This window comes from Raphanus sativus, chromosome 7 (assembly GCF_000801105.2).
Source record: "Raphanus sativus cultivar WK10039 chromosome 7, ASM80110v3, whole genome shotgun sequence".
Lineage (NCBI taxonomy): Eukaryota > Viridiplantae > Streptophyta > Magnoliopsida > Brassicales > Brassicaceae > Raphanus > Raphanus sativus.
The window spans coordinates 18,376,064-18,498,266 of NC_079517.1; the positions used below are offsets into that span (position 1 = coordinate 18,376,064).

The window sequence follows — 122,203 nt, forward strand, 5'->3', positions numbered from 1 at the left end:
TTAGATTAATTTATTGTCTTAGATATATAAATATATTTAAATAAGATTATGTATATCTTAAAATAAATTGTTCTTAGAATGACAAAAGAAAAGAAATTGAAATGTTTGATTCAAATGATATAAATAAAAATAACAATAATATTCTGACGTCTCATGCATATATAGATTTGGATATAAGTTGTATTGATCTGGTTACTCATTTTGTTTGGACATAAGTTGTATTGATCTCGTTACTCATTTTTTTGAGTAAATTGAATTACATATATTCTTTCAAATTCAAAAAGATATTATATATTTATTTATTCCTTAAACGTGCAAGTATTTTCATAATATTTATAATATTTTTAATTATATAGTTACTTCTAAAAATATTCGAAAATAAAGCGATGATCAATAATAAGTTACAAACATAAGTATAAGATAACTGGTTAAGTTTTAGAAAGTCATGAGCGAATATCAATATTTATAATAATTAAAATATTTTATAAATTTCAAATAATTTTATGCATTAGATTTATTGAAAGGTAAAATTAAAATTATTTTAAATAATCTTAAAAATAATAATTCAGATTCGCTTGGGTAGTTTGATTATGAGTATATTAAATTACACAAACATATAGAAAACATAAAATTTAAAAACAAACTAAATATTAAGAAAAAAATAAATTGTTAATATGATAAGTATAAAATTTCACCTCATTAAAAGTATATAGTGTTATGCTATTTAAAATTACATTTAATTATTTTATAAAATATGCTTATTGAAAAAAATACTCTTAGTTTCCATTTAATATCTCTTAAGAATAAGGACTATTTAGTGATTGTTTTTGAGAAATTATAGTATATAAGTAAAAGATAATTTATAAATATTTTATTTTTTTCTGTAACTGTAACATATTTTGAGTAAATTAAAGATTATGAAAATATAAATAAAAATTTTAACAAAATAATTATTAACTATTTTAGTTAATTTAACACATATGTTACTTAACTATTTTATGTAATCATCTAAGAAAATAGATAAATATAAAGAAAATATTTCTGTTACTTTGAAAATATGTAAATTTTATATTTTTGAAAATTAAATTTAAAGGAAATAATATTTATTTTTAATATATAGATTATCTTTGTGATTTGTTTATATAATCATATTGTATACGAATATATATATTCTTTCATCTAAGAAAAAGATAGATATAAAGAAAGTACTTTCATTACTTTAAAACTATATTTTATTTTATTCAAAATATGTTCTAAAAGAAATATTATTATTTTATGAACTTTCCTTTTTAATGAAATCATATTATATATACATATATTTTTGTTTTCAAACTTATAGGTGTTTCCTTTTTTAATCATATATGTAATTTGAAAAAATAGAAATTAAAATGAATCAAAAATCTTATTAACTGAAATAATTAAATAAAAAGTTTATAATAATAATAATATTAATTAAGTTTGATATTTTAATTTATTAAGAATACCTCTATAATTAATCGTAAAAACTAACGAAGAGCGACACATCGAAAACTAACATTTTTAATTTTAAAAGTGTTTCTTTTTTTATCATATATTTTATTTGGAAAAATTAAAAATTGAAACTAAATTAGAAATCTATTTAACAGAATTTTTAAACAAAAGTTAATGATAATATCTAAATATAATACTGTAATTTATTAAAGGGTACATCTGTAACTAACCGTTGTCAGAAATAAAGTAAGCGTGATTCTTTGGAAACTAAATTCTCAAATAATATTATAAATATTAGTGAATTACTTAAAATTTTATTATAAATGTTATGCTGAAAAAAGTAAGTTTTTTATTTTTTAATCTATGAAAATGAGGAAATAGTAGAAGAATGTACGAGTTCCCCTTTAGATCACATCATAGTGTAATGTAAGTTTCAAAATTTGTTGCTAAGGTAGTCTCATATTTTTTTAAAGGCTTTCTTATGCAGGTGACAGAAAAAAAAAGTTTCACCAGGCGACCACGAAACAGAGACGAACACAAAATCAGGTCATATGTATCAAGGACAAAAAGAAAAAGATGGTTGAAAGCGATCTTGGAATAGAAAAGATGGTTGTTGACTATTTCCAAGAACTCTTCTCCACCTCCATTCTCACAGACATGGATGCCTCTCTTAGATACGTAAAAAATAAAGCTCAAGCATCCGCAAACGATAGTCTAACAGCGGAAGCAACAGAGCAGAAAAAAAAAAAAATTTTGGTATTAATCCGGATAAAATTCCAGGTCCAGATGGTATGACGAGTAGATTTTTCCAGAGATTTTGGTATTTTATGCAAAAATATATCATCCGACTAGTAAAAGACTTCTTTATTGATGGGAGCTTTGACCCGAGACTGAACCAAACAAATATTTGTTTGAGCCCAAAGAAGGAAAAACTGAGATGGATGACGGAGTTTCGGCCTATTAGCCTCTGTAATGCCAGTTACAAGATCATCTCAAAATTGTTATCTAAACGACTCAAGGAGTTTCTCCCTGACATGATTTCAGAGACCCATCTGTCTTCGTGGCACAACGGTTGATTACAAACAGTATTTTGCTAGCTCGAGAGAATTTTCATGCTCTTCGGACAAATACCAGAGCTAGAGAAGAATTTTTGTCCATCAAGACGGACATGAGCAAAGTGTATGACAGGATAGAATGGAGTTTCATTTGTAACCTGATGCTACGCTTGGTTTTTGCGGAAACGTTGGTTGACCTTTTGATGTTCTGTGTTCCATAGGTTTCCTATCAGGTGATCATCAATGGCGTACCCAGGGGTAAAATTATCCCCACCAGAGGGTTGAGGCAGGGTGATCCATTATCCTCTTTCCTCTTCATATTGTGCACTGAAGCTCTGATCTCTCTCCTTCAAGGAGCGTAGGAAGAGAAGCGCATCTTGGGACTACTTGTTTCCCGTGCCAGCCCCCGGATCTCGCATCTTCTCTTTGCGGATGACAGCCTTTTCTTTTGCAAAAAGCAGAAGTGAGACAGTGCAAGAAAATTTAAGATATATTGGACTCTTATGGAAAGGCTTCGGGACAAAGACTTAATGCGTCAAAGTCCTCCTTCATTTTTGGGGATAAGGTTGACCATAGTGTTAAGCAAAATATTAAAGGTGTTATTGGAATTACTAGTGAAGGAGGAATGGGCAAATACTTCGGACTCCCAGAAAACATTTGTGGGTCTAAAATGAAAGTGTTTTCCTATGTACAAAATCGTCTCAATGGTTGCTTCACTTCGTGGTCGGCTAGATTACTCTCAGAAGGGGGTAAAAAAGGTTCAAATAAAATCAGTGGCGCAAGCTATTCCGACCTACAATATGTCGTGTTTCTTGCTTCCACAAGGCATCGTGGAAAAACTAAATAGTGCAATCTCAAATTTTTGGTGGAGCTCGAGAGAAAATAACCGAAGGTTACATTGGATTTTTTGGGACAAAATTTGTGTTCCACATGACCAGGGTGGACTCGGATTTCTAGCATAACTTCTGCTATAGGATGCTTATTGACCTTAAACCGGTGACGTTGGAAAGATAACTCAAAACTCTATCTCGTATCAAAATATGAACTCAACCGCACCGCTCAATCGAACCGTGGTAAGTTCTCCATCCATAGCTAAACATTTTACGCATTTGTAAAGTTCTGCACCTCAAATAGCTCCTTAATCACCAAAGTTCTCCAGAACGTACTTTAACCTGAAAATACCCTAAAGCATACTCCAAACATATATAATAGACTCAATAAAATACTTGTAACATGGGGTAAAATAGGTCAAATTCATGGTATATCATTGGCCTAGTATCATGGCAGCAAAACCGCTCCTAAAATCGGGTCTACAAATGTGTTTGGATTGAGCCTTGGATTTCAGATACCATTCTTTTCCTCCGACATCACTCATAGACACCCAAAACTCCTTGTCCATTCCTTTATTAGGCGTGATACAAGGGATGAGATACTAACCTTCTACTAGAGTTATTCCATCCTGAGGATATCCCGCTCATCCTTAAACTGCGAGCAAGCAATACATGGTCTATGGATGGGTACGCATGGAATTATACAAAATCTGGTGTTTACTCGGTAAAATCAGGATATAAGCAGCTACAGAAGACTAAAGTGAGCGAAGTTTATGTTGTACAACCAAGTATCATTGTTTTATAGATCCATGTATAAAGTATCCATGCTCCTAGGAAGATGAGACATTTTATGTGGCAAGCTTTGACATGATGTAATTGTAACGACCGAAAGGCTCGCCTATTGATATTTAGGCACTGACAGGAGATGTCCTAGATACAGTGGCTTTAGAAAACCATTAATCATCTTCGTTTTGAATGCTTCCCCTCCTACCCCCCTCCCCCCCCCCCTCCCCCTCCCCCTCGCGCCCTTCAGGTGTGAGATTTATCCGACTATCTGATTATTCCGGGTTACTTCTCGAGTACATATGTTATCAAAATATGAACTTCCTTTTTTTGGAAGAAGAAAATCGTGCCCTACATGGAACCACTTTTTGAGACATTCCCATGGATCCTATGGTACATTTGGAAGGCATCTATTTATCCATGAGACATTCTCATGGATCCGGGTTACTTCCCGAGTACATCTATCTATTAAAATATGAACTTCCTTTTTTAGAAGAAGAAAAACATGGCCTACATTGAACCACTTATTAAAACATTATCATGGATACTATGGTACATTTGGAAGGCACGCAACGACAAATTGTTCAATGGAAAGAGGTATCACCCGTTGACACCCTTCAACTAGTTTCCGTTGAAGTCGAGTGCTGGAGAAAACCAAACTTACCCGAAGAGGAAGAGGAGGCACGATATCACCCGCGGTTATTTTGACTCTCGCTGTGGACCCCCCCACCCCGCTCTTCAGATGTGGATTTTATCGGACTATCTGTCTCTTTCCGAGTACATCTGTTTATCAAAATATAAACTTCCTTTTTTGAAAAAGAAAAATGTGGCCTACATGGAACCACTTATTGAGACATATATTTCCATGGATCCTATGGTACATTTGGAAAGTACGCAACGACAAATTGTTTAATGGAAAAGAGGTATCACCCGTTGACACCCTTAAACTAGCTTCTGTTGAAGCTGAGTGCTGAAGAAAAACAAACTTACCTGAGGACAAAGAGGAATAGGAGGCATGATCCCATCGTTTATTTTGACTCTCCCTGTGGACCATCAACGCCCGACCTCCCAAATCGGTGCATCATGGATTGATGATGGCACGGTCAGTGTACAAGGATGAATCATGGATTCAATGGGAGTCGAAGATTTGGATTACATGGATGTCGGAAAAGCCTATCAGCCCTCCATGCAGAAATGGAAGGAATCATATAATTGGCGGTATCTTGTTTACATTTGGATGGCACGCAACGACAAATTGTTCAATGGAAAAGACATATCACCCGTTGACACCCTTCAGCTAGCTTCCGTTGAAGCCGTGTTCTGGAGAAAATCAAACTTCCCCGAAGAGGAAGAGGAGGCACCATATGACCCCTCGGTTATTTTGACTCTCCCTGTGGACCCTCAACATCCGACCTGTCAAATCGGTGCGTCATGGATTGATGATGGCACGGTCAGTGGACAAGGATGGTTATATAAGGATTCAATGGGAGTCAAAAGATTTTGATTACAAGGATGTTCGGAAAAGCCTATCTGCCCTCCATGCAGAAATGGAATGACTCATATGGACGATATCTTGTTTACGAGAGTTACATTGCACCAACCCGGTGGACATGATTGAAAACTCTTCCGACTGGCCTGCCTTTGCTTCCGAGTTTGTTTCTTTCTGACTTCTAAAAGTCGGATTCTTGGAGTTTAGCATCACCCGCATACCCAGGACTAGGAATTTGCATGCAGATTCTCTTGCTAAGGAGGCGAGACGTAGCAGTACTCTTTTCTCCCATATAGATCAGACTCAGTCGGACAGAGCATCTCTTCAAAACGACTCAGGCCTACCTACCACTTGATCTTAGAAGATGGGCATCGACAAAAAAGGCTTTCTTATAGTTATTTTTTTGTTTTCTGAAACTTACAATGCTGGAGAAAACTAAAGAAACATAAAATAAAGAAAAAAAATATAATTCCCACTTCCACTCACTAGACCCGTGGATCCCATTCCGTGCGACGGACAATGCATTAATGTTTTTCAAACTGACATGCAATCATCACTTGATCTTTCACTGTGTTTTAGCCTCACAGTATGGCGAATCACTTCCCGAAGGTGTAATCAAAAAGATAAATGCACTACTCCAGTCCAAGAACGCTTAACTCTAAAGTTTTAAATGGATGTGTGATCGAGAAGATATATGTACTTTGGTAACATAGGTAGCCAAATCAATTCTCTTAAGCCTTTCCACATATACTAGAAATCAGGATGTTACAATTCACCAAATTCAGAGAGCGCAGTGCCCCCATTTCGCACCATAATAGGTGTCAAGGCGCCTCCCGAGTCAGAATCGAGATGACTAATCAGCTCTGATACCACTTGTAACGTCCCGACTGTCTGTGGGTAATGGACCTCTCACGCCCGCTCACTCGACTCATCGGTCCAATTATGTGCGATGGGCAATGCATAAATTTTTGGAGGATTATTAGTCTTATTTACTGACCTTACAATCACCACATGACCTTTCTCCGTATTTTACCTCATTCACACGATTCCTCGAATCACTTCTCGATAGTGATTCATCTTTTGGTAATAAATTCATCTTGTTTTCTTTTTATCCACTTTTGGTTCTCTCTATTAGTTACGGTAAGGATTATTCTGTAACATCCCATGCTAGTGTATAACTATTATTATGTTTAGTTTAAAGGTTGATTGTTTGCTGATTCTATACTAAATTTGGTTTTATGTTTTTTCTAGAATCAGTTTTTTTTTAATCATGATTTTGGAAATAGATCTCCTATTTTTTTGGAAAACCAGATTTTATTTTTTTAGCCATTTTACGCATAGAAAGAAAAATCCAGATTTTATGGGTTTCTCATGCAACCCATGACTATTTTTGTTCTTTTAACAAATTAATTATTTTACATTTATAAAACCACATCAACCATTTTATTAAACAAACACAAACTCACAAATATAATATTCTCTACGTATCAAACTATAAGAGTTTTATTTATCTAAATTAATTCCATAATATTTTAATCATCTTTGTACCATAAATCTATAGTAAAATATTTTTTTTTCAAACTATAAATATTATATATTTATCAAACTGGATATTTTGATTTTATATTCTAAAAATTCATCTATTTATTTTTTATTTGTAACATTTGAGTTTAAAAAATTTAATACAATTTTCAAAAGTTATAAATTTTTTTTTTTGGCTTTCAAAATAATAAGCTAACTATTGATTGTGTACTATTTGATATGTCTATAATCAAATAGTACTTTAAAAATCTAAATATCATTTTTATAATACTTAAATTCGGTAATATTATTTAAAAATATATAATTAATTTTTAAATAACTTAAAAAACCAAAATATATGTTATGGGGCTATATTTTATATTGTCTATTATTTCTATAATAAGTAATATTTTTATTAATTGACAAGGAAGTAATATTGTTATTAATTTTAACCAATTTCAGTTACAAGAAATAATAAATAAAATATAGTTAAAACAAAAAAAATACTTCTCATGTTTTTCTAAAAACTAATGTTACAGAAAAATATTTTTATTAAATATCTTAATAAATTTATCACAAATTCTAAAAAATAAAAGTATCATTCTTTTTTTCAGAAAACTAAAAACCAAAATAATAATTATTTTAACTTTTATTTGCAGATTTTTAAATTAATTTTATTAAATAATCTTATTTGTGTTTTTGATAATAGTATTCTATAAATTTTGCTGAATAAATATTTTACTGTTAATCATATTTTTATTTTATTAATTTTAAAAGCAAAACAAAAAAATTAAAAACCAAAATGAAAAACAACCATTCATGTTTAAAAAAACTAGAATCTACTGCAAAATTTAAAACTTAAAATCTAAACCAAAATTCAAAAATCAGAAACCAAAATAAAAAAACTAGAAAAACAATCATTACCTTATTTTCAAACCATTAAATCAGAGTCCTGGGTATTTATTTACTATTTATTAACCAAATATAGAGATTTAGAAGATTTAATTATTGCTTGTATTGAATGATGTTAAGGTTGGATATATATATATATATATGGATAAATGCAAGGTTGGTATTAGATTGTGGAGTAGAAATATTTTTGTACTTGTCACATGTTGTGGAAATTGCAAGATACATACACATTTTCACTGGCGTCCATTTGTGAAAATTGTGGGGTATAAAGACGTTTGTACTTGTCGCCGGATTGTAGAGATTGCGGGGTACATGGACAGAATCATGTACTAGCAGCATCCATAGAGCTATATGAGTATTTTCTTATGAGGAGAATGTGGGGGTGCAGAGACTAGTTATGCATTAATTATCACCGTTTTTTGTTTTGTTTTGTGGAGTGTATTAGACACCAAGTTTGTTCATGTTAGGACTGGACTCCCATGGTCGAAGTTTTATATCTGAGTTAGTAGTTTGTGTGTCTAATATCTCATACCTTATTGAGTGACTCTCCTATTATACACATCTCATTTTTTTCCTTTGAGATAAACACAATAAATAGTTGGATATCTGGACAGTTAGTGTCTTTGGATGATAACCGTTTTATTTTGGACTTTTTATAGATTTCACGATTCAAATTATTTTGTTTATTGAATTTGATAACATTTAATTTTGGTTTTATTCTATTAAATATTTTGTATTTTATTCAGTTTTATTATTTTGTTTTATCAGGTATTTTAGCATAAGTAGCATGCTGTTCTCAAACCTAGAATCATTAACATCTTTCTAAATCTCTTGTATCACTCGACCACATTTGTATGATTATACATAATGTTATGTTGTTAACTAATGTGACTTACCATTTCGTCTTGCACTGCTCAACGGTAATTTGTGACGCTTTAAGGTGTCGGCAGCGGCCGTCGCAGCCCTGATCATGTAATATTTGAGCTTTGCTGCATTTTAAAGGTGGCTGTAGGTTTCTCAAAGAAAAAGATGGCTATACAAATTTGTGGTATGCATAATTCCAATAGTGGTTGTGTGTAAATGCAAAAATAATTTTGTTAGCCAAATCATGCATAATGGAAAGCGAAATATTAGGGCATTTCCAATATCACTCCATAATTTATTCAAAATAGAGTTTAAAATAATATTTTATTTAATCGAGTAAAATTAAATTTAGACTAAATTGACTTTATAATTACCACCCAGTCAAAAATTAAATTGTAAATACAATTGAGAGAACTTCATCATTCAGAATCACTAAACACTCGTTATTTTATTTGAGTTTTAGGAGTGATTGGTAATAGATATGAGTGTTCTACACATCTCAAAATATCTCTACAGCAACAAAATTAAATCAATCAAGCTTCAGTAATAAATAAAATTTAAAACTAAAGCCCAAAATCTTTATAAGAGAATATATTAGATCTACAAATCATTTTTTCTGGGGCTTTATGTAAAGTGGTTTTATAACTTTGAGACAATTCTACATCGATAAAATTTAAAGCTAATGCCACAAAATCTATAATTTAAAATTTAAAGTAAAAAAAAATCCAAAGCTACAGAATCTACCAATCAAGCCTAGTCATTTAGATATATAAATTAACTTTTCCTTGCTTAGTCGATTTTGATTCCTAAATTAGATATGAGTATGGTTTGAAAAAGAGCATGTGTGCAATGTTCAAAATTGCTTTAGGTGTAATGTGTGCAGAGCTGGGTAGGGTTTAGTGCCGAATCAATTAATCGGAGACTATACGAAGATTAATCGGAGAGTAATTTTAGTGTATATATAAATGTTTTGTACATGTGGTATCCTCATCAGCAAAATTAATTAGACATTACATTCACATCAGCAAAATTAAATGACATAACAGCTGATGTGGTGATTGGTGTATCATTTACACATCGGTTATGTTATTTGATATTTTTGAAAGTTAAAAAATATTTTTGCACCGTCATATAAGTCTAGTATGAATTAAACATATCGTGATATGGTTAGTATTGAATGACCATTTTTCTTTTCCAGACCATTCCACATTTTCCGGCGATTTACCAGCCGAGTTGACTGAGTTTTTGAACAGGGATTTGTGTTGTTTTATTTTTGTTTTGCTTAACTACTTGTGTTGTATTTGACAGCCAAGTTCACGAACTAAGATGGAAATTGTCTTTCCCTCACTGGAGAATTTGAAATCTCACAGCATATTGTCAGTAGTTTAAGTGATCCATTTTGAATACAACTTAGCCTTTGGCTATATATTATAAGTACATATATATAATATATTTGTATATATTCACATAAAAAGTGTTGATGTAAAATGTCAACCCTGAAGTAGTCGCTGACGTAGTTGCTGAAGGAGACGTCTTGTTGAGTGATGAAGACCATGTGGAGTCGAGATGCTGAGCTGGAGTCAACAGACTTGGAGAGCAATAGAGTATTTTGAAGATATGGAAAGAGGAATAAACTTGAGAAGCAAGTTTATGACTTAAAGGAAAAGGAATAAATGCATTCCAAGAAAAGGAAAGTTGCACTTATTGTTATGGAAGATGTCCATATTCATGTTGCCTTGGAAACTAGGTTTCAGGAACGTGGAGGATAATATAAAATAGCTATGGAGTCGTCTGTATGAAGACAGAGACACAGAGGCTGAGTTTATAGAGAGAGAGAAGCTCTTGGAAGTGTTCTGAGTTGTGCTGAAGCAGTGGCTGAAGTACTTGACGAAGGAGATATATAAGCGGTGTAGCTTAGGAATCTTTCAGTAGCGTGTGTTAGGGTGTTAACACTAGACGTGTAAAAGCTGAATTAAGCAGATCTTGTAATAGATTGTTTAAAGAAGATTCTAATAAAGCATAGTGGTTGCTTGTTTTGTTGTGTCACTCGGTTTACTTTCTGCAGTACTATTGGGGTGCCCCTTTTGTTCCAACAAGTGGTATCAGAGCGGGTCACCTAAGTTACTGGTGAGGATCCCGAAGGCAAGAGGAAAGAAGGGAAGATAAAGTACAGCAGAAAGCATGGTGGTTGAGTTTATGCTAGATCCAGAACAATATGGGCATTGGAAAGCAAAGATGAAGGCAAGCTTACAAAGTATTGATATGGATGTTTGGGCATCAGTAGAAGATGGCTATGAAGTTCCCAAGACAGTAGATAAAGATGGTGTTGTGGTCAACAAACCATTGGCTAAATGGACAAAGCGTGAGAAGGATATGTCAAGGCACAATGCAAAAGCTTTATTTGGTATTTTTACATCAGTCACAAAGAAACAGCTAGATCTTATTCAAGGATGCAAGAATGCAAAAGAGGCGTGGGATATTCTGCAATTACACTTTGAAGGAACTGAGAAGGTTAAGAGCTTAAGGATGGATTTTCTCAAATCAAAATTTGAGAACTTGAAGATGAAAGAACATGAATCTGTATCAGATTTTAGTTCTCAACTCAGTGGGTTAGCACAAGAGGCTCGTGTTCTGGGCATGGAATACAAGGACAAGAAACTGGTGAAGAAGTTTTTAAGGTGTCTACCAGAAAGATTCACAGCTTATAAGGCAGCAATGTTTGTGTCTCTTGACATAGATAAATTCAGCTTTCATGAAGTTGTAGGGATGTTAAAAGCTCATGAGATGGAGCTTGATGACGTGGGGAATCATACTGAAGTGAATTTGGCAGTTGATGAAACAACAAGTCAAAAATCAGAGAATGAAGATGAGGTGATCAAGATGATTCGCGTGCTTCACCAAGTACTACAGGAAATGATAAAGTGGCAAGGACATGAGAAAGTTGGTTTGAGAAAGCGAAGACATGAAGCTGGCGAGCAATGTGTCAATACAGAGGTGCAATGTTACAAATGCAGAGGATATGGGCACTTCAAAAGGGAGTGTCCAACTTTCAAGAGACTAAGATTCAAAAGCTTTGAGGGTAATGAATTTGGTAATGCTCAGAAGAAATGTGACAATTTACTGAAGCAAAAGAATAACAGTGACGTCAAGAATGAATCTGATATTGATTCAGATGATAGTGAAGAGTTGAAGAACTTGGTGGCGTTTACAACTTTTGAGTCTGGTTCTAAGACGAAATCTGCGGCGGGATCTGCATCAGCATCTGTGACAGGGGCTTCATGTGGAAGTGATGATGATGATGGGGATTTTGATCTTACTGAGAATTCTGGAAAACTGTATGAGAATTGGCTCAAACAGGTTGAGGCGAATTCAGAGTTGACAAAGGAGAAGGTCAAGCTAGAAGCTCAAGTTGCTGAAGCACTTAAGTATGCTTCAGAGAAAGAAGAAGAAGCACGACAGATTAGTGCTCAACTTGCAGAGACTCAGAAGGGTTTGAGGATGCTGAATGGTGGGACGAAGCAGCTAGATCATCTTCTCAGTATTGGGAAAAGTGATCGATGTGGCCTTGGATATCAAGGAGAAAGTTCTACAGCTAAAGGTATTTTTGTATCAGCAGGAAAAACTAGGGTTTTAGCTATGTCTGCTACAAGACCAGGGGTTAAAGTGTCTGCAAAGAAGACATCCAATGGAAAGACTACAATGAAGACTGTAACTGATGTGAAGAACACGACTGCTACACGTACTGCTACGGCAACTGCTACGGTGACTGCTCCAGAGAGAGTTTCTAGATTGAAGAGTGCAACTCAACGGAAGTTTCGGCCTGTTTGTCATCATTGTGGTGTTATTGGGCACATTAGGCCAAGGTGTTACAAGTTATTGAGGGAGAAGAACCAAACGGTGCAAGCTTATGGTATGAGGAGACATGGTCCTATATGTTATTCTTGTGGAGTTCAAGGACATATTCGACGTGAGTGTTTCAAGTCTGTTCAAAGGGCTAATCATGGAGGATTTGGGCTCAGGAATAAGTGGTCTAGGAGATTTGATCACTATGGAGATGGTGGAATGAGATTTCCTCCTTACTTTGGAGGATATAAATCTTCATATTAGTTTTTGACCATGATGTGACTCATAGGGGGAGAATGAAGACGTGGTTTTCTATCTAGAGGTGATGAGTTCACATACATAGTCAAAAAGGGGGAGATAAGTATTAGTTCGCGGAGTACTACAGGAGGTAGTACGTAACATGTTACATGAAGCTGGAGTTATATTAGAGTACGTGTGTTGATTGCCTGAGCTTGGAAAAGGAAAGAAGATATGTGCCTTATGAGAAAGATATACCTCGTAGAATAAATAGAGAGGTTTCCTTAGTGTATTTTACTGCTTGGTGTCGAAGCAGTGTTTGAAGTAGTTCATAATGGAGTCCGATGTGGACTTAGTTTTATGGCATTGAAGTTGATGTTCTGTGTGGTGGAGTTAGCCATCGTGTGGAGCTCGTGGTGAGCGTGTGGTGCGTTGAAGATAACGTGCTCTTGGTGTCACTGGTGTGCGTTAGGTGCTGACGTACTTGGTGAAGTACTTCCGAGAAGTGGACAAGATTGAAGCATAGACTCAGGGGGAGTTTGTCTATAAGGCTTGACATTTAAGCATCTGTGTTTTAGCTTAGTATGCAATCAAGCAGGGGGAGAATGGTGACGTTCTGGTACAAGGAGTGCATATCTCGTGAGGGAGAAGAGTATGGTGGATGACGTCCTGATGTAGATTGTGCTTATCTCATGGGGGAGAAAAGCATGGTGTGGTGCACATCCCGTGGGGGAGAAAAGCACAATTAGCATGGAAGCTTCCAGGTGGGAAACATGGTTGTTGAACCAGAACGGTATTGTGCTTGATTGGCACACAAAGCTAAAAGGGGGAGATTGTTGATGTAAAATGTCAACCCTGAAGTAGTCGCTGACGTAGTTGCTGAAGGAGACGTCTTGTTGAGTGATGAAGACCATGTGGAGTCGAGATGCTGAGCTGGAGTCAACAGACTTGGAGAGCAATAGAGTATTTTGAAGATATGGAAAGAGGAATAAACTTGAGAAGCAAGTTTATGACTTAAAGGAAAAGGAATAAGTGCATTCCAAGAAAAGGAAAGTTGCACTTATTGTTATGGAAGATGTCCATATTCATGTTGCCTTGGAAACTAGGTTTCAGGAACGTGGAGGATAATATAAAATAGCTATGGAGTCGTCTGTATGAAGACAGAGACACAGAGGCTGAGTTTATAGAGAGAGAGAAGCTCTTGGAAGTGTTCTGAGTTGTGCTGAAGCAGTAGCTGAAGTACTTGACGAAGGAGATATATAAGCGGTGTAGCTTAGGAATCTTTCAGTAGCGTGTGTTAGGGTGTTAACACTAGACGTGTAAAAGCTGAATTAAGCAGATCTTGTAATAGATTGTTTAAAGAAGATTCTAATAAAGCATAGTGGTTGCTTGTTTTGTTGTGTCACTCGGTTTACTTTCTACAGTACTATTGGGGTGCCCCTTTTGTTCCAACAAAAAGGAACACGCATGTGAAGATAAACATTTACGTGATATTTAGTTAAGAAAACTGTACGTGCATTGTTTTTTTTTTTTTTTGCTAAAATGTACGTGCATTGTTCCAAGTACTATAGAGTTTATAAATAATTGAAAATTCTATATACTAATATTCGATAATCAATAAACATAATAGATATAATAAATGTTTTTTGTTTCCAATTTGTTTGTGATGTATTTGTAATTGTAATTGATGAATGAATAATGACACGGTTTGACAAAGAAAAAAGGAATAATGACAACAAAACGATGTCCCGACTCCTAAAAGAAAAATGACCAGATAACTGAATGAAAAGGGGAAATAAATCTAATAATCAAAGAAAGATAAACAAATCAGCTCAATGAACCAAATGATGCACCCATGATGTAAGAAGTTCTTCTAGAACTCGTCATTGAAAATGGAAAATGGCTCGTTGACTTTCTCTAAACGTTCCTGCACGTCTCATACAAGCATTGTGTAGACATGCCTCCACGATTAGTTGGAAGGAGTCGCAAACTGGCAAAAGAAATTATATAGCTAGATGTAGAGGAATGCTTTGCTATATAAACCCCTGACCACAATTCTTACAACACAAACCAAAACAATAAAAATAAACCAACGTAAAAGCGTTGGTAGAGAAAAGGCAAATCACAATGAAATCTTCTTCAAGGATGGGGTCTTCATCCCATCTCATCTACGCTCTAGGTGTGATCATCATGGCAACAATGGTTGCTGCTTATGAACCAGTGACATTGCCACCACTCCCATCATACTCACCATCTCCAAAGGTAGAATACAACGCTCCTCCCCTACCATACATTAACAATTCTCCACCACCACCAACATACTATTCTCCATCCCCAGAAGTTGATTACAAATCTCCACCACCACCTTATATCTACAATTCTCCACCACCACCACCATATTATTCACCATCTCCTAAAGTTGAGTACAAGTCTCCTCCACCACCATACGTCTACAATTCCCCACCACCACCACCATATTACTCACCATCCCCTAAAATAGACTACAAGTCTCCTCCTCCACCCTACGTCTACAGTTCTCCACCACCACCATACTACTCACCTTCTCCAAAGGTTGAGTACACTTCTCCTCCACCACCATATGTTTACAGCTCCCCACCACCACCACCATACTACTCACCATCCCCTAAGGTAGACTACAAGTCTCCTCCACCCCCATACGTTTACAGTTCTCCACCACCACCGTACTACTCACCTTCTCCTAAGGTTGAGTACAAGTCTCCTCCACCACCATATGTCTACAGTTCTCCACCACCACCACCATACTATTCACCATCCCCTAAGGTTGACTACAAGTCTCCTCCACCACCATACGTTTACAGTTCTCCTCCACCACCGTACTACTCACCTTCTCCTAAAGTATACTACAAGTCTCCTCCACCACCATATGTCTACAGTTCCCCACCACCACCACCACCATACTACTCACCTTCTCCAAAGGTTGAGTACAAGTCTCCTCCACCACCATATGTTTACAGCTCCCCACCACCACCACCATACTACTCACCATCTCCTAAGGTAGACTACAAGTCTCCTCCACCTCCATACGTTTACAGTTCTCCCCCACCACCATACTACTCGCCTTCCCCTAAGGTTGAGTACAAATCGCCTCCACCACCATATGTCTACAGTTCTCCACCACCACCACCATACTACTCACCATCCCCTAAGGTTGACTACAAGTCTCCTCCACCACCGTACGTTTACAGTTCTCCTCCACCACCGTACTACTCACCTTCCCCTAAGGTGTACTACAAGTCTCCTCCACCACCATATGTTTACAGTTCCCCACCACCACCACCATACTACTCACCATCCCCTAAGGTAGAGTACAAGTCTCCTCCACCACCGTACATTTACAGTTCTCCTCCACCACCATACTATTCACCTTCTCCTAAGGTAAACTACAACTCTCCTCCACCACCATATGTTTACAGTTCCCCACCACCACCATATTACTCACCTTCCCCTAAGGTATACTACAAATCTCCACCACCACCATATGTCTACAACTCTCCACCACCACCATACTACTCACCTTCTCCTAAGGTACACTACAAGTCTCCTCCACCACCGTATGTTTACAGTTCTCCACCACCATATTACTCACCTTCTCCTAAGGTACACTACAAGTCTCCACCACCACCATATGTCTACAACTCTCCACCACCACCATACTATTCACCATCCCCTAAAGTACCATACAATTCTCCACAACACCCTCATGTATGTGTTTGTCCACCACCTCCTCCATGTTATACTCCATCACCAAAGACAATATACAAATCTCCACCACCACCATATGTCTATAGTTCTCCACCACCGCCATACTACTCTCCATCCCCTAAAATATACTACAAGTCTTCTCCACCTCCGTACGTTTACAACTCTCCACCCCCACCATACTACTCACCTTCCCCTAAAGTGTACTACAAGTCTCCTCCACCACCATACGTCTACAGTTCCCCACCCCCACCGTACTACTCACCTTCCCCTAAAGTATACTACAAGTCTCCTCCACCACCATACGTCTACAATTCCCCACCACCACCACCATACTACTCACCTTCTCCAAAGGTTGAGTACAAGTCTCCTCCACCACCATATATCTACAGTTCTCCACCACCACCACCATACTACTCACCATCCCCTAAGGTAGACTACAAGTCTCCTCCACCCCCATACGTTTACAGTTCTCCACCACCACCGTACTACTCGCCATCCCCTAAGGTTGAGTACAAGTCTCCTCCACCACCATATGTCTACAGTTCCCCACCACCACCACCATACTACTCACCATCCCCTAAGGTAGACTACAAGTCTCCTCCACCACCGTACGTTTATAGTTCTCCTCCACCACCGTACTACTCACCTTCCCCTAAGGTGTACTACAAGTCTCCTCCACCACCATATGTCTACAATTCTCCACCACCACCACCATATTACTCACCATCCCCTAAAGTAGACTACAAGTCTCCTCCTCCACCATACGTTTACAGTTCTCCACCACCACCACCATACTACTCACCTTCTCCAAAGGTTGAGTACAAGTCTCCTCCACTACCATACGTTTACAGTTCTCCACCACCACCACCTTACTATTCTCCTTCGCCAAAAGTTGAATACAAATCTCCACCACCACCTTCATATTACTGAAAACCAGTAAATGCATGTCTTAAATAAGCTTTCCAGTGTTATTTGATTTCAAATCATTTCTTCTTGTTACATGTGTGCAATCAATTTAATTTTTCTTGATAATGTGGACTAATAACATGATTACAATACATTTATATGGTCTCGTGTGTTTTCTTTTATTTAATTTGTGCAAAGATTGCTTGCAGTATGTTTTTAATTCTTTGCAACGAGTCAATGATTATGTATTGCGTATTCTTGACATGGTAGCTTTGAATAACCACATAATCCTTAAAACTTGCGTTTTGTATATGAATCACATACGCTCTCAAACATGAAGCACAATAGTTCAAATTAACTAATGTACACATGAGGTGTCCAAAAAAGCGCAATACCCTAGTCAGAGAACTAGAAGTCCTAGATTAAACAAACACAAACACCATAAGCTACTAATTAGCAGATCATATAACCCCAATGCTTAAAAAACAAAATCGCTCATTGGTGGTTTTGTTGATTAGAGACTTATGGATGTGAGGGATCACATCTCCTCCAGCAATGGTTCCTATGATGAGTGTGTCAAGCTCCTCATCTCCTCTGATTGCCAACTGAAGATGACATGGAGTTATCCTCTTCACTTTCAGATCTTTGCTTGCGTTTCCAGCCAACTCAAGAACTTCTGCAGTCAAATAGATAATTTAAATTTTATTAGGACAACACATTAACTCAACTGAAAAAGACAAGCATTAAAATAAGAAGTTAAATTCTCAGTAGCATGCCATTTAAATAACTTTGAAAACTAAGAGATATTTTATATGGGTACTTCTATTTTAATAATATAGATACAAAAGTTTTTAATCGAAGCTATAGGAAGTGAACATACATATGATTTAAAACCCTAATCAAAATATGACAACTCATCATTTTAATTTACTATTTTCAAAAATCAATATTTCCGAAAAAAGTTTTCTATATTGGGTTAGTCGATACCAAGATTTAGTTAAACCCCTACTCAAAAACGTTTTATTATTTTCAACGTGTTCAATAAAATTAACATTTTGAGTTTTCTCTTGTTACATAGGCATCTGAATGAAAATTGCTAAAAATAAATTATAGTCAATACTTTCAATAATATAAAACTAATAAATTGCAGTGAAGACTTTTAGTAATGTAAAACTAAATGATAAAAATCGAAAACTAGGCTAAAACGTAAAACTAAAGGTTTCAACAAAATTTCCAATTAGTTGACTTCAATGGCATGTTGTCAATTTATATATATGTATATGATCTCTTTGAATATATTGCTCTTATTATAATTCAACCAAGAGAGAAACGGAACAGAGAAATAATGTGTGTCTAGATAAAAAATTGAAGCGGCTAAGAGATTTTTTCCTATTTTGGTAAAAGAAACATCAAATACAAGTGAAACATAATGGCTTTGTTACACAGAGATAATATAATAAATCACAATATTGATTACTATATTTGAGCTTGACAACAAACAAGACGAAGAGCTGAAGAGAACGCTGTCGGAGAAGCCTATAAGTAGTTAAACCTCGACTCAGTGTGCCAATTAAAGGCAATGGATGTGAGAAAAGATGAGTGGTGAATCTTGACGCTTTTTGATAAATTATAAGATTGACTTTGATTTCAGTAATAGTTTTCTTGAATGATGATGACCACATTGGATTTGATAGAATCTTTTATGAAATGAGATAAAATAAAATGTCAAAATTTCCAAAAACCAATTCTTTAAAATAAAATAAATTTTCATATAAATTAATATAAACTTTTAAACTCATTACAAAGGATTAACCTGACATATATAACACTTTTTGGAAACTTGATATAAAAATAAGTAAAATATCTTTTAAAATATAAACTTCAAGAATTAAAATTATAAGAATTTAAAACAAACTTATTTTAAAAGTTGACACTACATAATATTAAAAATTTACACACATAATTTAAAAATATCAAGATTTTCAGAATAACATATTTATTTTAAAAATAAAAAGCAAATCAATATCAAATCATATAAACAAATATAGGGGAGTTTATTTAAAAATTAACATAACATACATACTAATTATTGGTAAATAACGTCAAAGAAATTAATAAAACATTATGTTCTATGTATGTTAAAGCATAAAATATTGTATATATTATAATATAATAATATAATAATATCAAAATTTCAAGACTAATAAAAATTGAAGAAATTTAACATGAAATTTAATATAGATTTTTAAGTAGTTGTATAGAATATAAATAATTATCTAAATTCTAAAACAATGGCTGGTTTCAATTTTTTTTCTTTCTTTCTACGGAGCTAATTCATTCTTTGACTTATAAAACATTTATTTTAAAAGAATCACATGTAATATAATTCACTTGTGTGAAACACTATTGTAAAATATTATTAAGAATTTTAAACTGATTTTTTCAATCAAAAGAAATTAACAAATCTATTTACTCATTAAATTTTGAATCTGTAATCAACACTATCATCTTATATAGATACTGTCATTAACAATAAAATATACCACACGATGACTTCTTATATATATATATATTACCGACAAATTCTAGGTTACATATAATAAATAAAATTAAAATGATCTCATACAAAAATGGTTGAAAAAAAAAAAATAATATATATATATATAACAAAGATGAAAATAAAGAGTTTAAAGTATTACGTCTAATAAATTAGTTATATTTATAATTAATCTAAAACACAAGAAAACCAAATTACAAAGACATTTTAGGATAGAGGCTATATGTTATTAAAATATAGTCACATATAATTTAGAATATCAAAATATGTTAAATTAGCATTAAATTTATTAATTTTGGTCCTTTTAAATGTAGCTATTTTCATTTTTTGACTTACAATAATAAGTATAAAGTTTTATTAAAAATAAATGATGGTGAAAGTAATCCCCATGTGTAAGACACATGCTGGTTACTCATGTGATTTTAAATTACATTTTCTCAATCAATGATATAAATTTAATTTACTCATCAACAATTAAATTTTGAAAAAAACTATATATTATGTTTCAAATAAATGTTCGTAGAAAATTATAATCTAAATCTTCATTAAACTAACCAGATAAGATTTAATAAAACAATTCTAAAAATTTAGATAATCTAAAAATTATAACTCATTAACAATAAAACACGTACATGGTGACTATTTATACTTCTTTGATGTAATTAGAAATAAAATTGAAAACAATCTATGTTTATGGAAACTTTATTACTGTGATCAACGTAACATATAATTTTAAAATGATTTCGCACGAGTTTTACCAAAATATATTTGAAGAAAAAATTAATAAAGTATATTCAAAAACAAAAATTCTAAACCAAATAATTATAAAATTTTATTAATATTTTAATAGTATAACATTAGACTATAATCTCTGCAACAACTGATAAGAAAGATATGAAAAATCACTATACATTAATCAATTTTATTATATAAGAATATTAATGAATAAATTGAAAACAATGAAATTCCGACAAACTTCAAACAATAAGAAAAAAATATGTGAACTAATAAACCATCATACTTCCGGCAATAATTTATATTATGACCAGATCAAGTAGAAAATATAACTAATATTATAAATTCTTATTTTAATTAAAAATCTATATTTATTTCCTTTTCTTATATCTAACAAAACCAATTTAATATTATCTTAATTTCATCAAAATAAATATGATTAAAATCAAATTCTAAATATTATACTATCAAATATGTATTTAGACGAAATAAAATTATATTATTTCAAATACAAATACATTTATGCACACGATAAATATATAATAATAGAAAACTGATTATGAGCTATATAAACTATATGCGACTTCATGGATGCACAGCTAGGAAAAAGTAATGTATCTAAAACAAAATAAAGTATATGATTCACATGACAACTTCCTTGAAGTGTTATGTTGCTTACACCATAAACATCCTTCCAATAGTAAAAAATGTTTCATATTTGAAATCTATCAAGATTTGGTAAGAAGTTTGTCAACTAAACTATTAGAAATAGACTATAAGTCTATAACAAACATACAAGAGATCGAAAGAAAAATAAATAATTCAAAAGTGATTTTTACAACAGAATGCATGTGATAATATGTTAAAACCTTATTAGAAATTGTCGGGTTTCAAATCAAACAAAACTTTTTAGCTATTAGATAGATTTTGATGGTGTTAGCAACATAACACATGATAGTTTTGAGATGTGGTCATGTAGTCATATAGTTCATGTCGATGGTTTTGGCAATGTAGTGATGCATTATTCATGTAGCTGAGAATCGCTTTTCGTATAATAGTCGTACTTTATTTTTTTAATTATTTTGTAATTGCAAAGAAAAGTTATAAATTATGCATATGAAGTCTTTTATGACATTTAAAATAGAAAATTAATAAAAATTATAGTAAAAATATTTATAACAGTGTAGTAGTAATTAAGACCCATCGAAACAGTCTATATAATTATTTCAAATTTGATTAATAAAAAATATATATACTATTATCGATAGAGTTATACATTTAAATATACAAACAAAAAATATAAAAATATTAGCTATGTAAAGAATATAATTGTGTAACATAATTGTGTAACAACTTAAATAGACAAATAAGAAATCATACTTTGAATAATATTTCATATAAAAATGTTTATATTTTCTTTTTAACATATTAAAATAAAAAAAAATTAAGATTATTAAAACAAAAATATTTTATACCAAAAATATTTTCTTTTAAATTATACCTTTGTTGCCATAATTTATACCAAAAAATATTTCGGTATAAAATACATTTTATACCAAAATAAAATAGAAATTAATGTTAAAATAGTCAAAGTAGAAAATAGATTTTTTTTAAAAAAAATTAATATCTCCAATATATAAATGAAACGAAATTAATACTATATATATATAACTTGAATGAATAAAATAAGTATTAACATTTGACAACTTGCTTTAAATGGTATTATTATATTAAAATGGAAAATGAAAATTAGAATTGAAACATTAACAGAAAAAAATTCTTCTTATAATATGTTGAGGCTATAAGCCATTGAACATATGATTTAAAACAACCAATTATAATATGCTAAATCATTATTTTAGTTTATTATTTCGAATAAAAATTCAAATATATATTTTAAAAAAAAATAAAATAGAAATCCATAAAAATACAGTTACTAATAAAAAAAAATTCAATATACATCAATTAATATATATGATTTTTTCAGAAACTGAAAATATGTTCTTAAAATACAAAATTTTGTAAAATTTAAATCTCTAGTAATTTAAATCACTTATAATTTTGAATTACATTTAAATAACATAAACCAACAATATGTTTTTTGAATATATATGGTTTTAATTTTGGAAAATTAACCTTTTAAAATAAAATACGAAAGTTTTTAATCGAAACTATAGGAAGTGAACACACATATGATTTAAAATCCAGCTCAAAATATGACAAATCATCATTTATTTTACTATTTTCAAAAATCAATATTTCCAAAAAAGTTGTCTATATTGGGTTGATCGATACCATGATTTAGTTAAACCCCTACTCAAAAACGTTTTATTATTTTCAACGTGTTCAACAAAATTAACATTTTGAATTTTCTCTTGTGACATAGGCAATTGAATGAAAATTGCTAAAAATAAATTATAGTCAATAATTTCAATAATATAAAACTAATAAATTGCAGTGAAGACTTTTAGTAATGTAAAACTAAATGATAAAAATCAAAAACTAGGCTAAAAAGTAAAACTAAGGGTTTCAACAAAATTTCCAATTAGTTAACTTCAATGGCATGTTGTAAATTTATATATATGTATATGATCTCTTTGAATAGATTGCTCTTATTATAATTCAAGTAAGAGAGAAACGAAACAAAAAAATAATGTGTCTATATAAAAAATTGAAGCGGCTAAGATATTTTCTCCTATTTTGGTAAAAGAAACATCAAATACAAGTGAAACATAATGACTTTGTTACACAGAGATAATATAATAAATCACAATATTACTATATTTGCTTAACAACAAACAAGCCGAAGAGCTGAAGAGAAAGCTGTCGGGAGAAGCCTATAAGTAGTTAAACCTCGACTAAGTGTGCCAATTAAAGGCAATGGATGTGAGAACAGATGAGTGGTGAATCTTGACACTTTTTGAGAAATTATAAGATCGGTTGATCTTGGACTGGATCCATTGTACCAAGGGGTGGATTTAGCAAATTTCACGATATGGGTAGACTTGATAAAATAACAAAGTTTAACCAAAGGTGTATGGAGGCATTGAAGATTATAAGGAATTTAAGATCTTTGATTTTCAATGCAACTAATGGAAAAAACATTTCTCGTGGCACTTGCTCCACCTAGGACTTGCCTAGGTCTACCTATGTTGCACTGACTGTGAGGTTAGGAAGACGATTGACTTTGATTTCAGTAATGGTTTTCTCGAATGATGATGACCACATTGGATTTGATAGAATCTTTTATGAAATGAGATAAAATAAAATGTCAAAAATTTCCAAAAACCAATTGTTTAAAATAAAATAAAATTTCATATAAATTAATATAAACTTTTAAACTGATTACAAAGAATTAACTTGACATATATAACACTTTTTGGAAACTTAATATAAAACTAACTAAAAGATCTTTAAAATTTTAAACTTCAAGAGTTTAAATTATAAGAATTTAGAACACACTTATTTTAAAAGTTGACACTACTTTTTTTTTTGAAACACAAATTTTTTTTTTGAAACACAGTTGACACTACATAATATTAAAAATTTACACACAGAATTTAAAAATACCAAGATTTACAGAATAACATATTTATTTTAAAAATAAAAAGCAAATCAATATCAAATAATATAAACAAATATAGGGGAGTTTATTTAAAAATTAACATAACATACATTGCTAATTATTGGTAAAGAACGTCAAAGAAATTAATAAAACATTGTGTTCTAAGTATGTTAAAGCATAAAATATTATATATATTATAATATAGTAATATAATTAATATCAAAATTTCAAGACTATAAAAATAGAAGAAATTTAACATGAAATTTAGTATAGATTTTAAGTAGTTGTATAGAATATAAATTATTATCTAAAGTTATAATAGGTTTTACATGGTTTTTAAACAATTTTAAAACAATGGCTGGTTTCAATTTTTTTCTTTCTTTCTACAGACCCAATTTATTCTTTGACTTATAAAACATTTATTTTAAAAGAACCACATATGTATAAGAATAATTCACTTGTGTGAAACACATATTGTAGAAATATAGTATTTAAGAATTTTAAACTGATATTTTTCAATCAAAATAAATTAACAAATCTATTTACTCATTAAATTTTGAAATTGTGTATTACAAACAAAAAAATATAAAATAATAGCTATGTAAAGAATATAATTGTGTAAAAACTTAAATAGGCAAATAAGAACCATACTTTGAATACTGTTTCATATAAAAATGTTTATATTTTATTTTTAATATATTTAAATAAAAAAATTAAGATTATTAAAACAAACTCGCGCGTAGCATCTTTCGGGAGAAGTTTGTTTCGCTGATGTAGACACTCTCTAGAGCCTCAAAAAGCTACTTTTATTAGTATAGATTTATATTTACTTTATTTATTTTACTATACATGTTTCAGATAGATGTTTAATTTAGTTTTTCTATTTCTTATAATGTATATTTACTTATTTTTCTTATATTGTATATTCAATTATTCTATTTTTTTCCTTTTATATCAAATAATAAAACTATGTTAAATGTTTAATATAATATTTCTATTTTTATATTGTATATTTACTTATTTTTTTTATATTGTATATTTACTTATTCTAATTTTACGATAAATGTTTAATATAATATTTTATTTCTTATATTGTATATTTACTTAATATTTATTTTACTTTATATTTTTCAGATAGATGTTTAATTTATTTTTTTTATTTCTTAATTTTATATTTACTTATTTTATTTTTTTCTTCTATTGTATATTTACTTATTCTATTTTTTGATTTTATATCAAATGATAATATTTAGGATAGATGTTTAATGTAATATTTCTATTTCTTATACTGTAGATTTACTTATTATATATTTTCATTATATCATAAATTTACTTTTTATTTTATTTTTATTTTCAATAGTATTGCCACGTGGCATCTTTCGGAAGAAGTTTGTTTCGATGATGTGGACGCTCCCTGGAGTCTCAAAAGCGTTTTCAATCAAAAGAAATTAACAAATCTATTTACTCATTAAATTTTGAAATTGTGTATTACAAACAAAAAAAATATAAAATAATAGCTATGTAAAGAATATAATTGTGTAAAAACTTAAATAGGCAAATAAGAAATCATACTTTGAATAATATTTCATATAAAAATGTTTATATTTTATTTTTAACATATTTAAATAAAAAATTTAAGATTATTAAAACAAACTCGCTTTAACATATTTAAATAAAAAATTTAAGATTATAAAAACAAACTCGCACGTAGCATCTTTCGGGAGAAGTTTGTTTCGCTGATGTGGACACTCTTTAAAGCCTCAAAAAACTACTTTTATTAGTATAGATTTATATTTACTTTTATTTATTTTACTATACATGTTTCAGATAGATGTTTAATTTAGTTTTTCTATTTCTTATAATGTATATTTACTTATTTTTTCTTATATTGTATATTCAATTATTCTATTTTTTTTTGCTTTTATATCAAATAATAAAATTATGTTAAATGTTTAATATAATATTTCTATTTTTATATTGTATATTTACTTATTATTTTTTTTTTTTTTTTATATTTACTTATTCTAATTTTACGATAAATGTTTAATATAATATTTTTATTTCTTATATTGTATATTTACTTAATATTTATTTTACTTTATATTTATCAGATAGATGTTTAATTTATTTTTTTAATTTCTTAATTTTATATTTACTTATTTTTATTTTTTCTTCTATTGTATATTTACTTATTCTATTTTTTTGATTTTATATCAAATGATAATATTTAGGATAGATGTTTAATGTAATATTTCTATTTCTTATACTATAGATTTACTTATTATATATTTTTCATTATATCATAAATTTACTTTTTATTTATTTTTATTTTCAATAGTATTGCCACTATACATGTTTCAGATAGATGTTTAATTTAGTTTTTCTATTTCTTATAATGTATATTTACTTATTTTTCTTATATTTTATATTCAATTATTCTATTTTTTTTTTGCTTTTATATCAAATAATAAAATTATGTTAAATGTTTAATATAATATTTCTATTTTTATATTATATATTTACTTATTATTTGTTTTTTTATATTGTATATTTACTTATTCTAATTTTACGATAAATGTTTAATATAATATTTTTATTTCTTATATTGTATATTTACTTAATATTTATTTTACTTTATATTTATCAGATAGATGTTTAATTTATTTTTTTAATTTCTTAATTTTATATTTACTTATTTTTATTTTTTCTTCTATTGTATATTTACTTATTCTATTTTTTTTATTTTATATCAAATGATAATATTTAGGATAGATGTTTAATGTAATATTTCTATTTCTTATACTATAGATTTACTTATTATATATTTTTCATTATATCATAAATTTACTTTTTATTTTATTTTTATTTTCAATAGTATTGCCACGTGGCATCTTTTGGAAAAAGTTTGTTCCGTTGATGTGGACGTTCCCTGGAGTTTCAAAAGCGAATTTTTAATAATGTAGATTCTAAATTATTAGAATAAATGTATAATCTCCTATTTTTCTCAGGTTTGTTATATTTTACAAATTCTCTCTATCATGAAAACAGGAAAAAGTAAACTGTATATAAACAAATTTTCGTAAATCAAACACTAACTAAAAGGCAAATATCCTGAGCGGAGAGAGCGTCCACGTAAGCATATTAAATCGACCAATGACGTCGTCCGTTAATGCGATGTCGTTCAGATATGTCATATGAATTGGGCTTTCTCTTTGTTTATGGCCCATAAGCATGTTGACCAAACCCTAATCAGATAGCAACTACACGATCTCCATCTTCTTCTCTCTCGCGCAGAGGACGATCCCCATCTCCATTCCGTCGTTTCCACTTCATACGTTTTATCAGTTCGACTTTGCGCAATGAAATCTCCATTAATGGATTCCTTTCGCATCCCTCTCTCTAATCTCCTATATAACACCATTCTTTTCCTAAAATATCTTACACACAATAGTATCCTCTCAAACGATGAATTCCAGCATCAAAATCTCCGATTCCGGCGATCTTCTCTCCAAGAAACCACAAGGAAATGACGGTGTCTCCTCTGCCGAACCGATGAAACGTATTGGCCAGTCCGGTGACTCTTCGGCTAAAGCTATCTCCGGCGGTGATTCTTCAGCTACAGCTGTCTCCGGTGATGCTTTCTCAAAGAAACGAAACGGAAAGACCGTTGTCTGCTCTGATGTCGCCTCCGCCAAGACCGATGCAGTTGTTTTCTTCAGAGAAGTGACGTTTGGACCACATGAAGGGGAGTTAAGGTTTCGTCTCATCCACTTTTGGGAGGCCAGAAAGGCACTGACTAAGACACTTATTGGTCTGGAGATGCTTCTGATTGACGGAGAGGTTTGTTACGAAATATTTTCTTTTAGTTTTTGGTCTTACTTGCTCTACATCATACACTAACAATCGTTGCTTGGCGTTTATGAACAGGGTACTGCGATGAAGGGATTCATCCCACCAGGAAGGATTGACACCTACTTGCGACACATGATCCCCGGTTCCACTTACAGACTCAACAAATTTTATGGTGCTAAGAGCAAGGAGGGGTATCGGGTTGCCGATCAGGACGTGACCATTGCTTTTTCATGGAACTCTGTTCTCTCTGAACTCAAAGACAGTTCGTCAGTGTTTCCTGAAGATCGATTCCGTTTCCATGGATATGAAGAGTTTGAAGCGGCCTGTGACCTCGGAGGGGATCTATATGGTGAGCTCTCTCATATTTATGGTTTCGCACTGGCTTTGTATAGATGATGTTATGTTTCAGTAATAGATGTTTAGGTTTAATCAGATAGCTCACGGTTGTTTAGAATGTAGATTGGTTAAGTCCTGATTTTTTTTTTTTTTGTAGATTATATTGGTCACCTTAAATTGGTGAATGAGCAGATTCCGAATGAAAGTCTTGTGCTTGATGAAGTGGAGATAGCTTCTTCGCGGCACATTTTGGTTCATGTTCAGACACATGAGTAAGTTCTCCTTACTATGTATGCTCTATACTATCATTTTTTGCTTATCACACGATTCTGCCTTGATGCAGTGGCCCTGTGATGAAGCTCTACATATGGGACAAGGCCGCTACAGACTTCTGTGAGAAGTTTAAAGCGCTTGGAAAACCTCCAACTGTTATTCTGGTGACAACTGTGAATCCAAAACGTTTTGGAGGTTAGTATTACCTAAATTTCGTTATGGTTTATACTATGTTAGTAATCTGCATGGGAAACATGTTTTAGACAAAGTAGGTGTTAAATAAGACAATTTTATAGCCTCATTGTTTGATAATTTATTTTTGTTTGGTGTGGAATAATTGGTTATATTGCAGGTGCCTTAACTATGTCGTCTCTATCATCCTCACGTGTGTTTTTTGATATGGATGTTCAACCTACCAGGGAATATCTGGCTTGGTATGTGATCATTTGTTCATTTGGAACATCTACTTCAATCCACCGAATTACTTATCTTTGTTTTTTGAACATTTTCTCAGGTTTGAATCGAACACTGAGGTTGCTAATAGAGTTAATGCTGAAATTGTTACCAAGGCTGAGACAGCTACTATAGGGGAGCTGTTCTCTTACATGAAGCAGAAAGAGGCAAAGGTATAATATCTCATGCTTTTACATATACACTGTGCCAGCTTTAGATATTTATTTTCAACCCTGGTGCAATTCGCAGGTTGCATGGTTCGAGTGTAGAGCCACTATTGATGATGTCGTGCGTGGTTCTGCATGGTATTATATTGCTTGTGGTGAGTGCAAGACCAAAGCAACCAAAGGGCCTACCACGCTTATGTGTAAGAAGTGTGGGAAGACTGAGATTGCCGGTGTTCCAAAGTAAGATTTTTACTTATAGTTTTGTGTGTAAGATATACTCTAAGCATCTGTTGTTAATGTCACTCTGTCACAGGTATCTCACGAAGCTCACTGTCTATGACAACAATGACCACGCAAGCTTTGTGCTTCTTGGTGATGCTGGGAGTGATTTGATTGGGAAGAAAGCCTCGGAATTGGTTGAGAGCTACTTTGAGGTAATTACAAACTTCTTCATCATACAGTTTTTAGATTGTTCTTACAAGTGTTTCAATTTATATCAGGCCAATGACAGCGTAAAGGAAGATCACGTGGTCCCAGTGCCACAAGCTCTGATTGGTGCCATTGGACAGACTCGCACGTTTGTTATTAAGTTATCAAAACACAACCTCGATGGCAAGACCCAATCTTTGACTGTCACCAAGGTTCTCCCACCTGATGTTCCAGCACTTGAAGGCAACATAGAGGAGAACGTGGATGAGGAACCTACTGATGAAAGGAATGAAGTTGCAGCTGGGTCTGTGAAGAGGAGCTCTGTTGGGATTGAGTCCGGAGAGACCAAGCGTGCCAAAAGTGGCTGATAGATTTTTAGTACTGGTTTTTGTTCTCAGTTTCAACAAACTCTATGCTTTGTTTTCTTTGTTTCAGACTTTGTTTCTGTTTCAGACTTTGTTTTTCAGCATTTGAATAATTTTGGTGTTTATTAAACTATGCTTTGTTTCTTCCTTTTTTGTTTATTTAGGAAATCTTGCTATTTACAATAACATAGAAGATAAATCTAGAAATCTTTGTTTCTTTCTTTTTGTTAATTCTGAAAATGTAAAAGCAATAATTCTAAATAAATAATAAAATTTTAAATTCTAAATACATTATATAAATTATTATATTTACTTTTTGATTTAAAATCTTGGTGTTTATTAAAGACTATGCTTTGTTTCATCCTTTTGTTTATTTTGGGTGGTGTTTAAAAATAATAATTGGATTAGTTTGGTTTGTGTTTTATTTTTTTATAGTAAGCTAATGGGTATATTAATAGATTTTTTTTAAAAAAGTAAATAAATAAAACTTCAGATTGTATAGTTTAGTCAATTTACATAAATATAAATGTGAGTTTTCCTAAAAAAATAAAAATAAAAGATTTTTTCGAACAAATCTCACATAAGAGTATTTTGGTCAATTTTTTTACAATAAGAGTCCAACTAACATTGGCAGACATAATTTTTTCCCTCATCGTAAATACTACATTTAGTAATTCTTTGAAATTTACCTATTCTTTGGTTTGTATCATTCTGAAAGGATATTTAAGATTTAATAAAAAATTCAAGTTTAAAATATAGTAATTAGCTAGAATATTATAGAAAGTAAGAAAAAAGAATTATTTACTTTGTTTTAATTTGGATTATGAAACTGATATTCAAAACATATTAAATTTTGTAAGTGTATCTGCCTAAATAAAATACAAGTAGTAATATGGTGATAGCTCATAACTAGGGATCACTACAATAGTCTCTAAAACAATTCTGGAAATCTTTTTGCATTTGTAGCAATTTTCTTTGGTCAAAAACATTTGTAGCAATTTTTATAGTCAAATTTGATGCATAAATAATTTTTAATAGCTACTCAATGCTTCAATCTCAAACTAATTGTTCTGACTTTAAAATCTTTTGATTGCTTTCTAATAAGTAAGCTTAGAACTTATGCAAAATAGGTTGTTTCTTAAGCTCTTAGCTTATTCTCTTTTGACATAACACTAATTTAGTGTTGACACTAATTGTCGATCTTACAATATGGGACAATTAAGAATTTATGTTTAGTGAGCTGCAAATCATAAGTAATCAAAGATACAAAGTTGTCATGGTGAAAAGTATATCCTTAAAATATTTTTAAAAAAAAATCAAACTTAAAATCTGGTACATACTGATTAATAACTCTTATTTGCATGAAAACTATTATTCGCTTCATTATCAACCACACAGTTTTACTTCCACACAACAATAAAAACATCAAAGACTTTAAAAGAAAAATAACAGTAAAGTTCGATATATGAGTTAGAGCTAACATATTTAAGTTCCAATCTACAGCTCATAAGATTATAATCAAGAAAACATAATTAAGAATGACTTCCCTACATTTTGAGAACAGTTTATGTATTCTGAATTCAAATTTTATATTTTCATCCAACTAAACGATAAAAAAGTTAATTGTAAAAAATGCGTCGAAGAAAACCTATATGTGATATCATATAACAAAAGCCATAGCATATCTCTTTTCCTATACAATAGCCTACACATTAAATAGTTAATATACACCGAAAATTCTATAATATTTGATATTCACAACAAAATTAGTCAGACTATATAATAGCAATTATCCGCGCGTAGCGCGGAAAACGATCTAGTGAATGTTAATAAGGGAAAACCAAAACTTGTGGTCTATATTAACTTATACCCCACCAAATCTAAAATTCTAACCTTGGTTCCAGCCTTTCAAATAAAAGCTCCGAAATTATTTATTTACTAACTAAAGAAAAATATATTATTTAAATAGCTAGATAAAAATATAAAAGTAGATAATATATTTTTGTGTGTCTCTTATTTTCTCTTTTATGAAACGGGAAAATAAAATAGACCAAGTGAAAGTCAAAATGAGAGGTGGGTGAGCTGTGGAGTCGAAACGAGTCGTAGTTATTCTGACTCTCTCTCTCAGCCACATGTTTAGATACGCACTCTAGTCTGACGTGGCATCCTTACCCCGTCCATTCTCTCTCCGCCACTCGTTAGGCACGTGAGACTTCCTAAATGGGCCCCACTCTTCGCCGAACCTTATTTTCTGTAAACTCTCCTTTTCTTTTCTCATTATCCAGATGATAGCATGAAGGATTCTGAATCCAGGTTTTTGAAATATTACTTCTTTTCAGTTTAATTTTTATTTAATTTAATTTTCGTCGGTTTGTAACTCTTGAGAATTACGTTAAGCGACTTTTTTCTTTTCTTTTGTGGTTTTTTTTTCCTTTCTATCGTGGTGGAGTCGGCGATGTGTGAAGCAATCAGAGAGGAGAGTGATTTAGGGTCTGTGATTGGACTCTGTTTCTCTAGTCATGTTTGATTGGGACGACGAAGAGGTAAAAAGTCTCAATCTTTACTGTTTTACTTCTTTGATGCTTTTGATGCTTCTCTCTCTCTCTCTCTCTCTCTCTCTCTCTCTCTCAATCTCTGGAAGAAAACATAGATATGTAACCTGTAATTCCCCTGAATTGATATGAAACCTTCCATGGCTCTGTATCTTTGTATTCCCAATCCACAGAGAAGAAAAAGGTTTAGGCTTTGAAGACGAAGAATTTGAATTTTACAAGTCCATTATTTTTTTTTTTTTGCTAAAATTTGGAATTTTACAAGTCCATTGCTCATATAAACTAATAAAGATCTGAGCTTTGACTTTGAGGTAGTTTGGATTTAGGGTAGAGTAGGATGAGCAGAGAGCCCAGTGAAGTGTTAAAGAGCCTATCTTTTTTTGGAGAAAAAAAAGAGCCCATCTTCTTATATGTTATTTATTCCTTTAATTTTGCTCTCATGTCTGATTCCTTATTGTTTATGGCCTTAACCTATTTTTTCAGCTTACTAATATGATATGGGGTGATGACGGAGAGACAGGCGACCATATTGTGCCATTTAAAGTAAGAAGTGAACAGCTTAACAAAAAGGAACATGGTGAAGAATCTAAGGCAGTTAAGCCAGCTGAGCAGAAGACAACTGGGACTAAAACTGACCTTCATGATAGTAAGCTGGGGAGCAGTTCAGGGCAAAATGCTAGAGAAGCTGATCCAGGACTAGGTTCGAGTGAGACTGAACTTTCCAAATGCTTAACTAAGCCAGCTGGATATGATCCAACGAGAGGTGGTGTGTTTCTTAAAACAGTGATGTTTTGCTTGGGTACGTTTCTTTCAAATCTAATCATGTTAAAGTTGTGTGTGTGTGTGTGTGTGCTCGCCCTGTTTTTACCAGAGAAAACGTCTGAACTTGGGAAAGGCCCTGATATTTTTCATAGCACTGATGAGAGTAAAGAGCAGCAAGGTGATTTTGATGAGTTCGGATGGGCTAACATTGGTAGCTTTGATGATCTTGATCGAATGTTCAGGTATATCTTGTTCTCATCCTCAGGATTACCTGCTAATGGGTTCTCTATCTAACACAGTATCCTCACAAGTGGTGATTTTGCAGTAGTGATGTCCCTATATTTGGTGATGGCAGTCTCAATGGTGCAGATGAGTTATGGTCTTCTTCTAAAGATGTATCCAATAGTCCATCTAAACCGTTAGCATCCATTTTGGAATCTCAAGTGGATATTAGAACTGAGTTTGAGCAACAAGAGAATCAGTTATTTCCATTGACTGGAAAGGTCAATACTCCCTCATCCCAAAGTGTGCCTCGTGTACGTGTAACCCCTAAATCTGAGCAATATCATGAACATAAGAGTCAATCCTCAGGTTCCGACCAGGTACTATGCACAGCAGACTGCTTGATTGTCTTCAGATTCTTATGCATTGTGGTTTTTACAGCTTCATTTATTCTTATTTCATTCTGTTCAGCCATATCAACAAAACAAAATGATGAAGTTTTCGGAAATGTTGGGGACTTGTGAGGCAGGATCATTTCAAGATCCATACGGTCAGAGGACTCTGTCCAGGAGAAAATTTGTAAACCATTTGGCACCGTCACGATCATCTTTGATGGGTGTTAATCTGCAGAGTGAGACTCAAGGGTCTGGGACATCATACCATCCCCATATGCCAAACCAATACATGGCTACTTCTGGTTTTGGTAATCCATATTCTGCTGTGCCTGTAGTTTCAGCCTTCCAACGTCCTGATGTCAACAAGAATCAGCTGATGCATCCTTCCTACAACCCTGCTACTGCTATCTCTGTAAACATGGTAACAGATGCTGCCTCCGCACGACCTTCAACAATGACGCCACAGGAAAAGCTAGAAAAACTTAGGCGCAGGCAGCAAATGCAGGCAATGCTTGCTATTCAGAGACAACAGCAGCAATTTCGTCATCAGGTTCCTGTAGCAGATCAGTCCATTACTCAGAACTGTTGTCAAGACAATCCACTCCAGCTTGTTGACAAAACTAATCTTCAAGGGCTAACTGCAATACCTTCTTTTGATCCTAGTTCATCTCTGGAACTAGATGATCCTGCCAACTTTGCTGCTGCTGTTGATAATCCATCAGAATTCTTTGTTCTTTATCGGCTTCAAGATGTTGTAGCAAAGGTACTCATATGGTTGGTTGGTTGGTTTGTTATGTTACAAAAAGATGAAATTATATTCCTACAATACTTTATAGGAGGTTTTTATGTTGGGAGTGACTAATACTCCGTGTTGACCTGCAGTTAGATATGGGAACAAGGACTTGTATAAGGGATAGCTTATTCCGGTTGGCTGATAGCGCAGGTCAGAGGCATCACGCTGGTGATACATCCCACAGTAATAAGACTAGCCAGGATGACAATGAGGTTGTTCCTAAAGAAAAATCCAGATATAGGTAAGCAAATCTATGCATATTAATCAATATGGTATATATATATATATGGTTTGTAGTTAGATCATGTGAGTGAATCAATATATGCAGCAAGGACCATCTGGATCATATGCATTAATACTCTTTTCATGTACTGTCACAGTTCTTTGTTAGGTGATTGCGTTTTAGATAAACTTCATCATCAAAATCAATGTGGTTTACGTAGCTAGCTCTTGATTTTTGTTAATACAGATATGCAGGGATGCTAGACACAGAAACAGTGACCAATCCCACAGACAGAACTGTGGCTCATTTACTCTTTCATAGGCCTTTTGATATGTCTGCGGCAAAGCATACGGAAGGACTAGAATCACCATCTTCTTCAAAGATGGGAGCTGAAGTAAAAGGGAGTTTCCCTAGCACAAGAGATAGTCGCATGAATAAGCAGAAAGCAAAAGAGGAAGACATACCTGCAGGTTCAGTTGCTTTAGGGTATGCATCTAACTCAGGATCCAGTAGCACTGTTGGTGAGAGGGTTGCTGAAGCATCCCAAGGAAACAAAAGAAAGTTGTGAAGTATAGAAGGGTATATAATATTGCGTCCCATGACATTTTATATTCGTTCATATAGGGCTTGTATACAGATTTATTGGTAACTAATGCTCAGGTGTTGCTTTTGTCAACTATCAGCTTAGGTTGCGGTGTTAGAGAGGAGCTTGAGGAAATCTGCAGAGTTGGCAACATCTCTCTCTGCATTGCTAGAAACAATCTCCTCTTTACTCCTTTCATGTGAAGCTCTTATTCTTGTAATTAGTTGTTTTGTTTTGTGACTTGTTGAACACCCCCTTCTTATTACATTACCTCCATGAGAACTACATTTTGGAATACTCCTGTTGTTTGCTTCTACATTTCTCTCCTTAAAAACCAGATTTGATCACGTATTACAATTGTAAGCAGACAAACAAAACTACTAAGCTCATAACAATCAAGTCTATTTTCAGGAGAAAACGTAAGATGTCTTGTACTACAGTTTATTTTCTTCAGTTGAAGCATCGGACTCTTTACTGAATGTGATCGTCACAACCTGTTTGTTCTTTGACCTATAGTATCTGACGAACCTGTCCTGTAAATTCTGAACACCAAAAGAAAAACATCTGTTAGACATAGTGCAAAAGGTGAAAAGAAGACTTCTTTAAGTGAGAGTGAAGTGCAAACGGCAAATGAGGTCAATGCATATGGCAGGAGGAGGCTGAGATGGGTGCAGAAATACTTGATGATCTATAATTATTGCTCTGATCTCAAAAGGGAAACCATCCCAATATGATTGTATGTATGTATGCTTGTTGCAACTCCTCTCTTTGAGTTATAAGATGTGTTTGTTCTCTGTTGTTGTTCTCCCGTTATACATTTTCAAGGTCAATCAGTCTCCTTCCTGCTTTTTTTTTTTTCCATCAAGTTTTTAATATTATAAAAGGCCAAAGCCCAAAGAAAAACAAATTACAAAGGCCCAATATAAACAAGCAACTAAATGATTTAATTAAAGAAAAAAAAAACTGAATCAAACGCTTTAAATTACAAAAGAAGACAGAAAGATGAAAAGTTGGTTCAACTTTTTGACACGGTTTAAATTGGGTTAGGATCGGTTTAAACTAAACCGTTTTGAAAAGGTTTTTTAAATAAAGACATGTAAATCGAAAAGAAGGATCGTCATCTTGGCAAAGCTCCAATAGTAAAACGAAAACCAGTAGTCATGGATCTCTCTCCTGTTACCGATGCTTTAGCCGTCAAGTCCTTTGACAAAATCGCCGACATCTGCGATAGTCTCATGCTCCAGGTTCCCAATTTTTTTCTCTCTGCTATAATCAATGTTACTGGGGGGGTTCGCTAGGGTTTTAATCTTAAGAGTTGATTTCGTGAGTATAAATAATCAAAATAGGTTTCTGCGGAAGGAATCTCATTCCAGGAAGACTGGCCTTACGCTATCCATCTCCTCGCTTACTTCTTCGTTGACGATTGGTCTGTCTGTTAAAATTAGTATTTCTTCTTCTTTGATTATTTTGTTTGCGCCAATAAATTTAAAGTAGTTTAAATCTGGAATGATAAAAAAAAATAATTGCAGTGATAGTGCACGTTTCTTATGGAAAACAATACCTACGAGTGTGAAGGAGAGCAAGCCTGAAGTTGCTGCTGCTTGGAGGATTGGTCAGAAGCTCTGGACACGTGACTATGCTGGTGTCTATGAATCTATCCGTGGTTTTGATTGGAGTCAAGATGCTAAAGATATGGTTGCCGCTTTCTCAGGTACCTGTGTGTTTCCAATACTTTTAGCTAGAGTACTAAGCTTGCTTGATTGATTGTTCAATTTGTGGCGTCTAACAATTTCTGTTTTTGGTTGAAGATGTTTACACAAAAAGGATGTTTCAGCTCTTGTTGTCTGCCTACTCGACAATTACCATCAGCGATTTGGCTCTTTTCCTAGGCATGACACAAGATGATGCCACTACTTGTAAGCTTTCTTTCTGCTATTTCCTCGCCCTCATAACTTTTCAGATTATCAACTTGATCATTCTTATAACGAAACTAGACTCGAAAAAGTCGCAGTGTCTTAGCTTAGTGTCAACCATCTGTATTACGGAATGAGAAATCTAATAATTGCATTTTTTTTTTGTATGTTGGATATGCACAGATGTTGTGGAGAAAGGATGGACAGTGGATGCAGCATCTCAAATGGTGACTGTGAAGAAGCAAGCGGTTCAAAGAGAGCAAAAGGTGGATTCTTCGAAGCTGCAACGCTTGACAGAGTATGTGTTCCACCTTGAACACTAAACTCTCTCCTATTTTTAGATAGCGGAAAACTGAAAAGACCAACCAAGATTTTGTTTCAAAGAGACGGACGGCTCTAGTTTCAGTTTTTAATGGGAGATTTATTTCACAACTGTTTTAACCCTGGTACTGATATGAGCAGCTGATTTCGGTGTTAAATTTTGATCTTCCGCATGCTAAAAGTATAATCATCACAAAGACTCTTCTCATCTACAGGTGATACTAAGAGAATTAAAATAACGCTGCTTATTAGGCGTTTTAGATTTTAGTGATCTCGAAACAACGGCACTACTTTCAGTTTTTGGAGAATACTTTAACATGGTTTATCTTAATTAACAATAGTGTCGATAGGTTTTGTATTGAAGTAATCTCCCGTTATTAGTAATTAGGTCTGTTACAATGGTCTGGTTGGTGGGTGTGAAGGTTGAGATATTATTTATACCTTCTTTTTACTTGTAGAGTGTGAATATTTTAGTTATCTATAAAAGCCTTCCTGTGTGTTCATTTAAACTTCGACATCCTCGATAATACACTAAAATGGCCAACTCCGTTAACAATGGTTGCCGTCGTCCTCACTACTTGATTGTAACTTTCCCAGCGCAAGGTCACATAAACCCGGCCCTAAAATTAGCGAACCGCCTCATCCACCACGAAGCAACCATCACATACGCGACCACCATCTCAGCTCTCCGTCATATGGGCGAGCCACCTTCCACCGAAGGCTTGTCCTACGCCTGATTCTCTGATGGATTCGACGAAGGTCCCAAGTCCTTCGAGGACCAGAAAAACTACATGTCCAAGTTCAAACGCCGTGGTTCGGACAGAGTCGTGCCTGGATAGAAGCCCATCAAGCATTTTTGCTTGAGGGCCGAGCAGGATAAAAAAAAATTTGGGGGCCAAATCTACAGAAAGATTAGATAGCATATATGATTCAGGTGAGTAGTGGTTGAATCGATCTGTTAAGCGCCCTGGGTTCGAGATGCGGTATAAATGAAAATAAGAGAAAACTACCTTTACTTATAGAAAAAATATAGTAACAACAAATTAAAAAGGAAATAAAGATAATGATCAACATCTAATCTATTAAAACAGAAGTACAAAAATAGAATAACCCTTCGTTTTCCTCAAAATTTACCAATCTATGCCACTGAATAAATAAAATAGGTTTATTTTAAATCTAAACTATTAATCATTTATTATGGTTAACCATTTCTTATTTAGTTTTTCTTTAATTATTCACCCCAAATTGCTCGACCAATGATGTTTTCCCTTTTCAAAATCATTTGTATATCTCTTCCTATATTTAAGGGCGATCGAATCTGACCTATCTAATATTCTTTTTTTTTTTTTTTTGCTTTCCTATTTTTAATATGTAAACGGTTTTTAGACCAAGTATTCAATTTTGGTGGGCCATATGATGAAAACATCAGATTAATAGTAATTGAGCCCAATATGCTAAATTATCTTTTTCATCTTAAACGTTTAGTGCATGGGTTTTAAGTTGGATTTCAAGTTTGCAAAAAAAAAATACTATTATTTTCTCAAAATTAACATGTTTAAGATATTGATCATCTAAAACATATAAACAACTATTAAATATTTTTTTCCAACTAAATATTAAACAATGTTACAAAACACATTATAAAAATTGAAATAGAAATTTAAGTTATAAAATAAAATATTTAAAATTGACAATCCCACGTTTTAAAAAAAAAATTATTAACCAATTTAAAGGATTTGCACATGTCTTTTAAAAAAAATCAAATCTAAATTAAATGAAATGTGTTTTTGAAAGCTTATATTATTAGAAATTACCATGTAATTATAAAATTAGTTTGTTATTTTACAATAAACACACAATAAATATCAATAAAATTAAATATTGAGCTAATAATCATATTAGTGTTTAGACTACGATATCGAATCTATTAAAAGAATAGTACAAATATAACTCACCCCTTAGTTTTCACAATTATTTACAATGGCAAGCCACTGAAGTTATTAATCAATTTACCTTTTAGGATTTTTTTATATTTTGTGTTTAGTTAATGCATTTCCAAAATCGAATTTTAATTAAACAAATATGGTAACAATAATCTAATCTATTAAAACAGAAGTACAAAAATAGAATAACCCTTCGTTTTCCTCAAAATTTACCAATCTATGCCACTGAATAAATAAAATAGGTTTATTTTAAATCTAAACTATTAATCATTTATTATGGTTAACCATTTCTTATTTAGTTTTTCTTTAATTATTCACCCCAAATTGCTCGACCAATGATGTTTTCCCTTTTCAAAATCATTCGTATATCTCTTCCTATATTTAAGGGCGATCGAATCTGACCTATCTAATATTCTTTTTTTTTTTTTTTTTTTGCTTTCCTATTTTTAATATGTAAACGGTTTTTTAGACAAGTATTCAATTTTGTTGGGCCATATTGATGAAAACATCAGATTAATAGTAATTGAGCCCAATATGCTAAATTATCTTTTTCATCTTAAACGTTTAGTACATGGGTTTTAAGTCGGATTTCAAGTTTGCAAAAAAAAAATACTATTATTTTCTCAAAATTAACATGTTTAAGATATTGATCATCTAAAACATATAAACAACTATTAAATATTTTTTTCCAACTAAATATTAAACAATGTTACAAAACACATTATAAAAATTGAAATAGAAATTTTAAGTTATAAAATAAAATATTTAAAATTGACAATCCCACGTTTTAAAAAAAAAAATTATTAACCAATTTAAAGGATTTGCACATGTCTTTTAAAAAAAAACCAAATCTAAATTAAATGAAATTTGTTTTTGAAAGCTTCTATTATTAGAAATTACCATGTAATTATAAAATTAGTTTGTTATTTTACAATAAACACACAATAAATATCAATAAAATTAAATATTGAGCTAATAATCATATTAGTGTTTAGACTACGATATCGAATCTATTAAAAGAATAGTACAAATATAACTCACCCCTTAGTTTTCACAATTATTTACAATGGCAAGCCACTGAAGTTATTAATCAATTTACCTTTTAGGATTTTTTTATATTTTGTGTTTAGTTAATGCATTTCCAAAATCGAATTTTAATTAAACAAATATGGTAACAATAATTAATAAACCTAACATATAGTATTCATTGTCTGGTTCCTATTTATTGGTTATGTGTGTATTTGGAAATAATTAATAAACTTAGCTTTAAATAGTTGAACAATATTGTTTTTAAATTTACGTAGTTATATTTTTATTATTTATTAGTAATAAATAAAAATAAAAATCACATAAAAGAATCATTTATATAATATATAAATATATTATCTTACATATATTATGTTACATATATTTTCATATAAATAATACTTCAATGTAAGTTCAATATGATAAATGTTGAAAATATAAAATGTATAGTACCATCGCCATATATTTTAAATAATAAAAACAACAATTTTTTATACAGTATCATAAAATTTTGATCAATTAAAAAGATTAAAATACATTTATGCGGATATACGGGTCATGTTGTGAAAAGTATAAATGATACAGTTGATGTTTTGCAAGACAAAAAAGCTTACTCAATTAAACAATGTGTAATTAAACACATTGTATTTCTCAAAATGTTATAGTAGTACCCATATATTAAATCATATATAGTATTTGATATAAACAAAGATAAAAATGAAAATTAATACCCGCTCGGTCGAGCGGGTCAAAATCTAGTTAACTATTAAAATTCCTAAGAAAAAAAATAGTTATCAAAACTTTTTTTGTCATCATCATCAAAACCTAATTGATTGTCGAAGACTTTTGTTTCTCCTACAGCCAGGCTACATCATCTACAAACCACTGGCCATTGGTAAAACTTTTGTTTAGTTATTAAGCTGTTAAAAGTCCACATGGAGTCATCTTGTTTCTAATCTTTCGATCATCAGTTTTTTCTTTATGTTAGTAATTTAAAAAAACAAATTTAGTTGCAGAACTAAAATATGCCTCCCAAATCATTAAAAGTGAAGAAACTGGTGCATCAAAGCAAAAAAAGAAAAAGAGAACAAGATGCATTCATCAAAACTCATGAAAATTCAATGTTGAGGTTTGTCAAAATAACTAAATCTCCCAATACTGATGATGTTCTAAGAGATGATGGGAAAGTGATTGAGAATGAGAATGATGCTGAGACTGATATTGAGATTGCGTGTGATGATGAGAATGAAAATATGAATAAGAAGGATGATGAGAATGGGAGTGAAGATGTGATTCAAAATGAGATCGAGAAAGAGATGGAAGGTAAGGATGGACGTGAGAATGAGGATAAGGATGAGAATGAGAATGAAAAAGAGAAAGAGAATGAGGATGTAGATGACAAAGAAGAGGGAAAGGAGTATCATTCATGTGAGGATATTAGTGATCCTGCAAACTGGAAAAATATCGACAACAACACCAGAGATTTTCTAGTTGAAAAGGGTCCATCAAAAAGATTGCCAACTGATTACCGTTTTCCTAAAGATAAAGTTGGACGATGTTTTTCTCATTCATCATAGCCAAGAGAAATAGTGAATGGAAAGATGCAAGATAGATCTTGGTTAATTTACTCTAAAATAAAAGATCAAATCTTTTGTTTTTGCTGTAAATTATTCACACGAGATAAAAATAGTAATCAGTTGGCAACTACTGGTTACAGTGACTGGAAAAATGTTTCAAAGATGCTTAGAGAACATGAAAAGAGTCATAAGCATATCATTTGCATGACTAGTTGGATGGAGCTAGAAGTGAGGCTGCAAAAGAGAAAAGACATTGGAGAGATGTGTTGTTGAGGATCATTGCTGTGGTAAAAGGACTTGCTAAGAATAATATGGCATTTAGTGGAGTAAAAGACCATATTGGTCAAGATGGCAATGGAAACTTTTTGGGAATGATTGAGGTGATTGCTGATTTTGATTTGGTAATGATAGAGCATGTTAGAAGAATTGAGAAAGGTGAGACCCATTATCATTATCTCAGTAACAAAATCCATAATGAGTTGATAGAAATGCTTGAGAATGAGATCAAAAAGATAATCATAAAGAAGATTCAGCGTGCAAAGTATTTTTCAGTGATTCTTGATTGTACTCCTGATATCAGTCATAGAGAGCAAATGTCCTTAGTTATTCGTTGTGTGGATATTTCAGAGATCTCACCAAAGATAGAAGAATTTTTTTGACATTTTTGGTGGTTAAAGATAAAACTGGAGAATGCCTTTTCAACACCTTTCAAGATGTATTGGCTGATCTTGATTTGAGTATTGATGACATTAAAGGGTAAGGTTATGACAATGGGTCAAACATGAAAGGAAAACATAAAGGAGTGCAGAAAAGGTTGCTGGAAATTAATCCGAGAGCAGCTTACACACCATGTGGTTGTCATAGTTTGAATCTAGCGCTTTCCGACATAGCTTCCTCATCAGAGACAGTTGTTTTATTTTTTTGGAATTCTTCAGCGCATTTATTGCTTGTTTTCTTCAACAAACAATGCTGAAGTTTTCAGAGATATCAGTGAATGGTATTACAGTGAAACCATTATCATAAACTCGCTGGGAGAGTCGCGTTAACAGTGTGAAAGCGATACGATATCAAGCGCCTCAGATTTGAGAAGCTTTATTTTATTTGGCAGATAACATTGATAATCCAAAAACAAGAAGCGATGCTGAGTCTCTTGCAATGAGTGACACTCATAGAATTGGAAATTTTGAGTTCTTATTGGGAATGGTCATTTGATATGAGCTTCAATTTGCTGTGAATGAAGTAAGCAAAACTTTGCAGTCAGAAGATATGGATATTGGGATTGCTATTTCTCATGTGCAAGGACTTGTTTCTTTTCTAAAAAGCTACAGAGAAATCGGCTTTCAGAAAGCAAAAACAGTAGCTGAATGGATCGCTATAGATATGAAGATTAATCATGGCTTTTCAGTGAAACCAAAACGTGCTAACAGAAAAAAGCGACATCATGACGAAGAACCTGAAAATGATGAAGAAAGCGTAATGTTAACAGGAGAAGACCATTTCAGGGTTGATTACTTCATCAAAATTGTGGATCAAAGTTTGGTTTCCCTTGAGACACGGCTTGATCAACTTCAAAATTATGAGAAGACTTTTGGATTTTTGTTTGACTTCCAGAAACTCAAATCTGCAAAAGATGATAGTTTGATGACTTCTTGTGCCAACCTAGAAGCTTATCTAAAGAATGGTGTGCACTCTGACATTGATGGAAATGATGATCTGTTCATGGAGTTGAAGTTTCTAAGAAATGTTATACCAAAAGAAATAAAGAAACAGTGTTTGATCCAAAAATTGTGTATTTGTTGGATTCATAACAATGAAAAATCTAAGAAATAGATTCTTGAGGCTTAGGAGAAATCATCATAGAAATCAAATGAGAAAAGAACATCCAAGAGATTTTATTGATCAAAGATTGCATTACAAAATGATTTGAAGTAAAGTGAATCTAAGAATCTATAAAATCTCCACAAGGAAGTGTTCTAGATCTAAAAAGAGGAGAATATCCCTTGTTAAGTAGGTGGTGACTCCTTATTTATACAAGGATGAAGCCAAGGGTTTTCTAGTGGCCTCATTTACATGGACCTAGTTCATTACCTAATGGGCCTTGTTGAAGTATCAAGATCCATCTCCAACAAACAGGTTGAGGTATTAGATTTTCTAAAGAAGATGGAAAGATGTTACCCAAACACATGGATTACATACCGTATAATGATGACTATTCTAGTTTCAGTTGCTACAGCAGAAAGAAGTTTTTCAAAGTTGAAGCTTATAAAGTCATATCTATGATTGAGAGCATGTCTCAAGAAAGATTGAATGGATTATCAATATTATCGATTGAAAGAGCTATGGTCAAAGAACTTAATTATACATACTTGATAGATGAGTTTGCAAGTAAAACTGCAAGAAGAGCTATATTTCAAAAATGATGTATTAATATATGCTTGTTTTGACATTGTTTTTTTTTCTTTGTGAAACTATTGTTTTTGACATTGTTTAACGTTATTGTTTTAAGTTATTTTTTACATTAAGTTATGGGGCCAATTTTTTTCTCTCGCTTCTAGTCTGGAAAATGTCAGGCACAGCTCTGGGCTCGGACACCCTGGGCGATATCATCGAAGTCAATAGCCTTGTTCTTTTTGGGGATGCTGACGCAGCCGCGAGCATCCAAATTTAACAAGCGTAATAGAGAAATAAAAGTGCAGCGTCATTAAACACTTCCCGCCGGCGACAGTCGTTACTTATCGTTGCCGTATTTCTTTCGCTGCTGTAAAATGCAGCGTCTCCCGAACGTGGCTTGATTTGTTGCTAGCGTCAGTTAGCGTATCCTTTGTTGACATGTCACTTTAAATTCTTTATATTTTGCTTTGGTTTGCCGCTGCGTTCTCCAAAAGAACATGGCTATTCTTGACGGAAACGCCGCCGCAGAGCCAATCACCGGTGTTATCTACTCGGTGCTCGTCCCTTGGGCTTCTACCGTAGCGCGTGAGTTTCACCTCCCGAGTACGCTTCAGTGGATCGAGCCAGCCACTGTACTCGACATCTACTACTACTACTTCAATGACTCTCACAACCACCTCTTCGACGAAGAACCGATCAAACTACCAAAACTGCCGCCGTTCTCCACTGGAGACCTCCCATCGTTTCTCCAGCCGTCGAATGTTTTACCGTCCGCTCTCGGTGAAAATAAAATGGTGAAAGATATATTAGTTTTCTTATAAATAAATAAATTTATTTTTTAATAGTTAATTATAAACCAAAAATAACTTTAAATATTTCACACAATATATGATCGTATAAAAATTAGATTGTGAATGTATCAAAAAAATTTGCCTTTATGCAAAACTAATTTGTTTTATTTTAAAATCCTGAATAAAAGAGATTTGGAAATCTATTTTTCCTTTTAAAACCTTAACCAAAGAATGCTTCTTTTTAATTTTTTATTTTTAAATCTTGACAAAAAAATTAATTTATATTTAATAATAAATTTTACTTTTAAAACTTTAATCATAAACATGATATTAAAAAATTATTTACTTAACAAAGAATTTAAAAAAATTTAGTGTTGTTAGAAAACAAAATTTGAAACTAGCAAATTTCTCAAATTAATATTAACTGTGAAAAATTATTTGATACTAATTTTATTTTTATAAATTCTACACAAAATATAATTTTAAAAGATTAGGTAATATTTATTTCCTTTTCTAAAACCCTGCAAACTGTAAAAGAATATTTGATAGTTATTTTCATTTAAAAAAACTTAAGCAAAATAGATTTATATCATATTCTTAAGATCTAAACAAAACAGAATTTAAAAAAATATTTGATAATATTTTTTAAGAGAGAATTTGATGATGAACATGATACTTAGAATTACTTGATTAACAAAAGAAGTGTAAAATAGTATTGATACGAATTGTAAAGATAGTACTTTTAAAATTATTTAATAATAACTAGAAATAAGTAGTTTCTAGCAATTTGATTTTATAAAATGAAATTTATAAAATAAAGTGTTTTCCTTTTTGATAAATATTAAAAATAAGAAATTAAAAACTTATTTAATTCTAATGTTTTAAAAAAAAAGAATTTGATGACAAGTATGATGCCATGTAATTAACAAAAATAAAAAAATAGGATGTTGTCTTGATTGGTATTTATATGTGTTTTTTCATATTTTCATGCATATGTTTGATATATATTTTCATGTTTGGTTATAAGAAGTATATAAATATTACTGTTATCGTAAGTGATCTTTATATGCGTTTTGTCAAAAACAAATCAAGATTTATCTCATCTTATTATATTTTTTTAATATGTAACATTTTCTATTTAAATTTCAATTAAAATGTTATAGTAAATTAAGAATATTACTAGCTTTTGATCCGTCCTTAAAAGGGCGGGTATATTTTTTGTTTTAATTTAATTTTTGATATTTTTTTCTTTCTGATTATATTTTTTTTGGTAATCATATTTTTGTATAAATTTTAATCAAAATATATTTTATTAAACAATAGCAATTTAAAAATTGATTCAGTATCGCACGATTAAGGCTGGATTACGGATTGAACTCGTCCGCTGACCCGCCAACCCGCGGGTTTTTAATTTTGTTTTGGTTATAAAATATGACCCGCACAACCTGCAAACAAATAATTTTGTACCCGCATCCGTTCTGCTTAATTTTAAGGTTATCTGGGGGTTATATATATTTTTAAATCATTATTTAATTTAATTTTTATAAAAAAAATATTTATAATAAAAAATTATACATGATTTAAATAAGGGTGAGTGTAGTTATAGCTTCCCCTCGAATTTATGTTTAGCAGTTATCATTCTTAACCATTTACTTTATAATATTACTCAAACTCTTTTATCAGTTATATTAATATGCAGATAAGCAGTTATATATATTTTTTTTTTAAATTGGACACAACTATTATCAAGAGGGAATGATCCTATTTAATGGTATTAATCATAAATACCGCCTTAAAAAAATGTGATAACTGATTTTGGTAGAAAAAATTATAATATGGTCAGCGTTTTGATATGGTCAGCGTTTTGCGTTTTAACAAAAATATATTGATATATTGAAAAATCGTTAAAATAGGAAGAGAGGCAGTTAAATAAATAGGAAGAGATCGTTGCAATATATTGATAAGAAGCAGTAACTGAATTTGGATAAATTAATTATTTGATTCCTGAAATGTATTTTTTAATTATTTTTGGATAAATTTAATTATCCTGAATTTGGATAAATAAATTAATTATTTTTTACATAAGTATTTGTTCTATTAATTTTGTTATAATATAAGACCCATTAAACTAAATGAGTTTATATATATATTTGATTCCTGAAATGTTATTGTTTGTTATATAAATACTCAGAATTTAAATTAGACATGAGTCTTATTATTAGGTAACAAATAGGAGTAAAAGAAAATATATTAATCCTTTTGAATAAAGAAAAACATATACGTTATATTATTTTTGGGGGATAGGCATTGAAGGTCCTACAATTATGGAGTAAAGAAATACATCACGTTTATATTTAAATGCAATTTGATGATTCTACGTAGTATTTAAGAGGTGGTTACTTAGATGCAGTTAACAAATAATTGTTACACCACTAAACAATATTTATAAAGTGATTATGGTTATTCAGGTGCAGTTATAAAAATTAAAAGATGAACATAACTTACTATCAATTGGTCATGTTGAAAAATTAATAGAATAGATTAAACATCAGATAAGTTTAATAAAACAATAAACTAGTACATACAAAATGTATAATGTTGTCATTGATTTAATTGGTCTTATTTAACTTTCGGATTTCTTTTATTTCATTTTAATTCTTACTTAAAGTTGTGTTCAGTTTAAGGTGATAAATAGTGAGTGCGGTGAGGGCTCTGCGCAGCTTAATTTCTTTCGACAGCACTAAATTTAGAGCAATCATTGATTTGATTGACCTTATTTAATTTTCAAATTCTTTTATCTCATTTTAATTCTTACTTCGAGTTGTGTTCAGTCCAATGTGATGAATGATGAATGCCTGTGTACAGCTTAATTTCTTTTCACATGCTCTTTTAGAGCAATCAAGCCTTAATTTTTTTTTTTGAAACTTATAGCCATAACTAGCTTTTTCGAAAATAATATGTAATAAAAATATTGTATTATAATAAAAAAGATATAGAACTTGTCATTAGGGAAATAATAAGTATTTTATGTAATGAAAACATTGTCATATAAAAAGAGTTTGATATTTAATTTAATAGTAAATATTAGAAATGTATGAGTGTTTTTAATTTATTTTACACATTAAAAATGATTTATGTTGTGATGAAATAACTTATCATGTATAAAAAATGATATATAACTTATTATTAAACCATAATCCATAATCCAAATATTTCCGGTTTAATTTCCGGTCCGACTTTGAAACATTGTATTAAACCAAACCAACTCTGAATGTTATGTTCCCGTTGGATTCGGTTTACCGGAAGTAATGAACCAGATTAGTAATTTTATTCGGATCCGAGAATCGTTGGTGCTCTCAAATTCCAAGCCATGAATCGCGGCTCTTCTTCTTCTTCTTACGGATCCGGCGGGGGAGCTAGTGATTCGTTTCGGAGAAGATCCGATGTAGCACGCAAGCGAAACAATAAAGGTGGAGAAGCTGCTGCTGCTGCTGCTGCTGCTGCTGAAGTTTCATTCATTGTCGGAACTTGCTCTTCTATGTGTCCTGGTAAATCAATTTCAGTTTGACCTTAGATTCAATAGATAAAATGTAGTTTATACAACCATGGATGCGAGAAAGGATGAGTAAATTTAATATCATGCTGCTAAAAAGAATTGCTTTTCCTTTTTCAACAGAACGGGAAAGAGTGACAAGAGAACGCTTGCGTGATCTCTCAGTGTTTGAGAGGCTTTATGGAAACCCCACTAAATCATCCACTCATCTTGCTGTCAAAAAGGTGATTCTTTTTGATTTTTCATGTCTATAATACTGATTGATTAATTAGCTACTTGTGATTATATCTCTATCTGAAACACTGTCACCTTAAGCTGAGGCTTTAGCTTCCTTTATTTTGGCACAATAACAATATGTGCATTTATGCGAGTTAGCAGCTGCCAATTGCTTGATTTAACAATAGTTTGTATTTCTTACTGGGAGATACCCAATTGCCCTGTATAACGGAACTCTTTTTTTGTCCTTGCTAAAGGTAGTTGTACTCTCTGTGTTCTTGGTAGTTTTGCAGAACCCTTTCAGCAGCCGATGTTCAGGCATCGGATATAAGACCGCTTCCGGTCTTAGAAGAAACCCTGAGTTACCTTCTAAGTTTGCTGGACTCAAGGGAGCACCCCTTTGAAGTTGTTCATGATTTTATTTTCGACAGGACAAGGTCTATCAGACAAGATCTCAGCATCCAGAATCTAGCCAACGAGAGAGTCATCCACCTCTACGAGGAAATCGTATGTTTTTTTCTTTTCTGTACTCTTTTCTAGTTCTTTCTGGTTCATGATTGAAACTCATTTGTGTGTGTGTTTACTCCATTGATGTTATTATTCTGACCTCTCATGCAGGTTAAATTCCATGTCATATCTGGCCAGAGGCTTCAGGGTAGTAGTGGTGCAAATGTTAGCTCAATGCATCACTTGAACATGGAGCAGCTAGCAAAAACTCTCACCACTTTGTATAATATCTATGATGTAAATAGGAAACCAGATTACATCTACGAAAACGAAGCAGAGTTCCGTTCACTCTATGTGCTGCTTCATCTCAATACCAGTAGTGGAGTGATGGTTGTTTCTCTGTTTCCTTTATCCCTTTTTTTTTAATTATTTACATCTCTTTTCGTTTATATAAAACATTAAGATTGTTATCTGCAGGGGGAACCACTGTCTTTGTGGTTTCGCAAGTTGACTTCTAATTTGATAAAGTCCAAGGAAATGTGTTTTGTACGAAACCTTCTAAGGTAGGGATTATGCTGTTCAGTCTTTTGCGTTTGAGTTATTTAAATCGAAAACATTCTGAAAAATGAATTGAAATATGGTGCTTCTTCCTCATTGTTTCTTGCAGATCATATCGGAATGGTAATTACCAGAGTTTTCTAAGAACAACGGCTACTGAAGCGACATACTTGCAGTATTGCATAAGTGAACCCCATATCAGAGAGGTGAGCTTGTATGTACTTACATATGTAGTTGTGTCCTAGTTCTCATGCATAGTTCTTGTGGCACTTTTTAAGTGGGTATAAAGGGCTTATGCATGTAATAATATTTGGAATAGACTGTTAAGTTATGTTGATCATTTTCTGAATGTTCTAATGGTAAAAGATGAGATCGTTCGCTGTGGAATGCATTAACAATGTTTGCTACAAGCTTCAACCGTATCCACTCTTGCAGATATCTCAGCACCTGATGATGAAGGTACACATACAGATTGGGCTAAGATTCTCTTTGCTCTCTTTAGCTCTTGGTGAACTTGAAATGTCACAAGCTTAAGTTTTTATAAATTTTCAGGAGATGGATGTTGAATCTTTATGCCAAGAGTGTGGTCTTGAGATACGTACTGATTCCGATGGGTGTATTGTGTTGCCAACGAAGCAGACAAACTTCCGCAGTCCAAAGGAAGGTTTTAAAAACTATGATTTGATTGGGATTGATATTGGGAGGTTGTTGTGAAACACACAGAGAAATAACAATGTGAGGTTTATCCTTCGATTGTGCCCTAATCCTAAGCCTGTAATCTTTTTAACCCAAAAAATGTATACATTCATGCATATTCATTGTCTCAATGTTTGAACAGTGAGCAGCAGAGACATGCTGAGCAAAAATCTATCTTCTAACCGATTGAGTCCCGCATTGAACAGTTACATGATTGAAAAGATTCACTGAATCAGTTGTCTTGTATTGATACTAGCTTCTTCACTAAACCGAATTAAACCAAATTCAGACACCTACCACCCTTCCCAAACGACGACTCCCTTGAACCATTAATGCTATTTTTGGTTGTGAAAAGAAAAACTGAATGAGCAATTTAATCCACACAGATCCTTCCTTCCACAATAATATCTTCTTCTGACTGAGACAGAGAGGGAGAGAGAACACACAAAACTAAGAGAGAAACACAAAAGCTAATAATAATATCCACATCGATCATTGATTGCGGCTAAAGGAGGACACCTGCATCAAATCACAATCCACTCCAGGTTTATCCACTTCTTTTCTGAACCACTGTCTGAAATTTATAGCTCCAGTGCCTCAGTTGTTGTTGTCAGGCATTTAGTTTAGCGAGAAGCTCGATCTTTCCCAATAATTTTCATTGCGGAGAGAAAAGCAGTTTGTTGATTTTAGATGGTAAAGTTTCGTTTTTGAAGTGTAGGGTTTGTTTGTTTGGTATCTTCCAACAATGACAACTTCTGTTTGCCCATTCTCCAAAGCTGCTCGTCCCGACAGTGCTTCAGCTCCCAAACAAGCCGACATGACAACTTCTGCTTGCCCTTTCTCCAAAGCTGCTCGTCCAGACGACGCAAAACAAGGCGAGACGACTGCTTCTGCTTGCCCTTTCTCTAAAGCAGCTGTTGCCTCTGCTCCAAGCAAAGGATGTCCTGAAAACGAAGGAAAGTTGAGTAAGGAGGACTCTGCTGACTCTGCCACGGTTCCTGCCAAGTGCCCCTTTGGTTACGACTCCCAGACCTTCAAGCTTGGGCCTTTTAGCTGTATGCTATGTCAATCACTTCTGTATGATAGCACTAGATGTGTGCCTTGTACTCATGTCTTCTGCAAGTAAGCCCTAGTTTGCTTTTTTTTTTTGGCTCATGATTTTTATCTAAAGGTTGCTTTTAGTTAAAACTTTTAGTGTTTTCTTGAGTGCAGAGTGTGCTTAGCACGGTTTAAGGACTGCCCTCTATGTGGTGCTGACATTGAAAGTGTTGAAGCTGATGAAAACCTTCAGAAGATGGTTGATCAGTTTATAGAAGGCCATGCTAGAATCAAGAGATCTCTTGTCAATAACACAGATAAAGAAGAGGTGATTTACGCTGATGTTTCCATGGAAAGAGGTTCTTTCTTGGTGCAGCAAGCTATGAGGGTGAGTTCCATCTCTAGATTTTGCTAACCTAACTAATTAATATGAGTGTCATGCTCTTGAGAGAGTTCTTGTTATTGACCTTGCTTTTTATACGCTTAGGCATTTCAAGCTCAGAATTATGAAAGTGCTAAATCAAGGTTGGCAATGTGTACCGAGGACATTCGAGATCAGCTAGGGAGGGAGGGCAATACACCAGAGCTGTGTTCACAGCTTGGTGCAGTCCTTGGTATGCTTGGCGACTGCAGGTATGCTCATTGTCTCTCTCTTTTTGTTCATCCAACAGAAAAGATTCAGCAAATAGGGTGCTTTGAATTGTGGTTACTGCAGCCGAGCAATGGGAGACTCAAGTTCTGCAGTCAAACATTTCGAAGAGAGTATTGAATTCCTTATGAAACTGCCCATGGATGATGATTTTGAGGTTTTTATCACATTTTCTTTTTTTTTTGTTATATTTTGGTTTTGCAAAATTGTTAGCACTTTCTTTAAAAGTTGTTGCTAAACTTTTGCAGATTACACATACACTTTCTGTCTCACTTAATAAAATAGGAGATGTTAAATATTATGATGGAGATCTACAAGCTGCAAGGTCGTATTACATCCGTGCTTTAAATGTTAGACGTGATGCAATGAACCATCACTCAAATGCTCCTTCACAAGTAAGAACGGTTTTGGCCCAGTGTTTTGTTAATCCTAGCATGTTATTATAAGCATGTGTGAAGATTGACATTGACATCTTACCTAATAGCAAGAGACTTTGAGTCGGGAAGCTAGCTGAGTAAGACGGCGCTAGGCATAATGTGTTGGGAGTTCTGTATATCTTTTTTTTTTTTGTTACAAGGGTGAAAATTGAGAACCTTCAGTTAATCAAAGTATGATTTAGTGGATAGATAAGTGTTTGATAAAAGTCTAGTTGGTGAATAAAGAAAGCTATACCAAGTTTGGTTGTTGTTTCTTCCATCTTTTTTTTTTGTAGATTCTGGATGTGGCAGTTTCATTAGCCAAAGTTGCAGATATAGACAGGAGTCTACAAAATGAAGACGCAGCCGCAGATGGTTTCAAGGAAGGCATGAAACTGCTGGAATCTTTGAAACTGGACTCTGAAGATTCTGCTGCTCTCGAGCAACGAGTAAGATTTTCTTGCACTACTTACTTTCTTTCTTTCTTCGGTTTTCTCAAAAGTTAGATTTATCTGAGAATAATGTAAATTTTAAAACATGAACGGCAGCGTCTATCTGTGATGGAGTTTCTGAAGAAGCAAGTAGAGAAGCCTGAACCGTCTGCAGAAACTGCACTCTAAACTGATTGCATGCTTACCTAATCATTCTTGTCGCATTTAGTCTGAAATAAAGGAACGAGAAAGCAACCAGTGTTCGTGTTTGCTTGCGCTTAAGGATTAAACAAAACAGAGTGCCCTGTTTCTTGTGATGGTCTCAAAATTGTATAACTATCTATGTGAACTTACGAAGCTAAGAGTCTGTTTAACATATAATCATATCGATTTGTTTCCGATATCATATCGAAATAACCAGATTTAACTGAAGTTAATTAAATTGGAATTAGCCAAAAATAGAAAACATTGGTTCAACGTAGTTAAAACCGAATTTACGGAACCAAACTAACAGTTATAATTAAAGTCCATAATTAATACACTGTTAATAATGGTGACGGAAACGCTGTCGTTTTAGCGGCTCCATATCTTAAAAAAAAAAGTTGTAACTATCTTGTTGATGACAGACGGAGACGAAACACAAATTAGGGTTTCACAATTGCCCATCAAGTCGCCGAGACAGTGGATTGCCGCCGCCGCCTCTTCCTCCTCATCCTCCCGAAATTTAGCTCCTTTCCTGTTGGGTTTCTACGATTTAGGGTTATGTTTAATCTCCTCCTCTATACATTGATTTCGTAATTACCAATTTGAGAGAATCGAATAGCTGTTGGTTCTTTAGAGTTTAACGAGATTCTTTCCTTTCTCCCCGTTTCAGTATATGATAAAATCATTCGAATTATGGCGCACTGAATCAAACTCACAACACTGGTTCGTCACTTGCTCTTTCCATCTTTCCCCCAAAAAAAAGAAAAAAAAATCTCAAAAAATATTCCAAATCGTGAGACGCTTCTTGTTTCAGGTTTGTGACATGCGTAGGCTATTGAAGTTCACTCTTCTTGTTCCGGAGCTTGACACATCATCCTTCTGGGAGGTCTTATAATTTTTACATGGTTTCATTATTGTCTAGTTTCTGCTTAGAATTCCCCATTTTGATGGGTTTTTGTTTTAGTTAGATCTTGTGAGCTGCTGCCACCAACTCTTACATGAACCTTATCTGAGAGAGGAAAACGTCAAACATGGGAGCTCTTGCTCAGGTTGTTTCCTGGATACCCGAAGACGACCTGCTTCTAAAGAACGCCATAGAGGTCATCTCTCTCCTTTCCTTTAATTTCTATTTCCATTCTTTTATTACTGGATTGAGAGCCACTCAGGTTCTCAAACAGAGTGTTAGACAGAGCTTGTCTTGTCTCTTGCAAGACTGAGCATGGTTTAGGACCAAGGGGGAAATTTAGAGACTGAGAGCAAGGATTCTTTTTTAGTAGGACTACTAAGGTGGGTGGTGGACTCTTGGAAGGGAAGAAGGGGCCTAAGCACGGATTTGATTATAGCATTTTGTAAATCAACCTAGGGTAGCTAGAAAAGTTTGTGTACTAATGTGGTGCTTCTGGAGATATTTCGTTTCTCTCCGTTTAGCTTGTTTAGTGGGGTTAACTGATCTCTCCTTAATCGATTTTTACAGGCTGGTGCATCTTTGGAATCGCTTGCTAAAGGCGCTGTGCAGTTTTCTAGAAGATTCTCTATCAGAGAACTCCAAGATCGATGGCACTCACTCCTATACGATCCAGTAGTTTCTGCAGAGGCAGCTCTTCGGATGGCTGAGCTTGAACGTACCAACCCTAATTTTCCTACAAAGTTTACTAGAACCGGATCAAAAGAAAACAAAAGCTCATCTAAGAGGAGGAGAGCTGAACAGCTCAGAAGCACTTATCATTCCTTACGCAAGAAGTTTCGCACCGAGTCGTTCAATTCCTTGGATCTAGGCTTTCTCGTTCCATCGAATGACAGCCATTTCATGGATAATGGTGATGGAACACATCTTGGTCTTGAAGACTCTCACATGGACATCATCCACAACGCCTTCCCAGATATCTTGGCTGACGGCGGCGGTGGTTGCGTGACGAATCATGTTGATAATTTACAGGGAAACATCTCCTACGTTGGAGGAGGAGAAGATCTCACATTCACTCAACACGCCGGTCCTTCCGAATGCGAAGGTGGTTCCAAACAGAAGCTAGAGCCGAAAACCACTAGCACTGATTGTTTCCTAGCACAGCTTTCAACTTCTCTTTTCGAAGACGAGGAACCGTTCATGGGAGTAGATGGCAAAGAAGTTGACAAGTCGTATTATGATGGTCTTAGCTCACTGTTGGGGAACCCGGCAAATGTGAAAACTAGCGGGGTTTTGCCTATTACCACCGTACAAGATCTTCCCGTAGATGCGGTTCCGAATGGCCATGTGATCCCTGAGCTATATGGTACAAGTGCAGTGAGCTCAATGGAGTGCAAATCTGTGCCTGACTTATCTGCTTTTGATCCTCATCCTGAGGTTGTTAATGGTGTTATCTGCTGCCTGTTAAACCAAGAGGATCCTGATATTCCGTGTAACGATGACATTTTTCTGTCCAACACCTGCCATCCGATGTCGGTTTCTTCGTTGGCCCGGCGGAACTTCAAAGATATAAGCAATCCAATAACTTCATCTGTTAGAGATCTCTCTGCCAGTAGGGAAAGGAGTGAGGGAAATGCACAAAAGAAGACACCCGGACGTTTGCAAGGAAAGCCAGAGATGGGTCAACCCAGCCAATCTACCAAATTCAAGGCATTGACAAACCCTGAGCAACATAATAAGGTTGGTCCTCCACAGGCATGCTCAAACACTCTTCTTCTTTCTGATGGTGCTGGTGCAAAAGATGGAAACAACAAAGAGGTGGCCAGTGGAAAACGTATCGTCGGGTTTGATGAACATGGTAGCTATTCCGAGAAGGAAAGTGGAAACTGTAAAGAGGAAGAAGGTGTAGTACCTGTAAATGAAGTGCCACAAGCAAAAGATGATGATGATGTTGACTTGATTGAGATTTTAGAACGTGAGCTGGAGATGACAACTAATACAGAAGCAGAGGAGCAGGTATTTGAGAGCGAGGAGGAGGACTTGCCGAATTATTCTGACATTGAGGCTATGGTAACTCTCGACTTTCACCCTTATTCTTGAGCTTTATGGGGCTCTATGATACATTTACGCCTAAACAGTAACGCTCTTATAAATTTCAGATACTTGACATGGACTTGGATCCAGATGACCAAGATAATTTTGATCTCGAAGGTAATTGAGCATCCAGAAGAACTCTTGTTGCTTTAGTCTTTTCCATGGGTGATACAAGAGAGACCTTATAAAAAGACTAATGGCTTATTTGTAATTTATAAAAAAACATGTTTCACTTGCAGTCTCCAAGTATCAGAGCCAAGAGATGAAAAGAACAATTATGAGACTTGAACAGGCTGCGTACTCATATATGCAAAGAGCCATTGCTTCCCGTGGTGCATTCGCTGTTTTATATGGTAGATATTCAAAACACTACATCAAGAAGCCTGAGGTATTATTATTATTATTCTATTCATTTAAGCTTCTTAATTATTTATTTGTATCACTTGTTAACATCACGTCTTCTTGGCCACAGGTATTGGTGGGTAGATCAACAGAAGATCTGTCGGTGGACATTGATTTGGGAAGAGAAAAGCGTGGCAGCAAAATATCTCGACGCCAGGTTGGTCAATATAGTAGATAGATGCTACTGTCTTATTATTGTTTGGTTAGATTGTGTATGATAAAGGACAAAACACTGAAACTTAACAACAACCTTGTGTTTGTGTGTGCATGCAGGCGATCATACGGTTGGGTGATGATGGGTCGTTTCATATGAAAAACCTTGGGAAGTATGCAATCTCAGTAAATGAGAAGGAAGTAGATCCTGGTCAGAGTTTAATACTCAAATCTGATTCTCTGCTTGAGGTTTGATCTTCTATGGCACCTTTTGATCATATTACATAACCGCACTCCCATGTCCTTAACTAAATCAACTTGAATGTTACGCAGATACGGGGAATGCCTTTTATATTCGAGACAAACCAAAGTCGCATGAAAGAGTACTTGAAGAGAACAGGGAAAGGGAATTGAGACCGGAGACGAGAGGTGAGTGTTCTTTTCTGTGTATTGGCTTGTGAAGAAGTTGAATGATAGTGTCTCTCTTGTAGGCTTGTGTAATGTTACCTTAAACCACAGGAGCATGTTTTGTAGATCTTTTTATTACATGTTTAATTCTGCAACATGCATAGTTGACCCCGTTTTTTTTTTAACTTGTTAGCCAGAAAATGAAAATACAACTATGATTGCAACTGAGCTTGTTGTGTTTTCACCGAAGAATGAGTGTGTTCTTGTTTTTGGCTTGTTGTACCTCTTATCTGTAGCAAAACAAATTCACCGACACAGATTTGACGTTTGCAACCGCCGTTAAAAATGTTACCCGCGTAAACTGTAAACAAAGAACAACGTTGAGATTAATGGAGCTCCGTTAGTAAGTAAATGGAAAGCAAACTAGACCTGTTTTTTAAGCTTGGATCCCCTCTTTCTACATATAGACAATTGATTTAAAGTAGTGTATTGTACTTAACCATCATATAATGTCCATTCCACCTTACTAGAAAAGGAAAGCTCATTACTTTGTTTTCACAAACTACAGATCTTATCTTCTATGGATTCGGAATACTTTCTATTTATAGTATCTCAAGTGGGGTCCTTTACTTCTTCAACTCTTTTCTCTTTCACTTCTTTCTTCTTATTATCATTTCTGTCTTTTCTCCCAAATCTCTTCAACAAAAAGAATAATAAAACAGAAAGAAGAATAATGGCGAGAGAGAAGATCCACATCAAGAGGATAGAGGACCACCAGACCAACCGACAAGTGACGTATTCAAAGAGAAGACATGGTCTGTTCAAGAAAGCTCACGGTTTTGTGTGATGCCTAGTGTTTCTAACTTTCTATTATCATGTTCTCTAGTTCCAACAAGCTTCATGAGTCTATTAGCCCTAACACCACGTAGATTATCTATTTTTAAGCACCATTCGACTTAATATTTTCACTTGTCTTTTTTTTGAAATGTTAAATTTATTTATCAGAAAAAACAAAAAAAAAAATGCAATAAGGGAGAGTGTATAGTGTTTGGAAGCATCATTGACTAGCGGAGTATCAGCTAATCTAAAAACACAGAATGAACTAGCCGTATCGACCCATCTATCTTAGCGTCACATTGCGCAGAGAAGAGATTCGATTTTGAATCGTCTTGTCAATGAACTGTGTAGTCTCAGCAGCCGTGTGATAGACATTATTATGTTTTCTGTTATCTCTCTCGCCACACACTTCACATTGCGGTAGTATGACTTGTTACTTGCGTTTTTCTTTTTACATAACAATCTTGTGTGTGGTCTTGTTGGGTTATAGAACGAAGGAGATCATAGATCTGTACCAAACAGTTTCTAATGTTGAAGTTTGGAGCTTGCTCACTATGATGTATTCTTTCTTGTCAATTCGATCCTTATTCAAGTATCTGTTTATTTCTCTTCTCTCATCACTTTCATCTCTTTAAACTGGAAAAAATCAAAATTACAAAATTATAATTTTTGGTGAGCATTTGGACTAACTTGATATTCAGGAGCTGCGTAGTCTTGAAGAAGAAATGAAAAAGAAAAAACACTTTCAGTCTCATTCGTGAGCGATTCATATGTTGCCTCTAGCTAGAGTTTTGATTTTTGAGAAAATTTGTGGGTTATTAAGAGCATCACTAGAGCATCAGCAATGGTTAGTGTTCTCAAACATGTTCTCTTGCTTTATTAATAATTTAACAAAATTAATTAAGTTTTGTTTTTTTAGAAAATAACACCACTAAAAATATGACACAAAAAACGAAGCTCTTATCTTTTGCTAAAGGCATCTCAAACCATAACACCAAATTTGGTGCAATTTCAACACTAAATTTGGTGTTTTCGTGTCAAATATTTTTTTGTCATCTCCAACAATAGCACCAAATTCTACACCGAAACTAATATTATATATTATTTGATGTTTTCAATTTTAATAAATGTTTGCATTTTTATTTTTTGTGATTAATAAATAATTATTTTATGACATTTAGATTTTATTTTTTGCTAAATGATTTATAAAATTTATTTACATTTATATTTTTTGGTTTATCAATATTATTCTTTATGTATTTATTTATAAAAAATATTAGTTATATTTAAAATTGCAAACTATTAAATATCAAAAGTACATAACAAAATAATATATTTATGATAGTTTATTTTTTTACAATATGACTTAAATGATAATATTCATTTACTAATTTAATAAATTAAAATAGTTATGTAAAATCATTTAAAAATAATAATGCAGTATATTTATGTTTAGTTATAAATATGAAATAAGTATTAATAATATAGTTAAACTATACATTCTTAAATGAAATATAATAAAATATATTTTAAAGATTTGGTGTGGTGAATAGTGTTACACCAAATTTGATGTAAACATTACACCAAATTTAGTGGGATGGTGTCAAATTTTGGTGTTTTGTTAGAGATAAAATTACATTAAATTTAATGTTTTGTTGTTATTGTTGGAGATGGCCTAAGCAGCTTTCATACCAGAGCATTTTCTTATCTTTTCTCTTGTGTTCTACTTTATCTTTCTTCTTTTCTTACATTTTTATGAGAGCATGTATCAATAGATTCAATACACACCATCGCTTTTCTCAATGAATTTCTAAAAATGCATACAAATGCATATATATGTATGTATATAAATATTATTATTAAGTTATAAATATTTAAATTTCACGGAAAACTCAAACAAAACATCCAAACAAAAATATTTTCGGTTAGATTTTCCGTAAATTTTAGATTCACATAACTAAATAATACATATACACGTATATGTATGTATTTTTAGAAATTCATTGAAAAAACTTCCACTGAAAATGCTCTTAGAACACCACCACTGAAAAGTTCTTACTCTTATGTGTATATATTATATATGTATATGTAATTGTTGGATTCTAAATGTTTTAAAAAATTCAACCCAAAATATCTAAAATTAAGTACTTCGGGTTGGATTTCCCGTAAACTTAGAACCCATTATATATATATATATATGTGTGTGTGTTTAGAATCCAAGAGTAAGAACCTTCCATTGGAATTGCTCTTAGTGATTAGATATTCTCGAGAATATCTCATCGTATATAACATAATACAGTATAAAACTTCAATTGTTTGTTTAAATTTTAAAGAAAAAGTACTAATGCAATTATCTCTTATAAGTTATAATATGACAAGTGTTTTTAGGTTTCTCAAACAAAAAAAAAAATTCTCTCCAATAAGAAACCCATTCAAAATTTCTACATTCTCTTTTTTTCGTCTTCAAATTTTACTTATTTTATTGAATAGAACCTCTTTGAGAAATGCTCATTGAAGGTGTTCTTGCAGTCTTATGTGCACAATGCAATAGCTGGTGGGGAATAGTCGATTGTGCTCATTTTTTAACACAAAATCAACTATTTTGGTTCGTATTTTCACATCTAGCTGGAGGATTGGCTAGCTTTTGGTTCATAATGTTATATGAATTCAAAAGAGAAAACACATTTTGTGGAGACACAGCCTCAATCTGTAGCTTTTCATGATTTTGAATTATCGTCTCGATTGTGGCTTATCCCAAGTCTATGATTTGTTTACTTTAAATGAGCAAACACTATAAAACATTCAAGGCCTTAACAATACCATTTTAGTTTGTCTATGCAATCTGTGAACACTTTCACCTCTGTTTCGTTGTATGGGTTCATTTTGTTTTAAATTTTTGATGTAAACTTAAAAAAAAAAGAAAAAGATAAGAAAAGAAGAGGGGAACAAGAGGCCAAACAGTGTTCAGACCAACGAGTAAGCCCTGAGACGAAAAAAAAAAGTACATAGCGGAACTCAACAAGGACAAGATCAAGAAGCAAAAGAAATAGAAAACTCAACCTATAATGCAAAGCTATCTCCCTCAGGCGGAATAGTTACAAGAAACAGAGGTTGTTGTTGTTATTGTTGTTGATGAAGCAGAGTCAGTAGAAAAGCAAGACAACGGAGAAGACGACAAAGAAGTTGGGCTATCTCTTCCCACCACAACGACGTCACAACAATCCAGATTCTCCAAGCTCAAGCATTCGTTCTTGGCTTCCTCGAACATGAAGTCTATGTTATCTTCAAAACCCATCTCGTTGAAAAGCTCAGGATACTCTATAGGATTCTCATTCGAGAGGTTTTGATCTGTCAAGAACGGAGCAAACCCTGAATCCATCATACAGAAGTTCCAAGCCAACTCATTGCTGTCTGAAGAACGTTCCATCTCCATAATGTCTGAAGAATCCAAGCCGCAAGTGACAACCGCCACTTCTTGATGCTGCTCTGTTTTCTCTTCTTTGGCTTCTTGATATTCTTCTTCCACGTGCTCTTTCACTTCTTCCACGTGCTCTTTCACTTCTTCCTTGGCTTCAGCAAGAACAGCCTCTTGATGGTTAGCTTGATCAACACGGAACGGGAAAACGCCTTTCTTCTTTAGCCTATCAATGTAATTACTAATGTCGAAATTGGTAACCGCGTTGGCACCTCTATATTCAATAGCAGCCATGTCATACGCTTCTGCAGCTTCCTCCTGCGTATCTGCAACCATTAATATCAAAGTTTATCAGCACGTAGACGCAACATGTTACTTAGACCATACTACTAAAGATGATAGGGACAGTTTCGCAACTTTTTATTGCACATGCTTGCTAACTACTAACCAGATAAAGCCCCGACATGTGTTAAAGAAATGTTCTTTTTATTTTCTTTTTGTCTGTTTCTTGTAATGATACCCTAATAAAGACAAAACAAAAATCTAGAGAATTGAGTGACGTGTTTGTGGGGACAACTAGGGTTATAGACTATTTGTGTGATGCATAGGCGTGTACGAAACCATTTCTCCGCCGCTCTAAACACTAAACGAGTCCACATTTCTTGCTAATTAATTGTATTATTAATAATACACGAACGTAAGATTACTAATTATTTAATAAATAAAAACACCTACCATAGTTTCAACTCTAAGCTCCAATAACTATCACTATAAATACCAAGTTTAGTGGAACTCCATAATAATCAAAAACAAAAAAAAGGCCAGATTTTGTTCTGAGGACAAGATGAAAGATATGGTAGAAAGAGAGAGATCAAAAACGCACGTGAGGGCTCGTGACTCCTACTCAGAGCAGTCTCAGCTCTTACTAAACCATGTTAATGAACCACCAAACAAAAAGAAAAAGTAGACCAGATCGACCTCGGGGTTAGTCCTAACCTCTGAACTATTTTGTCCCTTTTATGGAGTGAGGTGTTAGCACGTGACTGCGTCTTTACACTTGTAACATTACATTTATTCTATGCATTACTGATTTCATTTTTGTAATTATGCTCCTGGCTCCCCTCTCCTTTTCTTTTTATTATTTAAATAAATAAGAATAATATGTGTCCTTTGTAGAAGAATACTGCTTTTTAAAAAATAGAATCCAAATTACTCAAAAAATGAAAATCTTAAATTATATCTTAGTTGAGATTAGTTTGAAGAACTTTAGATCCCTTAAAAATGGTGTTAAAAAAAAGATCCTTAAAAATAAGGACACGATTAAAACAATTAAAAAGCGGAAGTATTACTTTTCAGTGAAGACTGAAGAGTTGTTAATATTCCTTGCTGCAGAGTTGTCAAATTTTGTATTCAGAGTATTGGATCCATAAAAAATGCAGAATTTTAAAAGGTAATTATGCAGGGATCAGATAATTAAGGGGAAAAAATGAAAAAGCTGATTTGATTAAAGATAAAAATCAACTAGAGTGTGAAGTGAGGAGACATGATGTCAAAACTCTCGTCTCACGTGAGTGTGTGTATAATTCAATGCTCACCACTGCCTCACCATCATGTTAAATCTAATTGACTAAACTAAACAAATGGTTATTTGCTTAAATCACCATCATATAAAGAGATTTCTTTAATAAAAAACTAGTTCAAACATTATCACAATCTATTGTTGAATCAAGACCAAACTATTTTTTTTCTAAAAAAAGATCCGTTATATCCCCGTTTTTTAAAACAAATTTCTTATTAATCAAGAGTAAATATTTTATAGAAGAAAAAAAAAGAGCGTAAAGGAGGTAATGTACGTACTATAGGTGCCGAGGTACAAGTACTTGTTACCAAACACTCTTCCAATCCTAGCCTCCCATCTTCCGTTATGGTGATGTCTGTTTATCCATCATTTACATTTTATATAAGTTTATTGTTTTCAGAATTTTCGTATTAAATGTTGAATACATAAACAAGCATTTGTGTAAAAAAAATTATTTATAATTTTTTAACCCTAAACATCTGGTTATTGCATAGAAAGTAATCAAGCAAAAGTTAATTATGATTTAGAAAGAAAAAGAGATAAATAATAGTACTAGTATTCTAAAAGCAAATCTTCAGGAAAATAAAGTTCAGCTTTTCAAAAAAAAAATCAATCCCAGAAAATCATAAGAATCATATTTCCTAGTAAAATAATGGAAAAAACTAATTTATCATTAGTTATAAATTTCCCAAATATAATTAAAAATAATAATTAAAAATGGAGTAGAAAAAAAAAAGAGAACCTGGCGACGCCGCGATATTTAGAGACGCCTCTGGAGAAACCACTGCTCTGGCGGCGGAGAGAAGCCAAATACTCTTCCTTTGTGCTTCTCTGCATTTCATCCAACTCCTTCTTGTACGTTTCAACCTGTTCCATCATTTCTTTTATTAACACCAAAATCGATTAAACGAAAAAAGCAAACATGCATCAATTAATCTAATTATTTTCTTACTGGAAAATTCAAGATGGTGTCGGGACCCCAGTACTTGAGAGCAGCTAGATCGTACGTATGTGCAGCTGCTTCCTCGCTGTCATATGCTCCTGCAATCACGCGTCAGAGCAGTTGAGATTCATTCGTTCATCCTCTTGACCAAATCCACTCTCTTTTATTTTAAAAAAATAAAGTACTAGAAATTTACCCAGATAAACTGATGAGTCCAAGAGTGATGAGGTTTGTTGAGATCAAACAAACAGAACAAAACTCAAATCAATCAGCTGACAGAAAGATCAGATATTTATTACAAAATCAAGATGGTTTTCTTTTCTGTAAAATCAAGAACCTTGTTTGCCTTTCTTGTTCTGAATCGAATTCCAAGAGCTTTTGTCCCATAGATGAGCCTCAAATCTCCCAGTCCATCTATGCCTGTATAAAAAACATGCAATCCAAATGCAGTTTAGAAAAAAAAAATTACCAAATCCAAATCATTTTCTTTTCAAACAAACCTAGTGACTCCTCTGTAAATAGAGCTGCGTCTGGCAGAGGCAGGACTGGTCGGATTCTGTGGTTTTACATCAGAAGATGGAGATGATTTCTTAGCCCTTTTGGCTCGTTTAGGCCTTGGACTCTCTGGTTCTTTTAGAAGGATACAAGACGAAGAAGTAGAAGATGATGTAGAAGAAGTTGTACAAGAGGTTAAGGGTCTCTTCATTAAATTCTGAGAAGAAAGCTATTGTTTGAAGAGTAAGAGTTTGAAGGGGGAAGTGGTTTACAAAAAAGAGGAGAGGAGAAAGGGGAAGTTTAAATAATAAAACCCTCAAAGAGTTAAAAGGGCTTTTAGTGTTAATTAACAAATAGTTCAAACACACAGATAGTTGTAAGACCGAACACTTGGCCTTCTGTTGCAGCCATGCTACCAATAGCTGCATTCTCCACCCTGTCCTTATTTTGTATTTTTGATTTTTGTACGTTTTTTTGTTTCATACATTAAATATTTGTACGTTTTATGTTTGGCAATTATTGGATATATATATTTAAATATGGGGAAAGAATTTGGAATTGCAAAATATCTTACTTTGGTTTTGTTGAGATTCTATTTTTGAATTTGAAGAATCTAAGAGAGATAGATCTTTTATTTTGTTTCAGAAAAGAAAATTTGTAAGAATTAAACAGAATTTTATTTATTTATATGAAAGTTGAATATTTTTGTCATTTAGAGTTAAAAATCACGTGCTTCAAAAATATAATTTGCATATTTAAGTTATAAAATTTGTTCTTACCATTTTCATCTATAGAGATTCATTTAATATTCGAAAATTGTAAAACATATATATTGTTTAGTATCTTAAGTAGTTGAAAAAATCAAATTGGATGTGTCCATTGTTTCAAAATGTGTGGAAATCCAAAAATTTAAATAGAGCAAATGTAAATTTACTTTGTCTAATGCCTCCAGTCTAAAATATTTTTTTTTTTCGTCTAAAATATTTAACTCAACTATTTGTAAATTTAATTAATATATTGTTTTATAACACAACAAATTAATATATACTACATGAACTAGTAAATATGATATTAATACAATGGTTTTCAAATAGCAAAAGTTAAAGTTTAAAAAGTTTAATAAATGTAATTTCATTCAGTTTTAAATAGCAAAAGTTGAATTTTAGATCTATGAGTGAAGATAGTTTTCAAATCATTCAATTTAAAGAAAGCTCTATATGATTATTTGACATGCCATATATTTCAAAAATTAGTATTTATAAGTGTAAGTATACTAAAGCTTATAAAATATACAAACTAATTAAGCTTGTCGTTTAATAGTCTAACGCATGTTTTATAAAATTTAGACTTTTCTAAAATTACACATATTCACTCATTTAAAAACCGTATAATTTAACTTTTACTAGATAATTACTACTGTCTATCACTACAAGAAATATTAACATTCTTAGCTCACGATAAACGCTATAATAGGCCTTTTATAGCGTTTTATGATCTGCTATGTAATCGGCAGCCATCATAGATACCCTATCTACGATAACATTATTTTGACGCTACAAAATGTGACGATACGATAGCAATAAATGAATGATATTATTAACTTAACTATATCATCTTATTCGTGCTATGATATATTTATAATGCTATAATTAGAAATAAAATAATTAAAAATTAATTTGATTATTTAATTATAATTAATTAATTACAAATTAAATAATGAAAAATTAAATCAAAAATTAAATATAATTAAAATAAAAATTTATTTATTAATTAAAATCAGTTTACAATAAAATTAGTTTTACAAAACTAAACCAAAATTAAAAAAATTAACTAAACCAGAACAAATTAAACCATACACTAACTAAAACACATTAAACCAAACCTAAAAAAAAATACTGTAAACCTAAGAAAAAACTCCAGCCGCCGTAGCTTCCTCTTCTTCTTCCATCGTCAAGGTCTTCAAGACTTCAACCACTGTCCCGTTAAGGTCTTCAAGACTTCAACCACTGTCCCGTAGCTTCCTCTTCTTCTACCACCGTCGGTGGTGGTAGTGGTGCTGCTGCTGGTGAGGACGTGAACGAGCTAGAGACCGACCGTCGCGTCTTCTTCTTTCTCTGCATCTCCGAGCTCTATATATTTTCTCTGTTCCACCACTTCGCTTGGTCTCCGCCGCACGCCTTGCTTCCTCCAACCCTGAGACAAACAAAACGAGTTCATAACAGAGAGAGAGGCAGAGAGAGAGATAGAGGTCGAACCATTGTGATGGTGGTGTCGGACGGTGATGGTTGTGACGAACGATGGTTGTGGTGGTGACGTGTGACGTCTGACGGTTGTGAGAAGGTCGTGAGGCCATCATTATTGGTGGGCAGAGCCCTTATGTGCCTTTAAGTGTTTGATGACCAAAAAAAAAAAAAAGTTAAGGGCTCTGCCCACCAATAATGATGCTCTGAGAGGAAGAAGTTTAGTTTGAGATCCATGAAAAAAGAAGATTGCAAAAGTCGGGATAAGGAGAAGAAAGAGATATAAAAAATAAGTGAATAAATTATATCCATTAGATTAAGGTCTATCAACGGTGAAGATCAGTACTTTAGTTATCCTCACCACCATGAATTAGCTTCTCCTATTGGTCACAGTTTTTCCTTCTTTATTTCTTTCTTCTTTGGGATACTCTGTTTTTTTTATAAATTAATTTTCATATAGATTTAGTTATAATTTCATTGTAGTTTATATGTCTAGTATATTTTTCAAATTTTAAGTTTATAATTTTTAATAGTCATCTTATTATAAACCTCTAAATCTTTAACTAAATTATAAACCACAAAATTTTAAAAGTATACTAAACATGTAAACTACAATGAAACTTATGTTTTGGAATTTATAATTATTTAAAGTTAGCGATATAAATTGTGGTCTAGCTTTAGGGTTTGAAGTAGAGTATTTAGAGTTTGGAATAGTGTTTGGAGTATTTAGATCTTAATTTTTTTTTTAAGTTTGAAGTATATTTGGAGTTTGGGGAATAAGATTTAGTGAATAGGGTTTGGGGTTAAGTTTTGAGGTTATAGTGTGACATTAGGGTTTTAAACCCTTTATCATATAAACTTTAAACTCTTTTTATGTATCTGTAAAAAACTAATAGATACAATAGTCATTATTGTAAAAAAATTATGGCATTTTTGCATTGTAGTTTTTCGAACAGAGCAACATAACAACAACTGCAGTTTGATACAGAAATTTGATAAAAAAAATAAGCCAAGAATCAGATTTCTTCCGAGACAAATCAGATTCATTGACTACAGGAACCATCAACATGATCCTCTCACGAGCTGATTAAAGGTTTATTTCGACGTGTGCGGGAGCGTATATCCTCTAGCTCAGTTTGTTTCTTGAAAGTTATTTCCTTAATCTGACTGTGCTGGTCAAGCCTGTCCACTTCCACCGCAGCCTTACAAGAAGTACACAAACTAGTTACTTCATATCACATAGGGATATAGATCAAAGCAAGATGTAAACATAACTGCTTGATCAGATCATGTGCAAGAGATTCTACTTATTGAAAGCATCAGTCTAAGTCTGAGGTATCTTACGGTAGCTGTATTCTTTGTATCATCAAAGATCAGGAAAGCTTTCTCTAATCCCAGCCACAAACAGATTCACCCCCACCAGGCCCATCATTCTCCGAATCATCTCCACCTTGAATCATAAAACGCCTTGATTACATGATCTCCTGCAACAAATACACCAATACCATAAGTCATAAGGAACCCAACTTTATACTATTATATCAACCCCTGAAACAAATGTAACAATACATTTCTTTTTTTGTGAGCTTTCGTTCTTCTTCTTCACTATACCTGTCCTCGATGAGCTTTCTCTGCTTCGTAAAACGCTTTGATCACATATTCATCTTCGAAGATTTTGAGCTTGAGCTGCGCACGTCTTAGCAGATTTTGAGATCCCTGCAATCTCGAAGTGACAGTGAAAAGAACTTTCCTTGATTCCCAAAACAAAATCACAAGAGCAAACGAGATTCATGCGAGATGGCAAGCACAGAGAGTATTCAGTGACCTGCGAGCCAGTATCAACGCCATTCATGGAGCTCCTAAGTTTGATTTAGGGTACTTTCTTCTTCTTCGCTGCGATTGACGAGAGACGAATTGGTGGAGAGTGAGTCTTCGTCGGCTAACTACTCACGAAGAACTGAGCAATCCCATGAGTCTCGATATACAATACAAAGAAAGTGATTTGAAGTCTAGAAGAAGGTGAAAGAGAGATCGAAAGAGGACGAACGTGACGTAGTGGTCGTGACTCCGGCGGAGACCGGCGAAGATGGATCTGAGAATAGATGGTGGTGGAGGCGGTGACGAGCGAAGGCGGATGGGAGAGATGGTGACTCACCCATTGATGCTTACACCCGAATTGTGAAAATAATTTGTCTAATTTTTTTCTAAGTGTTGGCTCCAAATGAAATTTTAGTTCCCTCTTAATAAAAAGTATGGCTCCAAAACTCAATTTTTGCTTTTGCTTAGTGAAAATTTACCATAGTGTTTATCTAATGCTATTATATAGTATCAAAATTTTAAACTCATCTACGATAGCAGTTCAGTAAATCGTGCTATAGTAATGTGCTATCAATGTAGACTTTTTTTGTAGTGTATGGACTACTAACGGCTATTTTTTTCTGAAGAATCACTTAGATAATTTTATAGAACATCGGTTATATTTTTGTAGCTGATTAACTTTCGTGTGGTCATTTAGTTTAGTGAACTAACCTGGGTTGGCCAAAAAAAATTGATTAAAATACTTTATTAGCTTTATTAAAAACTAAAAATAAATGAAAATTTTGTTTTCTTCTTTGCTCATGCGTTTGTTTATTTGTTAAGAAACCCACAATTTTAATTGCTTCGGAAATTGCATGGGCCTTTGTAAAAGAATAGAGATTCTACTGAAATATCAAGAATCATCCAAACGACCAGGGGAAACAAAATGCCAAGAATTCCTATGATCGAAATGGTTGAGACAATTGTCATATTCTTAGAGCACAAGAAGTACACTTGTACATGAATTATGTGGATACTTGATTATATATATCACATGTAGCCTGTAGGGTATGTCAACTAGGCTTCAAAGACCGCAGGTTGCACATAAAATGGTTTGGAATCACTAAAAGAAAACATGAGCTTCACGACTACAATACTAGTCGCTAGTTCATCTTATTATGTGTATTACAACCAACTAATAACGAAACGAAATTCATTGTTAATAGTTCGTCGTAGTTGACAAATCGTCGTACATTTACAACTAATAGAATTTGTCGTTAGTTGATCGTAAAACAATGTCATAAAAAGGATGTAACCTTACCTCATTTATTTTAGTCGTATATTGGTCGTAAAATGTCGTCGTAAATAATAGACATTAATATTAAAAAATTTCGCAAATGATACGACGAATTACCTTTGACGTAAAGTGGTCGTAACTTTTACGAAAACTTATCGATGTTAATTGGTCATAAGCTTTGCGACCAATTTAGGTCCTATTTTTTTATTTAAGAAAAAATATTTAAAATTTAAAATTAAAATTTATAAAATTAAAAATTTATAAAATTTTTGAATTTGGAAATTTTTTAAAAAAAAAATCTAATATATCCAAAACATAATATCAAAAATATAATAATAATATTCAAAATACAAAACCAAAAAAAAACTAATTATTAAGGTTGATGAGAACTATGCTGCTCAGCATGCTGCTCTATATCTGCCTGCTCTTCCAGAGTGGGGTTGGGATTAATGGTCGGACGTACAGTCTGTCACATCTGCGCAAGGGCCGGGTTTATCTCTGCAATAACATTGAACATCCCCGTCATGGCCCTAATGTGAGTCATGCTGGCCTGGTTATCTGTTCGGAGCTTCGATATAACTTGGCTGACAGCCGTCAAATCTGTCCGGAGCTGAGAATCTTCATGCATTCTTGCAGCATATTCAGCTCTCACACCCTCAGGACACCGTTCAGTGTTCTGACTCCGACAATCCGTCCCTTTTTCGTCAGGACAACCTTCAATTAATGAAATGGTTAAAAGACTGAATATTTTTTCCTGCTCAAAATTTTTTCTTGTTCTACGGTGGAAATTGGACCGGTTCGCCTTCCAGATTTGTTGCGACAATTGAGTCTGGACATCCTGAATCCGAGCCTCCACATCCTTGTAGATCCTTTCTACTTGAGGATGCACAAACGTCTCATCCGAATGCTTATGTGTATGTCTTGTAAAGTCTGGAAAGAGATTGTGGTGCTCCTTCTTGAGCGGTCTACAAAGAATTTTAAATTAATCAAACTCATGCATTCAATAAATAATTAATTAATATTTTTAAAATATTAAGAATGATCGAAGACTTACCATTTGTAGGGCCTTCTCGGTGTGAGGAGACTGTTCGGAAGTATGGGATATCAGCAAATTGCCCTCAGCATCACACGTCAACCGGGACGTGGAGCAACTGAGGGATCTTCAAACTGACTTAGGTAAATTCCAATGAGCCTTCAAGCCAGTCCAAATGTCATCGCATATGAAGATGGGTTTTGTTACATCCCCTAAAACCCTCCAATTCTCCTTTCAATCGACAACATTATTCTTCAGGCGAGCCTTCACCTTATCGTAGATCATTGACTTCACTTTCTTGTTAAAACCAATAGACCAATTCCATTTTTTGCTACAAAAAATCATTAAAATAAGAAATAATTAAAAAAATTCAAAATAAATAAATATAATTAAAACTTAATTACCGCAAAGCCCTTGTACCAAGTCATCCGAACGTGGTCCGGTGTAAGAGACCAGTTCGGATGCGCTTCCCGGAAACTTGTCTTGATGATGTCTGGAACGTTCCGTCCCAGGCAATTGTTCGTTAGAAACCTAAAAATTTTGAAAGAATATATTAGACCAATATATATATATAATTGTAATAAATACGATTAAAACTTTAATCATTAAAAATATATTAAAAACTACCAAAAAGTGTTGGGTTGTCGATTTGGGTCGATGATGTTTAATGTGACGTGGGAAGAGCTGTTTGCAACAGACCTAGAGTGTACTCTTGCAAATTGTACGGCCAAAATTATTGATAAATATTTGACGGCCGGAAGCTGATGCTTCCTCCGCTTCCTATCAGGGCCGTCACTGCTGATCACTGGCCGTTCCAAAAGCTACGGCTTTGTATGTTCCTCTCTCTCTCTCTCTCTCTCTCTCTCTCTCTCTCTCTCTCTCTCTCTCTCTCTCTCATTTCTTTTTGTTCTGCTAAGTGTTTGGAGTCTCGCTCAATTTCGTCTTATCCTTTTATCGATTTGTTCCTCCTAGAATTAAATTAGCGCCGATCTTTGAATTACTTCGTTGTTTATAGTTAGAGCAATCGATCATGGTTTTATGGTTCTGCTCGCTAACTTATGTGGTATCCTTCGATTATCTATATGATCAGTAACCAGGACCCACACATATATGTTTGGATTGTTTTAGAAATGTATAATCTATTTAAGTAGCTAAAATTTGAAGCTAACACGGATGTTTTATTTAGTTGTGTCCTAGCTATTTACTGGTCATCATCTGGATGTTTGTTTTAGGGTTTTTTGCATTTATGTAGTGATATGAAATTGACCTGCTCAGTTATTTGTTATTTTTCTCCATATTTACTGGATTGTGGTTCTACATATGTTAACTTATCTATTGGTATTGCATTCATCATAGATTGTTTGGCTTCTTCTATAGAGAGCTTCAGAAATGAGTCAGAAGGGTTTGATATACAACTTTGTTGCCATAGGAACCCTCGTACTAGCGGAGCATACTCCTTATTCTGGAAAATTCAGCACCATTGCTGTTCAATGTCTGCAGAAGCTTCCCACTAATTCCAGCAAGTATACTTACTACTCATGCGATGGTCACACCTTCAATTTCCTTGTAGACAATAGTTTTGGTCAGTTTTCTTAGCCTTTTGTTTGGTATTTGGTGCTTGTTAGTTAGTTGAAGATTTGTTCTTTCTTACTTCGTATTTGATGATGCCTTTGATTGTGTGTTTATGCTAGTGTTTCTTGTGGTTGCTGATGAGTCCACCGTAAAAAGTGTTCCTTATGTGTTTCTTGAACGTGTTAAGAAGACTTAAAAAATGGTATGGGTGAGTATAAAGAATAATGAGTCACACCATCTTGTTGATGATGACGAAGACAGTGATTTTTTGGTGATCGGTTTAGCATCGCATACAATCTTGATAGGGAATTCAGCGTTTTATGTAGCCATAAATTTGATAACATACATATTTTTGCATTGCAAAGAGTGTTCTTAGATTTTTGTTATTCTCTCCCATAGGCCTATATTGAAGGAGCATATGCAGTATCGTATGTTAAAATTTTGATATCAGTCATATTTTTGCATTGCAAAGAGTGTACTTGGCTTTTTCTTATTCTCTCCAGTATCGTTTTTGAAAATTCAATGCAAATTTCAAAATTAAAATAATTAAGGTCTCAATATTTTTTCAGTGCAAAGTTTGAAATTAACATATCTATGTATTTTTATATGGTACATAATTTAATTTAAACGATACTAAGATATATATATTATCTTAATATCTATTAAATGAGACTTTATATTCATATGGCTTTATGATCATTTGTATCTTGATATAAAAAGATATAACAAAAATCTAAAATTTCCATTGTGAGGTTTTAACAATTTTAGTAATTTATAGTGTTTTTTTCAATTTCAAAATATAACATATTAGAAGAAAAAACTAAAAGAAATTTTCATTGTTTGATTTCTTGATAGAAAATACAAAAATTGTTATCAAATCTTTATTATCCACAATCATTAATTATCATAAATATGTTAATCATATTAGATAATTCTCTAAGTTTTATTTGAGAAAAGAATGAATAATATTTTTTCGTGCAATACTAATTAATTTGATAATTAGTTTAATAAAAAGTATAATATGTGTTGAGATGAACCAACTTATTTTTCTAAGTATTCGAAAATTGTCATAGTGATGAACACACGTGGCTATCTCAAATGTTAAAATGTTTCTTAATTAATATAAAAGGATAGATAAATTTATGTGGTTTGAACTTTCTAAGTTTTAATTGTGGATATTTGTATGGGATCACATAAAATCATGATAAGATCACAATTTCTTCATGTTGATAAACCTTGAATAAAAGTTAGCTGACTTCTCAAAAGTAATATACCAACGTAGAGCAGGAGGTTTACCATAGTCCTATACAAAAAAAAAAACGGTTAAATGTGTGTTTCCAGAATTTGAACTTATGGCCAAATCCTTACTAAAGATCTACGAATATATACACAAGTATGGGCCAAACACAATGTCAATATACGTATGGGATACATTACATAACCCAAAAAGTAATCGATATTTGGGCCAATTAAGGCCCACTCAGAGGTTTCTGATAAACGCAGTCCTCTTCCTCTATCTATCCCCTTATCCTTTCAGTTTATTGCAGAGAGAGAGAGAATTCACAGAGCAGCTGTAATGGCGATTCCAATGGCAACGGCCACACCAACTGACTCCGTGAGTAGAGTTTGGAGCATGTCTTCTCTCAGATCATCTCTTCCCTCAGCCGTAACTTGCCGTCTACCTTCCTCGTCCCCTCGCCGTCCCGTCACTCTCCGCCTCCCCATCTCAACTCCTACATCTCTCCCATCTTTCTCCGGTCTCTCTCCGGTCAATCCTCTCATCTCAACCGGACTCCCAGGTAACAACTTCCCCTCTCCTGTCAACAAACCGTATTAGAGTTATAGAGTTGGAAACTAAACCAACTTGTACCGAGTTACTAAACCGGTATACATATATCTATAACTCTAATAAACCGCTTCAACCGTTTGAATCTCCGAAACGCTTTTTTTCTAAAACGCAGGTTGGAAAAGTTTCGAGGACGGGTTCAAGATAATCGACGGTGGTGGTCGCGTGTACGCCATGAGACACGGGAGGAGAGTCCCGAAGCTGAACAGACCACCTGACCAGAGGAAGGCTCTTCTCCGTGGGCTCACAACGCAGCTGTTGAAGCACGGGAGGATCAAGACGACAAGAGCTAGAGCAAGTGCGATGAGGAAGTTTGTTGATAAGATGATTACGCTCGCTAAAGATGGGTCTCTGCACAAGCGGAGGCAAGCTCTGGGGTACATCTACGAGAAGCAGATCGTTCACGCGCTGTTCGCTGAGGTTCCCGATAGGTACGGGGAGAGGAATGGTGGGTACACGAGGATCATTAGGACTCTTCCAAGGCGTGGGGATAATGCTCCTATGGCGTATATTGAGCTTGTTTAAATGTTTTGTTGTCCCTTTTTATTGCGTAATTGCTTGACGTTTGGTTTTGTAATTGACGGACTTTGGTTACATGTTGGTGATGGTTCCTTTGAGTTTTCTGGTTAAAAGTTGATACCAGATGGTCTAGAACTCTTTTATGTCATTAGGTTTTGGATTTGTTCTGTTCGTCTTTGTAATGCAAAATCAGTGCTAAGTCTAGCTAGCACTACATGCTTCAGAAGTTTTAAACTTCCAGTAAAGATTCAAGTGGAGTTGGAACGAAGGATAGAGAGTAGGAAAGCAAAGGGACAACAATGAAGAGTACTGTGTTGTTCAATTCTCAGCACATTCTTGATTCTGCACTTTCATGGAAGGAAAGTCGGGGGTGAGCTTACAATCTGATATAGCTACCAAGTGTTTCTTAAGGATTCCTTAGAGCTTTCCTCGGATCTTTGCTTTGTCTCCAACATAAGCTTACAGCAACAAACCTATCGGTCGGGAGAGTAAGACGACAGGGGAGAACAGATGAACCATTGGCTGAGATTGTACCCGAAGGAAGATCAACATTATGTCCCAGGATATATTATAATTTATAACTAATGTCTTCTTGTCTCATGTTTAAAAGTCACACGTTCGCGATTCTTCACAAGAACATGGCCGACTCAAGTGTGAAACTGAACTGAACATCAACGCTTAATATATGCGTCGTTTTGTACTGTTGCAGATTGGATCCGAATTATAGGAATTTTTTTTTTTTTTTTTTGGTTTTGTAAACCGTCAATGTCTTCTTGACAATAAAGATAATGATAAGGATGAGGAACGGTGATGATACAAGAAACAAAGCAGCAAAGGCACCGCTTGGGTCTAAAAGCTTAAGCTTGGTCATGGCAATATGGATGAGTTATTGTCTATCTAATATGTTGCAAAGATTGGAGCCAGTTACAGAAACATGGATTATAGATTTAACTTAAGTAAAGAAGACTTGCTTTCAATGCAATTTGAACAGCCAACTACTTGACAGTAATTAGAATCTGATTTGCTTTCCTTTGACTTTTTCTCACATGAAAAAAGGTTGAAAACAATATGTTACGTTGACACACAACGTGTTACGTACTGCTTCTGCGCTGCATAATTTATGATATGATTATCTGAACATGGATTGAATTATATGAAAATGGAGAAAAAAAAGAGAAAAAAAAAAGGAAATGCCCTTTTGATTTTAGCAAATAATACATACACAAGAGATAAGAGATTTCAAGAACAAGAAGACAAGTAAACAAGATCTATAGATTAAAAAAAAAGATCTATAGATTAAGGAGGAGACAGACTAGAGCTTAGTTGAATACTTACATTGTTGACTCGTAATGTTACGACTGGAAACAGAGATGGTCACATCGCAGGAAGCAGACGACTTCACTTTAATCTTGAACATGTTGAAGACGCTTACTTTCCCGGCGACCTTGACAAAAGCGTTGACCGGGATGGAACTAGACATGACGTCACTGAAAACCTGCGACTCGGAGAGTAGTCTATCCGCCATTAGAGTAAGTTTTATGTTCATATGCAGCGTTTTCTGCGGCCCGACTCTGTTCGCCGGGAGCGGCGCTTCGCCGACCAACTGGCCTTTGTAGTTAAGCAACGCCGACGTGGAACCGAAGCTGAATCCGACCCGGTTTGGGTTTTTCAAGGCGAGATGAGCCTGGAGCGTTAGGTTTAAGTTGGCCTTGAGGTTGAGGACGTCGACGGAAGTTCGAAGCTGGTCGACGACGACGGAGTCCACGGTGGCTGTTGGGTTTTTGGGTCTGAAGAGAGTAAGGCCTAAGAGGAGGAGAACTATAAAGATGAGGAGAAGGATTAGGAGAGTGACGCCGATACAGATTTTATGGTTGCGCTTTCTCCGTTTTCTACCGCCGTTTGCAAAATGCGTTTCCATGTCAGCGTTTGGCCTGGGTGCTTCTTCTGCTGTTAACATGGCTGCTGCTGCCTTCTCCTTTTTATCATCCCAGTTCATTGCGAAGCCGCTCTCTCTCTCTCTCTCTCTCTCTCTCTCTCTCTCTCTCTCTCTCTCTCTCTCTCTCTCTCTCTCTCTCTCTGCGCTTTTGTGAATTGTGAGCTGTATTTTTGGTTTTTTCTTTTAATTTTCTTATTTGTTCTTCCAAAAGAAGACTACTTGTTACGTATTTATAGCAAGGGAAATTGAGCTGTATAACGAGACAAAAATGTATAATTCACATACTAGCCAATTTCTCTAACAGTTCTATATACGGTGTTACTTTTCTATATTAATATTGTTTTGTTCCTTCTGTCAACCGGTGAAACCTGCAACCAAGAAATAATTAAAGTTTTATTATTATCTGTTGCTTACCTCCATTCACATTTTTCTTTTATTTCTCTTGGTAACTTCGTCAAAGTTGAAAGGTCTCCGGTATCGAGTGAAGAAACATCGTCAGTCCTCCTGATTATCTCAGATTTTGATTTTTCCTTCGTGATTTGTAATCGCCTGATATACTCCGCTTCGGAAATCAGACGCCCCTCACCGATAATAAAGTTGCAACGACGCCTATCAACACGTTGTGTCTATTTCACTTCCCACACTCGATTCTTGTTGGATTTGTTCAACTACGGTAAGTTCTCGTGTTTTCCGACCGATTGTCTTCATCTGCTGTTATTTTCTTTTCTACTTTGGCTATACTCGGAACTAGGGTACTATAAATGTTAAATCTACAACATCGTCGACGGTGAATGTCGGATCTGATTTATACTCGGTTGTGTTTTTATGGTTGTTTGTAGTCTTTCTTAAATTTTATTTGTATTTTTATCTGATATGCATAGTAAATGGTATAGTAATATTGATTCGATATGGAATAGCATTTACGTTACATACGGGTTTCACCGTCTGGATATGACATGATCTTCATTAGGTATATTCCATTTGACTTGGAATAGAATAAAATAGACGTTTATATTCTATTTGACGTGGAATGAAATAAATTTGAACGTTTAATATCACTTCTTTTAGCTTATGAATTCATACTTGTATTTAATATTTACATATTTTTATACTTGTATTAGGGTTTATATTTCCGTGTAGGGTTTAGTGACGATTGGAGAGGGGTTATTTTCTGGAATATTGAGTTCGTCATTGCAAGATTGGGGTTGACATTGGATTAAGTGTCATATTTCCGTGTAGGACTTCGTGATTAATTGATATGGTTTTGTATATTCCATGTGTGGTTTAAGATCGTAAGCTATGCATATCGTTACATCTTACATGGTTTCCATTCCAAATGATTGTTATACTGTATAATTTATTTTACATTTACTTTGTTATATGGATCCTAACACTTTTATCTTTTGATTTTGTTTCTCAGGTTACAAATAGAAGATTTAGGCTGCCAATTAGATTGTCCGAAACTAGATTTAAGTCATCTGTTAAATATATTCTCATTTATATGTAATGATGCAATATGTATATAAGTGGAATAGATCGTGTGTACGTAAAATGGAAATTCATGTGAAATGGAATATATTATATTTACTATTTGTTGTATTCTATTCTATTCTATTTGCAGAAAATATAATAGAAATATGATTGTACAGTGCATAAGCATAAGTTATGTTTTGTTGTTGTATCATTTCTATGAATCTTAGTTTATGCATATTGATCAAAACTAAGAATTTAAAACTCAATTTTATCATATTGTTAACCAGATCCACATAAGTGTAAACATCACACAAATTTCGTTCACAACATCTAAATTGTTGTTTGGGTTTAGGGATTGTTATATGGTTAATTATTGAGGGATTGTATGGGGTTGGTGTTATATACTATTTTTGGTGATATGGAATAGAACACACATGAACTTTCATATCAAGTTTTTATTTATTTTGGTGATATAGAATATAACATATTACATATTATTTATTTTGTTATATTCTATTTGGGTTTATGACTTATATTTTGGGTTTAGAGTTTATATTTGGATTAAGTTTTAGTGATTAGAGTTTAAGGTTTAGTATTTAGAAGGTGAAGAGGATAATGAGGGTAAGCATTAACTTTTTCTATGCAATCATAAACATTTAATTCTATTTGGATTTAAGGTTTATATTAGGATTTAATATCGGAAAATAATTTATAGATTGTATTTGAGTTTATAGTTTCCTTACTAGGATTTAGAGGTACTAAGTAGATGTTTGGGTATATTATTTAGCTGTTGTGGTTGGTTTTGTACGTATAGGTCCCAACGGAGGTTTAGGTATGCACGAGTTTATTTCTAGAATATTTGGTATGCATTTGTGTACCACATTACGAAACTATTCTATGTGTTGTATGTTTCATGGAAACCCAGACTATCAATATGGAATATAAATATAAGTACACAGAGTGGATCGTAAATGCACAGTTATGTTACCATATTTTTTCATATACTCCCATCTGTTATCCATTCATGTCGATGCATACACTTATATCATATGTAGTGATGCGTTGTGACATGCGCTCATTAAATTAGTTAATTAGTTTCTATGTTACACAAACCTAGTCATTAATTTATGGATTTGGTACCGACTAGCTTTTGTATTAAGGGGCAGAACCGGGTGGAAGAAAGCCAAAATGTCATCGAATGAATTATGTCAACATCATAGCTAGTTACTTGATTTCGTTCTCAGAAATGGTTATCTCGCCAATAAGCCTTTATAACAATTTTTGTTTTCATTTGAATACTGTATTTGTTTTGTTTTATGGATTATAATATTTCTACATTCGGCACGGCCTATATACTTTAATCATTTGTTTTATTTAAGGAATTAAATAAATATAAATGGTTTGAAGGTTTTAGTTAGACTTTCTAGAAATCTCGTTGATACTTATAAAACTAATCGCTTCATAGAGTTGGAATGAAGGTAATGGGGATGGACGGAATGTATAAGACGATGTACATGCATGTGGTCAATGCCAATATACAGTATTGGATGGGTTATGGGTTGAGCAGCGTTTTTTTTTTTTTTTTTTTTTTTTTTTTTTTTTTGAGCAGCGTTACAATGCATTGATTAATTAAGCTAATTACGTGAGAAAACGTGTTATCAATTTTAATTAGCTTTTCAACGAGTGCATTAATTGAATTCTTACAATTAGAATTGGAGGAAGAATGGAGATGATAACATGTCAAGCATCTCCAACTCCAATCTATTTTCTATTCTAAACATCATTTTGTAATAAAATATACTATGATGTCATTCTATTTTCAACTCTAAAATATAATGACGGTTTGAGTTGCTCCATTTATATTACTCAATTGTTTATTTTAAAATGGTACAACGCAAAATGAAGTTGAATTTTATTCTTATGTATTACTCCATTTTTTATCTAGCACTAGGGATAGGCGTCTGGATACCGGTCGAGTTTGGATCGGATATTTCAAATTTTCGGGTATTTCAGTATAAGGATATATAACCCGTTCAGGTATTTCTATAATTCGGTTCGGATTCGGATATTTTTAGTTTGGGTTCGGTTATTTAGGATCGGATTCAGATATTTAGATTTTGAAAGAAAAAAAAATAATTTTTCATTTTAAGTTTTTTGTATTTAACTGATTTTCTATTTTTAATAGATCGAATGATTATTGAATTTGGATATAATATTTTAAAATAAAATAATCATTAATTTGGCTATTGTTTTTCAAATTTGGATGTAACTTTTGTTACTACATGAAACAAAAAACTTGATATGCATTTTAAATGAGTGTCAAACAGTGTTTTTAAACCCGGACCGAATCGGCGGTCGGACCGGGTTCAACCGCGAACCGGACACCAAGTCGGGTTGGGTTAATGCCAAAACCCAATCAAAGTTGAACCGGTTAAAAACCCATATTGAACCGTTAAAAACTTGGGAACCGGTGACCCAACGAACCGGTTAAACCCTGATTCATATAGAAAACAAAAATTTTGTTAATAAAATTATTAGTTTTTTTTTTTTCAAAATAAAAAATAGGGTTTGTGCCAAACTACAACTCAAGGTATTTCTGTCTTTGACATCTTTTTTCTTTTTAAGTCTGTGATGTTTCACAAAGTATTTTATACTTCTCAAGGTATTGTCTTTCTGGGTAAAATTAATAATTGAAAATTTACGTTTGTGTCTTTGATGTTCTCTGCAAAACTTCTGCAGTGTACTAAGCAATGGAAGAGAATGATCAAGAAATTTCACTTCCATCAAATTCAAACATAGAAAAGCAACAATCGTCATAATGTGTATATATTTTTTTTAAAAAATGATAAAGATTTATAGTGATAAAAACCTGGAAAATAAACTTTAAATGTATTTTTTCTATTGATTAGATTTGAACTATTAGATTGTTTTATTACTTTTATTACATTTCAGGTTGCTATTTTCTAAATTTATTTGTTAAAATATGCATATTGTATACAAAACATTATTAAATTCAGTTTATTACATCAAACCCGATCAAACCCAATCGAACCAGGTCGAACCACATTGACCCGTGACCCAAAATATTTCCAGTTCGTTCGCCGGTCCGGTTTTAAAAACACTGGTGTCAAATCATTTTTTCGTAAATATATGTATATTTATGATCTTAAACTATGTATAACATCAATATAAATATTTTAAATAAAATGAGAGATGTAAATTAGAAATATAAGGGTTAATATACATATGTTCGGTTATTCTTAGATATTCATTCGAATTCAGATATTACCCAATCGGATTCAGATATCCAATCTCTTCTAAATCAATATAAATTCGGGTATTTTGCTATTCCGATTTAGATTTTCCTGGTCAGATTCAGATATGGATTCAGATATCGGGTAAAATATCCACTCCTACCTAGCACTATTGGAGCTGGAGATGAGGTGGAGCCTGTACGGGTTGATCTTGAGATAGAGTCTATTATTACTTATATTGAACTAGTTTAATATTAATATATGCCAAAATAGTATATATTTATTATAAAATAAATATTTTGGTATGATATATTTTGTGCAATATAATTACAGAATATATTTTATTATTATATATTTAATATTAAAAATAAAAAATACTAAAACTACATTAAACCAATGTGTTTTTCATATCAAAATGGTGTTATGGATTAGAGATGCTATGTGTGTTCAAAAAAAAAAGAAGATTAGAGATGCTATAAGAAAACATCATCAATATTGTGCCGTTTTATACTGATTCCCAGGATTTAGTACAAATGGTTTTAAACCTAGAAGAATGGACAACATTTGTTGACTTTTATAATTGTAATTTATATTTCATTATACTTTCATATACTAATTCGATTGAAGTCAATTTTGCTATCAGGTTTTGTTATAGTAGTTCCATTTGAATATTCTTACATGGTTGTTAGGCTCTAATCCGGGTCAACTAGGTCCAAAGCAACTACGAAGAGATCTCAACATGTCTGTGTCCGTCACCGTGTCCAGTGTCGGTCCGGAGTTCTTCGGCGCCTAAAGCACAACTAAAATATTCATGCCCTTTAAATAATAATTTTAAGCTGATTTTTATATTAAACAATTTTTTAAAAAAAACCCCTGATATATTGATCTATCATATTGATAGAATAATGATTCTAAAACGTTCACAAGCATTTAACATGTTCCTTAGATTACATCAATCCGTTAGCTGATTTTTTAACACCTTCTACAAACGAATTAGTAACTGGAATAACTTTGTGCACAATTTTTTTTAGAATAACTTAAATTATGCTCAACATTAAAAAAACAGTGCAATTAATGCATTAAAAGAATAAGAAAGAAGAGATAAGAGGAAATATGAGTATCTAATCTATTAAAACAGAAGTACAAATTAAAACTAACCCTTAAACTTACACAATATTTACAGTTCACTGCCACTGAAAATTAAATAAATATATGAGTTAATAATGTTTGTCTTTTCCAAATAATCAATATTTTTCTAAAATAACGATGATTACCTAAAACAATTGAAACAAAAAAGTAAAGAATAAGTTTCCAATTTAATTCTAATCGAGATTTTTATTTCACCATCAAACTTTTTTTTTTTGATAACAAAACAATAATTATTCACCATCAAACTTTTCCAATTAAAAAAAATGTAGGTCGTGAAAAGGGAGAAAAAAGTTTGGGCAAAGGAGGAGCTAAGTGACAAGAAGGTTTTGAGGGATTATATCAAACTTTTTCTGGGTTTAAGGTTATATTCTTTTGGAAGTTTTTAGTCAAATCATGTTCTCCTCATCGTTTGCGTTTTGATTCTGTTTGGGTAGGGTGCTTTATGTGTTTCAGTTGCAGCGTTTAACTGGGCTTCTTATGAGCCTTCAAATATTAAACATAAACAAAAGTTTGTATTATAATTTTGTTAATATATTTCTTAATAATATTTTGTATTAACATATTAAATATTTTAATATTTATAAGTAATAAATAATAAAATAAAAATCACACATCATAATCAATTTATATAACATATAAATAAAATATAAAATAATTTATTCATATATTATTAGTATAATGCTTTCATAATATAAGTCCAATTAGTTATAAATATAGTATATGATACATTATAATATAAAAACGATAAAATCACAAAATATAATTATTTAATGAAATAAATAAAATTGTTATATTAAAAATTATGTAATATATTTTAATTTAATATATATATATATATATATATATATATATATATATATATAGTATACCATTAGTACAAAGAAAAATTTTAATGGAAATTTTCAAAAATAACACTTTCAAGGTACCATTATTCATCTTTACCACCACTAAAGACACATTTTCAAAAATACCTAATTTATTAAAATGGTAAAGACTCTTATATCTTTGTTTTTATATGATTTTCAAAATTCTAATCCCAAATTCTAAATCCTAAACCTCTAATTCTAAACCCTAAATCCAAAATCTTCAACTCTAAACCCTAAACCCTAAACTATATACCCTAAATTCAATATCCTAAACCCTAAACCCCAAAGTATAAACTATAAACCCTAAATCCTCAACTCTAAACCCTAAATCCTCAACTCTAAACCCTAAACTATATACCTTAAACTCTAAAACATCAAATCTAAACCCTAAATCCTAAACCTTCAAATCTAAACCCTTCATTAAAAGTAGTGGTAAAATTGGTTAGTGTAAACATGAAAAGTGGTACTATGAAAATGGTATTTTTGGCAATTTCTCAAATTTTAAAGCGAAAATAAATATTTATACAGTCACAGGTGAAGCTCTAAAATAAACAAAAATAGCACAAGATTATTTTTCTTTAAAATAATATTTTAATAGAATTATAATTGCAAATATGTTTATATATATTATGTATCTATAATTTGTTTTTAAGGGATGCTACAATTTTGGAATTGGAAAAAATCATGACCCACCTCCATATTATTTTAATTAAGAAATTTAAAATTTATATCAGTATAATTATTAAACTTTTTATTTTATTATAATTGCAAAGATTAATTTTCAGTCTAAAGTTATACTTAAATATTACAAATACATCATTTAATATAAACAAAAAAAACTAAAAATATAAAATAAACATCCACCCGCCCGGTTGGGCGGGTCAAGATCTAGTTCTCTCTTAAATGGCATCAATTTTGAAAGCAAATTAGTTGACTTTTTCTTGTTATATGACGATCATCTAATACAATATAAAAAGGATTCTAAGATTATCAATTAAGGAATCAAATCAATCATATTCTTTCAGTTATTATAAAAAAAGGAGAAACAATGCACACACAGGTTTCGAATCTTGCATAGTTAGTTAATTTAAAAAAATTTCAAACCACTAGACCTGAAAAAATAATACATATTGGCGCCCCTAAAATAGACATATTGTTTGGCGACCAAAGTCCATGCTTTACGGGCTTTACCCCAGGGCCTGGTCTGACCGTGTCATCAACACAAAGAGAGAAATTGGTCGGAGGTTGCCAACAAGCTGAGCAACTATAAGAAAAAAGAAAGGACAAGACAAAATAACACATTTTCATACACACGCACCATCGACTTTGAACTGCTTAAACACCTCAACCCTGTCTTTTTGCTTGTTTCTTAGTTTGGTTTTGTTCTGATTGTCATACATTTACCTTGTAAACCCAATACAACAGCATATAAATCCATTTTAGTTGACTTGAATATATTATATCGTTGTGTTCAAAATATTTCATTTTTCACAAATTATTTTTTTTCTAACATTTACAAATAAGCAGTACTAAATTTTTAGTGTGGCTTTTAGGATTCACAGTGTTTTTCTTTCTTCTTTTGAACAACGGATTCACAATGGTTTAATTTGGATTGGTCTCACTTCGGTTCTTTGTAATAAATATTTTGTGTCCAAGCCTATAATTTCACTCCAAAATGGTTTACGGTGTAAATTAACGATCATGCTTGCAATGTTTTATTAAGCCATACCCCATAAAAGCTAACTAACCCATCAAACATTTATAATCACTATACGCTGCGTTTTAAACATTTTAATTCCTTTTCATCAAAGTGTGCAAAATGATTGGGCGGGCTGGTTCGTGGTCGGAAGTGAGATCGTGAACGATACAGCTCAAAGAGACATATCGAATCTGAATCTACAAAACTCTTAACCTCACTGGGTATTATATAGTAATCCCCTCACTTCTCCTCTTCCTCTCCAGATTTCAACTCTCACTTCTTCTTCCTCATCGTTTAGGGTTTCAAAAAAATCGATAAACCTCGTAGAGTAGATGGAAGGAAGAAGGATTACAGCTAACCCTAGACCTTGCAGTGGAAGAAGAGTCGTCGCCGCTAAAAAGAGACCTCGTCCCGATGGGTTCGTCAACAGCGTCAAAAAGCTTCAGCGTAGAGAAATCTCATCTCGTAAAGATCGAGCTTTCTCCATCAGCACCGCCCAGGAGAGGTTCCGCAACATGCGTCTCGTCGTAAAGTCTCAATCTTTTGCATTTGCCCTAATTTTCATAAACCCTAGAAATTAGCTTAAAAGCTCGATTTTTTTACTTTTTTTTTTGTTAGGAGCAATACGATACTCACGATCCCAAGGGACATTGTTCAGTTGCATTACCGTTTCTGATGAAACGAACTAAAGTTATCGAGATTGTTGCTGCGAGAGACATTGTCTTTGCTCTTACCCACTCTGGTGTCTGTGCTGCTTTCAGTAGAGGTGTGTATACTTTCGCCACTTGCTTTAAAGCTCTTTCTCCTTTTGAGAGACTCGCTTTTTTTTTTTTTACATTTTTTTTTGGATTCTTGATTGAATTGCAGAGTCGAATCGAAGGATATGTTTCTTGAATGTTAGTCCTGATGAAGTCATACGGAGCTTGTTCTACAACAAGAACAATGATTCTCTCATCACTGTTTCTGTTTATGCTTCTGACAATTTCAGTTCTTTGAAATGCAGATCCACTAGGATTGAGTATGTTTTTGTCTTCTCCCTCCCTTATCTTTCTGGTGGTATGCAGACTAATGTGTCTTTCTGGTTGCTTTAGGTATATTCTGAGAGGTCAGCCAGATGCAGGGTTTGCTCTTTTTGAGTCTGAATCATTGAAGTGGCCTGGTTTTGTTGAGTTTGATGATGTCAATGGAAAGGTTCTTACCTATTCTGCGCAGGACAGGTTATTTTTCTTGTCTTCGCTAGCCTAACTTTTTGACTATAATAAGTTTCTTTATCTGAGCTTAATAGCTGTTTCTGCAGTGTGTACAAGGTTTTTGATCTGAAAAACTATACCATGCTATATTCCATATCAGATAAACATGTCCAAGAGATTAAAATCAGGTAAACTTATCTCCGTTTTTCTGTTTCTTGTTTGCAAAGATTGAGCAAGTTGCTTTTCTGACTGTTCTCTTCACTAAATTTGGAATTGAAGACTAGTGGCTTAGTTATGTGTACCTTTAACTCATGTGTTTTTTTTTTATCATGCATCAGTCCAGGGATAATGCTATTGATCTTCAAGAGAGCTCCAAGTCACGTTCCTTTGAAGATTCTATCGATAGAAGATGGCACAGTTCTCAAGTCCTTCAACCATTTGCTTCACCGAAACAAGAAAGTCGACTTCATTGAACAATTCAATGAGAAACTTCTCGTTAAGCAAGAGAATGAGAATCTCCAAATTCTTGACGTAAGTTCAGATTCAAAATCAGCCTCTTAGTGTCTTTTTTTTTTACAGTGATTTGTTTTCTGATTGGTAAATGCAGGTCAGAAACGCTGACCAAATGGAAGTTAGTAGAGCTGAGTTCATGACACCCTCTGCGTTCATATTTTTGTACGAGAACCAGCTGTTTCTAACGTTCAGGAACCGGAACGTATCTGTGTGGAACTTCCGCGGAGAGCTCGTGACGTCCTTCGAGGATCATCTTCTTTGGCATCCCGACTGTAACACAAACAACATCTACATAACAAGTGACCAAGATCTGATCATCTCATACTGCAAAGCAGATACAGAAGATCAATGGATAGAAGGAAATGGTACGCTCATCTTAATACATAATATAAACCCTTAAAAACGTACCAAGTCTCACTGATTGGTTTGTTAATGGGTGCAGCGGGATCGATCAATATCAGCAATATATTGACTGGGAAGTGCTTAGCTAAGATAACACCAAGCAGTGCACCACCAAAAGAAGATGAGAGCAGTAGCACTTCTTTGGGGGATAACTCGAAGCAAAGAATAAACGCTGTCGCTGAAGCGTTGGAAGACATAACTGCTCTCTTCTATGATGAAGAACGCAATGAGATATACACAGGAAACAGACACGGCTTCGTTCATGTGTGGTCCAATTGATTTCACATCATTGTTAGCTACTATTATTACTACTGTATTATTTGGTTTTCTTTAAGTTGTGTGTAGTGATCAATCTCTTTTAACTTAGTAGTAGTGTCTTTGAGCAGCCATTTGTGTTGCTGTGAAGCCATATGTGTTGTGAGTCAGAAAACAATGTGTACACTAGTTAATCAATTCTATGAAAGACCCCTTGTTACAAATTACAATCTTTGCAACTCCTCTTTATACGCTTATATGGTCAACGTGACATCTTGAGAAAGTTTGTATGACTTGCAGAGAATAAAGCAATGCCTCACTGCTGGATTGTGTGCATCTTATTTGCCTTGGGACTATCAAGGAAAAGTCGTCGAAAAAAATAAAGGGAACAAAGCCTACTACTAATGGAAACTAATGTTTTCATGCATTTATCAGAAAACACTCTGAAAATATAAAGAGAGTATGTGGACGTGAATGAATACAATTGCAATTATCTTTCAAATTGTATAGAATTGAACGTCGGTTGGAGAGCCGAGTATTTTGGATCTTTATCTTCACCACCATCATCTTTCTTTTCAGCAACATCAGAAACAACAACCTCCATCCCTTTCTTTACTCTCTCTAGCTCCTTGTCTTTCTCTTCCAATTTGTCTTGCAATATTATCACCGTTTCGTTTGATCTCTCAACATCGTTAGTTAGTTCGTCCATGTGTTTGTACAGTCCTGCCATTCAACACCAAAAAGAAAAAAAAAATTCTCGTTACAAACCCCGTACGTACAAAATCTTTGCTAAACCTAATATCAACAGATAACTTACCTTCAAATTGCTTTCTAAGTTCTGCGTTCTGAGACTTCTGCATTGATAGCTTCATTGCTAGTTCATGAATCTACCACCATCCCCCACATGATACATAGGAAACCATGATTGATTTTTTTTTTCTCAGAATGAAAGATCTAGAAGAGAACAAGCTATATTTATTACCTTTCCTTCGGCAGCTTGGTGACCAATCTCCTCGTTTTCCTCTTGCAGGGTTTTGCACTTTTCCATAAGCATCTTGCCCTTTAAGCTCAGAGGGGTAAATGTAAACGCTGTAAGACTATCCTGTAGTTCCTTGACCCTCTTGTCTTTTTCCTCAACTAGATTCTGTCGTGCAACATAAACAAGAAACATGAGGTCGAATGTACTCGTCATCCTTCACTCTAACAAACATAAAGTTTTGTGATTCTATGTATCTGTATCTACAGCCTAAGAGAGAAAAACAACAAATTCAATTTGTACCATATGAAGACAGTGCCAGCTAAGTATTTAAGGACATAATCTTTTATAACTCAAATAAAACTTTGCTAAGTTTTGAATCGTCTATTATAACAAAATACATTCTTCAAAAGAGTAGGTGCACACACCTTCAGACGTGAAAATTCTTCATGAATAGCTGGATCCAGTAACAGCCTCCTTGCCTACATAGTTTAAACCAGAATAACTTAACCACAATGTTAATCTGATCGTGACTAACAGTTAGATGCCAAGAAAAAGGTTCACAATGAACATGAGCTTATCAACAACTAGCTTTCATGATTTGTTTTGCGGGCGCAATAGTATGTAATAATTTGAGAGAAATGTATACCTGCATTGATGCCGGCTTGAGCTGAGATTTCAAATCGCGAACAGCAGACTAGAAATAATTTAAAATCCAAGAGACTATTTTAGTGAGATAAACATGAAACAGGCAATGAAGGGAATGAGAGACGAAAGCATGTGATGTGAATAGAGAAAAGAGTCACCTTCAACTCAGCCATTTCCTGTTCCCGTTTGGCATATTGTACAATGTATGAAGCTTCTTTTCTCTTTGCAATTTCCAACTGAAATGAGAAAAATAAACCATGAGAGAACCTGTGATTGAAGACAAGTGATAAAAACACACATCTTTATTAATCAAATACCAACCTGTTCTTTCAAAGATCTCTCGGAAGATTTTAGATTTTGGATGTAGTCAATCAAAAATCTAGGCTCTGAAAGAAAGAAAAAAAAGAAAGAAACTGAGCTATCACATAATACAAAAACCAACAAGATTGGAGGGGAGAAGGGTAACCAGGAGATTTGCCAGCTGGTATGAAAGACTCGTTCTGAAACGCTGATTTCCACTTGAGGATCTCTGCTTTTGCTGATTCTAGCTCATTCTGACCCCAAAACAGATGATTGTTAGATACAATACAATAGAGTGAAACAGTAAAGAAATAAATAGATAAGAGTAATACCTGAGATGAAGCAAGATCATCTTTACAGTTTTGAAGACTGGCAAAGAGAGAGAGAGAGAAGGTTAGTACAACACATTCAAACCAAACATTCTATTTAACAAAAAAATGAAGAAAAACCTCTCTCGGAGTGAGAGGATCATCCCAGTTGCAACACCAGGGGCAGCTTCCTCCGCTTTCGTACGACCCTGGATGGTCAATATTTACAATCAAACCCCGCAATATATATATAGATTCAGGAGGAGCATGTGTTCACGAGCAGTCTAGGAACTATAAAGAATCCAAAACTTTTTGTGATTACCTTTTTGGATCCGAAGATATCATCTTCATCGTCTTCAAGATCACCGAAACTTCTTTTACTACCTGCAAAACATTCCCGAAGAACAATTAGATCACGATTCTAGTAATCTCGATTGATGTGATGAGTGCGACCTGAAGCTCTGGCGGCGTTAGTAGCGGAGAAATCGCCGCCAAAATCGTCGTCTTCCATTAGCGCAACCCACGATAAGATCTCAGATTTGTGTCAATGACGGACGGAGTGTGTGATGAGAGCGAGAGACGGCAGTTGAAAATCTTTTAGGGCTTTGTTTTCGGCGGTCAGGCTCTGGATACCTTTATTGTTGTGTACTTCTCTCTCTTTTGGTGATTATAACTTTTACAACTTCTTTTTTTTTTAATATACACAAGTTCTTAAAATGTCAAACGACTTACCAACCATGACACCAATTTTTTTTTTTTTTTTTGTGCAAAATATTGTTCTATTACTCAGGCTTAAAGTGGTCTGGAAGCCAGACCGGAACATAATAACCAATGTAGTACAAACTCATATGAAAGAAATTCGCTATCTTAACTAGTGAATCAGACATTACATTTTAAGTGCGAGGAATAAAAGAAATCGTAAACTCCTGAAATCTACTCTTCAACTTCTTTAGTTCCCTTTAATTCTGTAGAAAAGCTCGGCCATGTTTCTGGATTTTTGATCATCAAGACGAGTTCTTTGCTGTCTGTTCCAAATGATTGTCATGTTGAGTATTGTAGCATACACTACATCGCCCATGATAAAGCTTCCAGTTCTGAATGTAGTGGTGATAATCTCCTATCTTGATTCCTATCTCTCATTAGTTGAGTCTCACCGCCTGCAGTTTTCCATATCCAACCATAACCATTGAAGAGTTCGTCATGTTTCCAGGAACCATCAATCAAACACATTTTTGTATTCGTCCGTATAAAAGGTTGTGCTATTGCTGGATTATCATCTTTACGATTTGCTGCATACCAAGCATGGCATTCAGATTCTGCATGTCTAACAGCTTCTAAAGGATTCCTGTCAATCCCGCTGAAGAGTTTCTCATTCCTTCCCTTCCCTTCCAAATGTACCACAGTATCCACGGATATGAGTTCTTATCCAGCTCAGGATTTTTTATATCATTTTTTTCCAGAATAGATAATCCATATTCGTAAATTTGACTATCACTCGAAAAGATTACTGGCGAGGTCGGAGTCGTCGCGTGTGCCCATGCATGAAGTGTGGGAGGGCATTCAAATAGAGCATGATTATCACAACACATATGGCAGTGATTTAAGTGACTTATCACTGCTAATTGACCAGATATGGCTTGCCAAATAAAGTGTATAATCTTTGAAGGCTTTTACCTTCCAAGCAAAGGCTTGAAGTTTTGTAATACTTGGATGTGGATTCTCTCGAGGACATTCTCTCATTAAATTTGTTGCCACCCAATTTGGTGTGGAAATTATACCAAATTTAGTGTTTTGGTGTCAAACATTTTTATCATCTCCAACCATGACACCAAATATTACACCAAAAGTAATTTTATATTATTTTTTTCTGTTTTAATAATTCTTTGATTTTTAATATTTGAAATTGATAAATAATTATTTTATCACTCTTTGATATTATGTTCATTAAATTTCGTAATTATATATTTATAAAATTTATTTACATTTATATGTTATGGTTTAAAAATATTATAAGTGTATTTAATTTACATAAAATACTATATTAAAAGTTACAAAACATTAATTATGAAAAGCACATAACATAACAATATATTTATTTTAATAATTTTTATTCGTCAGTAATACATGTTTAACTATATTATAAAATAAAAAATATTTTAAAGTTTGGTGAATTTAATTGTATTAAATATAATTTAAATAAAAATTATAATCAATATTTAAAATAAAATAAATGATAATAACCATTTAGTGATCTCTTATTTAAAAATAAAATAAAAAATAAAAGTTCTATGATATTTTATGTTTTATAGCATAAAAATTATAATAACAACTTAGTTATTTTTACCTGAAACCAAAATAAAAAATATATTTTATTTATGTAAAAATAATTTAAAAATATAAATAACAACTTAGTTATTTTTAGCTATATTTTATTAACCGAATTACCAAAAAACCAAGCCGAACCTAAATCAATCCGATATCCGGATTGAACACCTCTAATCCAAATGAAACCAAACTATTGTTTCATTCTCCAAAACATAATAAAAATAATAACTTCATCCCGCGCAAGGTGCAGATCTTATCCTAGTATATATTAAGACCAACTAAAATGAATAAAAAAACAAAAAAATTAAATATGTGCATCTAAATAGAATTTGCAGCTCCAAAACACGGTTGTCATAACTATACATGCTCAAGTTAAATCATAATTTAGGGATGAAAAAAAAAACCGAACCAATCAAAATGGATCCAAACCAAACCAAGATCCATTATCAAATAGTTCGGGTTAAGATTTTTCCAATTCGAACCAATCCAACCGAAACTAATCCGAATCGAGCCAAATTAAACCAAATTGATAAACCAATGTCTTTTTGCTATTATTTGAAGTAAACATACTAGCAATATATAATGGGGGTGATTGGTTGAGCTGTAACTCTTAAAAATTTACTTTTAGATTTTAGCCTGTAGAATATTTTGATTTAGCTTTAAGGGATGTAGCTTTAAAATTTGCTGCAGCTAAAAAGATGGAGCTTTAGAAAACAAGGCTTTTAAAGCTTTTTTTATTTTTTACTGTAGCTTTACTTTTTTGGTTGTAGCTTTAAAAATTAATATAAAGCATGATTGGTGACATTTAGGGTTGTAGATAAAAATTAAAGCTAAAGCCACTTCCTACAACCCAACCAATCACCCCCAATATATTAAAATTTAATACTAAAGTCACTATTAACTTTATTACCGATGTTGGTTTTTTAATTTTCTATTTATTTTAGTTAACTTTGATTTGATTGTGTTCTTATAAACTTTTTTGTGATTGTTAAAGTTTTTGTTACAGTTTTATAATAGATCTAATTTACATAGTTTATTTTTAAAAAGGCATTCAATGTTTTTTTGAATCTTCTATTTATTTTAGTTAACTTTGATTTGATTTACGTTTTTATAAACTTTTTGTGTGTGTTTTAGAGGTTTTTGTTTCAGTTTTATTATAGATTTGATTGTGTTCTTATAAAACTTTTTTTGTAAATTTTTAAAGTTTTTGTTTCAGTTTTATTATAGATTTAATTTACATGGCATTTAATGTTTTTTGAATTTTCTATTCATTTTAGTTAACTTTGATTTGTGTTTTTATAAACTTTTTGTGTGTGTGTTTAAAGGTTTTTATTTCAGTTTTATGTTAGATTTAATGTATATAATTTATTTTTTCATAGTCACATGACTTCTTAACCATGCGTTTATGTTCTGAACATGGTTTTTCTTCAAAAAAACTAAATTCAAAGATACCCAATTAAACCAAACCGAAACACAACCAACTGAATAAAAATCAAACCGAAATCAATCCAAACCAAACTAATTATAATTTATTTCAGTTGAAAAAATTCTAGAACCAAATTATCCAAACCAACGATAAAATAACTAAAGTTCCCACCTCTAAATCATATAACAAATTAGGAAACTTACAACAACCTAATATCTAAAAAAAACTAATATCTAACCCTTGAGTTGGTGTTCATGAAAAGAACAAATCTCCAATTCCACAATATAACATATATGAACAATTATATTTTAACATATAATCTACACAAAAATAGTTCAAAATTTTATATACACAATATACAATAACCTAATCACAATCCGAAAATAGGCATAAAAAACAATAGCCCCCGCAAAACGTTATTGTGAATTAAATATATACAAACTTACACATTCTACGCATTTAATTAACCGGTCCCTTTTTTCCTCACATTTCAAACTACGCCTTGCTTTACAAAAAAAAACTACGCCTTTACTTGATTCACAACCACCACACCTCGTATGGTTTTGCCTTCATCACCAATACATACATGAAACTTAAGTTTTAAAACTACAACAGTACAAGTATTTGTCAACATATCCGCGCTTGCGTAGGACTACGTCCCTAGTATGCAAAAAGACATGGTCATTTGAATTTAAAATTAATTGGTTATAAATAGAATGACTTAATTTATTTTATATATTACATATACCCCAATTAAACTCCGATGCGTCTCACAAATCCATAATTTTTTTTAGTTTTCATTCACTAGATCGATACTTTGCTTTACAACATATCTGACATAAGAAATGGTTCAATCGATGCTGTCTGTAACTATACAACATCAAACCAATAGAGAAACCCACACCAAATAAAGTGTATTATCACACAAGACACAATTTGCAATGACGAGACGAGTTCGCATCGGATTGAGAAACCGATGCTATGCACACATAGAGCGTGGACTTGTAGTCACATCGCCTTTTATTATTTCTTTTTCTTTTCATCGCCTTCAGGTTCTTTACATAAGCTTCCAAAGCTTTTCATATCATTACACTATTATAAATTATACAGTAACAGTAACAAGCAGAAGACTTGTGGACAAGTCTCTCACTTAACGACGGAAGCTTCTAACCTGACTTGGGGGGTCCGACACGTTATCGTTAATCTTGAGCACCAAGTGTAGGAGCTACCAGATAAACCCAAAGTGACCTGTAGTTTCCTGATGCAAGGGCAGGTCCTAGAGTCCTAACGGGATTCATAGATGCACCACTCGATCGCCTATAATATTTTCAAATGTTTAAGAAACATTAGGGTTCAATGATTCTGGAAAATATGAAGCTTAAATTCCTTTGATTTAGACTTACCCTGCAACAAGATTGTTGAGCATGACAGTGGCTCCAACAGCTATACCGGCCAATTCTCCAACCTACGCATCAAACCCAATCAAGAAAAAACGAATACAACTTGAATCTCTTATATATTAATTGAAAAACATTACAACATTTAAATGTAGTCACATGTCATCACCAAAATGATTTTTAGAATTCTTAGGCCTCGATTGGTACAGCAGATGAAGAAGAAGTAGCAGAATGCTGTAAAAGCAGTATGATGTAGAAGCTGTATGCTCTCATTAAAATTTTTAATAAAGTGATTAGTAAAGCAGTAACATTATACAATTTAAAATTATCATAAAAGTTATTATATAATATATTTATTTGAAAATAATATATATTAAATTATAATATATATTAATAATATATTTGTTATTAAAAATAATGAATTTTATTTAATTTTATAAATTAAATTAATTTTTAATAATATTATTAGAAAAATAAAATTTATTTTCAAATAAATTTTATTTTGGATATAGAAATAATTTGATATAATTAAATAAAATAAATAAATTAAAAATAATTTATATAAAATCATCATTATTTATTTATTGGTTGAGCAATAAATGATCCATATATAATATTATCATAAAAATAATCTATGACATATAATTTATTTATTTAAAAATAATATAAATGTTTTTATTTTTTAATATATAAATATATATTATGTTATGTTTTTTATTAAAAATAATGAAAGATATGTGTAATTATATAAATTTTATTATATTTTAAATGTGAAATATTGTTATTTAAAAAATAATAATAATTAATAACAACTTTTAGTTTTTTTGAAAATATAATTTTTTTATTATAAACATAACTTTTATATTATTAAACATATATAAATTAATTATATAAAATTATTTTTGAATTTATATATATTCTAAATGCAAATGCTCTTCCAAAAGCTTCATATGAGAGCATTGAGCAAATAGCATTTGGAGAGCATTAGCATCATGTAAATGCTTTTCTAAATGCTTTTGTTATCAATGTTGATTGGATAATAAGAAGCATAATGCTAATGCTAATGCTCTACCAATCAAACCCTTAGAAAAATATGTTGGTACATTTAAACATACAATATATTTTTCATTACACTAATCATAAAATTAATTAAAATTTTACAATTACTACTTTCCTTTCTTTCCTTAAGTAAAACCTATGGAATTATCAAATATGGCTAAATATATATATGACAATTAATGATTTCATTAATAAAGATTTGATAACAATTTGTGTCTCTTCGATCATTTTTGTTTAATTTTATATTACTAAAATAAATTAAACAATCAAATTAACTGTAAATTTTAAATTTAGATTTTTTCGTATATGTTATATTTTGAATTTTTAAAAACGACTATAAATCAAAACTGTTAAAATTCTAATGTTAAAAAACTTATGATCAATGACTTAAAATTTTATTATAACAAGATACACATGATCTTAAAATCATATAAGTAAAAAGTCTCATTTAATAGACATTTAATATATATATATATATATATTAACTATATACCATATAAGAATACATAAATATTTTAATTTAAAAAAAAGTAATGAATTTTAAAGAAATTTTATAATTTATAAACTTATTAAGAGTCTAACAATGAAAATTTTGTTATGAATGATTTAAAATTTTGTTATAAAAAGATCTGAATGATGATAAAATTGTATGATTATGAAATCTCATTTAATATATAGCCATATATATATATATATATATATATATATATATATATATATATATATATTACTATCATTTAAATTTAATTAAATACAAAATAGATAAATGTGATTATTTGGATTTACTTAACAGAAATGATAATTAATAAATAAGAGTGATATACTTGAGGACTTCAATAATAATATTTTGCCTACAAAGTTTTCAAGGATATGTCTAGAAATCGGACCAATTTTTTGTTTTGTTTAAATGTGATTTTTTACAACATAAATAGGGAAATTGGATACACAATTTTCATCTTGGCAGCTAATAGTTAGAGACCGTCTCCTATTATAATAGTGTTTCTTATAAATATAAGAAACGCTCAATCAGAGTCCTATTTTACTATTTACAGGATATAATAACATATAAAAATGCTCAATCATAGTCCTATTTTACTATTTAGGGGATACAATATTTTACAATTTAATATACTATAATATGTAAATATTAATTTTATAATATTTTACTATCATAAGATTTTAAAAACTATTAATTTATAAAAAAAAGAAATTTATACTATATTAATATTCTAATTTTCAGACGGTATAAAAATTATTTTCCATTATAGCTCTGTTTGTTTGGCAGTCACTAGCATCAGCGACTAAAGTCAGCGATCAGCGACTGCGACTTGATATCGATACAGTTGTTCGTTTCATTATCGCACGACCAGCGATCAGTCGCTGCGACAAGTCACTGTGTTGTTCGTTTGATTGTCGCGCGACTGATCGCTACAATTGATCGCACACTGTATTATTGTTCATTTTGTTCTCGCTAGCGACCAATTATTTATTTTAAATATTTTTCTAATTATTTAGTTGTTGGTTTAACTAAACATGAATAAATTTTGTTATATAGGAATATATTAGCTACTGAAAAATATAAGAGATTTTATGTTTTTGTTATATGAATATATTAGCAATCAAAGTGTGTGGGTTGATTTGAGAGGTCTTTTCTGCACTTAATTTAGTGCTTGGCTGCTCGATTTTTTTACAACGCTGGTCTTTAGTAGAAGATTTTGTAGTGTAGTTCTTGTAGAGACAAAAACCAAAAGGCCCAGGACACTAGTAAAAAAAAGAGTTGCGGATTATATTTTAAACAAAAAATGAAATTTTAATAATAATTATAATAATAATATTTTTTCAAAACATAATTATAATATGTTTTTTCTTTTGGTGTAAATGTTAAAAATAATTATAACTAGGATTCATGTCTTGCGCGGAATAAACATTCGGTATACAAATTATTTTATATATACTATTATTTAATATGCATTTTTACATATTATAAAATAATAAATATATATTGAATAACTGGGAAGCAAGTAACTATTACATATGTAATTAAATTGGCATGAACACATAAATCAAAATAATACTTTTTTATTTATAATGTTTTATGATAAATACATTAAATCAATCATATTTACCTATTTCTATTGGATGTAGTTAAATTTAAATGATATTAACATACATATATAGTATACTTTTAAATATGGTTATTTATTAAATAATAATTCGAATTCATATGATTTTATAAAAAATAAAAATGCTGAAAATAAAAATTTCAATGTAGTCTTTTAATAATTTTATTAATTACTAATTGTATTTAAAATTCAATATAAAATACAAAATTAAAATATTAAGTTCTCAATACTTTTTCAATGAAAATTTAAGAACTAAAATATCAATTTTATATGGTATATATTTTAATTTAAAAAGTATATATATATATATAATTTTAGTATGAATATCTACTAAATGAGAATATCTATTCATATAGTTTTATGAGCATTTGTATCTTCTTATAACAAAAATTTAAACCATTGTTTACAAATTTTTAAATGTGAGACTTTCAGCAATTTAAAGTCTTTTTTTAATTGAAAATATATCATATACGAAAAAATCTAAATTTTTATTACATGATGAATATGATTGTTTAATTATTTTAATAGTTTAAAATTGAACAAAAATGATTAAGGATATAAAAATTGTTACCAAATCTTTATTATTTAATATCATTAATTTCAATATATATTTTAATCATATTAGTTAATTCCGTATCTTTTATCTAAGGAAAAAAGAAAATATACTTCTGTACATTAATAATTAATTTATGATTAGCTTAATAAAATTATAGTATGTTTAGATGAACAAACTTAATTTTCTAATGATTCTAAAAATCATTTTAGTGATGATGCATGTCATATGTAAAAGGTTGTAATGTTGTTTTTTTAAATATATATAAGGGATATGTTTTGTCCATATATAGAATTGAGAAGAGAAAGAGACTTACGACACGGATGTCGGTGGCAACGGCAGTATTAACAAACTGGAGAATGAAACTGATGATAAACTCAAGGGCAAATGCTTGTCCAACACTAACAGAAGGAACAGTCACACCTCCCGACATGAAAGGATGGAAAACTGCTTTGAGTGCGAATGAAGCGCAAATGGAAGCTGAGACTTGAGCCGCTATGTAAGCAGGTACATGGGCCCAAGGAAAGTGTCTTAGAGCTGCGAATGCTATGGTCACTGATGGATTTAAGTGAGCCCCTGATATGTGACCAGTTGAGAGAATTATGATCATCACGGCGAGCCCTGCGCATGCTGCGTTACCGATTAGGGTTTCCACTCCGTTGTATTTCTGGTTCACGATTGGTCCGGCTGTCGCGGTGAATATCAAGATGAATGTTCCCACGAACTCGGCCCCAACCTGCATCATATACATATATACAAATTAGCCGTCATCAAGTGACCAGAGGAAACAGAGGTTAGACTGTTAGGGGGATAGATCATAGACATTTCTTGTGTAATAAGGAAAATAAAAGTGTTTTCTCTTGAGAATGAAGATTGTTATTCTATATAGTTTATTTGTTTTGCTCCTGACTGGGTTCGTTTCGGTTGCGGGAGCAGATGGACGTGGGTGGTTGTGATTTTTAATGTTAACTAGATCTTGACCCGCCCTTTAAAGGGCGGGTATATTTTTGTTTTAATTTAATTTTCATATTTGTGTTTTCTTTGTGATTATATATTTTTTTTTTGTAATCATATTTGTGTATAAATCTTAACTAAAAATATATTTTATTAAATAATAGCAGTTTAAAAATTGATTTGATATATTGCCGGTCGAACCTGTCAACCCGCTAACCTGCGGATTTCAACTTTGTTTTGATCAAAAAATATGACCCGCACAACCCGCAAACAAATAATTTGTATCGGCATCCGTCTCATTTAATTTTGCGGATATCAGCGGGTTATAAATTTTTTAAAAATAATTATTTAATATAGTTATAATAAAATTATATATTTTAAAGTTTTAAGTTTTTTTAAATTACCATCTTTTTAGAAAAGTGTTTAGCTTTCTATTATTTTTATTTTTTTAATATTTTTTCGGGTCAACGGAGACCCGTAATCCAAAATCACCAACCCGCATCCACCCCGAATAAAATATTCATAACCTGCATCCGCAGAGCGATTTTCAAATGGTTTGAGCTAAATTTATGATCCACCTTTAAAATGATGGATATATTTTTTGTTTTATATTTTTTGAGAAATATAATTTTTATAAAATCTAGGTTGTAACCAATTATATCTCTGAATATCTAATTTTTCTCTCACATTTTTTAACCTATAAATATACCTAACATTAATAAAACCACTAACATTAATAAGAGATAAGATTAATAGATTACAAAGAAGTGGAACCCACGTGTGATGTTGTTGTGGTGTGTGAAGAAAAGCCAGAGTCTTCTTATCCACTGCTATTCTTTCCCGGCTCCAATGGAAAATCCATGAAAGCCCATCATCTCTGACAAAATCTGTAGCATTAACCATGAAATTCAGTCTTCCATTGTTTGTTTGTTGCATCTTAATCTACATAAATTCTATCTAACGCGACCAAAGGACTGAATCAACACACCATGCTTCAAACAATAGAATCATCTCGAGACTTCACCGAAAGAGAACCTATACTCCTATGTCCAATCTAAAGACCGAGTTAGGTATTAACTCTCTTGAGCAACGAATCAAGCAACCAGCAAAATAGAACAACTCAATCTTTCGTGATTAGTGTTTTGAAACAGAGCAAAGGAGGAACATATAAACACATAAACAAAACGAAACAAAAAAAATCCCAGCAAACGAAATTTACATTCGGACTACGATGTAAATTTTGCAGTAAAAAAAATCCCAGCCAAAGTAGAAATCCAAATATAGTTGGATATTTTTTTTAAAAAAAATCCAAACATAGTTCGAGAAGTTGGCCCAATATTGTAACGTGGAGTTTTTTTTTGTGTTGATGAAGCTACTTTACCACCCAAAAAATAGGAACGATATAGGGTAGCAGTTATATTTAGCAGTTGTAGAATAAGCTAATATTTTTAGATGTCGTTATATATATATACACATAAGCAGTTATATAAAAATCAGTTTTTTTTTCAAATTGGACATAACCCCATATCAATTGGACATGTTGAAGAATTAATAGTATTGATAAATGATTTGTATAACTAGTAAATTGGTTAGAAAAACTCTATTCTTTGCTTGTCCCTACTCCTATACAGTATGGGAGAGACTAGCCCGAAGACTTGTTGGAAGCGACATTAATCCAGATTGGCAGTGGACAGGGCAGCGGTTGCAGAGAATGGGGGGGGGGGGGGAAGGGAGTTGATTCGTGTCTAGCGAGACTTTTGTTTCGGACGATAATTTACCATATATGGCGGGAGAGAAATAGAAGGAGGCATCAAAGCTGCAGGACATCAACGGATCAGATGCGCAGGCTTATTGATAAGACCATGAGGAACATGATCAGTTCTTTAAAGTATCGGTCATACCACAAACCGGAAGGACTACTGCAGCGATGGTTTCAGATTACGATGTATATTCTTTATTTCTCATACTACAGATTAGAGATCTCTTACTAGTGCTGGGTTTGCGGGTCGACCCGCCCCGACCCGCCCGCCCTGCTGCGGATCGAATCATTTTTTTGATTCAAAAATCCGACCCGCTTGACCCGCAACTGAAAAAAATAAGATCCGCCCCGCCCCGCATAAATTAGCGGGTGATCCGCGGGACCCGCGGGTAAAATAAAAAAATAAAAAAATAATTATTTTATATATTTTATTAATATTTTTTTGTAAAAAAATAATATAATTAATATATTTTAATAATTTTATTTTAAATATTCGTAATTTTATTATTATTTTTAATAAAAACATATTTTTATAAACAAAAATTAAAAAAAAAAAGATTTTTTTTTATTTTGCGGGTTGGCGGGTACCGGCAGTCTAAATTCGATCGACCCGCACCCGCCCCGCAGAAAATATGCTCAACCCGCACCCGCACCCGCCCCGCATATTTTTCAAATTTGTTGATCCGCACCCGCCCCGCAGCGGGTCAAATGAGGCGGGTAAAGATTCAGATTCCCAGCTCTATCTCTTACACAGTAGGTGACTGATATGTAAATAATATTTATTTTGATAGTTCAATAAATTTGAAATTTCATAAAAAAATTGGTTAGAAATTAGTATGTTTGTAAGATATTTGTGACTCGTTAATTATGAGATACTGCATTGATTTAATAAAAAATAACAATATTAACAAATTAAAGCATTATAAAAATATCAAAACATACTATTATGATTAAATATAATAAGTATTAATAAAATAAAATTAATAAAACACTACATCATATATTTATTTTGTAGTCTAAATGAAAGTTATCATGTCAATAAGATTTGTTTTGAAGATTTCTAGTATATTTTTTTCGTTTATGTATGTATATATATTAATTTTTAGAAAATATAGTGATAATTTTCGGTTCAGTGTTTTAAAAAAAATAAATTATGATATTGTTAGTAATTTGAATATATTTTAAAATATAAAATACACACACACACACACACACACATATATATATATATATATATATATATATATATATATATATATATATATATATATTAAACTTAAAATTTAAAACATTTTCATATTATTTATCCATCTACAACCAAGAGATTTAGAGTGGTTTGAAGCGTTTTGCAGCGTTTTCTTTTATCGTTGCAAAACCCCGACAATCATTAAACAACCGCAAAAGGTACATTTGTTGGTGGTATCAATGAAAACAGTTAGACCCTTAATCCATGAAAACTAGTGTGTACTATAGTGAACACACTAATATAGTGAAGCTGATACAAAGTAATTATAGTTCTATCTGAGGGATCGAAGTTTATGTTAAAGAAGTCGAACAGAGTAGATGTGGCTCAGAAGTTTTTTGAAGTGGTGCTGCGTTTTCATGGCTTTCCTAAAAGCATTTTCTCTAATAGAGATTGATTTGTTCTCAGTGCGTTTAGAAAGAGACATTCCACCTGGCTGAAAATCAACTCAAGTACAGCACCGCTTTTCATCCTCAGACGGATGGTCAATTCGAAGTGCTGAACCAATGTTTTGAAACACATTTACAGTGTTTTGTGTCTCAACATCCACGTACATGGTTTTGGTTTTTGGCGTGGACAGAATTGTGGTACAACACCTATTTCACACATTGTTGAAGGCTACTCCTTTTCAGGTGGTGTATGGGAGAGAACCACCAGATATTGTACGTTTAGAGGAGGGTTTGACTAAGGACTCTGAGTTAGAGACACCTTTACGAGAAATGGATTTCATGTTGGAGAGACTTAAATGTAATTTATTGCGTGCTCAGCCGTTGATGAAGAAGTCAAAATTTCTCCATAGACGTGATGTGGAGTTTAAGGCGGGATCTCGAGTTTATCTGAAGTTAAAACTTTACAAACAGCAGTCCATTCATAGGAGGGTGTGCCAAAAGCTGTCTGCTAAGTTTTTTGGTTCTTTTGAAGTGCTGGAACGTATGGGTAAAGCAGCTTACAAGTTGGTGTTACTTCCTTCTTCGAAGATTCACATAGTCTTTCATGTTTATCAATTGAAAGCTATTGTGGGATCTGGTACTGTGGTGAATCCTATTCCACCGTTTTTATGGAAGAGTTGGATTCACAGAAACAACCAGTGGAGGTTTTGGCGAAACATTATGATAGTAAAGGAGCATTGGAATTGTTGGTTCAATGGAGTGATAGTCTATCTCATGACAATTCGTGGATGTTGTTTGAAGACTTTGTGAAGTTGTATCCACTTTTTAAGCTTGAGGACAAGCTTGGTTTTAAAGGAGGGAGTATTTATAAGTATAAGAAAGCATATGTGATGGAGAGAATGAAGAATGTAGCAAGTGAGGAGAATGAGTTACTATATTCGAAGTTGGAGGGAAAACATGTGCTTGCTTATGTTTATGAGTCGTTGGAATGAACTAACAGAGTATGCGCAAAGTAAAGACGCTGGAGGAGTCAGAGTCTTTACTTTGAGAAGAGTTGATATAAAAAAGAGTTGTTTAACATTCTAGTTCTTAGAGCATCTCTAATCCACCCTTATATTTGTCTCTATATGCTATAGAGATTGTTATTTTCTCTTCTATATTTAGGTGAAGAAATAGCATTCCTCTATAATATAAACATACTTTTTATTTACACAATATTTTTTGTTTACATAATATCTTTAATTTTTACAGTTATAAATAAATAAATAATATTACTATTTTATGTGAAATACTATTTAAAAAAAAATAATACTTAAATTTTATATTTCAAACTAAAATTATTAATTATAATTTAATTATTAAAAATTCCACATAGATTTTACATATTGATAACATATTTAAGTTGAACTTAAATGTTAATTAATACAACATATTAAAACAACTTAATATTCTGGTAAATTACTTCTGGATTTACACAGATCGTTAGAATATTGTCCAAACGAAATGGATGCACATGGAACTTGTTGATTTTATTGATGGTTGCTTCAAATATCAGATAATGAAGATAACCAATTCCAAGAGTTTTTAAGTCGATTCAAAAATATCGAAGATAAAAAAATCACTTTTCATTTCATAATGCATTAACGATTATTTATGAGAAAATTATATTAATAATGATGGTTAGATAATGTCTACTTTTTTTTATTTTTAATGTTTTTGTGATAAAATGTTTAAATTAAAAAATATTGCACTTTAATGAAAAATTATCAAAAGATATAATGAATGAGTTAATTTTCTATATTAATAAGTGAAAGGACGTTAATCATAAAATTTAAAGGAATATTTTTAGAATATTTTTTAAAGGAAAAAATAGAAGAATATATTGGAGAGATCTCATCTCTATTATAGAGGAAAACTAGAGGAATACACCGGAAATGATTTTATGATTGATTTTAATTGTAAGTCTGTTGACGAAGATCGTTATGAGATTGTGAGTTACAGAGTTAGGGATAACACAAACCTATCGTTTTCACACAAAAAGGTTTTCACATAATCGGAACAAATTAAATAGAGCAATTCTCTCAAATAGCTCTTTTTAAGTTTTTGTCACAAGTATAGTCTTAGAAAAATAAAATGACAAAAATAGCTCATTTTTATTTTAAATTTTTAAATTTTAAATTTCAAATTTTTATTTTTTGAAATTTGGAACTGCATCCCCTAAACTCACCACTTAGCTCTAAACTTTAATTCTAAGTTAGTTAACCCAAATGGTATAAATGCGTTTTACCCTTTAATAAAATTTATTTTGGTCATTTTACTCTTTGATTATTTTTGCAAAAGAATAAAAATGATCTAAAGGAATATCTCAGTTATAAATATCTGGATATATATTTTCTTTAACAAAAAAGAGAGAGTCACGTACCTTGCGAGTAAGGGAGACACCAGGAGAGGGAAAATCGGTAAAGCACGTGTCGTGTTGACCCCAAGGGTTTCCCATCATCGGCAAGCATTTGCATGGAGGTATCGGTTTCCGATGATCGAACGACATTGAATCAACTCTCATCCCCGTGATCAACGGTCCTCTCGGGGTTCCTGGCGTTGGCGGAGCGGTCACCGCTACCGCACCCATTTCAGCCTCCGGCGGAGACATCCTAACCTTTTCGGGTAGTTTTTTTTTGTATTTTGTTTTGAAGAAAATGCTTTTTTTTAAGGTTTTTTTGTAGGATGGAGTTAAACTTAATAGAGAAGAATTTACATGATTTGAGCTTTATAAATTTGGGTTTACACTTATGCTTCAAGTTTTGCCAGGACTAGTTTCACTAAACACAAATTAAAACCAGAGACACAATTGATTTTTTAAAGGAGAAAAAAATAGATCGGGGACGTTAATTTTATGCTTGTAAGGATTTTTATAAAGCTGTTAATTACTTTTTTTTTTGTAAACTGCTTTCAGCTGATATAAACGACGACAACGGAAACATATGTATGCATAAGTTAGCACTTTCAGTTACAAAAAAAAAAAGTTAGCACTGAACAAAGACTAATCCTTTTTTTTTTTGAAACAACAAAGACTAATCCTCGAATCTGTGGTTCAGAGAGAGAGAGAGAGAGAGAGAGAGAGAGAGAGAGAGAGAGAGAGATGTCGGATGAAAGGTTTGGTTAAGGCTCGAGATATTTATAGGGTTAATTTCATAATATACATATTGAGAAAAGAAATGTAGTTCGAAGAGGGGTTTCACAACTGGTTAGCTTCAAGCCAAGCAATTGATATTCTGTTTATCATAGAAAATAAAAAAATAGAACTCTAAATCTTGTCAGCATATTTGAATGCAAAAATGTTTTTTTCTGTATGAATAAATTTAACATGCATACAAGAAAAAAGAGAAAACAATGTTGAAAGTAACCATGCATTTATTTACACGGTAGGATGTGATATTTGGCCAGAAAAACAGAATTATTTTAGCTTTTTGCGCGAGTGATCATGATTTTCACGTATTGAAATAAGATGACACACATTTCATTCTTTTTTTTTTTGCAACTTAAAGCGTTAAACCCGGATCTATTAAAGACATAAACCTAATCTTCGGGTGGCAAGTATATCTCACGGATAGACCCTCTTCCGAATATTCAAATGGACTCTAAATCATGAACTCATATCTGTGTGGTGAACAGATACATCGTAAGGTAATTCCCTCTGGTAGGATCCGAATTCGCTACCTAGATACAGACATGAGCCCGGTCCTTACCATTGGACTACAATGATCCGTTCCACACATTTCATTCTTTTGAATTTAACATAGCCATTTTATATAGAAAATTATAAAATAGAATAGTATGTTAAACAATAATAGGATAAAAAACTAATTTATATCTATGGTTTTTGGTAAACAAGATTCAACATTCAAATTCAAACACAAAATTAATCCATAATATTTAAAAATGATCGTAACTTATTTTATCATTTTCATTTCCATCAAGTATTTACAATATTGTCATTTCCATCAATGCACTAACCACCATGAACAACTAATTTGAAGCTCTAATTTTCAATCTTCATATCTTATTTTTATGATCAAAAACTATATCTATTTCACTTTCTCTATATATTCATCCAAAAAAATCAAGATTTTGATTTTAAACTTTGTAAGGTTCAAACTCATGATTCTCGTCAATACAAAAGTTACTTTTGCAATTAACTTTATGTACGTTTTCTAGAGACGACTTCTTTGGAAGTCTTCCGACTTCTTTGGAAGTCTTCCGATTTTTCTTTGTTAACAAAAAAATCTCAAAAATTTCACACAAGACTCACCGGTAAATCGTCTAGGATAAACATGTTAATTTTGCAATTGATCGGATTGTGTCAGAAATTTAACTTTCTCTAGACGACTTACACGGAAGTCTTTCGTCAGAAGACTTCCCTTAAAGTCTTCCGAACAATCGGTGGAAGTCTTCTCACTGTTGGTGAAAATGGTTTCAGGTTAATTTTGTAATTGAAAAATAAAACTTAAATCTTTATTTTAATTAGATGAATTCCATGTAAGTTTTCTGGAAGAAGACTTACACGGAAATATTTTATAATTTTATTCTGAGATTTTTGACAAACTTTGGTTAGCATAGAAGACTTCCGTGTAAGTCGTCTACCTGAACACTTACATGGTAGGCGTCTAATTAAAATTAAATATTTAATTTCAATTTTTCAATTGCAAAAGTATCCTGAAACGACTTGCATGGAAGTCTTCTAGCTAAATGTAATATTTAATTTTTTTTTTTGGTGGAAAACTTCCATGTAAGTCTTCTAGAAACAATCAAATTTGTGACACAATTCAGTCAATTGCAAACTAAACTGTTATCCTAGAAGATTAAAAAAAAGTAAGTTAATATTTACAAAGGAAGTAAGTTAATATTTATCCTAGAAGATTAAAAAAAAGTAAGTTAATATTTACAAAGGAAGACTTCCAAAAAGTTCATTGTAGAGTAAACTTCTCTGGAAGTCTACCTTTTTAATTTTCAACTGCATAAATTATCTATATGAAAGACTTCCGTGGAAGTCTTTTAAGTTAATGATTAATAAATTTTCATTTTCTCTAAAATTAAAAAAAACTTTTGAATGTTTTTGTTAATTAGTGAATATTACTCGATATTAGGACTCCCGAATGAAATTCATAACTTAATTGTTGATAATTATGAAATTATCATCATTCATGTTTATTAATATTTCTAGCTAATCAGAGAAGACTTATTTTGAATATTTTCTTATGGTTTAATGCGTATTCTAAAATCATAAGATATACTTTTTAAATTTCAATGTCATCCATATGAATGTATTAGTTTATTTTAGATCTTTATTTTGTTTGTTCTCAATGTTTAGAACCCTTTACCTTAAAGACTTAATAATACAAACCATCGACAAAGAAAATACATGGAATATGATTCAGACTGGATGTGACTAGCTAGCTTAACATGCAACATGCCTATTAAATTATTTGTTATACATATGATGATCTAACAGAAGAAAAATAATATTTTGCAAGTGGTTTAATGAAAACGAAATGCATAATAGTAAATGATGAATTAATTTGTGTTGAACAATCAGTCAACATTTCGTTGAAACAATATTTTTACTTCCATATTAAACGTTTAAATAAACCTTATTGTCCCAAATGACATATGCTTTATATGACATATATCATATAAAACGGTTTATATTGTTCAGTCCCAAAATATTGTGACGTATCAAATAAAATCAATAATATCTTAAGCAAAATAAATTTTATGTATCAGTTATAACTTTGCAAAATAAGAAAACCCTATTAACTTTAAATTAAATATTTAATGTCATGAAATTATTGGACCAAAGAACATAGAAAAAAAAATTATGCTGCTAATAACTAAAATTACGGATCTTCACAGACAAAATTTGGTTTGATTTACTTAGAACCAAAAGAACTGAATATATGTTTGTGTCAATCACTATTCATATAAACATTCGGTTTCTATGGTAGTCTTGTGGACAATATAAAATTTTCAAGGAACGTATATAGTTAATAACGTAAGCATACGTACAATTTGTGTAGCATATAAAAACATATAGTATAGTCCCTTTGTAGTTTTAGTAAATAGTGGTATTACATGTAATTTATCCAAGTAAGGGAAGGTTTTTCAATAAAGATTGTGAAAATGCTTCTAATCATGACATATAAGCAATAATATTTTTGTTAATCACATAATAAAGATAAGGTTATTGTTACTAATGTTCCTCAAATAATAAAATAAAAATATATAAGTTATTACCATATTTTGGTGTACTATTTGTGTCTCATGTGAGGTTTTTGAGTTTACTCAAACCATGCCTAGCATTTACTTGCTACATGTCTAATCAATTCAAGTGGATTCCGTGTAATTCTTCGGACCAGTTAGTCATTACAAAATTTTCATAGGTACCAAATAATACATAAATAATGGTATTTATCTAGTTCTAGATCTTAAATTTAGTTATTTTTTTCTCCATAACAAATAATCTAAATTGGTATACAAGCTCGTTGGTATACACGCTCTCTGCCGCAGTTAAACGCGTGTGAAGGATAACAATTATAATACTGAAAAAGTCGTTGAAGAAGGCAAATTCAAGATAATGCTTATTTGCGTATAATGTACGTAAGATCTTGTACGTAATAGTGAATCCAAATCAACCCATTCAGTTTATTTTGATAATATTAAAAACAAAGAAAAAAAACAAATTAATCCGTGATTAATTATCCTTTTTTCTTAAATACAGACATAAAGTAAAAAATTAGAAAACGATTCATTGAATAACTATCTCCATACTCTTTGTGCTTTTGTGCATCAAACTACTTTAGAGCATTTCCAAAGGTTCACTCTATTTTTACTCTAAAATAGAATGACTCTATAATAGAGATGTAATTTGTTCCAATGATACTCTATTTTAGAGTAGAAAATAGAATGATGAACAAAAAAAACAACTTATTTTATATTTGGAGTAAATCTATTTTCACTATACTATAGAGTGAGAAATAGAGTACCATTAGAGCATTTTTAACTCTAAACTATATTTTATAGTGAAAAATAGAGTGGAGTTAGAAATGCTCTTATAACGACAAAATTAATACACATTTCTATAGCTGGTGAAACGTTGATTGATAGTTGGTAAACACATTAAGCAGCTGGTTATCCTCATTAAACGTAAACCGGAATAGTTCAGTTTAATAGGATTGGTACAAGAAATAATTGGTGATAACCGGTGAGGTTATTGGAGTCGGTTGGTTCAGTGCGTACCGGCTCTCATCTACTTAGGAATTGAGAAAGGGAAGAGATCATTATCCGTAACAGAAAGATACTTGAGAAGAAATCAGAGAGAGAGAGAGAGAGAGAGAAGGAGAAGAAAAAATCGTCGAAGAGCTAGACTTGTATTTTGATTTCTTAGCTTGTTTGGCTGATCTTTGTAGTTTCTTGGTGATTGATTTTAGTGGAATGTTACTTGTACCGTCAAGCCCCAGATATAAAGAATCCATATCGGATCCCGAACTGGGTAACCAAACGTGTGTGTTCTTTTCTTTTTTGTTCATACAAACGAGTGATCGGAGAGGTGAGAGAGATACAAATAGTGAAGCGATAACTAGATTAGGTCAGAGTTAGGGTGAGGCGGATCGTTTGATAACTTTTTTTGATACACCAGAACTAGATTAGGTCACAAAAGCCATTAACAAAAGAGTACAATTTTTTTTTGATAACTTTCAAGATTTCAAAAGTTTTCTATATGCAAAAATTAATTCCACGAGATCTATAAAAATCTGGGTTTTCTTCTCATTTAATACATTTACGGGTGACCAATGCTACTCGAATCCATGTCGAAAATTTCAGGTAGAACCTTTTTACCATTAGACTAATGCGACTTGGTTAAAAAGTACAAAATTGATGTTCTGGAATCCGAACTATAAAAACATAGCTACCTAAGAAAGAGGCTTTCAAATGTGTCTCGCCACAAGAGGCTAGCATCATTTTTACTCTTTGGTTTCAAAACTTAAAATGGATAAAACTTATGTATATTTGTTTTGAAAAGTCATAAAACAAATGATATTTTCAGTAAACTTAACTTTCATTCGAAACATAAAATACTATTTCCAACTTGGAATGATGAAACAGAGAAGAAAAAAAAACAAATATTTACGTGAAAATTAACTATTTACGTGGAAACCCTTGTATTCACTCGATATAATAGTATCACTTGTCTAAGTTAATATTTTTTTTTGTAACTTTGTCTAAGTTAATATTTGTCGAAAGAAAAGTTCTATTTGTTACATGCGAGTTCAAGATATTTCTTTTTATTAATTCCAGCGGCGGCTTTCTTCGTTCTCAGATACTGACAAATTAACATTAGTATCACACATCACTAAAATATATTAAGGGTAGTGGATCCAAATATGTAAATTAGTAATATTCTCATTCAGTGTAGTTGATCTTGACCTAGACTTTTCTCACCTTTTCTTTTTTTTTGACAAAGAAAAGGGTTAAACCCGGGTCACTATTGGAACCAGACCTAACCTCCGGGGGAGTCGCAAGCCCGCGGATGAACTCCTTCTCCTGGGCATTCAAATGGGTCCTAAAGCATGGACCCATATCCGCGTTAGGTGAACATAACAATGTGACTTAGTTTCGCATAGCAGGAGGATCGAACCTGAAACGTGTTGGCGTCCCAGGCCCGTCCACTGCCACTTGACCACAAGGCCCGTCCACTTTTCTCACCTTTTTAATTGAAGATTTATTAACCCGTCGGTTTGTTAAATGTTATGTTTAGCCCTGAACGTTTGATTTTAGGTTTACTTCCAGTTTTTAAGGTTTTCGATATGGTGCCAGCTCGGTTGTGATTTTTTTGTTTAGTTTGGATAATAACGTTAGGAACATGATAAAATTGATGTCTAATTTGGTTTTAGTTCGATTTCCATTTTTATAATTTTGAATAATTTGAGTAAAAATCACATTTTGGATTTTTTGATACAATATCGGATAATTTTAGAAATTTTGAATATTCTCTTTGGGTGATTCAGATATATTGGGAAATTAGGACAATCTTAAATATCTCGGATAAAAAAGTAATAGGGTAAACTATTTTTTGGGTTATAAGTAGTAGTTTTAAAATATTTGTTAATTATAAGGCTAAATATAATTAATATTTTAAGATATGTAAACTGTATTTAGATATTTGGATACCCATTCAGTTTTTGGGTTAGTTTAGGTTTTTCTGTTCCAAAAATATAAAGATCATTTAGATATTTGTAAATATTGATTCGGTTTTGAATTTTTGTGCAATTCGTCTTGTATTTGTTAAATAATTGATGTATAACTATTTTTAATAATAGCTTTTACATATCAATACTTTTATTATATAAATTTCGTTGCAAATATCCAGTTAATAATAATATAATGTTCTGAGTATTTTGATGCTTGTAACTATGAAATTTTAATTTTTGTCAACATGTTTTTTATTAAGAGGAAAAAACTCAAAGGGACAAACCCAGTACAATAGAAACGAAAAGACTAAACAAAGGACCACTGGAAATATTTAGTAATTGATGAGTATTTGGTGGGATATCCTTAAAGTTGTTACATATTTGTTAATTTTCCATAATCAAAGAATACCAAATTTTTAGTATCAAAGATCTCAATATAGATTTTTCTCCTATTTGTTTTCAAAATATTATATTTTCTCCGTTTTATTTTTTTTTTAATATTTTCAAAATGTAAAAGAATGTTTATATTTTGGCATACAATCCTCCATTTGCAAAATTTTCAAAATTTAGTTTTGCTCCCATTCAGTTTTCAACTAAACTGAAGATGTTTAAATTAAAAGTTTGAAAATCTTCTTTTGTTTGTTAAAATATAGATTATTAGTTTATAATATATATTTTCAGCTGAAACTAACATTATCAGATAATTATCAAATAATAAAACTGTTAAAACTTTATACATGTTTGATCAACGACTTCTTAATTTTATATTACTTGACCTTCATTATAATTGAGCTTGCTTGTAAATAATTTGGGTTTAAATTCCCTACAAATTATACAAATTACCAATGAGCTATTATTAATAATATATTTACTAATGAGCTATTATCAATAATATATTAATTAATTTGCCTAGTAGACTGATTAGTTATAACCATATATTTATCTCTATCAGTTTTATGGTCACAAATGACCATTGACTTGTTCAAAAAGAAAACATAAAGGGAAAGTTAAAAAAACGACCTAGAACTTAAATAGATTTTGTAGACATGATTGGTTGGTCCGTATAGACAGATGCTGAACTCAAAGAATTTTTTTTCAATTATCTTCCATGATCAACATAGCAGTGTCTCTTCAAATGAATCAGCTGGCATAAAAATATAGAATATTAATAATCTTCTTCAGCTGGTATAAAATAACCATACATGTTTAAATATAATTGTTATAAGGTGTGTATTAATTTACGTTTTTGTCAGCTAGAAATGATTTCACCATTTAAGCACTGAATTCTAAGTGTGGATGATCTTCAGTAATGCGCCAACCTGTTCTGAACGGATTAATTTTGGAAAAGTATAAGACAGTGAATATATAGCCACCATTTCTGAGCATATCAAGCTTTGAATTTTGTGGTAGAAGCTGTGGGTGTAGATGTTATATATATATATATATACTAGGTGTTTTCCTGCACCATGTGCAGTAAAATATTTTCTAACAGATAAATATAAATTATATTTATTTATTTATTAATATTATAAATTTTCTTTTTCTTATTAATATTTTAATTTAAATTGATTTAACTTAACATTAAAATTAAGATAAAAACAATTTTGTTTATTTTAAAATATATTTAAGAATGTGCATGTATATATTTAAAATTATAATCTTGGGTAGATTTTTCAATCTATTTATTTTAATTAAATATGTAAAATTGCATAATTGTCAAAAATTAAAATTAAACAATATTTATAAAATCTGTAGATATATATATATAAGAAACTAATGATTTTACGATTTAATTTGATTTTATAATTTAATTTTTATAATTTTCTAAAAATATGTATATATTTTTAAAATATTTTTAATTTAAATGATATTTCAAAATTTGAAATGACATAATTGAATATAATTATTTTAATGATGATTTATGAGTTATTACCATATTTTTAAAAAGTCCAAAAATATAAATCGACAATAAATGTAATACATGAGTTATTACCATATTTAAAAAGTTTACCAAAAATATAAATTAATATTAAATATAATTGTCCATGTCATATTAATGAATAAAACTTAGCTTCACCCCCTAAGGTGAACCTCTACATTCACCCACCAATAGGAATTAGTTAATTGAGATTTGATATCTCTTAAAAAAGGAAACCAATTAATAAGAATTTAATGAAATAAAATTATGTTTTTAGATAAATAAAAAATAGTAGCAATTATCAAAAAAAAAATTATTTTAATATTGATAAATCCGTCAGAAAATACTAAACCCTAAACCCTAAATTCTAAACCCTAAACCTTAAATTCTAAATACTAAACCCTAAACCTTAGGGAAAAGCCTGAACCCTTGGGCAAATCCTATACCCTAAACCCTTAAATTTAAACCAAACCTTAAATCATAAACTAAATCCTAATCCCTAAACCCTAAATTATAACCCCTAATACTAAACCCTAAATCCTAAATTCCAAAATGGTTTATGGTTTAGGATTAAGGGTTTATGATTTAATATTTGTCAAAGAGTTTAGGGTTTAGGGTTTCGTGTTTAGAATTTAGGGTTTAATATTATTGTTTATGATTAAGGGTTTAGGGTTTAAGATTAACGATTTAGGATGTAGGATTTGCCCAAGGGTTCAGGCTTTCCCCAAGGGTTTAGGGTTTAGTATTTAGAATTTAGGGTTTAGGGTTTATGGTTTAGTATTTTCTGACGTATTTATCAATATTAAAAAAAATATTTTTTATAATTGCTACTATTTTTTTTATTTATTTAAAAACATAATTTTATTTCATTAAATTCTTATTACTTGGTTTCCTTTTTTAAGAGATATCAAATCTTAATTAACTAATACCTATTGGTGGGTGAATGTAGAGATTCACCTTAGGGGGTGAAGCTAAGTTTTGTTCAATCTATAGACATGTCATCAATTTTAGTAGCCATGTCATATTATTTTTGTGAAAATAATTGTAGAAGACATGTGGCAAAATCACTTCTCAAATATAGTCTAGGGGATGAAAATTTCATAATTTTCAAAAATTAAAATTAAAAAATATTTATAAAATCTGTAGATATATATAAGAAACTAATGATTTTACGATTTAATTTGATTTTATGATTTAATTTTTGTAATTTTCTAAAAATATGTATATATTTTTGAAATATTTTTAATTTAAATGATATTTCGAAATTTGAAATGCCATAATTGAATATATTTATTTTAATGATGATTTATGAGCTATTACCATATTTTTAAAAAGTCCAAAAATATAAATCGAAAATAAATGTAATATATGAGTTATTACCATATTTTAAAAAGTGTACCAAAAATATAAATTAACATTAAGTATAATTGTCCATGTCATATTAATCTATAAGACATGTCATCAATTTTATTAGTCATGTCATATTATTTTTGTGAGAATGATTGACATGTGGCAAAAATTGTCCATGTCATATTAATCTATAAGACATGTCATCAATTTTAGTAGCCATGTCATGTTATTTTTGTGAGAATGATGGTAGAAAAGACATGTGGCAAAATCACTTCTCAAATATAGTCTAGGGGATATATATATATATATATATATATATATATATATATATATAAGAAAAAAGAGGTAGGTTACGATTGGTATAGTTGGGAGCGTCAGATATGGATAGTTGGAAGGAATATAGGATCCAATATTGTGCATATCTCTTGAAATTTGTTTAGTTGAAGATTCAAATATATTTAGTTTAGATTAACTAATTTGACATGGATCCATAAATACTGTTTTTGGTGTAGAACGTGTTAACCAAAGGTACTGCATTCTCGATATACATAAAAGTGTGAGATGGAAACCAATATATTATGTTAGTATATATTTTTGCGAAATTTATGCTTGCCGAATTGATGCAAGGATATAGTTACATAGGCGGTTAATATATTGAGAGGAAATTATGGAGACAAATATTATTAAGTATTGGTGCATAATTTTATATTTATTTGGTTAAAGATTTTTACTATATTTATTTAGTTAGCTTTCTTAACTAATTTGTGAGTATGTGATTTGATTTATACCCGAGATCTATGCCACTAATTTGGCAAATTTAACTAATATATGGAGGAAAATTATAAACCATTTTAATTATATACAATTTAGGCTTAAATATGTTCAACAAATATTTATGTCTACGATATTTGTTACGATGTTGTAAAATGAATTAGCAAAATCGTGTATACTTTTAAATTATATTGTATTTTGAAAGTTCGTAATGATAAGCAGAAGTAAAAATTTGAAAATTATTGTATATAAACACTATTAAAGCTTAGAAGTTGTAAATCAAATATACTTCACAAAAAGTTAAAATATTTGCATTTTTTTAACATTGTAATATCGTGTAAACTATTGTGGGTTCCAAACAATATGAACAATACGATGGTGCTAAACAACATTATTGAATGAATGTATGGTTGACGATTGGTATTGTTTATAAGGGCAATTAAAAATGGCGTTCTATTTAATAGTATTAATATTTAAAAATTTAATAACATGTAGTTTATACTAATTAAAAATATGTTCTGTTGAGTTGTCACGTAATTGGAATGCTAATTTCGTTTACGTGACAGCTTGAAAATCAATTGAGAGTTTTGTTAGTCCAAAATTAAATTGTTAAGATTAGAAGTGGAGTATAAAATTAGATTACCCTTTAGTTTTCTACTATATTTACATTGTCATGCCATTGAAGTATTAAATAAAGCTATAATTATGGATACTTTATCTTTTAACACTACAACAAATATGGCTTTTCATAGCACATGGTTTACGCTATTATATGGTTTTTATAGCGGTTTTATAAATGTTATTATAGTTGACGCTATAATAGGATACCTATATACGATAGCGTTTTCAAATGACGCTATTGTAGAGTGGCCTATAATAGCATTACCGGTATGCTGTATTAATTGTATTTATGACACAATACTTGTGTTATAGGAAATTATATAACAGCTCTTCTCTAATGCTGTATTAATTATATTTATAACACTATATTCGTGTCATAGGAAATTGTATAACAGCTGTTCTCTTTAGCTGTATTAAAGTTAATAATAACATTTAGTTCGTGTTATATAAAATTGTATAATAACATTTTTTGGCTGCTATGTATATTTGTAAAATAGCTATATTATGTAGCCATGAATTACGTTGTAGTAGCTCTGCATATATGCTGTTGGTGATGTGGTTTTGATTTATGTTTATTTGAATTGTAGCTTCTATTTTGGATACAGTTTCACACAATAAATCCGTCACATGTTACAGCAAATAAACAGAAATAGAAACAAACAAAGTCTGAATCCATTTCATTTCTCTATAATAGAAATACAATGTCATAATTAAGTTTCAAAGAAAAAACACAAATACTATAGGTTCATTAATACTAAAGGAATGAAAGTAGAAGACCATACAGTTCTTATTCCACCTCAAACGATGACAACTTTATCTTCAGACCATGCTAGTGCTGCCGATAGCATCCTCCATACACTCAATTGCAGACGTTGGCCTCCAAACCTTGGCATCATTCACCTTCACTACATCAACCCACACACGAACTGCATTATTGCCCAACGGAACGAAATGGACTAACTGTTCAGGGTTGTTCGAAGACCAGCGTCCTTCTGCAACAACTACTTTTTCACCAGTAATATCCAACAGTCTGCACTTATGACCCTCTTTCACAGTCTATATAAAAAGAACAATGTCGAATAGTGTAAGTAATATGTAACCATTATCAACTTTATCATGTCAACGGTCTGAGAGCTTACCTTCTGAGAGCTTGAAGGAGGTTGTGAAAATGTTTTTTTTAAATCTTCTATCAGAGGTTCTAAGTAAACATCTATACTATTACCCGGTTGATGGGGTCCTGGAATCAGCAGAGTGAGCATTATGTTCTCCTCCTTCATACATAGGTGAGGAGCCATATTGTAATTCACCAGTAACACAGGCCAACAACTGTATCAGCTGTTCTTCATACTGAAGGGATTAAACCCATCTGTTGAAAGCCCAAGTCGCAAGTTCCTCTCCTCCGCTGCGAACGCCGGATACTTGTCATTCATTGACTGCCAAGTAGCTGAATCTACTGGATGGCGCAGTTTCCCATATGTGGTCTTGTTATTGAAATGCCATAGTAAATCCATTGCAAGTTGCTCCGATCTGAACATCCTTTTCAGGTGAGGTATTACTGGAAAGTATCTCAAAACCTTCTGTGGAACACCCTTCTTGATTTCACCAGTATGCATGTTGGTCTTCCATCTAGACGCCTTGCATTTTGGGCAACTCTCAGCCGTCGTGAGCTTCTTTCTAAATAAGCAGCAGTCGTTCACACAAGCATGAATCTTTTGATATCCCATATCAAAAGATTTCAAAAACTTCTTGACATCATAAGTTGATGTGTGCAGGACATTGTTTTCAGGTAACATGTTCGGCAATGTTTGCAGTAAGTCATCAAAACTCTTGTCTGACTACCCATTTTGAGACTTAATCCTGAACAATGAAACTACAGCTGATAGCTTGCTATGACTCGAGCACGTCGGATACAAGGGGGTTTCAGCCTCTGCAAGTTTTGCTAAAAACTCATCTTCTTTCCTATCCTCACCCTCAACTGACTCACGTAACTCTGAACCCTAATGGCTAAATCGTCATCTAGGCAGTTTGCGGCTTCATATAAACTAAGGATCTCAGCATTCCAGCATCTATCTTTAACTTCCACCACATCAACTGAGTTACCATCTCCATGGCGAAACCAATCAGAGCGTACCTTGTAAGCATCATCCATTCCATTTATAACCAAATGAGAGACAACCTCCTCACTTGTATGGCGATTTAGATTACGGCATCGGGCACATGGATATACAATCTTCCCATTAACTCCTAACTTAGTAGTAACATCATTGACAAAACTCCTAGCACCTCTCTCATAAGCAGAATCAACTCTTAAGTTCATGTCAAACAAAAAAAATAGTTATGACAAGAAGTGTCGAAATGCATAACCTGAACACTTAAACAAATTTACATACCTACATAAATGGACCCATGACTTGTCCAACATTGTTAAGACCCTTGCCATAGTTCAAACAAGCGTACATGGTTCAAGCAACAATTGACAATATAAATTACAATTCTAAATGTTAACCGCAAACAACAAATGCAATGTCTACAAAGTCTACAAATGATTACAAAATGAGAAGAAATAGATGTGTCTAACCTCCACAGATATAGAAGACGCAAGACTGTGAAGACACGAACCCAGACCTGCGAAAAAAAAAAATTCTGTGATTAATGGAAACAAATATGAACCGAAAACTTAAGTAATCACAGCAATGACGACCCAAAACTACCTACTTGCAGAACTAGAATCAATCAACAAGATCAAACCCTAACTAATCACAGCATTGAGGAGCTAAAACCTATCTAGTTTCAGAACTTGAATCAATCGAGAAAAATCAAACCATAACTAATCAGAGCATTGAGAATACAAAACCTATCTACTTTCACAACTAGAATCAATCGAGAAAATAAAAACCTAACTAATCACAGCATTTAGGATTCACTTTGATTTAGAATCTCGGATTTGAAATCGGAGATGATGAAGGCTGAATCGAATTGGAACTCGGTTAGGATGAGCGACTAGATTAACGTTGGTGTGAGCGACGAGGAATCAAGTCGGAGATGGTGGAGAGAGCGTTGAGCTCGATGTAGAGAAGAAGAGAAGAAGGAGAAGAACGAAATCCCCTTTTTTTTTTCTAATGCTAGGAAAAGTAATGGTTTGGCCGCGAAAACCACTTTTTTTTCCTAAGTGTTGGCGCTTAGTGTAAAAACTCGGGTGATTAGTGAAGTTTTAATCCGCTTAAACTATTTTTCGGCATAGCATAAGTAAAATGCTATGTATTTGTTATACACCTTCCAATTGCTTTCCATAGCAGTTACGAAAATTGTGCTATTATAATCTGCTATTAATACCTATATTTGTTGTAGTGTAAAGAATATAACATGTGTCCTAATTCTATTTTAACAACAACAAAAATTTGATTGCTTTAAAATTAACGTCTCCATCTTTTACTTAATTTTTTAATTAAAATATGTAATAATGTCATTTACAAATCAAACAAATGTATGTATACATTAATGTACATCTATCTATATTATTAAAAGAGAAGTACCATTTAAAATTTCCCCTTAGTTTTCACACTTATTTACACTACCATGCCACTGAGAATTAAATAATGCTTCTTATTTTAATGTTTTGCTTTTCCACTTAGATTAATGTGTTTTCCTAAATTAAATTTAAATTAAATACATTTCATTAACTTCTCTATTAAATCAATGTCAAAAGTATTTATTTCACATCTAAAGTAGATAAACAATAATCAAACACAAAAGTACTTAAATATATATTTATTCTCCATCCAAATATTCAAGTAAACCTATTTTAAATTTTTAATTTATGTACTTTTGCTTGCTTACATTACTAATTTACATGTTTATATTATTTTATTTTTAAATTTAAAATTTAAAGTATATATATATTTTTAAAATTTTTAAATAGTTTAAACAGGTTATCCGAACCCGCAAGATTCGATCACACTAGAACAAAATTTATAAATATCTGAATAGAGTTAGAATCTTTAAATTCAAAAATTTCAAACTCGAATAGATTTAACTGAAATTTGAATGGGTATCCAAATACACACCTAGCTTAGTCAGTATAAAACGATCAAATATTACAAATACATTATTTAGTATAAATAAATGAAAATAAAACTGAAAATTAATAACGTGCGATCTACATTATTTAGTATAAATAAATGAAAAATAAAATTGAAAATTAATATCCGTGCGATCGCACGGGTCAAGATCTAGTTGGTTATTATTAAATCATTATTCTTGAACCTCTTTTCCTATTAAAATCAAACAAACCATACAAATCATGTATAATATAAGCCCTTAATGTATTTAATTAATACAAACCATACCAATATATGTTTAAGATGAAATATTATATTTACAATTTTGATACTAAAATTACATAGAAATACACAACATTTTGTGATGTTATCACCTATACTTGCGGAACAAACCAGCCCAAATTTGAAAATAGAAATTACTAA

The 122,203-nt window shown here is 32.2% G+C and overlaps 13 protein-coding genes, 2 long non-coding RNA genes and 2 pseudogenes across 23 annotated transcripts; 11 read left to right on the plus strand and 6 right to left on the minus strand.

Annotated features, from left to right (window-relative positions):
• The first annotated feature begins 15,089 nt into the window (after positions 1-15,089).
• Positions 15,090-17,900, plus strand: LOC108816619 (extensin-2-like). Its single transcript, XM_018589181.2, has one exon. The coding sequence runs from the start codon at positions 15,132-15,134 to the stop codon at positions 17,676-17,678; it is 2,547 nt and encodes an 848-aa protein (XP_018444683.2). The 5' UTR covers positions 15,090-15,131; the 3' UTR covers positions 17,679-17,900.
• A 9,718-nt stretch (positions 17,901-27,618) lies between these two features.
• On the plus strand, positions 27,619-30,526 carry LOC108815616 (uncharacterized). The gene is made up of 9 exons (XM_056991406.1): positions 27,619-28,351; positions 28,439-28,712; positions 28,857-28,971; positions 29,043-29,167; positions 29,325-29,406; positions 29,487-29,598; positions 29,675-29,832; positions 29,906-30,026; positions 30,093-30,526. The coding sequence occupies exons 1-9, from the start codon at positions 27,977-27,979 to the stop codon at positions 30,387-30,389; spliced, it is 1,659 nt and encodes a 552-aa protein (XP_056847386.1). The 5' UTR covers positions 27,619-27,976; the 3' UTR covers positions 30,390-30,526.
• A 2,112-nt stretch (positions 30,527-32,638) lies between these two features.
• Positions 32,639-36,267, plus strand: LOC108817835 (protein LNK2). 4 transcript variants are annotated; one of them, XM_018590649.2, is made up of 8 exons: positions 32,639-32,699; positions 32,836-32,929; positions 33,422-33,942; positions 34,026-34,302; positions 34,394-35,080; positions 35,200-35,351; positions 35,580-35,912; positions 36,017-36,267. In XM_018590649.2, the coding sequence occupies exons 2-7, from the start codon at positions 32,906-32,908 to the stop codon at positions 35,899-35,901; spliced, it is 1,983 nt and encodes a 660-aa protein (XP_018446151.1). In that variant the 5' UTR covers positions 32,639-32,699; positions 32,836-32,905; the 3' UTR covers positions 35,902-35,912; positions 36,017-36,267. The 4 variants fall into 4 exon arrangements, with proteins under 4 accessions (XP_018446151.1, XP_056846614.1, XP_056846615.1 ...); XM_056990635.1 differs by lacking the exon at positions 32,639-32,699 and having other exon boundaries at positions 32,759-32,929; positions 33,422-33,704; positions 33,810-33,942; XM_056990636.1 differs by lacking the exon at positions 32,639-32,699 and having other exon boundaries at positions 32,760-32,929; positions 33,422-33,701; positions 33,810-33,942.
• A 738-nt stretch (positions 36,268-37,005) lies between these two features.
• LOC108815935 (COP9 signalosome complex subunit 8) lies at positions 37,006-38,362 on the plus strand. The gene is made up of 5 exons (XM_018588476.2): positions 37,006-37,160; positions 37,263-37,342; positions 37,446-37,627; positions 37,725-37,832; positions 38,013-38,362. The coding sequence occupies exons 1-5, from the start codon at positions 37,077-37,079 to the stop codon at positions 38,150-38,152; spliced, it is 594 nt and encodes a 197-aa protein (XP_018443978.1). The 5' UTR covers positions 37,006-37,076; the 3' UTR covers positions 38,153-38,362.
• Positions 38,363-42,240: 3,878 nt separating this feature from the next.
• Positions 42,241-45,116, plus strand: LOC108815617 (uncharacterized; annotated as a pseudogene).
• Positions 45,117-49,181: 4,065 nt separating this feature from the next.
• Positions 49,182-51,479, plus strand: LOC108815883 (SAC3 family protein C). Its single transcript, XM_018588408.2, has 8 exons — positions 49,182-49,426; positions 49,555-49,655; positions 49,933-50,154; positions 50,266-50,484; positions 50,572-50,657; positions 50,762-50,858; positions 51,019-51,111; positions 51,205-51,479. Exons 1-8 carry the CDS (start codon positions 49,249-49,251, stop codon positions 51,364-51,366), a joined length of 1,158 nt encoding a protein of 385 aa, XP_018443910.2. The 5' UTR covers positions 49,182-49,248; the 3' UTR covers positions 51,367-51,479.
• A 255-nt stretch (positions 51,480-51,734) lies between these two features.
• On the plus strand, positions 51,735-54,288 carry LOC108817664 (protein NCA1). The gene is made up of 8 exons (XM_018590413.2): positions 51,735-51,893; positions 52,067-52,470; positions 52,561-52,774; positions 52,874-53,019; positions 53,102-53,192; positions 53,284-53,430; positions 53,748-53,900; positions 54,000-54,288. The coding sequence occupies exons 2-8, from the start codon at positions 52,094-52,096 to the stop codon at positions 54,069-54,071; spliced, it is 1,200 nt and encodes a 399-aa protein (XP_018445915.2). The 5' UTR covers positions 51,735-51,893; positions 52,067-52,093; the 3' UTR covers positions 54,072-54,288.
• A 203-nt stretch (positions 54,289-54,491) lies between these two features.
• LOC108817665 (uncharacterized) lies at positions 54,492-58,275 on the plus strand. Of its 4 annotated transcripts, none has more exons than XM_018590416.2 (10): positions 54,492-54,641; positions 54,757-54,809; positions 54,901-54,972; positions 55,051-55,186; positions 55,561-57,060; positions 57,150-57,201; positions 57,324-57,472; positions 57,557-57,643; positions 57,760-57,888; positions 57,973-58,275. In XM_018590416.2, the coding sequence occupies exons 4-10, from the start codon at positions 55,118-55,120 to the stop codon at positions 58,051-58,053; spliced, it is 2,067 nt and encodes a 688-aa protein (XP_018445918.2). In that variant the 5' UTR covers positions 54,492-54,641; positions 54,757-54,809; positions 54,901-54,972; positions 55,051-55,117; the 3' UTR covers positions 58,054-58,275. The 4 variants fall into 4 exon arrangements, with proteins under 4 accessions (XP_018445918.2, XP_018445917.2, XP_056846159.1 ...); XM_018590415.2 differs by having other exon boundaries at positions 55,055-55,186; XM_056990179.1 differs by lacking the exon at positions 54,757-54,809 and having other exon boundaries at positions 54,499-54,641; positions 54,918-54,972.
• A 123-nt stretch (positions 58,276-58,398) lies between these two features.
• LOC130498064 (floral homeotic protein APETALA 3-like) lies at positions 58,399-59,667 on the plus strand (annotated as a pseudogene).
• A 2,023-nt stretch (positions 59,668-61,690) lies between these two features.
• On the minus strand, positions 61,691-65,754 carry LOC108815847 (ethylene-responsive transcription factor WRI1-like). The gene is made up of 7 exons (XM_018588365.2): positions 65,322-65,754; positions 65,159-65,241; positions 65,018-65,026; positions 64,831-64,919; positions 64,621-64,745; positions 64,157-64,233; positions 61,691-62,625 (listed from the first exon to the last, which is right to left on the minus strand). The coding sequence occupies exons 1-7, from the start codon at positions 65,525-65,527 to the stop codon at positions 61,967-61,969; spliced, it is 1,248 nt and encodes a 415-aa protein (XP_018443867.1). The 5' UTR covers positions 65,528-65,754; the 3' UTR covers positions 61,691-61,966.
• Positions 65,755-67,062: 1,308 nt separating this feature from the next.
• LOC130497884 (uncharacterized) lies at positions 67,063-67,976 on the minus strand. Its single transcript, XR_008936918.1, has 2 exons — positions 67,572-67,976; positions 67,063-67,509 (listed from the first exon to the last, which is right to left on the minus strand). It is a non-coding gene; the product is annotated as an uncharacterized LOC130497884 (long non-coding RNA).
• A 434-nt stretch (positions 67,977-68,410) lies between these two features.
• Positions 68,411-69,876, minus strand: LOC108814746 (uncharacterized). Its single transcript, XR_001943688.2, has 3 exons — positions 69,168-69,876; positions 68,901-69,040; positions 68,411-68,758 (listed from the first exon to the last, which is right to left on the minus strand). It is a non-coding gene; the product is annotated as an uncharacterized LOC108814746 (long non-coding RNA).
• Positions 69,877-74,777: 4,901 nt separating this feature from the next.
• On the plus strand, positions 74,778-75,718 carry LOC108814424 (50S ribosomal protein L17, chloroplastic). The gene is made up of 2 exons (XM_018586993.2): positions 74,778-75,054; positions 75,217-75,718. The coding sequence occupies exons 1-2, from the start codon at positions 74,832-74,834 to the stop codon at positions 75,624-75,626; spliced, it is 633 nt and encodes a 210-aa protein (XP_018442495.1). The 5' UTR covers positions 74,778-74,831; the 3' UTR covers positions 75,627-75,718.
• A 1,028-nt stretch (positions 75,719-76,746) lies between these two features.
• LOC108816621 (uncharacterized) lies at positions 76,747-77,724 on the minus strand. The gene has a single exon (XM_018589186.2). The coding sequence runs from the start codon at positions 77,614-77,616 to the stop codon at positions 76,933-76,935; it is 684 nt and encodes a 227-aa protein (XP_018444688.1). The 5' UTR covers positions 77,617-77,724; the 3' UTR covers positions 76,747-76,932.
• Positions 77,725-86,064: 8,340 nt separating this feature from the next.
• On the plus strand, positions 86,065-88,581 carry LOC108814338 (uncharacterized). 2 transcript variants are annotated; one of them, XM_018586890.2, is made up of 9 exons: positions 86,065-86,218; positions 86,296-86,524; positions 86,616-86,763; positions 86,865-87,015; positions 87,089-87,214; positions 87,295-87,375; positions 87,526-87,718; positions 87,795-88,065; positions 88,143-88,581. In XM_018586890.2, exons 2-9 carry the CDS (start codon positions 86,330-86,332, stop codon positions 88,379-88,381), a joined length of 1,404 nt encoding a protein of 467 aa, XP_018442392.2. In that variant the 5' UTR covers positions 86,065-86,218; positions 86,296-86,329; the 3' UTR covers positions 88,382-88,581. The 2 variants fall into 2 exon arrangements, with proteins under 2 accessions (XP_018442392.2, XP_018442391.2); XM_018586889.2 differs by having other exon boundaries at positions 86,087-86,524.
• A 156-nt stretch (positions 88,582-88,737) lies between these two features.
• LOC108815854 (FKBP12-interacting protein of 37 kDa) lies at positions 88,738-91,253 on the minus strand. Of its 2 annotated transcripts, XM_056990835.1 has the most exons (12): positions 91,043-91,251; positions 90,912-90,973; positions 90,731-90,798; positions 90,614-90,650; positions 90,448-90,535; positions 90,303-90,367; positions 90,140-90,217; positions 89,983-90,030; positions 89,762-89,815; positions 89,340-89,501; positions 89,175-89,244; positions 88,738-89,080 (listed from the first exon to the last, which is right to left on the minus strand). In XM_056990835.1, the coding sequence occupies exons 1-12, from the start codon at positions 91,098-91,100 to the stop codon at positions 88,848-88,850; spliced, it is 1,023 nt and encodes a 340-aa protein (XP_056846815.1). In that variant the 5' UTR covers positions 91,101-91,251; the 3' UTR covers positions 88,738-88,847. The 2 variants fall into 2 exon arrangements, with proteins under 2 accessions (XP_056846815.1, XP_056846814.1); XM_056990834.1 differs by having other exon boundaries at positions 90,448-90,650; positions 91,043-91,253.
• Positions 91,254-95,305: 4,052 nt separating this feature from the next.
• Positions 95,306-106,917, minus strand: LOC108830234 (probable aquaporin NIP5-1). The gene is made up of 4 exons (XM_056990272.1): positions 106,240-106,917; positions 99,789-100,208; positions 95,744-95,805; positions 95,306-95,657 (listed from the first exon to the last, which is right to left on the minus strand). The coding sequence occupies exons 1-4, from the start codon at positions 106,465-106,467 to the stop codon at positions 95,540-95,542; spliced, it is 828 nt and encodes a 275-aa protein (XP_056846252.1). The 5' UTR covers positions 106,468-106,917; the 3' UTR covers positions 95,306-95,539.
• Positions 106,918-122,203: the final 15,286 nt, after the last annotated feature.

What these genes read in the sequence shown, in the direction of transcription:
- LOC108817664 (XM_018590413.2), top strand. Translation starts at nt 52,094, where the DNA reads ATGACAACTTCTGTTTGCCCATTCTCCAAAGCTGCTCGTCCCGACAGT. An exon ending in TGGTGCAGCAAGCTATGAGG is followed by an intron (nt 52,775 to 52,873) that starts GTGAGTTCCATC and finishes TTATACGCTTAG; the next exon opens with GCATTTCAAGCTCAGAATTA. An exon ending in GGTATGCTTGGCGACTGCAG is followed by an intron (nt 53,020 to 53,101) that starts GTATGCTCATTG and finishes TGGTTACTGCAG; the next exon opens with CCGAGCAATGGGAGACTCAA.
- LOC108817835 (XM_018590649.2), top strand. Translation starts at nt 32,906, where the DNA reads ATGTTTGATTGGGACGACGAAGAG. An exon ending in GATCTTGATCGAATGTTCAG is followed by an intron (nt 33,943 to 34,025) that starts GTATATCTTGTT and finishes GTGATTTTGCAG; the next exon opens with TAGTGATGTCCCTATATTTG. An exon ending in AAAGAAAAATCCAGATATAG is followed by an intron (nt 35,352 to 35,579) that starts GTAAGCAAATCT and finishes TTGTTAATACAG; the next exon opens with ATATGCAGGGATGCTAGACA.
- LOC108817665 (XM_018590416.2), top strand. Translation starts at nt 55,118, where the DNA reads ATGGGAGCTCTTGCTCAGGTTGTTTCCTGGATACCCGAAGACGACCTG. An exon ending in ATTCTGACATTGAGGCTATG is followed by an intron (nt 57,061 to 57,149) that starts GTAACTCTCGAC and finishes TATAAATTTCAG; the next exon opens with ATACTTGACATGGACTTGGA. An exon ending in AATCTGATTCTCTGCTTGAG is followed by an intron (nt 57,889 to 57,972) that starts GTTTGATCTTCT and finishes AATGTTACGCAG; the next exon opens with ATACGGGGAATGCCTTTTAT.
- LOC108815854 (XM_056990834.1), bottom strand. Translation starts at nt 91,100, where the DNA reads ATGGAAGACGACGATTTTGGCGGCGATTTCTCCGCTACTAACGCCGCC. An exon ending in AGAGATCTTTGAAAGAACAG is followed by an intron (nt 90,218 to 90,302) that starts GTTGGTATTTGA and finishes TTCTCATTTCAG; the next exon opens with TTGGAAATTGCAAAGAGAAA. An exon ending in AGGAAATGGCTGAGTTGAAG is followed by an intron (nt 90,031 to 90,139) that starts GTGACTCTTTTC and finishes AATTATTTCTAG; the next exon opens with TCTGCTGTTCGCGATTTGAA.
- LOC108814424 (XM_018586993.2), top strand. Translation starts at nt 74,832, where the DNA reads ATGGCGATTCCAATGGCAACGGCCACACCAACTGACTCCGTGAGTAGA. An exon ending in CATCTCAACCGGACTCCCAG is followed by an intron (nt 75,055 to 75,216) that starts GTAACAACTTCC and finishes TCTAAAACGCAG; the next exon opens with GTTGGAAAAGTTTCGAGGAC.
- LOC108815616 (XM_056991406.1), top strand. Translation starts at nt 27,977, where the DNA reads ATGAATTCCAGCATCAAAATCTCCGATTCCGGCGATCTTCTCTCCAAG. An exon ending in GAATCCAAAACGTTTTGGAG is followed by an intron (nt 29,168 to 29,324) that starts GTTAGTATTACC and finishes GTTATATTGCAG; the next exon opens with GTGCCTTAACTATGTCGTCT. An exon ending in TGGTTGAGAGCTACTTTGAG is followed by an intron (nt 30,027 to 30,092) that starts GTAATTACAAAC and finishes AATTTATATCAG; the next exon opens with GCCAATGACAGCGTAAAGGA.
- LOC108815883 (XM_018588408.2), top strand. Translation starts at nt 49,249, where the DNA reads ATGAATCGCGGCTCTTCTTCTTCTTCTTACGGATCCGGCGGGGGAGCT. An exon ending in TCCACCTCTACGAGGAAATC is followed by an intron (nt 50,155 to 50,265) that starts GTATGTTTTTTT and finishes CCTCTCATGCAG; the next exon opens with GTTAAATTCCATGTCATATC. An exon ending in GTGAACCCCATATCAGAGAG is followed by an intron (nt 50,859 to 51,018) that starts GTGAGCTTGTAT and finishes TAATGGTAAAAG; the next exon opens with ATGAGATCGTTCGCTGTGGA.
- LOC108816621 (XM_018589186.2), bottom strand. Translation starts at nt 77,616, where the DNA reads ATGAACTGGGATGATAAAAAGGAGAAGGCAGCAGCAGCCATGTTAACA.
- LOC108816619 (XM_018589181.2), top strand. Translation starts at nt 15,132, where the DNA reads ATGAAATCTTCTTCAAGGATGGGGTCTTCATCCCATCTCATCTACGCT.
- LOC108814338 (XM_018586890.2), top strand. Translation starts at nt 86,330, where the DNA reads ATGGAAGGAAGAAGGATTACAGCTAACCCTAGACCTTGCAGTGGAAGA. An exon ending in TCCGCAACATGCGTCTCGTC is followed by an intron (nt 86,525 to 86,615) that starts GTAAAGTCTCAA and finishes TTTTTTTGTTAG; the next exon opens with GAGCAATACGATACTCACGA. An exon ending in GTCCAAGAGATTAAAATCAG is followed by an intron (nt 87,376 to 87,525) that starts GTAAACTTATCT and finishes ATCATGCATCAG; the next exon opens with TCCAGGGATAATGCTATTGA.
- LOC108830234 (XM_056990272.1), bottom strand. Translation starts at nt 106,467, where the DNA reads ATGTCTCCGCCGGAGGCTGAAATGGGTGCGGTAGCGGTGACCGCTCCG. An exon ending in GTGTCTCCCTTACTCGCAAG is followed by an intron (nt 100,209 to 106,239) that starts GTACGTGACTCT and finishes TATATGATGCAG; the next exon opens with GTTGGGGCCGAGTTCGTGGG. An exon ending in TTGCCACCGACATCCGTGTC is followed by an intron (nt 95,806 to 99,788) that starts GTAAGTCTCTTT and finishes TTTGATGCGTAG; the next exon opens with GTTGGAGAATTGGCCGGTAT.
- LOC108815935 (XM_018588476.2), top strand. Translation starts at nt 37,077, where the DNA reads ATGGATCTCTCTCCTGTTACCGATGCTTTAGCCGTCAAGTCCTTTGAC. An exon ending in TATGGTTGCCGCTTTCTCAG is followed by an intron (nt 37,628 to 37,724) that starts GTACCTGTGTGT and finishes TTTTGGTTGAAG; the next exon opens with ATGTTTACACAAAAAGGATG. An exon ending in ACAAGATGATGCCACTACTT is followed by an intron (nt 37,833 to 38,012) that starts GTAAGCTTTCTT and finishes GGATATGCACAG; the next exon opens with ATGTTGTGGAGAAAGGATGG.
- LOC108815847 (XM_018588365.2), bottom strand. Translation starts at nt 65,527, where the DNA reads ATGAAGAGACCCTTAACCTCTTGTACAACTTCTTCTACATCATCTTCT. An exon ending in ATTTACAGAGGAGTCACTAG is followed by an intron (nt 65,242 to 65,321) that starts GTTTGTTTGAAA and finishes TTTTTTATACAG; the next exon opens with GCATAGATGGACTGGGAGAT. An exon ending in ACACCATCTTGAATTTTCCA is followed by an intron (nt 64,746 to 64,830) that starts GTAAGAAAATAA and finishes ATGATGGAACAG; the next exon opens with GTTGAAACGTACAAGAAGGA.